We start from the raw sequence: 140,000 nt of genomic DNA, 5'->3' as shown, positions 1-140,000 counted from the left end.
CCCACCTTCCTGTCCAAGTGCAGTGTTTTAGAGAGATAGAGAGAGATGGAGAGAGTGGGCGTGGGAGAAAGAGAATGCATTGTGAAGAAATTACTTTTATGTGAATTCAAATAGAACCTTCCAAAACTTAAGTCCTTGACTAAAAAAACAACAAAGGCACTCCAAAGCAAAGTACATTTCATTTCACAATAACCTGAGACAATAACCTGAAATAACACGAGTTCAACCTAAATAAGTTCATTTCATTCTTCTATACATACAAACCAGTACACAACATATTTTCAATACATCACATTGTTTTTACTGCAATATGTATGTTCATTTTATGTATGTGTAGACTTAGGTCTATTTAAGTCGTTTAGATAATTTAGATTTCCTGTTCCTTGTATCCCTTATCCTTTCGATATCTCTTATCCTTATGACTGCTTTGACAATACAAATGCCTTATTTTGCATGCCAATAAAGCACCTTGAAAGGAATTGAATTAACCGGAATTAAAATTGAAAGAGGGAGAGTTTGAGGAGGAATGGCATTGGGGCAGGGGGTAGTCTACTGTTTTTGCTTCCGTGTGGTGTGTGGGGCGTTATCTCCTTTGACCTTTTCATTTTTGACCCCAGGCCTTTACGGCAACTCCCCACCTCCTCTCCCAACACTCCCCTGACAGGCCCTCACTCTCACTCCACCCGGCATGGAGGAACAAGCTGACACCCAGATGGAAATACCCCTGTTAGAACCCTGTTAGAACATTGGGTTCTAAGGTCTCTGTACTCGCCTGCTTTCTATCACCCCTTCTCAGTCTCTGACCTGTCCTAGAAATGGGAGACCTCTTACCTGTCCTAGAAATGGATCACAATTTTAAGGTTGGTTCAGGTCAAGGCGGATTACAGCTATTTCTTGAACAATGTGATTGACAGTTCAGCCCTGTATGCCTAAACATGGTCTGTGAAGGTGCATGGTCATCTTATCACACACAGCAGAATGGAGGCTGGCCCCTGAACACATGCTGACAGAAAGTAATAATAATAAATAGAACTGCAGTGTGTTTGTGTTTGTGTGTGTGTGTGTGTGTCTGCAGGCAAAAGAGAGCTTACTTTTTCATTAGCTTGCCACTCTATCATTTGTTACCATGTTAGTTTGGCATAAACATTCAGATAGTGTTTCTGCTGTGCCAGTGTTCCTGCCAATGCAACTCCCTGAAAGACATGATCCAGTGAGGCCAAGAGGAGAGAATGCACAGCAAAGCAATGAAACTGTTCAACTTAAAATACCACACAGCACATGCAGGGCAACTAGAATACTCTGGCAAAGACCAACTTTCATAATGACCTGTCTCTCATCCTTCATCATGGATGAAGAACATACCACTCGGCCTCATGACATGTCATCCATTTCACATAAAACATTATGCTTTCGCTCAAATAAAACTAATGACTCAAAAACATATTTTGCTGCTTACCAAATATCCTTTTGGGTCAGCATTTATCACCGGCGTAAATCTAGCGAGGACACCGAACCCTTGGCAGGCCCACGCTGCTTGGTTTGTATAAACAAGCTGATTTACGAGCGCAATCCCGGTCCGACCGCCGTGCCTCCGTCTCACTCCAGGCCCAGCACGCATGCCATCGGCCTGCAGGCCTACGCTGCGGAGCAGGGGCCTGTTCTGGGTCTCCACTCTGGGGGCTCTGCGGTCACCTCAGGGCCGCCTGCTGGAGCCCTTTTTTTCCCTAGAGGTTATCAGTGAGCCGTGACCTTTCGACTTCGCCAGAGCCCTGTGTGGTCCCCATGCTCCCCTGACCTGCGCTGCTCACCTCTGCCAGAGCCTAAGGTCTTGTTCGGACACCCAAGGGTCACTTTCCAAGACATTTGTTTTCTAATTTCCCATGCAGTTATTTGCAAGCATAAGGATGACCTATACAGTAAGAGATAGCTGGAGAGCTTAATCATGGAGTTGTATGGATGGCTTTTACTCATCTGGTTTACCTGTTTTATGCGTTTTGGTGTGTTCATGAGTGGGTGATTTTATTCCTGTCCTTTTCTGTCTTCGGTCCTTGCGAGCTCATTAAGAGAAATCCTAATCAACCGTGTTGATATGGCAATAAAGTATTGAATCTTAAATCAAGCTTTGACCAGACCAGGTGTTGGGGAGGGTGGGTATGTGTGTGGTGAGGTCCGACAAAACTAGGCCATCGATTCACAGCCTTGCCTCCCCACCTGCCCTGAAGAACAGCAGCCCCATTACAGCAATGTGGAAAAAAACCTCATTCACATTTCATACTCCATTTTCTGAGAAGTGGGTTCAGGATAGGCAGGTGTGAATCATAAGAAATGAGGCACTCGTTAGTGTGGCTGACAGGTTGATTCATCACCTCCGTCAGCAGCTTGTGAGGGGAGGGTGGGTGGAGGAGAGGAGAGGAGGGGAGGGGAGGGGAGGAGAGGAGGGGGGCAGTGGAATGACTGATGGAAGGGCCTGGTATGTTATCTCTGCGGGTTATCCAGGAGCATGAAATGATTTCCGTCCATAGAGGTCTGTGTCAACAATAGGGATGACTTGGGGCACACTCAACCGAGGGAACAACCCCTCCTCTGCCAGCTAGCCAATGGCAGGAATCCTTCTGTCATTCCTACACAGGGAGGATCTTTCAGGATGACATCTCCTAAACCAATCATCCTGGGTTTAGGGGATTAGCCACACCCAAGGCCTGCACCCTGCATGTAGGATGTGATTAAAAACCTAACCTAATTAGATAATTTCTGTGCAAAGGCCATCACATCTATGACTAGTGAGTCAAAATCTTTGGCACAGAATGGGCAACAGTACATTGAGTCAAGAAAGACATAAACCAGAGACCCGGGCTGATAAAGTGGGAGCAAAGAGTGCAAGCCAATAAATTCAGTGCTGTAATACAATATCAGTCCGCTCGCGAGGCAGCATAGCGTTAGCTCAGGTCTTAAACATTTCTGGAACGTTCTCAAACAGCCTGAAAAAAAAGCAGCCATGGCTCCGTCTGAGAGCCCTGTCGGTAAGAGGCTTGGCTCCGCTTCTGCTAGGTTACTGTGCTGAGGCCACAGCTAATGAAATGACTGCCAGCCGAAGAGACAGACAAAAGTTTTTTAAAAAAAGGGAGGGGATTTAAAATCGCTTTAGAAGAAAAAGAAGGGGAAAAAAAAAAATCGATGAACCAACACAGGGTTGTGAAACGGCTCATGTAATCCTTTCGGAGCCTGCCTGTGTCGCTCTGACTGTAGGTGTCTTATGAGATCATCCGCACCTCGGAACATCCACCCCTTGAGGCCAGGGCAGAGGCAGGCTCCTTCAGGAGGTGGGGTGGGGTGGGGTAGTGGGGAAGCTGGATGAGTGTGGAGCCAGAGTGAGTATTTCAATACCGTGTGACTTTGGAAATAAAACAGCTCAACTAAAGCATAACCGTGTGCCTTTAAATCATCCAGCAAGCATGGCAGAGGAAAGAGATTTTTTCACATTAAGAATGAATTGTTCTCTTTGTCTTTCGCTCACGCTCACATACACACACACATAAACTTGACTGAATGCCTAAATCTGCATTTATGCACAGGCATGCACAGACACAGACACACACACACATACACACACACAATATCATACAGTGGTGGATATGCAAGTTAACGAAGGACGGATACCTACATTTCATTACATTGACAGTCACAGATACTGAAGAAGGCTCCACTGACATGAACAAATTCTCAGCACTATCTTCGATCTTGACTAGGAGCTCGGGAGTGGGAGTGGGGGTGGGGGGGTGGGGGGAGAGGACCCGATTGAGAGCATGTGGCAGATGGGAGCAGAGCGTGTGACATGAGGCACAGCAAACTAAAAAAAGGGAAATGCTGCCTTTTCAGCCAGGCCTCGCATGGACACCGGATACTCTCAAGCAAGCAGATTCCCACATTTCCACCCAAATGCAGCACACATACGCGCACACACAACACGCACACACACACACACACACACACACACACACACACACACACACACGCACACACACACACGCACACACACACACACACACACACACACACACACATTCCGTCCAGCAGAGAAAGGAAAGAGGGGACAGGATCCTCCTGTCAGAGTCAAGAGGCTCTACTTTAAGACAGTTTGGAAGTCTATTTAAAGAAGGTGATGTTGAAGGAGGGGGAGGAACAAAATGAAAGTAGGTGAGGGATCATAAAGAAGACATGGAGAGGACCGGAGAAGAGACTGTAAAGGAGGTGAGGTCACAGCACCTTATCAGATGCCTGTTTCTCAATCTCCCTCTCTTTAACACACACAAGCGCACACACACACACACACAAACCCCTGCACACACACACACACAAAACTCCTGCACACACACAAGTATACACAAGCCTGTAATAGGGGACTCGTAACTACTGAATTTTACTAGTTGACCATTTTTTCTAATAGTTGTCGTCTAGTCGTTATGTGCTGGTAGTATTACAGTACTGAAGTATTTCCATACGTAGAAATGTCTAGCCTGTTTAGCCTTTAGCTTTTTTGCCTACAGCACCAACTAGCTGATTTTAATATTCCACTAATCAACTAACTAACCCTAGGAAACCCCTTGTCTGCACATGCAGTACACACACACACACACACACACACACACACACACACACACACAACACACACACAATGCCAACACTCACACAATGTGTTTAATGCGATGAAGGACTGCCTTTTTTGTTATGGTGTGCACCAGAAATAACCGCTGACCTCTATATTTGGTTTTGAAGCCTCATCTGAAAATAGAGTGTTTGGCAGCAGAGAGTGTGCTAAAGTCTGGAGCCTTAAGTCTGAAGGGCCACTGGAAGGAGGTGTGTGTGTGTGTGTGTGCGTGTGTGTGTGTGTGTGTGTGTGTGTGCGTGCGTGCGCACGCATGTGTGTGTGTGTGTGTGTGACAGGGTGTTGCAAGGCCTTTGGATGGGGAGGCTTAGGGAACCATGCAGCAGCATGCGAGCATAAATGAACGGGAGAATGAGAGGACGAGGGGAAAGCAAGAAATAAAGAAAGAAAGAGCGAAGGAAGGAAAGAAAGAAGGGAGGAAAGAAAGAAGGAAATAAAGCAACGTAGGCCGGTAATCTTGTGACTGGGCGGTTAGCCTTGTTTGTAAATACGCTGTATTCCATGAATGGACCACACTAATCGCGTTCCACTGCAGGGTTAGAACCTGGGTGTTAAAACACAGAGAAAAAATATGGGGTTCTTTTTTGGTGTTGTAAGTACAGTGCAGTAATGCCACACTGACACATGCCACCAGAATTGGCAGACCTTAAAATCTGCCCCCGGAAGGAAATCAATTAATACAATTAAAGCTCTCGGACATTAGGACTTTAAGCCTCGTGGAATGGATGAGGGAATGCAAGTTGTAAGGAAGGGAGGGAGAAGGAAAGAGAGGGAGAAAAAGAAATGGAAAAAAGTTGAGGAGTTGAGGAGGGCCTTGCCAGTGAGTCACTAAAAAAGGGAAATGGGAGTGATTCAGTGAATGAGACCTGAGATGAAAGAATGAGTGAGACCGAGAGAGAAAGAGAAAGAGAAAAAGAGAGAAAGAGGGAGGAAGAGGAGGGTGGGGGGTTGAGAGAGGTGGCAGGGTGGGGGAGATGAGGTAGAGAGTGAGAAAAAGTTAAATGGAGACAAAGATAAAAAAGAGCCTCTCTCTCCTCCTTCCTCCTTCCTCCTTCCTTCTCTCTCCCCCTCTCTCTCTCCCTCTGTCCTAATATGGAAGGTTTGTGCAGGAGTTGGAGCCATGTGGGCTTTGGCCCGCACTCTGCTCCTTGTGTGTGATTAGATCAGGGCCCCTCCTCTTCCCACCTCCCTCCCTCCATCCCTCCATCTCTCTCTCCCTCTCTTTTTCGCTCCCCCTGCCCAGACCCCTCTACAGTCCCCCCAAACCCCACCAGCCAATAGAGGCCCCCTGCCACTGCCACCCCTATCCCCTTCAAACCTGCCCACGCCACTCCTCTCCATACACCTCCACCCTTCACAGAACCACACCCAACACTGACGTGAGAGAGAGAGAGAGAGAGAGAGAGAGAGAGAGAGAGAGAGAGAGAGAGAGAGAGAGAGAGAGAGAGAGAGAGAGAGAGAGAGAGAGAGAGAGAGAGTGAGGAGAGAGAGAGAGAGAGAGAGAGAGAGGGGAGGGAATGAGGGAGAGATAGAGAGAAAGAAAGAAAGAAAGAGAGGGGGGTGATGTGTGAGAGAGGGAATGAGGGAGAGAGATTTTATGATGTACAGACCACATCTAAACAAGGAAGAGGAGGAGGGCCAAGAGGCTATATCAAACTGGGCTTGTTTATACAGATACGGAGAGTCACAGGGGACAAAAAATAAACTGGTGTGTGCTCACAATGGAGTGGGTCTGGGGAGTAAATGTTAGAAGGGGGCAGACTCCAGCATTTCCGTCACAACGCTCCTCTCTTCCTGACTCACTCTTCTTCCCTGAACAGTTCTGGCTCAACTCCCAAAGAGCAGAGATGAAATGCAGGAATCCAGCTGGTATTGAACAGCCAGCCCCACACACACACACACACACACACACACACACACACAAAAGTACAAAAGAATGTAGAAATGAGAAAGACAGAGTATAGATAGATAGCAAAGAAGGGGAAAGAGAGAGAACATTCTAGAGGTGTGGCACTCAGCTGCTGGTTAACAGCTGCACTGATGCACTGACGTCTGCTGCAGCCACACCCTGCAGCATTTTAACACTCAGTCTGTGCGGGTTGAGTGCTTAGATCTCCATACCCATAGCTGGGGAAGTGTGCATCTTTGTGTGTTGCATTGGCGGCTCTTCTTGCTTGGTTGTGCTGCCTCGAGGCTTGAGATTTCGGTCCAACTGGCCTGTTCAGCTCTGCTCCCTATGAGCAGGCCAGAGCCGCTAGCTGCAGTAGCCTACCAGCTAAACAAGACAAATAAAGGATAGAGATTTATAGCTCCACTGATGCCATTACTCCTCTCTGGCTCCCCTCTCTCTCTCCCTCTCTTTTTCGCTCCCCCTGCCCAGACCCCTCTACAGTCCCCCCAAACCCCACCAGCCAATGGAGGCCCCCCTGCCACTGCCACCCCTATCCCCTTCAAACCTACCCACGCCACTCCTCTCCATACACCTCCACCCTTCACAGAACCACACCCAACACTGACGTGTGAGAGAGAGAGAGAGAGAGAGAGAGAGAGAGAGAGAGAGAGAGAGAGAGAGAGAGAGAGTGAGAGAGAGAGAGAGAGAGGAGAGGGAATGGGGAGAGATAGAGAGAGGAGAAAGAGGGAGAGGGGAGAAAGATGTGTGAGAGGGGGAATGAGGGAGAGATTTTTATGATGTACAGACCACATCTAAACAAGGAAGAGGAGGAGGGCCAAGAGGCTATATCAAACTGGGCTTGTTTATCCAGATACGGAGAGTCACAGGGGACAAAAATAAACTGGTGTGCTCACAATGGAGTGGGTCTGGGGGAGTAAATGTTAGAAGGGGGGCAGACTCCAGCATTTCCGTCACAACGCTCCTCTCTTCCTGACTCACTCTTCTTCCCTGAACAGTTCTGGCTCAACTCCCAAAGAGCAGAGATGAAATGCAGGAATCCAGCTGGTATTGAACAGCCAGCCCCACACACACACACACACACACACACACACACACACACACACACACACACACACAAAAGTACAAAAGAATGTAGAAATGAGAAAGACAGAGTATAGATAGATAGCAAAGAAGGGGAAAGAGAGAGAACATTCTAGAGGTGTGGCACTCAGCTGCTGGTTAACAGCTGCACTGATGCACTGACGTCTGCTGCAGCCACACCCTGCAGCATTTTAACACTCAGTCTGTGCGGTTGAGTGCTTAGATCTCCATACCCATAGCTGGGGAAGTGTGCATCTTTGTGTGTTGCATTGGCCGCTCTTCTTGCTTGGTTGTGCGTTCCTCGAGAGCGCTGAGATTTCGTCCAACTGGCCTGTCCAGCGCTCTGCTCCTTATGAGCAGGCCAGAGCGCAGCTGCAGTAGCCTACAGCTAAACAAGACAAATAAAGGATAGAGATTTATAGCTCCACTGATGCCATTACTCCTCTCTGGCTCCCCCTCTCTCTGGGCTTGTGTGAGCGTTTCTCCCAGGCCTGGAGAAGATGAAGTTTGTTTTTGCCTTGGGACTGAGCAGTATTCCCATGGCTGTACCACTCGGACGCCTATTTATAGTGCTGCTGGCTGGGGCCTCCTATAACAGCCTGTTCCCTCCAAACCTCTCTCTGCCCACCGTCACCACGGCAACCGGGGAATAAACAGGAGAAGACCACAACCACTATCTTCATATCAGATCCCCCAATTTCTCTTCCTCTCTCGATCTCTGAGACACACGCAAGCACGCACACACGCACACAGGCACGCACACATGCACACACAGATATGGGGGGGGTCACAAAACTTCCATGCAAAAGACGAGGGAACTCCATGAGCCTAACCTTAAAAACAATGAAGCATCTCGAGGCCATGTATGCCCTTGGCTCTGTGTAAAAGGGCTAATGTTTGTCTAAGGGGCTCTTTAAAAAGGCAGAAATGCAGCCAACAGGAGGAGGAACACAGAGCGACTGCTGAGTGTGTGTGTCCGTGCATGTGTCTGTATTTGTGTGTGTGTGTGTGTGTGTGTGTGTGTGTGTGTGTGTGTGTGTGTGTGTGTGTGTGTGTGTGTTTCCACTGCGAGTTCCCGTCAGCGCATGTAGGTTGCACATGTTTGTTTGTTTGTTTGTAAGCGTTAACTGTGGCATTTAAAGCTGTGGCTGTTGAAAGCCCCTGAGCAGGCTGGATTAGTCTGGGCGCCGGGGGTGACTGTGGAGGTGTGGGGCAGGAGGCAGGTGGAGGTGAGAGGTACTGTACGAGGGGGGCCTGGTCTTCCCCCACTGACACCAGTCCAGCGCTCTGGGCACTGCACAGGGGTCAGGCAGAGAGCTCCACAGGCTTGGGGTCAGCACAGATTACTCTGCAGTACACACACAAGGTGTGCTGTCACATATATCACACAAAAGCACTAAAGCTAAAGCATGAGGGCATGAGCGGTAACCTTTAGACCACTGGTGTCCAACCTGGAGATCAACTCCAGCATTGCTGGGAGGGGCATGGAGACCCCCCGTGGAGTTACTCTTTAACAGGCCTCTTAAACCTCCTCCATCAGAGCGCACCAACACACACACACACACACACACACACACACACACACACACACACACACACTCCCTCTTGCTCTCCTGCTAGACAGCACTCCGTCTAGACTGCTGCAGTCATAGCAAAGCCCAGTTAGCTGCCAGACAACCGCAGTCTGACCCGCCTTGAAGAAAATCACATACACACACACACACACACACAAACACCTGTCCTACTCATGGACATCTATCACCTGACATCTCCTATATTATGAGTTGTTTGATGCTGTCAGGGTTAAAATGTGGGGTGTCCCTTTATTGCGGTCATCTAAACGTTGAATGTTAAATGTCTAAGGACAGGAGAATCATTTAGCCATGTCAGATCAGAGTTGGGTACAAATCCCAAACAGAGGGTACATCTCTATCTAGAATAGCAGCCAGATCCCTCTCTCCTTTTCACGTGATGACGTGGACAGTAGTTTACTTTCAGAGCTGCAGTCAGGACTCCAAGGGCACCTGACAGATAAAAAAACATTGTCCTCTTACAGACTGTGCCAGTTCAGCAAAAGTGCACGCACACCAACAAATGCAAACACCCACAATCACACACACACACACACACACACACAAAGGTGATGAGTCAAAGAGCGCAGGGGTCGGTGGCCTCCACACTCAATCCACACCTAATCAGTTGCCCCTTCACGCAGGGCAGTAAATACCCACCTGTGGTAGCCACAGGGGAGAGGGAGGGGTCAGAGGGCGCTGGGGAGGAGCTCCCTTTCTGACCACACACACACACAGTCACAGTCACTGGTTTGTGTGTGTGTGCGCATATGTTTGTGCATGAGTGTGTCTAAGTGAGTGAGACAATTCTAGTCAGGTGATTACTGAGGGGGGCTGCAGGCCCCAACAACTACTTACAGCCAGTTGACACAGTGTAGCCTTTCTGTGCAGTTCTCTCACACACACACACACACTCACACACACACACACACTCACACACAGGCAGCAAGGTCCTACTACAACACAGATGTCAGTGAGTACGCAAGCAAGGCTATTTTTACAAAGCAGGACCTCGACCCTGAGCCCGACAACAATCCATGCTCAAGGATAAGAGTGTGTGAGAGCCTTGGCTTCACTAAAAGCATTAAGGGTGAATTATGCTGCCCGCAGTGCAAACAAGGAGAAACAGCTCACTAGCATTTTACAAAAGGTCCGTTAGGGGAATTTACACACACAAAAACAAAATCCACATGCATACACACACTCTTCTACATAGAAGTTAAGGGAATTATAGCATGCATCTATGCATGTCTATGTGTGCGTGTGTGTGTGTGCATGCGTGTGTGTGTGTCCTAGGTTACTGTGTGAGTGTGTGTGTTTGAGAGAAGAGTGCAGGAGAGAAGGAGGTTATATTTTCATATCGACAGCGTTGTTCTTTCTCTCCCTGCTAAGTGCAACTTTGTCTTTTATGGAATGGCTGCCATGACCGTGAATGAGATCCAGATGTGAGCTCCAGGACAAAGAAGAATTCAGGGGATATAAATAGGCCCTGATTAATGGTCAGGATGGGCCCACTGATGTGGGGAGACCGCTTTCCTGGGGAGAATTGTACACTCTACCCCCCTGGGTCACCTCCGTGCATCCCCCAAAAACCTCAGCGTGCATCCCACTGTAGGGCCCCGTTCCCTGGGCTTGGGTGTCTGGTGTGTGCCCCCACACACACACAAACACAAACACAAAGTCAACACCAATACAAACACACATGGTAAGTTTACACACATGCACAAACCCAGATTCAGTCAGTCTCTGAGGCAGTTACCAGATAGATCCAGAGAGCCCTGAGGGGCAAAAAGGTCAAAACCCTGACCACCCCTAACCCTTACACCCTGACCACCCCTAACCCTTCCATCCTAACCCCTCAGACTGACCCAGGATCACATCTGATGCACATGTGGCCAGACCACTCTACTGTTCTATTCAGTGACCATTTGAGACAGTATGCACAGCACACTTGACACCTGATTATGGGGTTAGCGCTGAGATCAGCGGGAGACTTGTTAAAGCAGGGGTTAGATGAGAGACTGCTTAACACCCAGAGGTCCAAACCATCACCACCCCTTTAAATGACTCCAGGCTGGGGCCTCCCCTTTAAAAGCACACGCACACACACACACACACACACACACACACACACACTACTTGGGGGTGTGGGGGCATAAATGAAAAAGCAGCCGAGGAACTCTTGTTATTTCAGCTGCATCTGCTTTACTATTTCTGACTTCAGCACTGTACCAAACCCCTCTTTTTTCCTCCTCTCTCTCTCTCTCTCTCTCTCTCTCTCTCAAAGCTGGATCAAAGAACGTTGGGCGTGGACAAGAAGTGAGAAAGTGGGAGGGAAAAGGGAGGGAGAGAGAGAAAGTTAAGTCTCCACTGAAAGGACAGCGTGAAGCTGATCTGGCGGTGACGTAGAAGGGACATGGCTCCCCGCTGACCGGGCCAAAAGGCCCTCTCTCTCTCTCCCTCCCTCTTTCTCTTTCTATCTCTCTCTCCCCCCCTCCCACTGGGCCAAAGATGAGCGGCATGACTGCTAAAGCCCAAAGCAAGCGGGATTATGTGAAAATATGATAGCAAAGCGTTCCCAGTGAAACATGAAAACATTGCACACACACACACAAAGCGACCGCATGAGAGGCACCGAGCCAGCGGAGGAGCTCCAGGGAACTGGTCCTGGCAGAGGCGGCCGTTTGCGGCCCTTCTTTAGGACAACATACATGACCGTGCTGTGCTGTCCTGTGATGAGTTATGATAGGAAAATGTCAAAATAAGGGGAGATGGGTAATGTGCACTGGGTTTCAGAGTGCAACACAACCGTGGGACAAAGAACCAAAAGTGGCTGATAATTCCCATTTTAAAGATGTTATGTTACCTCACTTAACCTTGTCATGCAGTTGGTTTTGAACCAACGCCAGTGATTGCGGCCCCAGTGATTTCTTTCTCAGATGACCCCCTTTCTGTAATAGCAAACTATGGAGTCTTATTACAGGAGCTCTAAAACACAGGCCTCTCATTCAACCTGGGCCCATCGGAGAATAATGACACAATTTATCCACTGTCTCACAGCTGTCAAGCCCCCACAGGGGGAGGGGAGTGGTGGGAATCGCTGTGTGTGTGTGTGTGTGTGTGTGTGTGTGTGTGTGTGTGTGTGTGTGAGTGTGAGAGAAAGAAAGAAAGAAAGAAAGAAAGAGTGTGTGTGTGTGTGTGTACTGTATGTGTGTGTGTGTAGGATTGTTCGGTCTTCAGCCCCTGCCCCAAGCCCTGCCTTCCCTCCTCTCTCAGCTCCCAGCACCACAGAAAACGGCAGTCATTACCATCATTCCAATCATCATTACTAACGGTAATTGCCGTTATTATGATTGGCCGGCGCGTAATCCGCAGGCCTCGACAGGGGCCCCGGACGAGTGGGTCCAGCCAGAGGACAGTGGGATTCTTCCCCTCTGTGTGAGGACACACACTTGGAAAGGAGACGCTTGCTGGGGGCCAGGACTCAACCACACATGCACCCCCCCCCCCCGGTCGTTCTAACCTCCATACGGCATCAACAGTCCACCACAGCACTAACCGATCAGATCAACCCATTTCTCTGGTACGGCATTATCAGATGAGACCAGCTAATCTATTACTGTTGTGGAGAGTCAAGGACACGCACGCACTAAGACACACATTGACAGACACACACACACACACACACACACACACACACACACACACACACACACAACAGCAAAGACTCAAGTGAGAGCTATGTTCTCATACCCATTAAGCATGTATCTTCCCACTCCCGGCTGCAGTGGCACAGGCCGGATGTTTGCTTGGCGCTGCAATCAGTGAGGTGACCTTGATCAGCCTGAAGTGGCCAAGTGTGTGTAGCACCCACAGTGTGTGCTGTGTCCCTTATCACACTGATTGAAGGAGCACACAAGGAAAGTAGTAGGTAGGGTGGGAAAACAAACACAACCAATGCTACAGAGAAAAGAAAAGTAGGAGAGAGAGGTTGAAGTGTTGAACTATGCTCTGGGCCGAGAGAACCAGATATGGCTTACAAGACTGAACAATCTGAGAGTTGAGTAAGACTCTGAGGCTTATATGAGGATCAATTATCCCCTGGCCCACTCACAGTCCAGTCCCCAGAAGACATGCCATGGCGGGATCAATGGGCTGAGAACTCAGTCCACATTTCTGGAACGTTCCTGCGTCTGTCTACTTAACCCCCCCCCAATCATGTCAGAAAGCATCCAGAACCTCCCACTATGTGAGCACTGGACACCGACCAATTAAGTAGCACAAACACAACCATCTGGAAAAAAGAAACGAGGAAGAGAAGTCTCAAGAAAAAAAAAAGCAACAAAAACAACACACCGAGCTGGACGTCCATTTCCCAAGACCTCATGTGACATGGTGAACCTCCATCAACCCAGGGGCTAGCTGTTTTGGCAGCCTGGAGCTGGCCTGGGGTGGCTGGCTGGTAGTGAGAGGTTCTGCCCTGGGATGGCCCTCTCGAGGACAAAGGCCAGCAGACAGCAGACAGGGTGCCAGCTCTCCCTGGACCCGGACCACGGGCCCTGCGTCAAACATCTTCAAAGCCCCACCAGCAGCGGCCCTATTTGGCCTTGGAGGACTCGCCCCATCCCCCATCCCCTCAATCTGATTGAAAGACTTTCAGGCATTACAGTATATCACAGTGCCGGAGGAGGACAGCTAGTAAAAACAGACATGCCTCAAACTGAAGGGGTTGGTAAACGTCACCCCCTCGACCTGGAGGCTGGCGGCACGCCATCTTAAATGGCGGTTAGCCGTAAGGTAAGTTGGTATGAGCTCATCTGCTCCACACTGGGGTTTTGAGTTGCTTAAGGCATGACATAATGCCTGAGTCTGAGTGATGATAAAAGGCTAGAACAGCAGACAGGGCAGGCAAGTCAATCAAGACGGAACGGTAAACGGTCAGCGTAAACTATGCCACTGACATCATCTATATAACCCACGTGTGCATGAGTCAACTCTGCTTTTGTTATACAATTAGCGATAACATGCAAGCGCAAGCGTGAAGCTGCAACTGCCAAGTACAATATTGCCATTGCAAAGGGGATGTTTTCCTGTGAGGGAATTCTTATGAAAGATAGACTTGCTCGGAATAATTTCTACAGGCCGTCACATAAAAACATCCTTTGTTCACCCCCCCAAAAAAGGGTTCCACATGAAAAAAAGCCTTTATGTTCTCGAGCCTCTGAAGAGCGGCACAGCGGGCAGGGTAGACCACTGACGCCAGATCAGCCCCTCCACTGACAGGCCGGGGTAAACACCAGCACGCCGGTCATTGCATCTGACCTGCCCTTGTGGTTTCCAGAGGAACAGAACTCCTACTGACGGGCAGGAAAATACACTTTCTAATCTACAAAATGACTGCAGCATTCAGCATACCAGTGGAAAAATAACAATAGCCCAGGGCCCGGCATCTCAGGCATCTGTGTGACGCTTGTTCCAGGGAAGGCTTTAATAGAATACAGCGCTCAAGATAAGTGGTTATTCCCATAAACAGAGAAGAGTCCTACCCATGCTCGGCCCACTAAGTCCAAGGCCTTCTGCGGAGGAACAGAGTTCTGGTCCACAAGGGCCTTCCTGGCGTCGCTTCGGAGACGGCAGCTTGTCCTGAACCGCCGGACGGATCCCATCGAAGGAGGGGAGAGGACAAAGGTGAGGAGAAGCGACAGAGCTTGTTCCAGGAACGTCTTGGTCATTCTTGTAGCTTTGTTGCCCATGCGCCTGACAATGAGGGGGTCGCGTTCTCTCTCTCTCTCCTTCTCTCCCTCTCTCTGGAACCCTCTCTCTCTCTCTCTCTCTCTCTCTCTGCGTGTGCACCGGCCTTCCCACGGTCAGCGTCCAGAGGCCCCGGCACCCGACCACGCGCCCAGCTATGCCGGTCTGCCACCACAGAGCTCACTTTGTGTCGGGCGAGAGGAGTGGGCACCAAGACCCGATGAGGAAACCCTGCAGGACTAAGGATGGGGTTTTATTCCCGGTGTATGGGAGCCTTGTTGCAAGACCCCTCTGCCCCCACACACCACCCCATCACACAATACATTATTCTCTTTGGCTGACAGCATGCTACTAAATGAACAGGTCAGTTGTCTCCTCAAGAAATGTGAAAATCTCAGAGGGATTTGTTGGGATGTTTTTGTACAGAAGGATGGCTTCCAAATAGCCCAATGTAAACTTTTGTATAGAGGGATGGCTTCCAAATTACTGAAAGGGTCTAGCAAACATAAAAGGACCAAAAATAGGTGACTAGAGAGGGAAGGTTTGTTTTGACAAGTCGGACCGAAGGATGAGACCACATCAGAGCAACCAAGAGAGGGCTTTTCCCTTCAGATCTAAGCAGACAAATATACGGACACTGCAGGACAGCGTTATGGCTGTCCTCAATGAGGTGCACTGAAAACACACACGCGATACAAACACATATGAACACACACGCAATAAAAACACACACGCACACACACACACATTATAAAAACACACATGCATGCACACACACATGGCAAACTGCTCGCTCGAGGAACTTCAGAAAAGTGCTGTTTCAGAGTGACTTCCCTTACATAAGCAAACACAAGGCTATAATTAGGAAGGGTGGTTCCATCATAATGAGAGAGGAGGACAGAGAGGGAGAAGGAAGATGACAGAAAGCAAGGGAAGAGGAGAGGAGAGAAAGAGCTAGAAGACAAACGGACAAGGGAAAAGGGGGACAAATGAACAGGGACAGTAAAACACACCAAGACGTCAGTTGTCCGTAAAAAGTAACTCAAGTGTGACATTTCATTTTAAACAAAGGCTTTACTCAGCCTGAGAGAAGCCGTCTGTTCTGACTGGGACAGATGTTCTCAAGAGTGTCGCTGTGAGCAGTGACATGTCAAATGGCTTTCAGTGACTTTTACTCACAACCTGGTGTCATCAGCATGGGGGGTTTACTCACATCTACTGTACATTCATAACACACTTAGGCAAAACCATTTCTCCTTGCGCACAATATAATAATAAAATATTTAAATCTGGATGACTCAGGTTTATAAAACTTTCAGGTACTGTTTGAAAATTGAACCCATTCATCTATTCAGCAATGCACAACTCTACTAAATGTTGGGTACTTCTCCTGCATGTTCCTCTGCTTGAGCTCCATTCAAACTTTCTACATTTGTTTTATCGCATAACTATGGATAAAAATAGGAGCTACATTGTAAACATTTCAACACAGACAGGCAATAAAAGGGCCTAGTCCTGTGGGAGCCAATGAAGAAAGCATAGCACAGCAGATGAAAAGGGAAAGAAAATATGTTTTAGGAAATACGCTGATAACTCCTGCTTCCTCACCAGAGACCCGGGGTTATCCAGCTGCCCAAAGAATGTCCCCATTATTTGTCCATGCCTTCACGCACGCACACACACACACACACACACACACACACACACACACACACACACACACACACAGAAAACAGGTGTATGATATTAGTGTTCCTTGTTGCTAAAGATGGCCTGAATAGCCCACTCATTAGTGAAAAGATAGAAGACTTCCTCTAACTCAGAAGCACAGCAGAGTATATGCCTTAACTCCATCTAAATGACTTGACTGACCATACAGTATATGGCAAACAAACTGATATGGCTTAAACTAGCGGATGCAGATGGATAGCTCGCTTCCTGTATATGCTTAGAGCATGTGACTTTGCCTACTGTTTGTCTGTGTGTGTCCAGTGGACACTGGGATGCTCCCCAGAGGACTGGGCTCTGCTCTGGCCAGGAAGCAGGGGGAAGGGAGAAGATGGGGGCTGTGATTTGTGTGTGTGTGTGTGTGTGTGTGTGTGTGTGTGTGTGTGTGTGTGTGTGTGTGAGATATATTTATGTGTGTGTCACAGAGAGAGAGAGAAAGAGACACAGACAGAGAGAGAGAGAGAAAGAAAGAGAGAGAGAGTGAGAGAGAAAGGGGCAGTCCCCATCAATCCCCCTTTCCAGCCCATTTCCCTCCTCTGCCTGACCCTGGGCAGGCCCACTCTGGAGTTGTGCCAGGGATGCCATGGGAAACGCTGAACCTGCCTGCCGCTGTGTCAACCCCCTCTCCCCACCCCCACCCTGTCAACCCCCTCTCCCCACCCCCACCCCGTCAACATCCCCCCTGTCCAACCCACTGACCCCCCCTCCGCGCCCTCGACCCTCCTCCCCGACCCTGTTCTCATGGAGTGGTCTGTGTCACTGGGCCTGTGCTCAACCCCTGGAAAAGGACACTGAATCAGGAGACGGTCACAATGGAACAAAGACCCTCTCCTCTCCCCTCATCTCTCTCCACTGCTGACCCGGGCTACTCTAGGGAGAGTGAAGTGATTTGGGGCCATTTGAGGCTCTCGTCTTTTTCTCTTTCATGTCATAGCCAGCGAGGACCCGTCTCTCGAGCGATGTCAGCTCGTTCTTGAAAAGTTCCTGAAAGCTGCCTGCGCAATCTCTCCTCTTTATCTGGGTTATGTTTCAGACAAGAGCACTCACCGTGGATCTCAGAGTCGGCCTCGAAAACATGCACACACACAAGCTCATTATTCATACGCTCAAACGTTGGGGAAAAGTGCATAAAAGAACAAGGCTTTTAGTGTTGGCAAAATTAATACAGAATTTAAAAAAAAATGACTCGAAGCGAAATCAATAACATGTCAAAACAACTTCGTGTTCCACTTACATGTCTGTCACTGTATGACTGGATCCATATACAGACACCACAGTAAAGGGCTTCAGCTAAGTTTATAGTGTTGAGAGACAGCCAAGACTAAGGCTGTACACTGAAACAGACCCTTTCCTCTTATAGTATGGATACAGCTTTCCAAAATGGTGAGCTTGTCAGGAGGATGACCACAAACAAGAACACACTCTCTTGCTTTCCTCATACACTTAAACTTCCACATACACCTAATCACACACACACACCCACACACGCAAATGTATGGTCAGTGTTTGTAACACACACACGCATGTTGGCTTAGCAGAGCAGCAGCAGCAGCAAAATCTGGCAGCAGGGCTCGCGGACCTTAGAATAACAGGGCTCCCCGGCCACGTATTTATGTTATCTGCACGACACACCGTCTCCAAACACACCGTGAACACGCATAACCCAAACAGGGCCCGCTCACAAATTAGTCAGCGCGGTGGCCACCTCCGTCCACCCCTGCCTGCCTGCCTGCCGAGGAGCAGCCTCCACCCGCTGGCTCCTCTCTCTCTCTCCTTCTCTCTCTCTCTCTCTTTCTCTCTCCTCCACCTCCACCAGGCCCTGGCTCTCCGACAGACAATGCACTTCCCCCTGAAGAGAGGGAGTGCTGGCCCGCCGCTGCTCTGTACAATCCCAGTGACCTCAGCAGAGAGGGAGCGCAGGGCCTCGCCATCAGCGGCATATAGGGTTTCAGAGCCCGGGAACAGAAAACATTACTGGCTCTCCGCGCACCGCGCCATTAGCAGACCGTCGGCACAAAGCGGCTAAAGGTTAACTAAAGGGAAGATATTTTAAAAGTTGGGGGACTGGAGAGGGGGTTACGGAGAGGGCTGGTAAAGAAAATAAGGCCAAATGGAACATGGAATGGGGGGAGAGAGAGAGAGTGTGTGGGAGAGAGAGAGAAAGAGAAAGAGAGAGAGAGGAGAAAAAGTGGTGTGTTCCTATGGAGGCTTTCTGAGCCCGTTCCTCGCGGGTGGTCTGATTAATGAAATAAATAATATGGGCTGCAGTGTAAACAGAGAGCTCTCTGCCCAGAGCTACATAAACCGCCTCCATCAGGGCCTCAGACACGCCTCAATCTGCCCCCTCCCTATCTCTCTCTCTCCACCAGCTCTCACCCCATCCTTCTTCTCCTGTTGCACCCCAATACACAACTTCAGTGCCAAACACCTTTCAGACTAAAAGCCCCACTCCATTCTGGAGCTGCCACTGGCGTCCAACAGCACCCCACACACAGCCCAGCTGAGGGCTCTGGTCAGGCTTTTACAATGTTAACATTCATTAATATGAACACACCACTGGTGGATGGCCAGGGCGGCTCTATCCAAAACTTCTGCACTTACATTATTGAAATTGGTCTAATTGTTTTATACAGTGAGGTCAACAATCTTTCAATGAATATATTCATGCATATGTTTGTATGTGTGTGTGTGTGTGTGTGTGTGTGTGTGTGTGTGTGTGTGTGTAATGAATAACAGAGCACCCCCCCTGCACCTCCTCAGGCTCAGTGTGAGAGAGGAAGAGGAAGAGAAAACAGCGCTCTGACACACTGCAGAAGAGCGGCACTCTGTCAAACCCCACGTTGTATTTGTTCCAGCTAAAGGCAGCCCATCACCATGACAGAAGCCATGTCATGTCATCGGAGCTCTAAATTTAAACCTCTTCGCACCAGTGCTGGCCGACCCAGCGGCGGCGGAGGAGCCCTCTCCCCCTCAAAGACACCCGTCCTTCTGGGCCGACCTCAGCCATTATGCAACAGCACACAAGGGAAGATAGGGCACATTCCTCCTGCCTGTTTAAGTGAAAACAACATGGAACGAGTGAGAGAGCTCTTTCCCACTCGCTCCGCTCGCTCTCTCGCTCTCTCCCCGTGGTCTTCCAGTTCATCAGCCCCGGGTTCGTCATTTTGCCCCTCTGCTTCCCGTCAATGATGGCAGACGGTCCTCTCGAGCTGTGGAATGTTCTACCTTTCCTAGTTCTTTTCTCTCAGTTGGCCAATATCTCGGAGGTCTCTCCTCCTGACACATTCTCCCTCTCTTTCTCTTTCTCTCTCTCTCTCTCTCTCCCCCTCTCTCTCTTCCTCCCCCTTGTTGCTGTACCTGATATCTGGGATGAATCTCATTTTAAGAAGCATGAAGGCAATGACCTCATCTCCCTGCAATGCTTCCTGTTCAGAACGATCCTCAAAAAAAAAAAAAAAAAAGAGGGCAAAGTCATTTGAGAGAAGTGAGGGAGTTTTAGAAGCATGTCCTTTGAGTGGAAAAGGAGTGTGAAAAACGTAATGGATGGTATCGGAGGGGAGAAGTGTGGGGGGGGGGGGCAGAGACAGTAAGAGAGAATGGGGGAAGGGGGGGGGGGGTCAAGTAAGAAAGCTCTTCTCCACAAAAGGGAAAGAAGCTCTTGTTCTTAGAGCTTAGAGCTCTTGTCTTTAGCTCTACCCAGGAATAGTGCACTTCCACCAAGACTGCAGAGCTGCCCTTCTTATACAAAGTCTGCAGGTTCTACTAGTCCATCTAAAATAAAATCGAATTTCTTTTCTCAAATGAAAGTTCTGAAACAAACAAAACATTGGATACTTTATGAACAGATGTTCTGAGATGCCTGTAAGACATTAACATGCAGAGCCGTGTGAGAGACACAGAGAAGCAAAAGGAGGGCAGGAGAGAAGGACATAATAGCACAAGGTGCTGGGGGACGTCCCTCTGTAGAAAGGGACACTTTCAAACGGCTGGCACCTGATACATGCTGACAGGTATCAGATTTTTCCCGTTCTCTCCCATATGTGCACGCAAACACACACACACACACAGAGTCTCACACACACACACACACACACACACACAAAACAGGTGTATGATATTAGTGTTCCTTCCAGACAGAGTCACACACACATACACACACAATCAAACAGACACACTCATACTGTACGTCAGGCGATGTTCCAAAAGAGACAGACATGGCTGGTCCCTCTCAGCAGCAGCCCTCCAAACATGAGTGGACAGTGGACACATGTCCTCATTTAGACTAAGACTTTAATCCTCACCCTAACACAACACAGCAACGCCAGGCACAGCAGCATCAAAGCATCCGTCTGGCATTCCCAAACACAGACTGAAATATCAAACACACACACGCACCCACACACCTACACACACATACACGCACGCACGCACACACACACACACACACTAACAGACTGGACCGATCCAGTCTAGGACCACCAGAGGGCCTGTGGTGCTCTCTGGGATTCAATTAAGGGCTTGTGTTTGGCCATGGAGCTCGGAGATTGGCACTGCTGGCCAGGCCTGGCCTGTTTAAGCCTGGCCCGAAACACAGCTTGCGGGCCAGCGGAGCGGACCACGGCTCGCTGGCTATTATCAGACGCATTAGTAACCACAACAACTTCCTGTTCCTGAGCCCGGCGCTTCCTGTCTGCACAGGATCAGGCGGCGCTGTCAGAGCGCGCACGCCAGGCTGCAGTTGGACAGTCTGCAGGGCTGCACGCCCCTCCGTCATGCACCTACACACAGCATTCACTCACAGAGGCAGTGTGTGTGTGTGTGTGTGTGTGTTTGGTCCAGTGTGTGCATGTTTGCTTTGGTTTTGGACAGTGCACACAAACACATTCAAACAAACATATTCAACAAGGCATCCCTGTGATCCCACTTCTACACTAGACTTCATGTCCAAAAGAAGCCTTGTTTGAAACGGCCATTTGAAATGGTACTAAATGTTTGGCACGAAGGACATGAACGCAGGAGCGGAAAACAAACCGGTCACCGACCAGTAGTTGCATAACTGTTGCCATTTCCTCTGCCGTCTTCTGTCCAAGTGCACACGTTCTGTAACAGTTCCTTCCCAAGTGGAATACAGACTTTAAAAAAAAAAACTAAAAACGAACCAGAAAAAAAATGAGCCGGAAAAAAGCAATTAGCAAAAGCGAGTAGCAATGTTTAACAAACTATTAGCCGAAAAGCTGTGGGCAGTTCTGTTATGAATAGGGTGCAAATTCCACACTGTCTGAACCTCAAAAATGTGCTGTCAGAAGGAGTTGAATTGGCCAGATTTTGTGTTTTTAGCTACCTCAACCAAACCTGCGACAGCAGGTGATCGCTGAGGCAGACAGAGCAAGTGCATGCCCTCTGAGAGTGTACATAAAGACATGCATGGTTAGAAAATACTCAGATAAGCATGCACTACTGAAAATGCAGAAAGTAACACAGCTGAAAATTAGCTACAGAAAGCATAAGCTGCACGCACACACACTGAATTCACTCACACACACACACACACACAGTGTTATATTAATCCTGGATGCTCTTTCACCACCACACCATTATAACGGGCATGTGGTGCTCTGGGACCATTCCCCCATGTGGAGCGCTTTGTTCCCCAAAACCCCACTAAACACTGGGCTCATTCCTGGGGCTTTTCACCCACTAATAGAGAGGAACACCCCCACCCCCTCACCCTTGGCCTCTTGTACACATAGCTACACACAGACACACATACACACAAATACATGGACACAGACACAGTCCTCAGAGTTATAATTAGGGTTCATCTAAGGATATTGGATAAGCAGTCCCAACTGAATTCATACTGTTGTTGGTGTACATACAAGTTGTTAAAGGTGAGTAAGTGTAAACTGTGTGTGTGTGTGTGTGTGTGTGTGTGTGTGTGTGTGTGTGTGTGTGTGTGTGTGTGCATTGGGGTATGTCCACTTGAGGCCCCAATTCCACCAGCTGAGATATCCCTCTCTCACATAAGTAGCTGAGGAGAAGTATTGTGCAACTCTAATTCATAAAAGGCCGTCATCCCCTTGTTGCTCCCACTCCAGTCCTTGTATGTACATCAGTGTGTGTGTGTGTGTGTGTGTGTGTGTGCGTGTGTACTCCTGGGTGTATTAACTTGGGTGTGTACACAGCTCTGGCAGCAGATCCTTGTGCACTTCTTTCACAAGCCCTGCAAAGTGCTAAACCAGCAGCTTGTCATCTACGCCTAAACAGTACACAGGCTGAGGAGCGCAGCTGAAAACAAAGAAGTTCTGGTGGTAGGCAGGCCCTGGCTTAGCACACCCCGGCGTTAGCTTAAATGAGGGGGTGATAAAACAGCCAGCTCATCCTGCTAGCTTAACACCAAAACACTCATTAAGTCCTTCAAGGGAGAGTTTTCTCTGGAGAGGTTAAGTCATATTACCGTAATCACTACTATTCACCAGGACACCATCTGTCATCACCTGTCATCTGTCACTAAGAGCAGGGGAGTCTAGCCTTTCACTCACTCTCTCTGTCAGCATGCAGGTAAAAGCAGCCCCCAAGAGCACAGATCACAAATCACAGTTTGTGTAGCACCGGGTGACACTGTAGCAGCTAATAGTAAAAAGAAACATAAAATTTGGTTTTATACAAGACTAACAGTTAGCCTAAACATCAAGGACAAATATCAAATGCTATAAACGCTACAGTATTAGCAAAGCCTGGAAACAGATTTAATTCAGTCATCATTTGATGTTTTCTCAATGCTACAGTGGTTATGAAGGTCTGTCTCTCCCTCAAACACTCCCCCCCCTTCTGTGTGTGTGTGTGTGTGTGTGTGTGTGTGTGTGTGGGAAAGAGAGAGTGTGTTGTCCTGAGCACGCTGTGGATGATTTGGGGCCAGGACACGAATTAGGCTGAATTATCAGGGCTGAATGCTGAAGCAGAACAGGCATTTTCCCCTGCTGTGTGTTTCATAATGACTCAAGTCTGAAAAAAAAAAGACCAACAAGGAATTCAAGCACTTCCAAACTCATGCCAGGCTCCTGTCAGTCAGGCCGGGCTGTCGCCACACCACAGCACTGGTATGAGCAAAATCAAAACATTTAGGCCAAAAATGGGCCTCGGATAATTATGTTCCAACAAACCCTTGGGAAAAGCACACGTAAAAGGAGCTGGAATAGGGGCTCCCGACAACCATACATAGACCTGCCTGCCAACACTGCATTATGACTTCTTGGCTCCTGCTAGGCAAACAATACATAACACAGCCTCTTTTGTCACCATGAATACAATGCTAATCTGTGCAGTGCCAAGATGGGCTCATCGGAAATACTTATGCTACGCTATGAATGCTATGGACTCACTGTTTCAGTTCACACTGTGACGCTGTAGCATTTTTGCTAATTCTGAGCTTGGAGAGAAATTTTGGGCTGAGCCTTTTGAGAATGGGAGGCCTTCAACGCATCCATGGGTGTGTAAGTAGCACGCAGCAAGAGGCACACGGCCCTAGGAAAGCCTTACTAATAGGTAAAGCTGCAGAAAGCAGAGAGAATGTGGAGAGAAAAAAGAGTGGTACAGAGCCAACCACTGTCTCTTATTTTCTCAGCAGCAGAAGCAGATACACTCAGTGACCACGTTCAGACAAAAACAAGAGCCTCCAGGCCGTAAATTCACCTCCCTGGAATCCTGGGTTGCCATGTGTCACAGACAAGACGGGTGTAAACACTTTAGTACTTGGGGTCTTGGCTCTGTCAAAAATCGGCTGATGTTTTCCCCTAAAATGATTCATCAAAATGCCCCTTCAGTTCAAGCCATTTTGGCACATCATAAAACCAGTGTATGTGCAATGAAATGAACACGAGGACTAAACCATATGCAAAAAAAGCAGTTCTGAATTTCATCCCCAATTTAGAAACCTCAGCTTGACAACTAAGCCTGCATGTCTGTTTCCATTTAAACATCTCCACAAGCATTACTTTTCCCCCAAGACACTGCAACCTCAGAATCATATACTGTAAGACTGAGGAGTACAAAGACAGAACACACACACTGAAATCACACACACACACACGCACGCACGCACGCACGCACCATGACCATTAACAGACAAGAGATGGATGAAGCAATAAGGATTTCACTCACCACTCGAGGTTTCGCCTTGAGGGGTGCAGGGCTCAGCTCCTCACTGGTCTTCCTCTGCGGCTCCGTGGTGGTGGTTGGAGTGGCTGGAGTGGACCTAGATGCCCCTGATGAAGTCGCCGCTGGGGGCACGGGGGGAGTGTCTGCGCTCCCCTCAGATGAGTTCAGGATATACTGCTTGGTCACATCCTCCAGGGATGGTGCCTCATCCCCTGTAGGCTGCTTTGGGGGCCGTAGGGGAGCTGGGGTACTAATGCCAACTCCCTGCTGCCTCTGGGAGGGAAGGGCAGCTGAGGGAACGATGGGCACGAAGGTGGCAGGCTCGCTGGCATGCCGCACATGCTTGGGCCTGGCTTTGGGGAGGGGCAACTGGGGCAGGGAGGAGGCAGGGTCCCGGTTCTCCTCGGGGAGCTCGTCGTCCGCCTCGCCTTCGGCCTGCTCCTCTGGCTGCTCCTCTAGCTGCTCGGAGTCCTCGCTGAGCTGCTGCTGGGCTGTCCTGTTGCTGCGCTTCCTGGAGCTGCGACGACTCATGCGGGGTGACAGCACCTCGGCCAGCTTGGGGTCAAAGGGGAAGTCTGTTTTGGCTTCCCCATTACGGTCGAGGTGGGAGGGCAAGGCGCGTTCTGACTGGGACCGGTGCCTTCCGCCATGGCGGGATGGGCGCTGCTGCTTATCATCCAGTGCCCACAGCTCGTCCCTCTGCTCCGACAGGATTGGCTCGCTGCTGGAGGGAGGTATGGGTTGCTCGAGTTCACAGATGGGTTCACTCGGGTGGGTCTGACTCTCCGGAAGCAAAATCGTAGGTTCTCCCCGCCTGCTGGGATCACTGAAACTCTTCTTCTTCACGGCTTTTCCATTGCCCTTCTCGTCAATGACCTTGTCCATGGCTCCTGGTTCGCGTACAATACTCTCGATCACTGTGCTGTAGTCCCGCAGGCTGTCACTGCAGACAGAGAGGTCACTGGCTGCACTTCCCGTGCACTCAGACAGGTCTGCCGCAGACGACTCTTGGCGGCTGCTGCCCCCCACTTTAGAGGTGAGGGACCCCAACAAATTGCTGTCAACTGAGAAGTTGTTGCCGCCATCCTCGACCACGGAACGCCTGCGGTGTGGCATGGGGTCACTGAGGGAGCGATAGGCCGACTCCCCATTTGATTCCCCATTGCTGCCATTACTAGAATCTGAGCCATTATTGCCTGCAGAGGAAAACTTTCTTCGTCTGCGAATAGCACTTGGGGTTGATGGAGCTTCCATCTGATTCAGGTTTACATTTTTAATGCAGCTGGTCTCACTGCCAATAGCTACAGCCTCATACTCTGTTCTCACATTGGGCAGTGGAGGAGACGCAATCTTCTCTTTTGTCACTTCAGGGAGATCATCCTTATATAGTGCAGACTGATTCCACACAGTCAGTGTCTGACCCAGGAGGTCTTTTCCTGATGATGGACCACCACTGGGAGCCGCTTCTGACTCCGTTACAATTCCTTCATCTGTCAAACTGGACTCATGTCCAGACAGTTCATCTACAGACTTATCATAAAAGACGTTTTCTTCAGACTGTCCTTTCTGTAGACATTTCTCACTCTCACTGCAGGTTTCCTCCCCTCTACTTTCAATGGCCTTGTTCTGTGCAACTTCACAGTGCCTCTCATTCACCACTCCATCTTCCTTTTTCATTTCACCCTCAATATTAACTTTTTCCTTACTTTTGGAATCATCACCTCCAAATCCAAAATTGTCATCATCTTCACCAGCACCCATCTGACAAATGTCCTGTATGACCTGCCGAGCTTCTTGGACGTAACGATCATGGAGAGGGCTGGGCATAGTCTCTTCATATCTATATCCTGTGCAGCAGTCATCACTTTCCACTTCCCTGTCAGACACCACAATCCTCTCTCCGTCCCCCTGGCAGTCCAGGCGCTGCTCAGAGGAACTTCTTGAGGCAGGGCTGCTGGGTGAGAAGTGCCGCCCTGCTGTCTTGTCAGAGTAGGTGAAGGACTTAGCACGCCTCAGTGTGGCAGTGAGGTCTTTTAAAGATGGCCTCCCAGAGTGTGGCCCGTGTGATCTGGAGCCCATCCTGTATACTGTGGAGGCACCTGAGACTGTCTGGAATCCAGGGCTGACTCCATCTACACCTGTCTCTGGTCCAACTCGACTCTTTTTCCCCACTTTCAGCCCTGACAAGTCTGTCTTTTTCAGGTAGCTAAGCAGAGACAACGTCTCAGAGGCAATGTCTGGATTGGACATAGACATTCTATTTTTGTCCTTCTCACTGCTAAGAGAGCGTTGCAGCACTTTGTTGTCGGGTGCTACTGCAGCTGCATCTCCTGGGTTTAAACTGGGAACTACTCTTGGGATGACACGAACAGGGGCACGAGAAAAATTGTCACAGTGACCAAAGCTGGGTGACCTGTACATGGTGAAATTCCCACGGTAAGTTTTACTCATCACAGAAGAGGAAGCGCTGGGGGGCTGGTCCTCCTCCTTTAGAGTCTCAGTGCTAGAGTATCGGCTGCTGCTCCTTGATCCGCCAGGACTGGAGAGAAAGGAGGGGATGTTGACCTTTGACACCCGTGACACCACAGAAACAGGAGAAGTTCCTGATGGAGAAGCAGCTCCGTCCGCTACCCCTTTGTAGAACCGCCTGAAGCCCTCTTGCTGGACAGTGGAGCCTGGTGAGGGAACACCTCGCTCCCATGCAGTGAAATTCGGCCTGGTTCTTGATCCATCAAACTTCCTGCCTGATTGCTGGGGGTCTAATGACTGCTGATAGCGTTCTAAGTGATCCATCATCATTGGCTGGTCATCACTGTCGTCTGATTCGCCATTGTCTCGACTGCAGCTGCTTTTCTTCTTTTTTCTCAGAGAGCGCCGTCGAATGTTGTCCCGACTGTGGGCTAGTGCTGCTGGGCTGTCCTCCTCGCTCCCAGATGACCTGCCGACGAGCTTGGCCCGGGAGTCATTCTTGCTGCGGGATAAGTAGGTGCCAATACCCCCGCTGCTGCGCACGTACGGGAGAGCGTCCCTGCCTCCTCCAGTGCTGCTACTGCGCCCCTCTGAGTCGTACTCCTCCTCACCAGAGCTGAGTCTCCACCGTGCGCTGGATGGTGCCACGGAGGGGGCTGTCTGTGGTCTGGAGGAGCTATGTGTGGAATGTAAACTATCCGGTGGTTGTGGCTGATCTGCCCCCTGTCTCTGCTCCTTCAGCTGCTGCTGAGTGCAGGCCAAGGGTTGGGCCCTCAGAGGGCGAGTCACAGAACTGCTGCGAGGTGGTGGTGCTGGGGGAGAGGGTCTGGGGTCACTTTCCAGTTTCTCTGTCCAGTTTTCACCTCCTCTGCAGGGGCTCTGAACTTTGCAAACGTCAGGCAACTCTTCACTTCTCAGACAGCTGCGACCGCTGGTAAACTCAGACTCATATGGATGTGTTGTAGTGCCAGAGACAGATTCTATTTTATATCCATCCACTTTTTTACTCAGACCAGCACTGTACCGGTCTGTGGAGGACAGGCTAATGTCATGGTCAGAGCTGCTAGTGTCTTGCCAAGCTCCTCTTGGCTGCAAGGGTGACTGTCTATCACTGCGGTCAGAATGATAGTTGGTTTCTCTGGAGCTAGAGGAATGATGCTGGTGGCCTGCAGATTTTAAGTCGTCTGCGTCAGAAGACGACCTGTGATGCTTTCTATCTCCAAATATTTCTCTAATTTTCGTGACACTTGGCCAGTTTGATGAATCAACGTGTTTAGGATCTCCGTGGGCCGAGACAAAGCCTCTATAAGACTTACAAACTGGAGCACCGGTGATAAAAACATCGTCTTCAGCATTTATATTTTTATGATTAATATTGTCAGAGTGACGCGTGATTTGAGAATAATCTCGCTTACCTGCGCCGGAGCCATCCGCAGATTTCCGAGTTAACCGTCTCTGACTTCTGTCAGAATCCGATCCAGAGACCGATTCTTGTGTTGAATACTTTTCTTCGAGTGATTTCTCAGACAACTCCTCTTCTAAATCCTTGGTAGATGTCGATAAAACCCCTCTTTCCTCCAATAAGAAATTATGTGTGCACTCATCTTCCTTGCATTTAGTCCTTGGCAAAGTTGTACTTTTCACAGTCCCAGTGCTGACAAAAGCAGAGCCGTGCGTCAGCCCTGTTTTCGCGCTGAACTTTTCTGAGAGCTGGCGAATGGAGGGTGAAATCGAATGAGGAGTGCCTTTCTTTAACTCTGCGGTCGAGAGGCTGGCTGCTGAGATTTTGGAAACTTTTCTTGACACAGTAACACTAGTACGCGTCGCCGAGTGCTGCGCTTTTTCGGCTGCTGTCTCCAGAGTTGTAGGGGGAAGGGCACCGCTCTCTAAATCTTTTGATATGTGGGGTTGATCTCCGGGTCCAGATCGAATTTTATTAGCACCCCAGCTTTCCAGCTTTTTGAAAGAGACGCTTCGGTATACTTTCCTATGAGTCTCCTTTTCTGCCATTGTGCAGATTATTTTTCTTTGCCCTCCACTTCTATGTCATTGATAATGTTGACGCCACTCTTTCTTCCGTGGTCGTTTGCCCACCGAAAATTAGGCTACCACAACTCCATTAAGTTTAAGTGGCTGGCAGTACTTGTGAGAACCTATGACGAGGTGAAACTGTTTACACGACAACAATTGAATTAGCTAACGACTAACCCAAGCAAGAAAAAGTGCCCAGTCGCATTCTGACCTTTCATCATGTTTTCCACCTCGATTCCACTCAACCTCCATCCATGCACGTAGAAAGGACTCAAACTTTGGCCAGAAAAGTTCTCCCAACTTGTTCAACTCTGCAGCCTCTCCAGCAAGGATAGAAAAATGCCCATTGTCTTGAAAACTTGCCATGTCCAAAGTACTGTATATCCCACTAAACGCATCCTGGACAGTAAACACTGCCTGATGAAGTGATATTGTTATTTTGACAAAATTAAGTTTTCCGTGACTTTTGTCTTTTTACATGCAAATGCTTAGCGTGGGCGGGACTAAACATGGTAAGGGTAGTCATAGCCCCTCGGGTATGGGGGGAAAAGATTTTTCTGATGTGAGAAAACTGATACGGAGCATTAGACAGCCAGGGCTATATCTCATGCACACACATTTTCAAGGGATGTGCAGTTTCTTTTCTTAATGTAAATTAGATTCTTACACTTTCGGGCGCTGATTGACATCTGGAAATTGCAAGCTAGTCAAATAACAGAAGTTCTTTAGGGCTAGATATACTTTCCTCTTAATTTGTGTGTTAAAGCTCAACGTTTTCTCTGCGTACAAACAAGCCATCCATTGTGGGTTTTCTTTGACAGCAAAGTTTTAAGTAGCTCTTTGTTCTTGAGTTATTGCGATGTTCCTTAAGGAATGAAGTAAACAGTGCGCACTCTTGTGGATACATGCTACTGGTGGCTTGTCCTACTTTTTAGTCAAAGCTCTGGCGTTGCGTGGATCCTTAATTTTAAAGCTAGAGTGTGAGTGAGAACAAATACACACCGACATAGACATTTTATTTTTCTTAAAAAAAACACATTGATTTATTTAATGCATTCCACAGACGTAGCCTATTAAGTGAACGGCCAGAAAGGATGGCGACCAGTTAACACGTTAATTCCGTATTATGTGTGCATTGACATAAAAAAGTGGTGCATAGCCTACACGCTATGGCTGTTATCAGTATTTCTAAAAGCGATAGACATCAACACTATCTGCCATACGAGAGTTCGCCTGAATAGGCTACAGTGAGTGTAGGCTACAGTAAAAGCCACACAACGTCATGTCTAAGAAAATATTTCACAATAAAAGACTACAGGCATTATGGTGGTAACTAGCACTGGTTTCGCACACAGTTGTCACATTCTGCAACACGTTTAGAAGAATAGCATGAAATGTCCCACAGACATGACTTAAAAAGCCAGTAAATGACGCACACAAAATACACACAGTTACGCACAAAAAATGGCATACCAATGCTAGCAATCAACAATTAGCTCATTCGCTGCTGCCATTGAAGTTTCTACATCACATACTCGACATATTAAATAAATATTTGTAAACAAATGACATTTTTATTGCTCTCAAGCCATGCCATCAGTTATAGCCTATAGTCATAAGCTGTCATTCCATCATTAAGATTTATGACCTGCATCTCAGTTAAATTTAACACTGATGAGTTATGGTTAGCATATGGTTATGTCGTTACATTTTGTAATCCAAGGTAGTTCTTTTTTACAACTAGATTGTGATCTACTCATTCGATTACTAAACAATGCAGTTTAAACAGAAATAAGTGCATTACTAGGGACATTCAAGTACAGACCAAGTTGCTGTGCAACAGGCACCATCTAGTGGTAAAACATTAAAAAACACACGACAAAAAAAACTGATGAGAACAAAAAACAGTATTAGTCCTAATAGGGATAGGATTATTAACAACATTAAGAAACTTCAGTTCATGAAAGAGAGGTTTCTACAGTAATGCAAATGATGCACAACCGAATAAAACCACATATCACAGGTTCACCTGCATGCAAAATTAGTACAGATATATTACAAATACATTTCAGGTCATCTAGGTCATTGGTTCCCAAAGACTGGGTCGCGACCCACAGGTGGGTAGGAGATGTTATTTGGGTCGCCAGCATAGCCTAGTGACAATTTATGTTGTGTAATACCCCTATCTTATTCCTTATATAGCTTAGGAAAGCTAACAGCTTTCTATTAGGATCTAGTTTGTTAACTACCACAGTCACAAGTTGGGTCGCGATACTCTGTCATTTTTAAAAAGTGGGTCCCCAGAAAAAAAGTTTGGGAAACACTGATCTAGGTTATTCCAGGTAAGTTCTCATAATAATCACAATGTGCAAACAAGCATTCATCATCAGGTGCCATTACTGGTATGACAGCATGCTATCAAGCAATGCTGAAGCCAAAGCAGTTAGAAGTTAGTCTTAAGTGCATATAGCTCAACAAATGAACAGTTTCTAGTTCTGCCCTGTTCTGTTTATCCAGTGGGATCAATAATCAGTAATCAGCTGCCCATTGTCACAATGCTGTGTCCATGGAGATGAGCCCACAGACTTAACTTCACCCTTCTCCCCCGGCTGGCACACTCTCCCCCCTCCTCACACGAACGTGCTCTTGTCACGGATCGTGGTGAACCTGAGCATGAGCGAGCGCGTGCTGCGGCGGAACTGCGGCTGCGTGAAGTAGAAGAGGATGGGGTCCAGCACGCTGTTCATGCTGGCGAAGGGCCGCGTGCACTTGTAGATGACCGAGAAGAGGTTCCTGACCTGGCAGGGCGCCTGGGGCAGAATGCGCACCAGCAGGTACATGGTCTTGGTGATGTGGAAGGGCAAGAAGCTGACCACGAACACCAGCACCACGATGACGATCATGCGCGCCGCCTTGCTCCGCTGCTCGCGGCTGGCCTCGCCAGCACTGCCGGCCCGCCGTAGGCACAGCACCCGCGCCATGAGGCAGTAGCACACCACAACGGCCAGGAAGGGCAGCAGGAAGCCCAGGCAGGTGAGGGCGATGCCATAGGGGAAGTACTGGCGCGAGCGCTCGGGCACGCTCAGGTCGTAGCAGACGGTGCGGTTGCGCTGCGTGCCCGTGGAGGCGAACTGGAACGTGGGCACGCAGAGGAGTGCCACGGCCAGCCACACGCCGGCGCACACCGTCCACGCCAGCCGCCTGCCGCCCTGCTTGTGCCAGGTGGCCAGCGGGTGGCAGATGCCCAGGTAGCGCTGCAGGCTGATGCAGGTGAGGAAGAAGATGGAGCCGTGCAGGTTGCTGTAGAACTGGAAGCGCACCAGGCGGCAGGTCAGGTCGCCGAAGGGCCAGTAGTCGTGGCTGGCGTAGTTGAAGATGAGCAGCGGCAGCGAGCAGACGTACAGGAAGTCGGCCACCGCCAGGTTGAGCATGTAGATCTGGCTGCGGGTCAGCGCCTTGCGCGTCCTCCAGATGCGCAGGATGACCACGAAGTTGAGTGGGAGGCCCAGCACGAACACCAGGCTGTAGACGGCAGGGAGAAGGTAGCGCTTAAAGTCTTCATTGTAGGTGCAGGAGGGCAGTTTAGTAGACGAAGAGGAGGAGGAGGAGGAGGAGGAGGAGAAGGGAAAAGAAGGAAAGGTTGTATTTTGGTAGAAGACCTCGTAAGTGAGGGTTTCAGCATCCCCAGCGGCCATCTGTAGAGCAGCTATGCACTCACATTCTGTAACAGAGGCACACGCAAAGAATGGACATAAAGACTGTGTGACAGTGACAGTGGGCTTTATGTCAATACATGTTCAATGAAAAGTTTATACATTTTTGGCTGATTGCATCAGAAATGAAACTTCTCAGTTCTCATAATATGGGAAGTGAGACTGATTGTGTCATCCTTATGCCAGCATGCAGTCACTTTTCTGTTGATATTCACACGAGAAACATTTCATTATGCCGTATTTCTGTATTTTGCCTTTTCTAAAAGCCCAAGGAAATGTGTCAAAAAGTGTCTGATGCAATCAATTCAATTTCTGATGCAGTCACTGTGCTCAGAGAAAAGCAGTACATTTTCTCAGTGAGAAAACAAAGAGTATATTTTCTTATCTGACCATTAATGTACTTCTGCCATATGTACATTATGAATATACTGTATATTCCTGGACAGCATGTTGACATTATCTAATCTCTAATCCCTTTGAACCATCTGCATGTTATGCCATTTGAATAACCATTTTCATTAGTAAACATACTGATATTCATAGAACAAACATTTCTAGAATATGAAGTCTTAACCTCTGTTGACAGATTTATGACAGATGTGTAAGTGCAGTTGGTAAAGAAACAGAGGCCGTTTGTCATAAAAGTAATTCATTCTCTGCAGTGCCACTGGCTGCCTATACTGTAACTCTTATTGGTGATCAGAACCCTGAGCTCTTCAATTCAGCCTGATTTCAACTTGGCCAATTCAGACCCACAGGAGTCCAGCCAATGTGTAGATAAGGGACCCTGAGGAGGGTGTTATGGGGCCATACCCGCTTGGAAATGCCGGGAGCATGTCAGGAAGTTTCAGGACTGTTGATTGCTTCCTAAGGAGACGGCCAGAGCTCCAAGCAGGAAGCCTGTCCCTTGGCAGATGACCAGAAGAAACCCTCTTAGAGGGATTGGAAAGGCAGCTATGGATTCACGGATGTCGGGCTCCACCAGAGACTGCTGACAATCCTGGGGAAGATAGCAGAGCCAACTTATCTGACAAGTTTAACACGCAAGACATGCACACCATGCACACCCTTCCAGAGTCAATAAAACAATCTGTCAAAGAACATATTTACTTTGAGTGAAGATGTGTGTAGTGTTCAACACTGTAACGAACAGAACAGGAACAAGGCCGGGCTTGTTGAGCAGAGCTTTATTGGATGTCAAATATTAGGATTATGATACATTTTAAATATCAAAGGTTAAAGGGTTACACAACTTTCACACCCTCAGTTGATGTTAATAATACTCAATAATTCCAGTTTTCTTCCAGATTTTCCAGTATGATATGGACAACCAGATGTTACTCATCACTGTTGTATGCATCACTTTAACTTAGGAAACATGCTTGACAGGTGCTAAGTAGACCCCTCACAGGTGAATCACAATTACTGTTATGTCCTATCTCACTGACATCTACCCTAAGATGTCGTCATTCAAAGAATATTTACAATGTTCTATTAATGACATGCTGACAAATAGGTCCAGAATGCTTCTTGACCCTGACATACTAAATGAAGCCTCACACTGGAGTACACAAAGCCATGTTATTAGAACTGTGTGAGGGCGGCTGTAATTTAATTCCTCAGAGATGTCCGCCTCCCCTTTTCCATCTGTGAAACTTCAGTTTGCTCAAACATTGCAACATTAGATCAATGAAATCCCTCATTCCTGACAGATCTGCAGGGGCAATGTGTCCAGGCAGGTCCATGCACAGAGAGGGAGGCTGATAGCAGTCATGCCCCGGTGGGGTTGTGAAATGCTGTCTGTGCCTTCAGCAGAATCTCACACTCTGACAGGGCTCATCCCATCAGCTTACACTAAAGTTACTAATTCATTCAGCTGCCACCAGTGTTAACACAACATAATGCTAAATTCAGTTTGAATCAGAAGCTTCACAGGCAGCCAAAATTAGACTACTGTGTATCAAGCAAACAAGCCATTAGGTAATGTGTACTGAGGGTGACTAATTATATGTTTCATAGTTTCAAAGTTCACACCTATTAACACAAATCGGTTCTTGCCAGACAATCTTTCTGAATACAGTTTACTTCTCATAAAAGCAAGGTGATGTCAGCTGATAAGTTTGTGTCTGCTGACTACATACCTGTAGCAGACAATACATGCTGATAACATATTTTCTTTATCACACAAGAACAGACATCTAGTGGGCAGAGTAAAGTTTTCAGTAGCAGAAATTAGAGCAATATTAAATCAAATATTTTATCTCTGCCATAGAGCACTCATCACCATCATAATAATCATAATCATATTATACTACCGGTAATCTATAATGGAAATGAGATGTTTTAGAGTAACCATGTTAAACTTATAAGTAACAGCTAAGGTTCTGTGAAAATACAATCCGGATTAAATAAAATATGGTTTTGACAACGGAGGTGACGATGTTGAGCACAAAGCCCAGAGTGCTGAGTGTGGCTTAATGATGGCAAATGAGGCAGCGCGGCTTTCAACACTGAAGTGGAATCTGAAGACACCCAACTTTGGCTTGTAAGCCAGTTGACTATGGTACTTCAAAAGACAAGAAAACAAACATCAGCTACAGAAAAAATCTAGCCCAAATTGGGGATCTTTTTTAATGGGCCCTGGCCTGTTACGAGTATGAATAGGTGGGCCTTAAATCAGAAAAGATTGAGAACCCCTGGCTTACACATCACCACCACACGACTAAATTGGTGAACAGGGAAGAAAGAGAGATTTCATGGTGAACCTAAAATCCACTATAACCTTTACAGGTGAACTAAATCTGACCTTCTCTTAACTTTTGAATGAGCATGTCCAATGTTTGAGTACTTTCTGTACTGAAACATTAAATTTAACCCGAAAGCACATATCCCCAACTTTTTGTGAGTAGTGTATCTATCTATAGACTAAGTTAAGTAGGCTGTATGCATTTTAATACCACTGAACCCTTTACACAGCTTTGTGTAATGGCTCCTATTTCACATTTACATATACTCATATAATGATTATTTATGACTATATATATAGTCCTTTGCTGATATCATTTGAGGGCACAGCATGTCCTTGAGTTGGAGTACTAAAAGTATGCATACACACGAGAAGGACTTCTTTACGATGCACACAGTCCATCTGTTTCTTACACTTGCACGACCTGACGTTTATCTTGCGTCTCTGGAAGCAGATACTGACAGATTAGTTAATAGGGCCTAATGTTGTGTCCATAGAGAAGAGCACAATGAGCGCTGCCCAGCTGGAGGAGGCAGAACAGATCTCTATTATGTGGCTACACAAACAGCAATCACTATAGTCGGGCCGCCAGGCTTATCGCCGCCCAGGCCTATAAAGTGAAGTGCTAGCCAGGTTTCAAGCACCATATCGGCCGGACTCTTTTTGTTTGTGTGGCCATAATTAACCACACATTGTCCTCTTGCCCAGGATGTGTATGTGTGTGTGTGTGTGTATGTGTGTGCGTGTATGTGTGTGCCTGTGTGTGCGTGTGTGTGTGCGTGTATGTGTGCCTGTGTGTGCGTGTGTGTGTGAGCGAGCGAGAGAGAGCAAGGCAGAGAGATAGAGAGACAGACAGACAGAAACAGAAGAATAATAATAGTAGAGAGTGCAGTGTGTGTCCGTGTGTCCGTGTGTCCGTGTGTGTGTGTGTGTGTGTGTGTGTGTGTGTGTCCGTGTGTTTGTGTGTGTGTGTGTGTGTGTGTGTGTGTGTGTGTGTGTGTTAGAAATTAGGTGTATGATATTACGCATCATAAACTGACCTGTGTGAGAATATGCTCTGCAGATCCTGAGAGGTCAAAAAGAGGTACAGAGAAAGCTCTCCTCGCGTGTGCTACTGCCTGCCAAGAGTGGGCCACATGAAACCAGGACCTTAATATAGAAACCTGCTGCCCTGTCATCCGGTCCTGGCGCTCCATGATAAGTGAGGCACAGGACACCACACAGGAGAGACAGAGAGGCCACATCCCGCTGTGCAGATCACAGCCTTTCTGCCCCATATGACTCATCTCTGGGACTGGACAGTAGACAGGCTATGATATATACTCCCCTAACTGTACATACCCACTGTTTAAATGCCATGGCCACAATGAGACCAATTACAAATATGGCCACAACAATCTAACGGGTTACTCTGATTGTGCATGACAACCAATTTTTGACATATTAAAGCTGGATTTGGAGAGAAATACTGACTATGTTTAGAACCCAATGGTCATGCTATGATCATAATATAGGCTAATACATCCATCCAATTTGATTTCAATACATTGGCTGATCTCAATACAGCTAACTTGCATATGGAACAGCACATAAAATAACAAATAACAAAAATATGGATTAGAATTTAAATTGGTTTAGGAGCTTGCTAATGGGTAATTAATAGTAGAAAATAAGTACATGTTTTACATTGTATCTCTATGTATATGATGAACAAATCTCCTTGAATTCTTGAAGTATAATAAATTAGTCATAACAAGAATCCTCTGCAACAATCTTTTAAAAACATTCTCTCTTACTTAATACAGCATAAGTGCATCCATTCTGTTATTCGGTCAAGAAAATAGAAAGCATTTGGCTGTATATTGATTTTTACACTTTCTTTAAAGCTGGAACCCTTCACATACACCTAACAGTGGTGAAAAAAATCAAAGAATTCACAGCCTATAAATGTCATATATTGGACTGTTACTAAATGTGCAGGTGCTGGAAGAGAATCTGTTACCTAATGGTACACTGACATGTTCAATGAAGATTGTTAATACTTTTCATTTATTGCTATTTTCCTTCATCGACGTTTTAAAACTGTTTACTGTCATTTTTTAACTATTGTATTGTTTTATTTTGTAAGTCACTTTGGACAAAAGTATCTGCTAAATTCCATAACCATAACCATAAAAAATTAACAATCAACTCAACAACACAATACACTACAGATAAAACAGCCACAATAACAAAATATCAACTCGATCAACTCCTTGTTGAATGTATTGTATATTCAAAGTACTTTGGATCATTTTTGAACCCTCAAAAAAGTCTGTATTTGTTTCTGTTCTTTACATGCCTCAGCAAGATCACTCATTCTCAAGACTTATCGTACTTCCTCTTGTGGCTGACTGAAAGAAACGAGGCTGGTGAAAAATCATTGTGATCATTTCCTTTTCATACATACAGGTCTTGGTGCAGTCAAATCTCTGGACCACCAGAGCAGCATCAGACTAGACAATAAAACCTGATATGAGGACATAAGAGGTGAGAGGTGATAAATTCACTTGATAATGTCTGCTTATCAATGAAAAGATGAAACTGAAATGTGTGTCTACACATGTGGCTAATAACACCCCATGATTCACTTAGGGACAAACTATTCAGTGTGCACATATGAATAATCTTCTAATATCATAGAGAAGAGATACACAATGTATCATGCCAATAAGACATGTGTACATATCTGACAATGTGTTTGTTTGACCATGTAGAGTGCAATTACCTAATGAACATTGTCATATGACCTATACTGTATTTTCTGTGGCTGTGCAAAGAACTGAATATCTCAACTTCGCAAATTCACTGTGGAGACCAGTGCCGGAAAAGCCCATTAGTCCATAGCAACCAGAGGGCATTCACAGAGGCATCACTAAGTCAGTGGAATCTTTAGAGAAAACACTGTTCATCAGAACTATCCCGAATTCCACAACCAGAGGTCCATGCACAGAGAGGGAGGACAATATTTCAGAAGCATTCTCATCCACATGGATTGGACCAGGACAAACGTTTATCTGACACTTCCAAAAATGTGCTGTAAACAATAAGATCTCTTCTCTGACACTCCCTGCCTTGTAGTCAAAAGCAACAAATTAACAGTTGAGTTCACAGGTAGGCCTATTCGTCCATGCATGAACAGGCAAAGCTAAACGTCAGGACTGACAACATGAGTTACAAACACTAAAGGTATGTGACCATGACTGTTGCTTTGAACATACTGCATGCACATGACCAACATTTGCAACAGCAACAGTAGATGACTCAAGTAGGCTATACAGTGTTTTATGTATGAGAAAAACAAATATGTTTTTACATATTTTTGATATGTAAAATATATACGATATCACCAAATATACAAATAAGATACACATTTCTTGTTTAAATAAATAGGAAATAGGACTGAACTGTCAATCACAGATATGGTGTGGGAGTGTCTGCATGGCGTTCAATAATCTCTATCAAACAAAACATTGGCATGGCAGTCTATTGAGTAAAATCAAACTAGCCTATGGCAGCATTTCTTAGTTATAAACTGTTTGAGATAAGTTAATCCTTCCGAAATCCTTTCCAAGACCTTTTTTACTTTAAAGCATGCACATAATATTCATAAACAAAAACGTGTCAACTGAGCCATGTTACTTAACGTGTTGTGGACTTCTCTTTATAAAGAGAAGGTGCCAGTTAGGCTGATTGGATCTTACGTAATTTCACTACATTAAGATAGAGATTGAAATCAAGATCTCGAGCGATTTTGTTGCTTAGCCTACCTTTTGGGTATTTTGAGCTGAGGTGAGAGGGATCTTCGTTTGTGTTCAGCAGACTAGTGTCGCGAAACATGCCATAACAATGTCCCTCAACAAGTGGGCTGCTCTACTGAATGTATTTACAAATTAGACATTTTATGTCACGCTTCCGCAATCGAGTAGGCTACTTTGCAATCACGCTGCTTTCTCTACTGCTTTTCCTTTGCCTTTGCTCGCCGAAGTCCACGTCAAATTCTTTCTCGCAACACCCCGACCGCGCGGGTCATCGCAGGCTTGTTTTCGCAACACCTCAAGAGGTTTAGGTTTACACTGCACGCAGATGCAGACTGACTATAGGCACCCAGCTTGTCATACACTGCCGAGGCAAAGATTTATTGAGACTATAAAGTTTGTTAATAATTATTATATCCCCTTTCACTTTCATCCAAATGTAATTCCCCTTGTTTTTGCCAAGACATGTTTAGGCGTAGGCTATAAAACGTTTGTCGCCTGTTTACCTTTGAATTAGCCCATTTAATTAACTTAAGTCCGATTAATTTTCTACCTACTTTAGCTGTTAATAACACTAAGGAACCATATAGAATGAGGTCACAAAATCAAGGCAAACTCTAAAATCTTACAGATGCAATACAAGTACTAGGATACTTAGCTGGCTCAACTTATAGAGCCTTGGTGGCTCATCTTACCCCACAGCATTTTGGAAGAAAATGCTTCTCACAACAAGCTAATATTTATGATTTTGTTTAGCCCTCACATCATAGCTTAAAGGAGAATTCCGGTGTGATATTGACCTAAAGTGTATTGAAACATGATACTGAGTGTGAACGTATGTCTCATAGCCCATCTCGGCTTGTCCCCTGGGGCCTCATTACAGAAACTTCCTAACTCTGAAATCCTATCTTATCTCAGTTTAGGATGGCATTTAGGATTTTTGGTATTACAGAAGCATGTTTCCTAACTGCATTCAGGAAAAAGGCCTATCTTAACTTAAGATAGGAATTTGGCCATTACAGAACCATCCTAACTCAAGAATTTCCTAACTTAGGAATCCTAACTTAGGATGGCACATACCCTGTCCTAAATGCAAAATAACTGCCAAAACTGACTGCAACAGTCTTGTGAGAGTGGTTGCCTAGCCTATGACAAGATGATGGACATGGCTGTTAGGGACACCATAAAGCACATTTCACTAAATAAGTTAATTAAGTGAAAACTTAAAAATGTAGCCTATAAGCTATGTGTTTTAAAACATTTATAATATTTATAATAATTAAATATTAATAATTATAACAGAATATTAGACTATTACTGGTATGTATTATTATAAATATGTTTTTTGTTTTTCCATTTTTTTATCCTGTTCATCCAATGAATCAATATTGACACACTCTCTTTCTTCCTACATAGGCCTAACCTAGACCTATTTCTCTCTGATATGGTTTGTCCATCTTGAGCAAACAACTGTCTTTAGAACACCATCTTTGCAACCTGACATTCTAATAGATACATTCTCATAGATACAGGCAGTCTTGTATACATTCTAATCATAGAAACAGGCATGACAGGACGATTGCCGATTTAAAAATCTAATTGACAGTTATGGTTAGGATTTCTTAAGTTAAGATAAGATAGGAGGTCTGAGATAAGATAGGACACAGCCATGAGTTTAGGAACTGCTTCTGTAATAGGAAGATAGGATTTTTCCTATCTTTGAAACTTAAGTTAAGATAGGACAAGCAGTTAGGATATTTTTCTGTAATGAGGCCCGAGCTTTTTTGGCAACAAATAGCCTATAAAGCAGGTGGGATTGGCGTGATAGAGGGATCACTATACTGAAAAGAAGTCCATGCCTACTGAGAAGTATGGTGGAGCGTCTGTGATGCTGTTGGGCTGTTTTAATTCGATGAACTCCATGAAGTACCACATAATTTTAAATCAAAGTCTGTCTCAGCAAAGACACTAAAAGTGGGTCATGGTTGGATCATTAGATCAATGAACCCAAACATATGTCCAGATCAACACAGAAATGGCTTAGAGAAAACAAAATCAAGGCTCTGCCATGGTTATCTCAGTTCCCTGATTGTAACTGCATACTATATATACTCTTTTGATCCCCTGAGGGAAATTTGGTCTCTGCATTTATCCCAATCCGTGAATTAGTGAAACACACTCAGCACACAGTGAGGTGAAGCACACACTAATCGCGACGCAGTGAGCTGCCTGCTACAGCGGCGCTCAGGGAGCAGTGAGGGGTTAGGTGCCTTGCTCAAGGGCACTTTAGCCGTTCCTACTGGTCGGGGTTCGAACCGGCTACTCTCCAGTTACAAGTCCGAAGAGCTAACCAGTAGGCCATCGCTGCCCCTAAATATACTAAACTGATCGGGTAAGCTAAAGAGAGGTCACTGGAGAAGACTAAAAGCTGTTTAATTGGAAAAGGGAGGCTTTACAAAGTATAAGATACAGGGGTGCCAAAAATCGTGGCACATGTGTTTTTGTTAAAAAATACCAGGAGTGTCAATGAATGTAGAGGGGGCTGTATCACCCACAAAAAAGTGCCTTAAGGGAGAACTCCGGAACATTGAGGAGGCTCAATATGTCATTATGAGGACTGTGAAAACTACAGATATCATTATGCCTGTTTAACTCAGATACCATTATGCCTGTTTAACTCAGATACCAATATGCCTGTTTAACTCAGTAATTGTACAAAACCTGTAAATTGCGTGTTTGCACAAGCAGTCAGTCACTTCCTGTAAAGTTTATACAAGTCATACTAGTTGACTGCCTGTACAAACACTTGCTTTATACCATGTCTTTATCATTACCGAGTTAAACCTATCAAGGAGTTTCAGACTAGATGCATTGGTACTCATCATCAAACAGCCTCTGATAGCCACTGATGACTTCATGTAAAGGCTATCAGGCCTGTTTCCTGGCTCCAGACCAGATCAGCCACGCACATGGGTGCTCCAATCTAATTTGGCTAGTAGGTCTGTTGAAATCAATTAGACAGACTAAACATGGTAAGCATGCATTGGGGAGACCTGACAGCCATTGTGATGTTCCAGAGACCACCATCTTGAATAGTGTGATGGACTCTTGAGAATATTTGATTGTTCTTCATTCAAGGACTATGCTGAAGGATGTCTTATTCAAGCCACATAGCAATGCATATGAGTGATGATCAGAGGTGGAAAGTAACGAAATACATTTACTCACGTTACTGTATTGAATAGTTTTTCTGTGTATATTGTATTTTTTAAGTAGTTTATAAAATCGGTATTTTAAATTTTACTTGATTACATTTTGAGTGAAGTATTGTACTTCGCTACATAAAAAATCCCATCCGTTACTTGAGTAAAAAAAAAAGTTAAAGGAGAATTCCGGTGTGATATTGACCTAAAGTGTATTGAAACATGATACCGAAAGTGTGAACGTATGTCTCATAGCCCATCTCGGCTTGTCCCCTGCACTCCAAAAATCTGGCTAGTTAGCCGATGCTACCAACAGCTTTTTTCAATAGTGGTGGTTGGCATCGGCTAGCCATGCAAATAAATCAGTTTTACACCCATTTACGAGGCTCAATGTATCTCCACACTTCATTGGTAGACTTCCGAGGGCCCTGACATTTAAAACGAGACATTGAGAACTTGTGGTGTAATGCATTTGAATGTTGTTCAATTCACGTTTTCTTTAAATCTCCCTAACTCTGGACATGAATGGAATCCACTTGGAGAGCAAAACATTTTACACACACACACACACACACATATATATATATATATATATATTATTTATTTTTTTACCACATTTGCTGTACCTTTCCACATATTGTAAAGAATAATTCCCTCTTCCTTAAAATGCTGTCACATGATTTGTTTATGATTTTCTAGAAAAAAGGGGCTCATCTTATCCCTATGCTCAATTTACCCCGTTCTCCCCTAAATCACCTGAGGAGGATTTCACTGTGAGTGTGTGAGGCTACCTTTAGTCTGGCTCAAAGGTCTAATGCAGCTCTTACCAAAAATCAGCAGCAGTACGTAGGTTTCTCTGATTCTATTTGCAGTGACAGAATTAACCAAATAAACACTAGCATAGCTCATCACATATCTACAGTAGCTAGGAAAGGAAGTGGGGTGCCCATTCAGAGGCCTTTTGGCAGGAGAGTGTTCGTCATTGTAAATCACTATAGCGGTGACTTACGGGTGATCGTGCGTCATTTGTCTGGGTTGTGGCCAAGCTTCAACATGCACTCTCCTTTTCATCAATTGGTTTCAATATCATCACCCATTGCTATTCTAACACATGCTGGCTTGAGCATGGAAATATGAAGGGGAGGCCACATGCAGATTGGTAAGTACATTTATGAAAGAATATAAAGAAGGTATAGAAAGTCAGTGTAGTGAAAGCTGATACAAAAATGTGGTGCAATTAAGTGTCTACAGGATGTCATGCAAGACGGAAATAAAAAAAAACAAAAGCTGGAGGATGAAGGGGGACCTGTCAGCATGGGGAGAGCAGGCTTCTTATCCCCATGTCAATCATAGGATCTATCACCCACCCCAGGTCCATTCACCTGCTGTAAACAGAGGGACACACAAGAGACACACAAGCAAACAAGGTGGGCAAGGCCAAGGGAGTCCTGGACAGGTCATCACACTATGAGATATAATTGGCATATAAGCCAACACATACAGTGTATACGAAAAGTATTCAGAGAGCTTCACTTTTTCCAAATTTCGTTATGTTACAGCCTTATTCCAAAATGGATTCAATTATTTTTTCCCCTCAAAATTCTCCACAGAATACCCCATAATAACAACATGAACTTTAAAAAAAACAAATGTTTGCAAATTTATTAGAAATAAAGAACTGCAGCCTTTGCTCAATACTTTGTTGTGGCACCTTTGGCAGATATTACGGCCTTTTACAATATGAAGCCACAAGCTTGGCATCTTTGGCAAGTTTCGCTCATTCCTCTTTACAAAACCTCTCAAGCTCCATCAGGTTGGATGGGGAGCGTCGGTGCACAGCCATTTCAGGTCCCTCTAGAGATGTTCAGTGGGATTCATGTCTGGGCTCTGGCTGGGCCACTCTAGGACATTAACAGAGTTGTCCTGAAGCCACTCCTTCGATATCTTGACTGTGTGCTTAGGGTCATTGTCCTGTTGAAAGATGAACTGTCGCCCAAGTTTGAGGTCAAGAGCGCTCTAGAGCAGGTTTTCTTCCAGGATGTCTCTGTACATTGCTGCATTCATCTTTCCCTCAATTCTGACTAGTCTCCCAGTTCCTGCTGCTGACAAACATCCCCACATTATGATACTGCCACCACCATGCTTCATTGTAGGGATGGTATTGGGCAAGGCGGTGCCTGGTGTCCTCCAAACATAACATTTGGCATTCACGCCAAAGAGTTTCGATCTTTGTCGATCAGACCAGAGAATTTTGTTTCTCATGGTCTGAGAGTCTTTTTGGCAAACTCCATGCAGACTGCCATGTGCCTTTTACTAAGGAGTGTCTTCTGTCTGGCCACTCTACCATACAGGCCTGATTGGTGGAGTGCTGCATTGATAGTCATCCTTGTGGATGGTTCTCCTCTCTCCACAGAGGAACCCTGGAGTTCTGTCAGAATGACCATCGGGTTATTGGTCACCTCCCTAACTAAAGCCCTTCTCCCACGTTCACTCAGTTTAGAGGGACTGCCAGCTCTAGGAAGAGTCCTGGTGGTTCCAAACTTCTTCCATGTACGGATGATGGAGGCCACTGTGCTTATTGGGACCTTTAAAGCAGCAGACATTTTTCTGTACCTTTCCCCAGACCTGTGCCTTGAGACTATCCTGTCTCAGAGGTCTACAGACAATTCCTTTGACTTGTTTTGTGGTCTGACATGCACTGTTAACTGTGGGACCGACAGGTGTGTGCCTTTCCAAATCATGTCCAAATCATTTCCATGTCACGGGGCAGCCGTGGCCTACTGGTTAGCGCTTCAGACTTGTAACCGGAGGCCGGTTCAAACCCCGACCAGTAGGCACGGCTGAAGTGCCCTTGAGCAAGGCACCTAACCCCTCACTGCTCCCCGAGCGCCGCTGTTGTTACAGGCAGCTCACTGTGCCGGGATTAGTGTGTGCTTCACCTCACTGTGTGTTCACTGTGTGTTCACTGTGTGCTGCGTGTGTTTCACTAATTCACGGATTGGGATAAATGCAGAGACCAAATTTCCCTCACGGGATCAAAAGAGTATATATACTTTATACAATCAACTAAATTTACCACAGGTGGACTCCAATTAAGCTGTAGAAATATCTCAAGGATGATCAGTGGAAACAGAATGCACCTTAATACTTAAGTGATTTTTTCGTTTTTTAGGCCCCGTTTACATGTGGCTGGATATTTCCATAAACGGACATTTCACCCTCTCCATTTTTAAAAAATAACATTGTGCACACCTTTTTTATTGTGCACACCAGTTTTTAGGGAAAAAAATTGTTTACACTAACCCGTGTATATGCCATCAAGAGCATGCCCAACCTGTAGGTGGCAGTGTAATGAGAAGCTCAAGTCCATTTTAGCCAATCAGAATCTCGAAAATAGCAACAACAGCAACAAATCACTTCCTCTTTCTCTTTTAAACTGCAATTGCAAACAGACGAAAAGAGTTTGCAGTTTGCACCAACTCTGAATGCATCCATGATCACCATAGCTAAATAAAAATGTAGGATAAACATAGGTTGCACTTTTGGCGCAGGTGCAAGTTCTGGTGCATAGGCCTAATGTGACGTTGGCTGCCTAAACCTCCGTTTTTGTCAGTTTACATGCAACTGTTAAACAGTTTTCCAAAATCTCCACTCTGGAGTTTTTTGAAGGAATCGTTTTCAGAGGCGAATTCTCTGTTTGCGTGTAAACGAAGGGCACAAACAAAGGAAAATGTCTCAGTTTTTCAAAATAACCATGTATAAACGGGGCTTTATTTGTAATAAATTTGCAAAAATCCCAAACAAACTTTTTTAAAGTTGTCATTATGGGGTATTATGTGTAGATCCCACATGATTCCTGTGGGACTGTAAGGGCAACTTTAATGGAACCTCACATTGTTTTTCTCTGTACAGTTGAGTGTCTCCAACCGCAAGGCATTGAAGTTGACATTTCAAGTTTTTCCAGTCTGACTATATTTAACATCACTTCACATCAGCATTAATCGGAGCAGACATGCTCAAGGCCATACCTGTCAACATTTAGCTTCATACACATGTTTCAACACTGCATTTCGGTCGTTGCTTTTACCTTTTACCTTACCATTAGGCTACCTTACGCATGCCAGTTATGTATCCACCAGCTGCCTGCCTGCAGCCAGCCTACTTCCAAAACTCCAAAGCTGCTTGCTGTCAGATTTGGTTCCGAGGGCATAAGTTCAGTGTATCAACACTCAATAACAATTTATGTGATGTGTTAATCAATTAAATTCCCAACAATTTCACAACAGCTAGTTCTGGAGTAGGCCATTCAACTATCCCGCTTGCTTACGACGAGACTCAGGCTGCGCAGTCGGCACCCGCTTCCTTATTTGGGTTTTGGGTTGCCAGGTTTTAGCCTATGACAAAACGGTTGAAATTGAAACTAAGTGATCGTGTATGTGTAGGGTGTATTTCATACACAATCTGGCAACCTGAATGGATCAATGATTTTAAAATCAAGTTTGATGGCCATGCAAATTACGGGAGTTTTCCGGGAGAAAACGGGAGGGTGCTGGGAGATGACCTTGAAATACGGGAGAAACGCGGGAAAAACGGGAGTGTTGACAGGTATGCTCAAGGCCTTTGTTTATTATTTTTTTATCTTTACAAGTTAAGATGCTAAACTGCTGAGCTCTGACACCTTACAGTTTTTTCAAATAGGCTTTCAGCATTGTGTATGGGGCAATAACATGCCATGGCTGAAGAATGCCATGAAGTCTCACCATCTCATGTGGATGAATATCTCTAACCATCCCCCTATATCTCCACTGATGCATTGCTGTCTGAGCTCTACATCTAACTGCATTTTCTCAGTGGAATACAAGTGTGTGACAGTACCCTGTATCATGGGTCATCAACCATGAGGTAGGCATAAGGAGGTCGGACCAGTTGCATTACAAAGGACCAAATGCCTTACATAGAGGTTGCATCATCACCAGAGGTGGAAAAAGTACGAAAATATTGTACTCAAGTAAAAGTACCAATACCTTGATGAAATATTACTCAAGTACAAGTTAAAATACCGATCTGAAAATGTACTTAAGTAAAAGTAAAAAGTAGTTAATTTAAAATGTACTTTAAGAAAAAGTTACTTTTTTTTTTGGGGGGGGTACCAGAACAACCAGTTTTACCAGAGACTTTCTAATGAGGAGATACAGCACTCAAAAAATCCTCCATAGTAATGCATGGGGTTAGTCAGTTGTCTACAAATATCACAACCCTTCCGCGGCAAAACGTTGACATGTGAATACATTGAGCCAATCATGTGGTGTGTTGTAAAATACATTGAACCAATCATGTGGTGTGCTGTGAAGACATCGTGCCAATCATCTGTTGTGATCTCGCTGCTGGAGCAAGATTGGTGTCGTCAAGCCTTACGCACACGCATTTCTGCCGAAATAGATGCACGATAAGTGCCCAAAAACTGTTGCAATATGGCCGCCCGAAAGTGGAGGTACTTGCCTGAAAAAGGACTTTGGTCCTAGCTCGAGTTGCTGCAGCCAGCAGCTAAGGCAGCCATGTTCATGCTCCCAGTGTGTAGCGCTGTAGCTGCAGCAACTCGAGCTAGGTAAAACCGATTGTATCAGTTTTGTTCATACCGACTGTACTCGATGACGTTGAGAAATGGAGATCTATGTGAAAAATCACCGGAGTTCTCCTTTAAGAGCAGTAGTTGATTAAAGTTAGTTGCACTCATCCTTGCGTCGCTTTGCAGTGAACAGTAATCCAGCACAACTGAAAAACCCCTCACAGGCAGCTGAGGCAGGCAGGCCAATGTTGAGTTGCAGAGAGTTTTTTTTATATTTGGAAATGAGCAGAAGGTTCAGCAGATTAAAGGGCATCAAACTGGGGCGGAGAGTGGGAAGTATAGGGCCCCAATGGAGGAGAGGGCCCTTGAAAAGTGTAATACGGGGGGTACAACATTTTCACCAGGCATTAGTAATAACTCAGGTAATCCACACATAAAAAATCCAAACAACTCCATAAGTAGAGTCATGTGTAATGAAGTGGAATAACACAGGGAAAAAGTATTGAACAAGCTAAGAAAAAACACTAAGGCAAGGAAATGGAAGGAACAGGCTGGAATCTGTAAGTAGTTAGAGTAGTTATCCTTTCTATCTGTGCAAATTAATATAAGCTTGGTTAGTATATTGATGGGCTATAAAAAGTTTTTTCATTACCAAGGTGTCACACAAGAAACATTTCATGATGGATAAAAGCAAAAAGCTCTCCCAAGACCTTTGCAACCTTATTGTGGCAAAACATATCAATGAAACTGGTTACACAGATGCATTTCAAAACTTCAGAATTTTCAGTAAGCAGCATGGGAGCCATTATCTGCAAGTGGAAGAAACATCAGTGCCATGCAGGATCTCCTCGCAATATTTCTGACCAGGGAATCAGAAGGATAGTCAATTCCAAGGACCAAGTCAATTCCAAGAGCCAAGGACCACTCGGAGAAAGCTCCAGAAAGACTTGAAGGCAGCCAATTCAATTAAACAGTTCTGGAAGTAACTAAAGATCAGGATTCACAAGAGGGACCCCTGGAATCTGTTTAGAACAATGGGCCAAAATCACACCTGATACTGTGACTAATACGTTTTGTCATACAGGAAATGTCTTGAAGCTGTCTTTACAAAAGGCTTTTCCACAAAGTATTGAAGAAATTTCAGTAGGCACGTTCAATACTTTTTTCCTGTGTCATTCCACTTTAATACACATAACTCTTATGTTGTTAATACACATAACTCTTATGTGTGTTAATATAATGTGTGGTGAAAATTTCGAATAGACTCACTGGAAGTTTAAGCTAATTACGAAAAAAAAAAAAAAAAAAAAAAAAAAAAAAAAAAATATATATATATATATATATATATATATATATATATGTCCACCATATATTTATTTTACCTGAATATTTTAACTTCATAAATGTCAAAATGAATGTCAGACGAAATTTAAAGTTTGACTGACTGGATTTTGTATACAAAACATAGTGAAAACTGTTTAAGGTCACTCTCACTCTCCCTTGCTAAAGAGCTAAAAGGTTTAGTCCGCCTGCACGATTCATAAGGTAGTCTATCTTTTGTTTATTTAGTTGAGCATGCTAGTAGTGGACCGCTAATTGTTGTGCTGCTGGTGCAATGTCTTTCTCCAAGAAAGCCAAGTCAGGTTACTAAAAGAGAGACATCAAAATGAGGGAAACAACTGCTAATAAACTTCTTTCCAAAGAAAGGTGAGCACCGAACGTCAAAACACGAAATCCCATGGTGTTTGCTTGAATATCTCCGCTATCATTAGTGCTAAAACGAACTGAGACAACCCATTGAAATAGTGGAACATACACTTTCATAGGTTAGGCTACATATGTAAGCTGATGCATCTGGTGATCCATCTCCATCTCCATCACTTTCAGAAAGACTGCATGGCTCCAGCTTGATTCATGTCCTGTTGTAGGCTACATGCTGATCATTATCACTAGGCTAGTGGTTTAGGGCGCGATTTCTTTTCTCTCCCTTTCTGTTTTCTTTAGTCTTAAAGGAGAATTCCGGTGTGATATTGACCTAAAGTGTATTGAAACATGATACCGAGTGTGAACGTATGTCTCATAGCCCATCTCGGCTTGTCCCCTGCACTCCAAAATCTGGCGCTCCCATTCAGTGGAAATGCATGGATTCCAGTTGCTGCTACTGGAAGAAACTGGAATCCATGCATTTCCACTGAATTATTTTTGGAATCTGATCCCTTATCATACCTGTTCATTCTTACTCGCTGCTGGACTTGTGACTAAATTCAAGATGGCTGCAAATGCTAAACCATTGAAGATACTGTCTGTATAAATCGTCTTGTAAGTAAACTACCAGTGCTTTTTCAAAGTTCTCAATGTCTCGTTTTAAATGTCAGGGCCCTCAGAAGTCTACCAATGAAGTGTGGAGATACATTGAGCCTCGTAAATGGGTGTAAAACAGTGATTTATTTGCATGGCTAGCCGATGCGAAGCACCACTATTGAAAAAGCTGTTGGTAGCATCGGCTAACTAGCGCCAGATTTTGGAGTGCAGGGGACAAGCCGAGATGGGCTATGAGACATACTTTCACACTCGGTATCATGTTTCAATACACTTTAGGTCAATATCACACCGGAATTCTCCTTTAACTTTTTTTTTTACTCAAGTAACGGATGGGATTTTTTATGTAGCGAAGTACAATACTTCACTCAAAATGTAATCAAGTAAAATTTAAAATACCGATTTTATAAACTACTTAAAAAATACAATATACACAGAAAAACTATTCAATACAGTAACGTGAGTAAATGTATTTTGTTACTTTCCACCTCTGATCATCACTCATATGCATTGCTATGTGGCTTGAATAAGACATCCTTCAGCATAGTCCTTGAATGAAGAACAATCAAATATTCTCAAGAGTCCATCACACTATTCAAGATGGTGGTCTCTGGAACATCACAATGGCTGTCAGGTCTCCCCAATGCATGCTTACCATGTTTAGTCTGTCTAATTGATTTCAACAGACCTACTAAGCCAAATTAGATTGGAGCACCCATGTGCGTGGCTAACTGATCTGGTCTGGAGCCAGAGGAGGCAGGAAACAGGCCTGATAGCCTTTACATGAAGTCATCAGTGGCTATCAGAGGCTGTTTGATGATGAGTACCAATGCATCTAGTCTGAAACTCCTTGATAGGTTTAACTCGGTAATGATAAAGACATGGTATAAAGCAAGTGTTTGTACAGGCAGTCAACTAGTATGACTTGTATAAACTTTACAGGAAGTGACTGACTGCTTGTGCAAACACGCAATTTACAGGTTTTGTACAATTACTGAGTTAAACAGGCATATTGGTATCTGAGTTAAACAGGCATAATGGTATCTGAGTTAAACAGGCATAATGATATCTGTAGTTTTCACAGTCCTCATAATGACATATTGAGCCTCCTCAATGTTCCGGAGTTCTCCCTTAAGGCACTTTTTTGTGGGTGATACAGCCCCCTCTACATTCATTGACACTCCTGGTATTTTTTAACAAAAACACATGTGCCACGATTTTTGGCACCCCTGTATCTTATACTTTGTAAAGCCTCCCTTTTTCCAATTAAACAGCTTTTAGTCTTCTCCAGTGACCTCTCTTTAGCTTACCCGATCAATTTAGTATATTTAGGGGCAGCGATGGCCTACTGGTTAGCTCTTCGGACTTGTAACTGGAGAGTAGCCGGTTCGAACCCCGACCAGTAGGAACGGCTAAAGTGCCCTTGAGCAAGGCACCTAACCCCTCACTGCTCCCTGAGCGCCGCTGTAGCAGGCAGCTCACTGCGTCCGATTAGTGTGTGCTTCACCTCACTGTGTGCTGAGTGTGTTTCACTAATTCACGGATTGGGATAAATGCAGAGACCAAATTTCCCTCAGGGGATCAAAAGAGTATATATAGTATGCAGTTACAATCAGGGAACTGAGATAACCATGGCAGAGCCTTGATTTTGTTTTCTCTAAGCCATTTCTGTGTTGATCTGGACATATGTTTGGGTTCATTGATCTAATGATCCAACCATGACCCACTTTTAGTGTCTTTGCTGAAACAGCCCAACAGCATCACAGACGCTCCACCATACTTCTCAGTAGGCATGGACTTCTTTTCAGTATAGTGATCCCTCTATCACGCCAATCCCACCTGCTTTATAGGCTATTTGTTGCCAAAAAAGCTCGGTACAACATCTCACCATAGAATATGATACAGGCCAGGTCCCAAAAGCCTTCAGAAACTCCAGCCTTTGTAATACCAAATAAACATTTGTGATTAAATGACAAGACAGGTTCTTCCATGGTGTGCCTCTTAAATATTCTGTAAATGTGGAGGTCACCTCTGAAGCTTTTTGAGACTTGGTCACCCCGAGGTCCTGATTCTTTTCTGTAACTCTCAAACAGATATTCTTGTGGAATGTTTCTGCCTCTCTTACATTCTCTTCACTGTGTGTGGGAGCAAGACAAACACCACTCCTTGTCCAGGCAAGTTTGTTGATTGGAATTTCTTAATTATTGTTTTAGCTGTAAATACGGGGTTTTTTCTTTCATAAACACTACCTGACTTACAGAGGTCTGAAAACTTTCCCAAATAAATTTGAATTGTGTATTCGTTTCTGGAAGACTGATTAGGCCATTTGACCTCTGTGTCACTTTTTATACCTTAGGACGTCATGGAAAAATCTTGAAAGTTCTAGACACTCTGATGAACTTAAATAAATTGAACATAAATTATATAAAAAAATATTTATTTATTTATGTTGAATTGTTTATTTATTTTTTCATTCAAGGTAAGGTATACATAGTTTTTTATTCCCCTTTTCACTCAATTTTACCAGGGGTGCCAATAAATGTGGAGGGCACCTTTAGAAAATCATGGCTAACATTTCTGTTAGAGGTCCTGAAAGACCATGGCATTTGATCGTAAAACACCTGTTGACGAAACCAGTTTATGTTTTTGTCTGAAAATTCTGATGGTAGCATTGTTTTTTAGCCGTGACTTACAGTAGTAAGAATATGCTTAGGTAAGACTTTATTCTGTTTGGTGGGTGGTGAAGAGCTGTGTATAGCTGATTGACCAATACCGGATGTCCCCCATCTCAGACAGGGAAGTGAAAAGCTCTAGGTTCACTTTCCTGCAGATGGCAGGAAGCTTGTACCGATTTCAGACATTGCACAATACCAAGGACGTAATTAGAAGCGTCAGAGTTGAAAAGACCATTTTAGTTCACAGGCACCACTGGATTTTTGTAAAGAAAATGCCAAGTAACAACAATATTACATTACGACAGTGTTTTTTTTTTTTTTGGGAAAGATTTTAATAGTTATTGAATGTTCTACATCTTACAGTAAATATTATACAATTACAAACTTGGCTTAATTATGTCACAGGGATCACTAACTGATCCTCAAAAAATAAAAACAAAAATGAACAAAAACATAAAAAAACAGATTTACACTTCATATCACAAGCCTGACATGGGTCTCCCTGCTCCACAAGACCATTAGCTGATACTGGACATTCTACAGTTCTCAAAACATTGGTGAAAAACATGCCCAGATCTAACCACACATTGTAGGAACATTACCAGAACACAGTGTCAGCTGGGTTACAGTTTTCTTAGGTGGGGGGGAAGTCCCTATAAATGCTCAGGATATATCTTGGAAGACAAGGACTCTTACATTACAATTAGTGTTTCACATTTTTTTTTTTGTCCTACATTTTAAAATCAAAATCTCCTATTAACAATGAACTTACTGTTTTCTTCACAGTAGTGATCTGCCTACAGGTTTCCACCTCAGTTTTGGGATCATCTAAACATACTGTCTGAAAAAAGGTAGGGGCAAGATACATGATGTACACAAAATCCAATGTTGTCATATGTGACATTATGTGAATGTAGTCAAATCAGGTCATCATGATCATGTTCAGGGCACTGTGTTGACCTGTTACCGAAGGAGCCAAACGGTCTGCTTTGCCATGCACCAGACTGGTGCTACTTTAAGCACTGTGTGCTTCCCTCTGATACTAAACAAACATAAGATTATCACACCACTTTGTTTTGTGTTGGTTTCAAATTCTATTGTTGTATGATGGGATGTGACATGAGCATATGTCAACGAATGGGGTGAAAGAAGAAAAAAAAGACCTCTCTGGCCAATGTCATGGCAACAGAAAATGCATTTCTATACCTGCATCCCGGTTTCCCTGCCAACAACAATCATCAGCCGACCCATGACTGGCCAAGTTTTCCAGGTTCATAAATGACAACTTGGCTTGTTTATGTCCACTCTGTCACACTGAAATATAAATGACTGAATAAGCTGGAGCGCAGGCCTTTAGGTCTGGCTCAGATGTCTGCATTCAATTTAGGAAATTGCTAATGAGTAAATGGCCCCTGACTCTAATAGATCAGAATAGATTTGGAGCTCAGATCTTCTATGTCTCTTTTTAACTGAATGGAGTTTATATAACTGTGAATAAACATTGTCTTGCTGTAAATATACAGTTAATAATATGAAGTCCCTTACATTTTGAGATAAAGAAGCATGTGCCCCCTCCACTTTTAATTTTACAGGGCTACAGAGATGGCGAGGAAAGACTCTAGTGTATGTGAGAAAGAGAACCCCTTTAGACTTGTGCTCTGAAATGCCCACGGACCGACGCACAGACGCACCACACTTCAGCTCAACCATAAAGATCCTCTATTTAAGAATAATAAACATCAATCATCATTAAACCTTAAATAACACTTATGGTAAAAAGCGCTTAAATCACATGTCAGAATGGACTTCCGCAAATCCTAGGTTATTTCCTCTCAATTTTTTTTTTAAAACCAACCTGTATATTTGTTTTGAAAACTATTTTGTTTTTGTCTTTTTTTCCCCTTTACCTCAGCTCTCAGTGTAAAATATATACTGAATGACAACTGCCAAATCCTAGGATGCATCTCTAGAGTTCTGAAATCCACTGTGGATCACCAGTGGATAACCACAGGGGGCCAGAGAATCTATCAAAAACCGCATTGCATTGTTCAAGTCTTAGTGTTACAAATCAATGAGTAGCATAGATACACGAAACACGTTTGAATTCTCCCTCTAATACTGATTTGAGAGGCGAATGCTTTTGTTGTGTCTTGGTTTTGACCACCCCAAATTCCGGGAGAAATGGACGAGAGAGGATGTCAAAGAGTTCAGGCAAAGAGCAACATTGAAATGAAGAATGCTTACACAGGACCTCGACTGGGCTCGAGCTGATGTGCTCGTAAAAGTCCTCACCGCCTTTGCCAGCAGTGAGGCAGCTCAAACCTAAAGAGTAAAAAAAAAAAAAAAAATCACCTGCAGTGAAACTAAATCTGAACAGAATCATTTTAGACCCCGAAACCAAAACAAAAAGAATTGAATTCAATTTCAGAATGCATCGCTGTCGTTGTTCTTAGACTTCTGGAATGCCATTTTCTCTGTACGCAAAGTGCTCCCATTCAGTAGGAATGTTTTTAAAACATTACATACTCCATATAATAGTGCCTCTTTTTTTCACCCTGCTTTGACACACTCTCCATCCTTCTCTTGTAGCTATAGAGGGAATGTGATTGCTCGGAAAAGATTTTTGACAGCACAACCCAAAGCTGCAATCCAACTTGATGCAACCATGCTTTGCAACAGAGCACAAAGCTGCTCTTTGTGAGGATATATACTGCATTCTTCTGCATGACCCATGCAATGTTACAGACAAATATGGTTCACTTGTACGCCTAGGCTACTCCACTTAGAAACATCACCTTTCTTGAGCTTGAGATATTGAAATAGTGGTTAATTTGCCTTAATGATTAAAAGAATACTTGATGCTGTCCGCTGAGAATTACTTACAAACACGTTATTGTGACTAAAGGGTACCATACTAAAGAGTTGTTCTTTTTTTCCTTAACATTTTGTTAAATAAAATAATGTACCTTGTACCTATGTACTGAATGAACTTATTGTCTTATTTATCATTGTGCAATGCTTCTTCACACATATTGAATAAGGTTATTATGATATGTACTGTACTATAGTCATTTCTGGGTATATTATGGTAGACTACTGGGATATCCTGGAATAGTTCACAGAATTACTATCCTTTGTCTCCCCCCTTCTCTGCTCTTTTTACAAAATATCATTACTGTTCTGGGCCAGTAAGGCAGACTTTATTATTGCATTTAAGAACTGGTTTGATCTCAGACGCTACACATTTCACTCTGTGCAACAAAGCCCACCCATAACCCAGCATCCCACAGAGGAAGTGGGTCAGTGCTGTACCACTGGTCTATTAGCCACAGAGGCAGCGAGGAGAGAGGGAGATGTGGACCCCCCTCAGCACCTCTCCGTGGACCTCTGCTGTAATCTGGTCTTGAGTTCTGTTCTGACCAAACCCATTTTAACCCCCAATCCACTGTCATCCCTTTAACTCCTTGACGCGTTTTCCGTTTTCCTGAATGTTCTCGGTTACAACCTGACCCCCCATTTATGTCCTCGCAGGGCTTGGCACTCATTTTAGATTCACTATTTTTGATTATTAGATTGAAATCAGACCTGAAAGTCCAGTTAAGTGCCACACACACACACGCACGCGCACACACACACACACACACACACAGATATTCACACACACACGCACACACTCACACAGAGATCCTGCTTAATGTTCAACCCTTGAACCCACTGCACACCCATACACGAGTATGTTATGTGTGATGTGTGTGTAGCAAGAGTGAGAGTGGGGGGCCGTGTGTGTTTTTGTCATGAATGTGCCTACGTGCAATTTGCGTGCGTGGCATGAGCACACACATGCACACACCTATTATAAATATATATACGCGTTATAATTTAGAAGCTGACTAATAAACAAACTGGCTTACTCAAAAAATGCTCTCTACTCGGTGTAAACTAAGTATTCCGATACCTAATGAAATTGAAAACCACGTTTTGCACTGCCAGACAGCGAATATATTCAATACAAATCTACCTAATAAACAGCTACAAGCTGGAAGACACCCTTGTTATCAGTACTGGAGGATGAACAGAAATCTGAGGGGAAACAAAAACTTCATGAAAATAAAAACGGGTTTAAAATAAAAACACCTTAACCTTTCCCAGACCATTCTGAGAGAGAATAAGGAAAACAAAACTGAAAAAAAAAAAAAAAAAAAAAAAAAAAAAACTGTGCTAATATCTAAAAGTTAGAAAATTTGGCAGCATAAGTTCATGATTATGATGATAACCATAATGGTGACGACATTGCGCGTCTTAGCACACACCTACACACAAGCGTCATTACGGAACATAAACAGATCACTTAAGAGATGTGGTTGGTCAAAATCATTCTGGAGTTTCTCTGGAAATAATGATCAAGATTGTAAAAAAACTGCAACAACTGATAGGCAAAACAAAAGAAAAAAAATGTTCAGAAATAAAACTTTAAATAAAAAAATAAAATAAAAAAGCAGCTTTTACAAAAACACTCAAGAATGCATAAAGTGACCCTTGCACTTTTTTTTCTTTTGTTCTTGCAAACAGACGTGGCGTTTCCATGGTGATCACAGAGCGCCCATGTAAGACTTGAGTAGTTGCATACGATGTTTGGACTCCAGATCTGCAATGCAAAGATGGCAGGGAATCAAACGCAGCCAGTCTCATTTCACACTTTCCCCAGCTTGGGTAATGAGTAACTGGCTCTGTGAACTGAAGGTGTCTGGGTGTCTGTGTGTGTGTGTGTGTGTGTGTGTGTGTGTGTGTGTGTGTGTGTGCGCGTGCATGCGTTTGTAACACCCTTACATGATAGGGTAGATGAGCTCTACCAGTGAGGTGGCACATAGCTGTACCCAGGGGTTCCTTGGGGCCTGTATGTTGGCACGGTGACGGGATGAGCTCCTATAGGGGTATGCTGAGGAGTGGTCAGCAGAGTACCTGGAGGGGGGAGCAGATGACTATCAACACCTCATACAGGGTCCATAACAACTGACACATCATAGGGTTACAGACATGTTACAGACAGTGAAATCAGTACGCAGTATACTGTTTGGGCCGAAATCTCCCATTCGTGTGTAAGCCCTTTTTATACGCTTCTAGTTACGCACTTTTCAGTTACACGCATTCTCCCATTCCCGCATCTGTCACAACGACAGCACGCAGGTTCGAAATCAAGGCGGTCTTACAGAGGCGTGATTTATTTAAAATAGAACCAAACTGATCCACCACCTTGTTAATTTAGGTTGATTTGAAAACGTGGAACGTGGACATTCTCATTGACCTTCTGAATGCCATTTAAATCCAGTAAGAACACAAACCAGTCTTTGATTTCGAAAAAGTAAGCAAGGTGAACTGAATAGCTAACGGCCTACATGGTGTGTTATCACATGCCTAACATGCCTAACAAAGAATTGACTTTCACTTTTGCTCTGAGGTACATTATGTTTATTAAGAGTCAAGACATGTTTGAGGTGTGTAGATTCATAATTTAAAACTCACTGTTGAGAAAGAAAGTTTCAATGGCAGCTGCTCCTCAAAATATTCATTTATCTATACTAACTGACACCTGCAGTTTCGAATACAGCAGAGAGACTGGCATAACAATACCAGCCACCATTACAAACGAACCAGAGACAGGAGAATATAAACAACGCTGCTCGACAATAGTGCAGGCGTCTGTGCAAGTGTATGGATGACTTCGGTCAAGTTGGAAAGAAATGGACAGATTCAAACAAAGTAGGCTATGGGATGATGACATCACGTCTTCAGGATGACTTCAAGTCGCTCCGATATCCAAATGGGGTGATTATAACAGGGTTTTCTCTATTTAACAATTTAGCATCATTAATAAGGTAATGACACTAATGGAGGAAAACATGAAGCTGTATCAGCATATTAAGCTCCACATTTGATACATGTATTTAGAACTAGGCCTACTGGTGACATCGAGCAATATGCTGTTTCACCTTGTAGTGGCGCTCAACTTTAATACAGCCCTCAGATGCGCTTAGTTGGAAAGGTGCTTAAGTCAGTGGCAGAATGTGTGCAAGAGTTGTATACATAAGAAACATCCAGATTTTGGAGTAGCTCCACCCAACTGGCTTCATAGCACGTAAAAGACAGACTTAGGGTAGAATGCGCAGGCTGAAAAGGGTAGAATGCGCAGGCTGAAAAGCGCTTAGTTGCTTAGACGCTTAGTTGCGTGCTTTTTCTGATTTACGCACCCTTACGCACATGTGAGAATTTCCCCCTATGTTAATACCGTATGTATTTCTTTTGCGTCCATATGTGTGCCCATTTGGGTAATTGTGTGTCTAAATATAAGTGAGTGTATCTGTGTGATACACTGCACCCGTGTGTGTGCCTCAGATTAAAAGATTGTGTCTTTGTGTAATATGCCCTTTAGTTTGAGGGGCTGTTTTAGCATGTACATGCGTTAGTGTTCCAGACTGTGTTTGTGTGCATAGGCTTTGGTGAGAACTCACCTGCTGACATGGCCATGGTGGTGCCGGCCACCATGCCCATGGCCACGCCGTTGGAGCGCGGGGCAGGAACTGGCGCAGGGTAGATGGCAGAGGGGATGCTGTTGGGCTGCACCACCGTGGTGTGGTGGATGACGTGCGGCTGGGCCGCATACACAGGCTGTGTGTAGTAAGCACCCTGCATAGACAGATACTGTGTCTCAGCAAATGGCAATGAAAAACAAATTAATTAACCGCACACATGGCAGAAAAGGGCATGACACTTGAAACAAAAGATAATTTGCAGCGAATGCATTTCACATATCTCTTAACCATTCATTCAGGGCATCACACACGCTTTTTAGCCCAGTGAGAGACCAATTTCCACCCATTTCCTTTGATCACCTAATAATCTATACCACAGTGGACCAAAACACACCTAATGACCTATGGAAATGGGCTTCACTATTGGCCCATTTAGTGCCTGCTTCCATGGATATCAAATGACCATTAATTTGTCCAAATATGGATCAAATGTAGAAAGTGGTATCTGGTGCATCTGTCTGCACCAGCAGATGAGTGCAATATCACTTCCATTTCTGCTCATTCAACACACCCATCCTACATTCACTACAAGCCATATGTATAGGGTCAGCAAGCTGTACAACACACTACATTTGTACACTACAGGTGAGAAGGGGATTCCCCTTTCAATATTGCAGAAACTGAAAAGACAACTGACATGAAATAAACTACAACACATTGAAATAAAAAAATAATCATTTGGAGATGACTATGCCTGTGTAACTAGTTTAGATGTCTACTATGTTTTCTTAATGTTCCTGTTCTAAAAAAGTGAATATTTTGATGTTTGTACCAAATCCTTTGTTATGTTTTGTATCGTATGTCAACCTTCCTAGAGTGGACAGGATAAGGAATAGGTAAGTTTGATAACAAGAACCTGAATTCGAATATAGGATTGAAAAATGTGAACACATATTATGAATTGCAGTAATGACCAAGTAATAATCTATTGGGCTAAATAAAAACTCTGACGCATTGGCAATATATTGGATATGGACTTCCTCTGTGGAATTTGTCATCAAATTAATCCTCATCATTTGAGAAGCCATGATGGCTCTAGAGCCCTTGGCTAACAGTATTTTCACAATGGCTCAACAGGATTGGCCGATCCATTTGTCAAACCAGCTGTGATGATTAGATCAGAAGTGAGTGAGCAGAGAGTTTTGCTCAAAGCAAGAGGGAGATTCCGTCTTTAAAACAAACAGATTAGCACTAGTATTCTTTTGAGATGCAAGTATGCGTGTAAGCATCCATGTTGCGCAAAAACGCTGACTTTCTAGAGTACACTTAAGCCCTTAAATTGGCATTACAACCACCGAGAAGGTTGTTTTCATTTCTCAGTACAGGATTACGCAAAAAAATGGCTGGACTGATTTTCATGCAACTTGGTGGAAAGGTGTCGCATGGGCCAGGGACGAACCCATTAAATGTTGGAGTGGAACCAACACACCAGGCAGCTCCATGGATTTACAGCTCATGGCATTCTGCCCTGACAGAGGACTGCACTCTTTCACTGCTCCTATCATCTGCAAAAGCAATAGCGAAGCTAACTTGGCTGAAGTCAGCATACATTTCACATGAATCAATGATCAATGCAAATAAGATTTAAGGACACTTGGCTTGGTCTTTTTTTTCATGTACAAGTTACAAATCGGATTCCAAGTTTACTGGTATAGGTGGCTCACCCTTTAATGCTCATCTCCTCTTGGTAAGGACAGGGACTCTTTAACTTAAAGTTTAACTTAAAGTGCAACTTAAACTAACATAGTTTATCCATAAGTTTATCCCATAATTTATCTGCAGCAGGTCTATTAGTTCACATTGTTATTCCATGCTTATATGAAATATTGATGTCTGCCACTTGGTGCCTCTAGTGGCAGTGGATGACAGTGTGCGTGTGTGTGTACTGTGATAAAAGTCCAAATGGTGCAATATGTATGATATGTCCACTACAATCATATTCGTTTTCATCCACATATCCATCCTTCACAGTGCAGGAGAGGGTAACGTACCTGAGCATAGAGGTTCTGCTGGGGGAAGGCACTTCTGATGGGGTACATGGCGGCTTGGGCATAGGGGTTGGGGGATGGGGAGTAAGGTGGGGGGGCTCCATTGGTCTGGGTGGGGGGCACTTTGTATGGCGTCCCGGCGGTGTATCCTGTCGCGAGAAAGAAGAGACAAGAGTGAGTTCATGCGGCGGATGCCGAGGGACTAAGGACAGGAGATAAGATGGGTCACAGTGGTCAAGCGATGTACGATGGGTTGGATGAGGGTTGTCTGGCATCCTATGCTTCCCCTCAGTGTTGAGCCATGCAAGTCAATGTCTGAATCGGAATCTGACTAGCGCTGTCTGCACTGTCATTCAGCAGCTGGGACACTGCCAGGGCAGTCTCACCACCTAAATATAGCTGCATCATTTGGGACAGACTCATTCTGTTAGCCTTATTATCTAAGTGCCATTTTTGTGTCTTTCATAACCGAGTGTTATTTTAAACATACAGCCAGCACTCTGAGGTCACAGGCGCACAAACTCTCTCTCACACACACATACACACACACACACAATACAGAGCATCAGCTCTATTTAATATCAATATCATGCTGCCAACAAAAGTCTAACCATCATGCAAACGCCACTCAAAGTAACAATGAAAGTCAATGAAACAACAACACATCAGTTTATTGAATGACAGACAACTGATCAAATCACACACACAAACAGCCACAACAAAGACAAAAGCAAAAAAAACATTTAGGCTACAGCATGACCTTAAAGGACAACTCTGGTAGAAGACCAACCTGGGCCTATTTTTTTTGGATGATAACAAGTGTTTTTGTTGGGGACCAAGACAACATTAATTGGAGTTTTGCTATGAGAAATAAAGTCCATAAAAAATGCTGCACAAACTACTGTTAATGAGCCTTGGCAGTGGCGATTTACTTTGACACAGTCAGCTTGCACCCAAGGCTATTGCTATATTCTATTTCACCGCAAATGCATATTCCAGTCTTACTCACAACTACTCTGATTCCCAACAAACGATTACTTTTGTTATCCTAAAATAGACTCTAGGCTGTTCTTAGACCGGAATTGTCCTTTAATGAGGTTTTAGTCACAACAAAGAATGTACTTTATGAATCAGGTCAGAGGAAAAAAAAACAACATTCATGAAATCAGTTCCCACAAACACAGTCCACAAATCAAGAGATGCCACTTCCTGAGAGCCCCTATGTTCGCGATCAATGCATCTCTGTTATGCCGCGTGTAATGTCATTAAATCACACTGGTGACCTTTCTGTGGCCTTTTCAAGTGTTCCCAGAGGGACCTTTGATGCCTGTGGGCTGCTGTCTCTGTATACCACTAGACCTGATTGAACTGAGAGCTTTGATAATAAGTTTACAGTCTGAGTCAATTCCGACACTGCTAAGATCTTTGTCACTGACACAAGACAGGACATGGCATTTAATGGATGCTCCCCCCTGAGTCTTGCAGTGATGACAGCAGGTTTCGGCGGCTGATATTATCCTCAGAGGAGTAGGATATTAGCTTTGCTGAATAGCCAGTAGCACCCTATTCTAAGGGCTCCCCAAGCAACGTGTACATTACTATCTTGTACTGGGTTGAGTGCATTCATACATCTGTTGGGAAGAGTGCAGTGTGGCCAGGCATGGCCACTGGGCTTGAGGCTTTATTTCAGGCTATGTTACATCTGAACCGCTAAATCCCCCGTAGCTGTTCCATTCCCTGAAGTGCACGGGTGTGGGTGTGTATGAGAGCAAAGAAAAAAGAATGTTACTGGAGCACGCAGTGTGATATGTGATGAAGTGTATTAGCACTGCATGCTATGGTTGAGGCCTGTTACTAGCTTTGAGGTTGTGTTCACACAGTATGTGTGTTTGTAGGTGTAGTTGTGATTATATAACTACAGAAATATGATCAAAGGTGTGTGTATACAACTAACACCACACTGAATTCTCTAAACTTGATGGAGCATCCTGACATATCAAGATATGCTATGATCTACATGTATGAAATAACAAATGATGTGCAAATGTGTTTTTATGGCAGATGTGTATGCCTGCAAGCATGTGTGTGTGTGTGTGTGCGTGTGATGGTAGTGCCTTGTGTTCAGGAACAGTTATGTAGTAGATAGGGATCATATTTACTGAATGCTGCAGACGAGGCCTGGTACTGCCTGCTCTCAGAGCCCGCGTCCACGGCCAGGTCATAGGAGCCGTCAGTGGCCCCGGGGCCAGAGGGATTCTGGGGCCAGCTCTGCTTCACCAGCAGCACTGTCCCAACACACACAACAGAACAAGGGCGGGAGGGTTATACACACAGCACAGCAAGGCACGCCAGAGCTTCTGCCTCCTCTCCTCTTTTCTAATGTCATCTCCACTTCTTTCTTTTCCTCCATTCCTTTTCCTCTTGTCATCACTACTTGGGCCCTCCCCTGCCCCCCACCTCTCTGTGGTGATGCCTCCTTCTTCTTCTAAGCTGAGATGTTAAGTGGTAACTGCGCAGTGCATGCATTCATTCGTTGCTTATGGCTGATGTGAGCAGTGCAACTACCAGGTCTGCCACCAGAGGGAGCCCCTGAACCATCACAGTCTGCTTTGTGAGACAAAAAAAAAAAAAAAAAAAAAAAAAAAACGCAAACACGCGAGAAGAAAGGAACAAAGCGTCCAGGCTGTTTCTGTGCTCCCCGCTCTCTCAGAGGATGAACTATGCCATAACAGCCTATGAGTCAGTCAAATAACTAAAGCATAGCTTGTGTGCACAATTGGCAGTTTTTCCCAGAGCAAAAACTGCTACTCGCACACATACACAACAGCCTCATATATTTCCTTCACTTTACATTTATATATTGTATGGTAATTACACAACATTTACATTAAGAAATTCATACCATTTACTGAAGTCATCTATTGACACATTCTTGTCAATATACCATAAAACTATTTATAACCTTACAGAATAACTGATCATCATTCCCTTCATTAGAGCGGAAAGACTATATCTCAGATTAAACAAAGCCTATTAAGGAGTTCTACTGGTCTATGGATGAGTGGACAATGAGAGAATTCAGATAACTATCCCTTTAAAAAATTCTGACCACGTTAGCCGCACGTCATCAAGCACCTCCTTCACGCATCAGTACCACAGCAGAGAACTGCGCTCAGAATCCACTGACTGCCAACACAACTATGCTAGCAAGGGAGCCATCATTAGCAATAAATCTACAATAGATGAGAACAGAACGCCACTTCCTCCATTTTCTCCTTTACGTTGCGGCCATCGCTTCTTCGTACTGCATGTGTCCCTGTGATGAATGCTGACTGACAGCGGTGATACAGGCCATCTGCTCTGGCCTGCATGCAACTCAGCTGGCTCATAATCTCCAGTTAATAAAAACGGCTTAACATTTTTTCCCTGCTTCCCATTTCAACATCTGCCAATGAAGGCTTTCAGGTCTGCAAAATAGACTTTACTGGATCAACAGAGCCATAAAAACGGCTAACATTTAAGGGAGAAGCAATGCAACACACATGGTAAAGAGAGGATTGTTTGTGTGTTTATCTATGCATTGGATGAGTGTGTCTACCTTCAGCTCTGTCCATCTGGGTGATGCTGGCAGCAGGCATCCTACCTACCTGCCCATCGTACTGAGCTATGTGTTGTCCCACTTCAGTTCTGTATCCATTTCAGCTGCCCTTTGATGTTGCTCTTAAACTAAGGTGGTACTGACAGCAGTAGCATTCACAGCAGCTGACTGGACATGATTTTGTGATGAGTACTTCCTTACCGCTATTACTGATAATGAAAGAGCTGAATGCCCCACTATGTGTAGATCATCCTCACCACTCTCACCATGTTCTTGCTCTAGGTGAGATTTTACTTTATTTGTTTTCGCATTAAAATATTACTCACTGGCAAGTGCTTAGTGAGGAAATACAACTGAAGTTGAAACTAAGCTTCTCACTCAGACAGCGCTCCAGCAGCTTGTCTGCAACCCTGAGGTCCAGGATGGACAGTTGCGGGTCCATCTGTTTGGCTGGCTGAGACGAGGCGTGTTTACGGTGCTGCGGCCAGCTGCCCTGCTGCTACAGACACACACTCCAGACGCCTTAGTGTGACCCAGCGGTGCTGTCCGGCTCTTTGCTTGAACTCGCTCAGCCCTCAGACTTACTGAGTGGAGAAAGGGCTGTTTACAAACACCAATCTACTATCAGGGAGCGCTGCTGAACATCACTGGCTTGTGTTTGTATTCTCAAATCTGGCACTTTACCGGCTAACTTTGTGGCATTATTTCCAAGCAGAGCTGTGGAGATTCTCCTGATCAAACAGGTCAGTGTTTACACAGCAGTCATGACAGGTCAGAGGCTCTGATCCACTCCACTGTCCTCAGTTCCAGCGGCACCTGAGGTAGCTGCACAAGAGCTCTTCCTGCAGTGCATGAGTGCTATGAACACAGTCAGAGCATGCTCAGTCATTTAGCACTATCATCAGACCATCTGTACTTCATATTAGCCACCACTGTGCTGACCATTTTTACAAACAGAACACCTCATTTGCTGTCATTGGGATAAGTTCTTTGGATGACCCTGGCATATAAGCAATAGTGTATGTTTCTGTATATATGTGTGTGTTGGAGTGTGTGTGTGGGCGTGTGTGCGTGTGTGCATGAGTGTGGTCTTACCTTGTTAATGTTATGGATGCCAGCTGGCTCAGGAATGAGTATATATTTGAAGCCAGTTTTGCACTGTGTTGTCTGGAAGCTATGTATACATTTATATGAAATGTTATATATATGACATGCAGGTGTGTGTGTGTGTGTGTGTGTGTGTGTGTGTGTGTGTGTGTGTGTGTGTGCGTGTGATGTGTTTGTGCATGTGTGTGTGCGCTCTTACCTGGTGGATACCCTGGACTCCCTGTCTGGTAGAGGTTAGGTGTGTAGGTAGGGGCTGTGGTGGGGTAGCCTGATGGGTATCCTGGAAACAGAAACAGAAATGTTTCAAAACTAGCCACACAAAAAAGTGTGTTTGCACGGAGTGGATGTACTGCCCCCTCCATAGCTACACGATCCCTTTCAAAGCCGGCCATCTTGTGTGCATCTGTGCGCCCGTACGTTTTTTTTTTATCCTGACAACCTGCCAAGTCATTCTTCATCTGAGTTGGCGCTTACTTTTGGCCGCTCAAATAAAGCCAGTCACGGCGCCCTGTTTGTCCTCATTCCGTCATCAGGCGGCGCTGTGAGTGGAGCCGGGGGTCCGTGGGGGCTGGCGGTCGGGCCGAGCGTGGAGTGGAGCGTGGCGAAGCCGGACAGGCCCAGATGGCGCTCATTACAAATCGTCTGTCCGCGTACGACGCGCTCGACTGACTCCGCCGACACCTCCCCCTTTTGGCGAGCGCAGCCGCAGAGCGTTTGTGTGCGTGTGTGTGAACTGGATGGCGGAAACCTCCACAAAGCATTCCCCTTCAGATAATTATGGGGGCCTGTTCTGAAGGTTTCAAACACCTCCCTGAGCCTTGAACTGAAATGATGCCATGTGGTCTCTCTCTCTGAGCTGAATGAACAGCTGGTCTCTCAGCACTGGGGCACTGGAGCGCATCACAGACAGATCGAGGCCTGTCAGCACACCAAGTGTCTCCACTTCAGGACCAGGTAAGAGCGGTCAATCCCTAATACAATCTCATATATATTTATATATTAATTTGTATATAGTAGCTTTTAGCCAGCAACATCAAAATGACATATATCTGTGATGCTGAACCAGCGCCTCAGCCACAGACAGCATGTGTTGCTGGAGGGGGGCAATGGCCTGCCACTGTTCAGCCTTGTGTCCATGTGGGTCCACTCACTCTCTACAAATAAACTCGTCTCTGCGTAGCCCCAGGGATTAACGCGTCCTCCGATGGCCGCAGGCCGATAAGATTAGCACTGGTACCGAAATATGACAAAACCAACACAGACAGACACGTCCCATCATTTATCTGTTTCTTCCCCTCCTCGCTATCCATGGTTTACTTTTGTGGGAGGTTTGGGGCTTCGAGGTAAGCGCCTGGGAGTACCTCGGGAATCTAAGCGTGCTCCAAACTGTCTTCTGAGCAACAGTTTTACTGATAGCATTGCTGCTCTGCCTCCCTCTTGCCTGACACCTCTTCCCTTGTTCCTTCTTGGTTGTGGTTTTGAGCTGGTCCAGGTCTCTTATCTCTCTGGCAGCCCTCTCCTCAACTCCTATCCTTCCTCCTGTGTCTGTCTGAGGAGCACACTGACAAATGATCCAGGCCGCCATCAGAAGAAAAGCTTTGCACAACAAACCAGAAATGATTTGAATGAGAAATTACTCGGATAGCGAAGTACAGGGAAATCATCTCTTAAGTAAAATCTCTTAGAGGTGCTCTAAGCGATGTTGGGTAACGTCACTTCTGTTGACGTTCAAACAAACAGAGAACTAGCTCGCTACTCCCTCCCCCTCCCTCCCGTGCAATTGAAACTCTCCTAAACGCGCATCTCGTCGGTGATTGGCTGGAGCAGTTTGTTGTGTTTTTATGGTCCAGGCTGGACCAAGTTGTTTTTGTTGCCATTTTTGGAGCCTGGGCTGTCCACAGAGACATTTTTTTACAATGTATTCAGAGCACAGGCAGCTAGCAGATGGTTAGGTGATGTTTGGAGTATGTGACAAAAAATGTTTTACCTTAGAAACCGCATAACATTGCTTAGAGCACATTTGAATATGAACATGGTCTGTAATTATTCTCTCAATGTTTTTGAAGCTTAATTAACAGTTTGTGCACACATTCATTCATATTTCCTCCCTCAGCTGGCTGACACTGAGGTCTACTTAATGACAACCTTGCTTATGCTTCTTCTGTCGTCAATGCAGTTGCCTTGAGCATAAACTACCAAAGCAAGAGGTGCATATAGATCCTATTCTAATCTCCTGTTAACAAAGCACCAACATTACACTCCCCACAATTAGAGTGGAATTACACGACTAATGAGACGGTAATGAAGTGTTTCTCTCTCTCTCTCTCTCAGTATCTATCTCTCTCTCTCTCTGTGCACATTCAGCTCGTGGTGTGACAGGTTGGTAGAGAGGAGAGGAAGGGAGGGGTGTGAGGAGGCTGTGTGTGTGTGTGTGTGTGTGTGTGTGTGTGCGTGAGTGTGTGAGAGAGAGGTTCCGGGAGAGAACTAGTGAGGCTCTGAATCACAGGAAGAGATCCCCCCCACGCATGCCAGGGAGTAAGGGGGGGTGCAGTGAGGCTGTTGCCATGGAGACAAACAGGAAGCACTCCAGTGACTTCTACAGTGGAACAGGAAGGTGCGTTCATTCAAGGACACAGACAGAAACATACATACACATACACACACACACACACACACAGACACACACAGTCTTTCTCCCTCTCAGCAGAACTTCTAAAGAACATCGCTCAGAGACCCTAATGAGGCCACGTGAGCGCATTGCGCGGCCAAAATGGGATTTATTCAATTAACTTCTGGGTGTCTGCATTTCCCAGTGACCTCCTCAGGAGATCCACAAATGTATGATGACAACGCACTAATCTAGGGAGACTAATGAGAGCTGATTGATTGAATCTATTGAATGTCATTAGTCTCCCTGCAGCCACTTCCAAGCCCTCAGTGGCCAGTTTTCTTTGGGAAGTACTGTTGGGTCTTCAGATACCGCTAGGGGGAAATAAAGCCGTTGTTGCAAATGTTAAGTGGCCTGTGAGATGGAATGATATATATTTTGAAACTGACGAGCTTCAGTTGGTTTTGTTTAATAGAAGATGGTGCAATCTGCCCCCATGACTGTATTTCATGACTGTTTCATAACCATGAGGGTGACAACTTCTCAACACTGAATGTGTGGTTGTGATGCACTACTACTAGGTGTGGTTGTGATCTCACTTGCACAGATCTTGCACACTGCACACAGCCACCAGATCACAGAGTACACATCATTTCACAGAAAGGTTTATTACAAGTCCAAAAATATCACATGAATCATTTCATGTCGAGTGTTATTAGGTTATTTACAGTAATACACTTACCGGCGTATGCCATGTTCTTAGGGTTTCCATAGGGTGTCCCGGGCTGGACGGGACTATAAACGGGGTTCATAGTGGAAGACAGTCTATTCTTACTGCAAGAGACACACAGACAGAGAGAGAAGGAGGTCACATAAAGAGACAGAGTCTCTACTGAAGTCTCTGCTGCTTCAAAGGAGCTCCATTGTGTACCGACACATAAAGTGAAAACCTGAAAAAAGAAGTGCATGGACATCTGTCCTATAGACATACACAGGCAGACTCCCAAACACACACACATACATCTAGTGTGATTTAACCACTCACATACAAACACATTAACACATACACTTACACACAGCTCTCACATTGTCTTTGGGGAGAATTTGCATTCCTTGGCTCTAAAAATGCTACAGGGATTTGGGCACATGGCTCGATAACAATCTAAGAACTGAGCCAAAGGGGGGATTCTGGTCATTTTTGAATAGAATACACTAATCCTGAAAACAAACAGAGGAAGCGCACAATGGCATATCCCACAAGCCTCAGCTATCACAGGGGCACCATAGCAACCAGCTGGGCTCACTGCATGTGTGCATTTATGTGCGCGCAGTGTGCCTGCATGTGTGTGTGTGTGCTTTAGCCCCAGAGACGCTTGTAGCATTAAGAACATCACCCCAAGGAGGGAAGGAAAAGTAGGAGGAAGAAAGGGAGAGAAGAAACACAGAGGAAAGGCAGAGAGCTGCATGCAAAAGCCCTGTACTCAGGATCAGCAATGTTAAGGGCTGATGGAGGGCAGGACCTCTGAACTCTTGAAACCCAGAAAGAGAGAGAGAAAAACAAAATAGAGCAAAAAAAAAACAGAGAAAGACAGAGAGAGAAAGAGAAACAGAGAGAGAGAAACGATCACATACACAAGAATGGAGCACAGCTGTGTTTGAGTGAGAGTGGGCAGTGGCAATGGAAGGTGCTAGCTTTGGCACTGGTACTGTGCATGAGGTGGGCATATGGAGCAGGGGTGGTGAGACAGCACACGTCACATGATCGTCCCTGTCAGCTCCACTCATGAGTGGGCAAGGTGATATGGCAAAGAGCATGGACAACAGACACACATACCGACATACCGACACACAAACACACACATAAACACATCTTCAAGCACACACATTTGCTAAACATTTTAGAATGTTGATCTAATATCCTCATCACTGTAGTGTAGACGCATGGGGAAGACATTTTTAACACATTTATATTCTTTATACATAACACAAGCAACATAACACTGATCTGGAAACTCAGCCTGGAAACTCAAAGAGAAATCAAGGTTATCAGTGTATAGATTGTGCAACTGTTTTTATTGGCCAAGGTCCTGGGTAAACCCTTTTAAAGTGTTGATATCTGAGTGTGTGCGGATTGTGTTTTGACCTGACCCACAGTATCCTTCAGGTCTGCAAATGCCATTGAAACTGAACTGAAGGTCATTTTGTTAATGTCTGAGGGCCAGGACCAAGGCATCAGTAAAGAAAAAGAGAGAGAATGACAGTGTGAGAGAGAGATACAGAAACCATATATTTGCACTGATAAACATCCTTTCACTTACTCCACCTCTTTCACTCTGTCACTTTGCAGTTAGCCCTGGTGCAGTGGAAGTGTGCTCGTGTGCTGAGGTGGGGTGGGGGCTCGGGGGCTGGAGCCTGCATCTGGACTCACCTCCTCTCTGCGTCATGTGACCAAAGCCCCCAACCCACAGTTATCTCCCCAGCAACCAATCCAGCAGAGTGCATCATGGCCAGCAGTGACAAATGCTTTTGTGTATGTTTGTGAAGATAGGCTATGTGTGTGAGTGTGAGTGTGTGCGTGTGGCTTTGTGTGTGTGTGTGTGGTGCGGTGTCGTGCACTACACTAACCTCTTCAGGTTCTGACTGGTGTCTGGTTGGTACAAGAAAGTGAATTTGTCAGTGGGGTGCCCGCTTGCCATTCTCAGTGGGGGGAGGAAAGGCTAATGAAGGAGGAGAAGGAATGGATATGCAAATCTGAAAAATAAAAACCAAAGCAAAGAGATCAACAGAAAACAAGGGAGCAAAGGCAGACAGAGAGAGCAGAGAGAGAGAAGGGGGGATAGAAAGACAGAGAGCAGAGAGAGAGAGGGAGAGAAAGAAAGATAGATAAATAGAGAGAGAGCAGAGAGAAAGAGCGAGTGCGAGATCATGATTATAACGGACAGATCATAAAAGTCAAAACAGCAGCGCAACAGCAAAAGCTAAAACAACAATATGACATATCACAACAGCGAAGCAAAGCAAACAAGCAAGAGAGGGAGTGAGAGAGAAAAAAGATAGATAGATAGAAAGATAGATAGATATAGATATATAGATGGATAGATAGGTAGATAGACTGATAGAGACAGATATATAGATGGATAGATAGGTAGATAGACTGATAGATATAGATAGACAGACACTAATAGATAGGCATATAACATAGACAAGAAAGATGAAGTCCGAGAGAGATGAGAGATAGCGAGCACTACACTGGGAGGTGTTGAGAGGACAAGGCGGACAAAGAGTGAGAGATGCCGGGAGAGAGCAAACAGCACAGGAAACAGCATTACAGCAACTATGACATGCTGCGAGCAGCATGACCAGACCAGCAGCGTGAACCAGAAGCACACTAACACGACTGCAACACCTGTTACTACGTCCTTTTGCCAGCTATGCCATGGTCCAGTTCCCGCATCTTCAAATGGGTCAGTGCATGTTTGTGTGTGTGTGTACATGTGTGTGTCCATACAGTCGTGAGTATAATGTCTTTGTAGCTTTGCCCTCAGACTGCATTCTTGTGCAGCTCAATAATGCTGTCAGCTCTTTTGAGACAGCCCCCTTGGTCGTAAATCTCAGGACCGAAGAGTGGCTGTGTCAACCACCACAAAACAGAGCTTATATAACAAAATACTTACAGAATTGGCATCAATGTTTAAAGCCAAGTATACAGCATTGGCACTGTGATATGAAATGACGTCGCCTAAAACAAATGATGCCACAATACCCAAGGAAGAATTACTGTGGTAAAAATGTTGTTAAAATGGGTCCAGAATGCCTTTAAGACCAGCGAGCCACAGTGGAAACCGATACTGGAATGTGGAGGCAAAAAGCTGTTAACAGAAACCAACGGAGAGACAGCGTAAAGGAGGAAGGGTACAGCTGTTACTGAAAGTCACTCGAACAATCTCAGGCTCCACTACCAATCTGCATGCCTGTCGCTTGAAGTATCAATTCTAGCTCTCTTGTATCATAAGTATCTATGGCTGTCTGTGTGTCTGTGAAAAATAATGAGAGAGGGCAGACGTGAGATAACATTTCATACTCAGTATATATTCAGTACATAAAACTTGCATGAAGGCTGCATGAGTGGCATTGCACAAAAACAAATCAATGGGAAGCTGATGTAACAGAGAGAGGGGGAAGGGGGAAGAGAATAAATGATGCACCAACAGAGAGGGGGGGAGAGAATAAATGATGCACCAACAGAGAGGGGGGGGGGGAGAGAATAAATGATGCACCAACAGAGAGAGAAGATGGTGGACTGTGGGGAAACAGGGAGACAGACAGAGTTAGAGCCAACACCAAGAGACAAAGATGGAGAGAGAGAGAGGGAGAGAGTGAGGGAAACAGAGGCATAGAAGGTGTGGGTATTAATGTGCGTGTGCACGTGGAAGTGTTTATTGGCCGCCTCGGCTCCCGTTCTGCTCCGAGGACTCTTGGTGATTAATCAGTCCCTGACAGGATCACCTTGTGCTGTTTGTGAAGGATGAAGGTGCCCCTCTCTTCTCCCCCTGACTGCTGAAGCCATGCTCAGATAGGGCTGATTGAGCGCTGTGTCTCTTAATATTCGCAGCTGCCGAGGCCTACGGGAATGACTGGAGAAGATGACTAGTGTCGTTAGAGAGACTGCCATGCTCTCAGTAATAGCACAGATAATTAAGAGCAGGTTCATTATGTGAGACTTAAGTCATTCCAGTATTGTGCAAAGATTCACTTTATATTGATCTACTTACTCATTGACTGCAGCATGGAAATAGCGAACAGAGTAGACAGGGAATGCCTTTCAGAGGATTGTCCCAGGCTTGTTTTAATGTAAGGAACATGTGCTTTATATTACATCATTTCAGCTCTGTTGCAGCTGTTCCCTGTCACCCCCCACCTTAAACTATTTTCATAGAGTGGTTATCAACAGACATAACAGAGAGAGAAACTCCCAAAGACTGACTCTACATCCCAGACCTCAAAAGAACTGCCTCAGGGTATATTATGTGTCCTTGTGTTGGGTGTGTACGTGTGTGTGTGTGTGTACCAGAGTTCCCAAAATGGATTCAAACATCACTGAAATACATTATTCTTATCAATAACCATGCTATCCTTGTGTTATTTGTTTCTATTCATGTGAAAGTCATCCAGGGAGATGCTAACACAAGCTAACAAGTTGCTAGAGGATGTTGATATAGAGAGAAAACCGAGAGAAATAGACTGAAATAAAGATTGCACATACACAGAAGACATAGCCCGAGGGCAGTGGATCAAGCCTATAAATATAGATCCAGCTCTCCTCTTCTGCCACCTACACATACAATTGCCCAGACTGCGGGCACACTCACAGAACGTTGCCTACTCTCTCTTCTCTCCAACCGCACGCCCAGCAGCACAGAGCACTGCCCTCGGCTAACCACTCTGCCAGAGTAGATGAATCAATAGGCACTTTTTCCTCCGGAAATACTCCTCAGAAAAAACACTGCCATGAGGGTTCTGTCATGTATATGGCTTTGTTGGTGGAGAACAGTCACAGGACTTATGCCTACATGCTTTATCACATGTGGTACAGAGGGCTCACACAGAAAACTATGACAATATTTAGCATACCCGGGGCACAACATGACAGCCCTTACATTCACCAGAGAGGTGAGTATGCCCGTAAGTGCAGCACATGCACGCACACACACACACCAAGTCCTATAACCAAGAGACAATCAACAATTCACATCTACAAATGTAATATAATGTGTAATCTACCTTTTGAATTGTCATGCAAAGCAGCCTAACAGTCCTATTCATATTGAGACACCAAGACGGTCTGTCGCATTCAGCAGGAGCATCAGTAGCTGTGTGCCTAAGGGTGCCTGTGGAGCAGCTCCTGTGTTATTCAGGTCAGAGCTGGAGCCAAGCTCTCTTCCTACAGGCACGCTCACATGAGAGCAGCAGGGAGGGCAAAATGGCCGCCTGTGTGCGTGTGGACAGAACTGGTGTGCGTTTAAACTTTAATGTGCAGATATGCCAGTCGGCTTCATGAGCTCTGACACATGTACACAGAACCTGCAGTGTGAGGCTGAGGTTCATTAAAAACAGGAGGGGGAGAGTGAGAGAGTGTTGATATGACAGTTACAATGATTGAGCATTGTGCTTGCAGTGTGTGAGGAGGCTGCAGCATCTTACAGCCAGTGATTGTTATATCTCTCTTACTGTATTAATGCCAACCGTCCTCTCTCCCTCCCCCTCTTTTCCTCATTTCAAACATTCCTCCTTTATTCTCCATCCACCCACTCAATCAATAATCACCTCTCTGCTTCCATTTCACATCAGGACCTAGAGCATTCTCGTTCACCATTCTTTGCTCCCTAGATCCCTCCGCCTTTGCCTATTTCTACGGATAAACTCTCTCACTCCCGTTTTTATCGTCGTGGATCTGGTGGCGCAGAAGAGAACAATGCTGCAGTGCCCTTGAGCTCCTCTCAACAGCAGTAGCGGTAACGACCGCACAAATGTTGTGGCTGCCTCAACATTACACAATTCAGCGGCCTGTTTTTCAAAGTCGACACTGAAAGGTGTCGTCCATTTTAGCCCCGTCTTGTAATTATACATTCAAGTGGCGCGCGCTCACGCATCCGCATTCTGAATCTATCCAAGATTCCGTCTTTGATAACAGAATACGTAGCATTTTACAGGCATAGATAATAACTTCATAGGCTAAGATAATAAGGATAAGACAAATGACTTTAAACGTTGGATACTTCCTCCCCGAAACTCTTGTTCAAACAGAAACAAACAAAGACTATTGGATATTAAATGAACTGTGCCTCCGTTGGAAGAACATTATGCTCCTGATAAGTAGCCCATCTGTGTCCTACGCAAGCATTAGCTTTGTCCGTTAGTTGCCTACATATTTTATCAAATGGGTTGATGATGAACATGCATGAATTAGTTTTAACCAATATCCATTCCATGTGGTAGCCTACACTTCCCAAGGCATAGCATGCATTATTTACGGTTTGTATGAGCTATTTCTGTGTGCTGCCCATGAGCTTGCCATTGCTATCAGTTCTCGACAACCCAAGCATTAGTGACGGAACTATAGGCTATTTTATTGCTGCATCGAAACAAAGTAGCCTAACACGTGATGCATTCTCTCGGAGCATCTGAAACCTATACACGAGTAGGCCTATTTATGTAGTCGGGTCCATCAAGCAGGGCGCTTAGCTGTGGGCTTGCTTTTTGACACCGCTCCAAATTGAGTACGTGAACAGGTGGAGCGTATGAGCCCGTAAGTAATGATTGCTATGGTGCATTCAGGGCACCTCGGAATGACAAGGACCGCCCCCATGGCTACTTTGTTTTTCCGACAGCAAGTGTTCATGTGCTTTGCCATCAGAATGTGTGACAAACACGGATGCCACAACAAAGGTTAAAACATACACTCACTAATCCTAAACAAACAACTGTATTTGCTTAAAATATAGTGTAAGATGCTCGTGAAAGAAAGATATGCAGCTTTCAAGTGACAAAAACGGCAAATTCTCAAGTTCACATTAAAACTGTTGGACATGAAAGGCCACACGGACTACAAACGAACTACAACGTGACGACAAAAGTGATGACGAGCCCCTAACTGGGCAACTCTGTTAGCAAAATCTAGCCCCAGTTTCCGACCTCTGACTCACACATTAATTAAAACATCATCATTGTTAAAGGTTGAGAGGTTGAACACAATGCATACTGGGATGGAAGCAATGCTTACTGGTTAGAAATTCTGTCCGACTTCTGTCAGCCGGGGAGGGACTTACCACCGTGACACCATGTCACATGGCCTTAAAATATCGCAGGAGTCTTAGCCATGGAGGTATTATATATAAATGGAGAGAGTGACTAAGTCCCGCCCTCTATATAAATGAATGGCGGAGACTAGGCTAGTAAATCCGGCCAATTCATAGTCCATGCCATCTTGAACACTGGGGTTCGGATCCAGCGCCAGTCGGCTCTGACCATGCGCCAAGTTACAAAGCTGGAAATGACGCGATGGACCAACGTCCGATTTTATTGGATATTCTGTAAAAGAGAGTCGTCCTCCAGTAAGAGGGTGGCGATAATGCACATAAAGTCCTTGCCTCATAACAAGAAGAAGAAAAAGTTGCTCGGGAACGCGCATGGAGTCCGAGTGGAGTCGCCCTGAAGCGCAACTTAATTTAATTGGATAACAGCGGCTCTAACTTAGAGCGGTCTGCCTGCTGTCCTGCTGCAAATATGCATTCGAATATGACGTGAAATATCCGTAGTCGAACTATAAATAAACTATTCGGTTTTTAGTCCCAAGTGTAGCGCATTTTTACAGTCTATGATTAGTTTGTTTTTTATTTTATTGTTTGCCATCTCATAGGGTGCTCTAAACGTATTCTAGCGTTGGCCCATGACCAAATCAAGCCAATAATAGCCAGTAGCCACAATAATGACTGGAGCCAGAGCCCTCAATAGCCACCCTGTTTTGAAAATAATATTGAAGATATTCAATATTATTGAAGATAGTATTGAAGATAACACACAAAACGGTCAGCCTGAGCGGACAATTACAACTCATCTAAAATGTGGTGTCTTTACTTTGAGTTATTGTGAGACATGCGTTTTGTTTGGAGCGGCATACCAGGCTATCAAACGCAGACGATTTTCGGTTTTGGTATGGAATTTAATTTACTTTTTGACTTTTATTATATAGTTAAATGTTGAGACTGATGGGCATTTAAATCTAGAGGGTATTTGATGATCACTGTAAAGTTTTGTGTAATTGAAAAAGTGTTGGAATTTCCAGCTGTTTATTGCGAGACAAGGGCTTTCCTTCATTCATTGAACGTGCGCGGTGCTCTAATGGAAACCTTATTGCATAGCGAAGTAGCCTAAATTATTATGCATGGTTTATTAAATTCGTATGGAATGCCTCGCGGCAATAATTGTGTTTAAATGTAGTAGCCTAGTGCTTCAGCCTCTGGCAAGCTCCAAAGGGGGCGGCTATAGGTTGAGGGCCTATGTTTAGGCTATGTTTGTTCGGGACAAACAACAACGAAACAAGATCAATACAATTTTCTTTATTTGTCATATGATGGATAAACAACCATAATATGCACGTCTTCTCATAGGCTCCTCAAGAAATACGCACTGAATAACGTTTGGCTGTAGCCGCCGGATAGGTACCCGCCCACCAACATGTACGTGCATGAGAGCTCGTGCCCAACACAGATTTTTGTGCATGGAGCTGGTTCCAAATGCTCCATGCAGCGCCATATTTGAAAATGGCGTATGCTAACATGCCGAAGCTAATCTGCACGCTCTTGACCCCCTGGTCTTAGCCTGCAGACAGATCTTGCAGTTGCCTTCCATGAGCTGCACGAGCTAAAACACGCCCTCATGACGTCAGTTCAAAGACGTGAGAGGGCCATTTGGGAGGAATCTCCTCATGACCATTTTGACGGGAGTCTCATGCTGTTTCCTTATGTTGGAGTATGCGAAAATAAACAGAAATCGAAGGGATACCTTCTTATATGTGATTTCTGCAACAATGGTAGGCTAGCCTACTGAAAACGTTTGGATATTCTGTTATTTTCTGCTGTTGGCTAAATAGATAGACACACATATAGGGAAAACACTTGATATTGAGTTTATGTGCTACAATGCAGGCCTGTTAACTGTATGACAACAGTGGTTTATTTAAACTACATCATAAGAATTTATTTAGTCAGTCATCTTGCTCATTTTAATGAGTAAGAATGAAAGTTCTGCTGTATTTATTGCAAACAAAATTCTGCGATATCTCCCGTGAGTCACGTCAGGCAGACTGTAGCCTGTCTGTCCGGGATGAGCTGCCCTCTGTTTTAGCTCCTCCCGGCTAGCCTCTGAAGATCACGTTTACGTAGAAAGCCAGACCAAGTCAGATCTGCCTCAAGTCGAACACGCCTAATGTGTGAGTCAGAGGTCGGAAACTGGGGCTAGATTTTGCTAACAGAGTTGCCCAGTTAGGGGCTCGTCATCACTTTTGTCGTCACGTTGTAGTTCGTGTGTAGTCCATGTGGCCTTTCATGTCCAACAGTTTTAATGTGAACTTGGGAATTTGCCCTTTTTATCACTTGAAAGCTGCATATCTTTCTTTCACGAGCATCTTACACTATATTTTAAGCAAATACAGTTGTATGTTTAGGATTAGTGAGTGTATGTTTTAACCTTTGTTGTGGCATCCTTGTTTGTCACACATTCCGATGGCAAAGCACATGAACACTTGCTGTCGGAAAAACAAAGTAGCCATGGGGGCGGTCCTTGTCATTCCGAGGTGCTCTGAATGCACCATGTCTACCACCCCCACCACACCCACACAACGCCAAACTTGGATCGTCACCATGGAGACAGCGCTGCCGCATCTATGTTGTTGATTCAAAGACACCTTCATGGTAAAGCAAGCATTGTTTGATAGATATAATAGCATATTTTTGTGGTGAAATGGACTGATGAAGAGATGCTGAAGAGATGTATTTTATGTTTAAGCTGTCAGACAAGACTGAAAATGAGGAGTAAGGCTGGCCTCTTTCCCTCAATGTCCTCCTGAGACCCTCCGGCACGTGCACATACAGAACAGCATACACACACACACACACACACCAAACGAGCCCAATGGTATACAAACACTTTGAATAAAACATGGCCGTCAGAGTGAACATGGAGCAGCAAGCAAGAGTGCCCCAGGGCTAGACCACAGGGGTAGGTCCCAGGGTGATAGAGACAAGGAGAAAGCAGACGTGAGCATCCAGGCCAGAAGGGCCCTTTACTGAGAGTAAGACCCATCTGTTTCAGGAGCTTAGGGGTAGGCTGAAACAGCACCTGTGAGCATTGCTCATAGACAAAAAAAATGAAACACGTATGTATATGTATGTATGTATGAATGGAAGGAAGCATAGGTGGACTCCAGTACACACAGACATGCATGTACACACACACACACACACGCAACCTCAAAAATCCATCATTCATCCATCACTTACAGTTATGGGTAAGTCATGTAATCTTTCTCCCATAAATCTTGTCGCGGCTGTGGAGAAGAGAGAAGTCAGCATCTCTCTCCATTCCCTGCTTCTGTCACCCTCACACTCTTCTCTTATTTGTATCCTTCACTCTCATGAGGGTTAAGGAGGTCTGACAATAGATCATAATGATTCTCACTCTCTTTTTATCTTTCTCTCTCCCATAGCTCTATATAAGATATGAGTGGACGGCGGGAGGCCATTTTATGCAGGATGAATGTGGGAGTTTTCACCTGACACAACAGGAATATCAGTGTGTCAGAGAGGAAAATAACATCCATGGGGGAAAAAAAACAAGCTTCCTCTTGTCACTCCAAACTGGCAGCATCAGCTATCACTACCCCCTCTCTCTCCTTCAGAGCACTCACAGATACAGAACACACACACACACACACACACTCAGCAGAGAGAGAGGAGGAGGGAGATGACTGTTTTACTTCCTGCTCTCATTACCTGAATAATTAAAATCTCTCTGGGTCCTGAGCATGTTAGAGAGACTCTGTCTGTGTGTGTGTGTGTGTGTGTGTGTGTGTTGTGTGTGAATCAGCACAGTGGAGTTTGAAGCGGAGCAGCAGTGGGTCCCTGCTGTGTAACTTGTGTACACAGTAGGGATGGGAGCAGCAGAAGCGCTGGATCTGGCTCCTGTACACTGAACACTGGCACGCTGCGGGACATGCCGCCCCCCGACCTCGGCCCAAAACCAAACACAGTGGCACCTCAGCACGCTTTTCAGCCCCAGCTGTGGGAGGCTGCCGTCTGTCCTTTGATGCCTATAGAATGACCCACAGAGACAGTGGCTGGGTCCTGTGGAACTATCGCCAAAAAAAATTAGGATGTGAAACTGATAACTTCAGTTCTAAGGCTTTGCAATGCTGGGGGCCACAGGGTCCTACTACGCTCATAGGCGGCATGATCAATAGGCTTAGAGCGGGTAAGCTTCTCTAAACTCAACTGAGAAAATGCTTCGCAAAACACACCAAAGTAAAGACTTCTGCTTATGATATGAGCGCTTTATTGTTACACTGCAGGCCTACCCCTCTTGCGTACAATCAATATAATGGTAATGTCTGAATGCTGAGCAACTGAATGCTAAACTGCACATCAGTTTCCTACAATCACTACAAAAGCACCACTGTTAGTCAGTAATGTCAATGCTATTGCATTGTAATATCAATTAAAAATTAATTCAATTCATATTAGCCACTGGGTGCATTGATATTATCAACTTCTGTTTTTGGATTTTGATTAAATCAATCAGAAGCAATATTGTTATTTATTAAGTGTGGACCTCTATCATGGCCTACCCAAACCTGACACAACATCTGTGCCTTTGTTACTGTACTTGGTAATGAATGAGCACAATGTAGACTGCTTCTTATTTTGAAGGGTAAGTAGTAGGTAGGTAAGTGTGGTATTGTCTCCTGATTCCTGTGGCTAGGATAATTTTAGAGGTAGGTTTGCAACTAGTCCTCACTTCCATGGAATTTACATAGGCAAAACCCAGGTTATCGACATAAGAGCAGGTGCGAATGTTATACCCATGGGTAGGTGCTTGTGCATCAACTGTCCGTTATTGTATCGATAGTACTAAACACAGACACTGGAGACTGAGAAGAGCACATTTCAGTCTTAGATGCTCCTGTGATATTTTGCCATATTAGAGGGCAATGTGCTCTAATGCAATCCCTCTCCTTTGCCCAAAGGGCCCACAGTGGCTGCTTAATTGCACCTGACAAATGAGGCCCTCCACCAGATCTAATTTCTCAAGTTCTAATTCAATAAAATCCAGTCAGACTCACACACAGTTTGCATACGTATGTTTAAGAAAAAAATGTCGGGGTGGCGGTGCAATAATGGGAGAGTTCATCAATCTTCAAGCCTGCCATGTTGAATTACACTATATTAAGGGAGAGCTGCCTGGCCACTGACAGCAACAGTGGTCACTGGAGCTGGAGCGTGGGCCTGTGTTTCAAGGCCAATCACAACAAGTGACCATGCTAGAGTTCACCAGAGTTATGGCTCCTGAAAGCAGTAGAGGGTGGGGCATTGGAGGATGAGTGGGGAGTGCCCCCCACCTCTGAAATGTCATTGTTTTAATGGACTCATGAGGGCTTTCTTTTTGACTATTTCTCTAACCGTTTGCCGAAAAAAAAGCCCCATTCTTTCTTAAAGCCGCCTTTCAGCCCGGCATTACCTCTGCTTTGTAAAGACCATTATGCTTCAGACAATTGAGGCAAAACCAACACATGCGGGGGAGATGCCTGGACTGCATTCAGGGGAGTCCTTCCACTCCCCTGTCGCCACAACAAGAGCACCATGTCAGCGATGGACGCACTCTTTCACTCATCCTTGCCAATTATTCCCCCTCTCCCTCCCTTCATCCAACACCTCCAATCGGGGAGAGAAAGGCTGAGGAGTGTGAGGGGGGAAGGGTGAAAAGAGAGGCCCTTCATTCTAAGTGTCAAGTCATCCTCCCCTCCCCCATGTCAAATTCTATCCATCCATCAATTTAGCTTTCGTGAACTGAATGTACATGTTTTTTTTCCTCTTTCCTGGTGGGGTGATTGCTCTCAGCAGTTTCAGCTGGCCCTAGCGAGAGGAAAAGCACCTCAAACCAATTTAAGAACAGTGATCCTGCGGCTTAAACACACCCGCCTCCACAGTGCGAATCAGAGTATGAGACATATCTGACTGTGTGTATTTGAGTGAGTGAGGGTGAGCGAGAGAGAGAGCAAGAGAGAGAGGGAGGGAGGGGGAGAGGGAGAAAAAGAGGGAGAGTTGAGATGCAGATTTTAGATATACATCTATACTATACGATTGAATACTGTGGTCCAGATATGATTTTGATAGAATCATTCTGGCAGCACATCTGGCAAACATGATAAGACATCAAAGTTACACACACTGTCACAAACAAACAGAGAGAGAGAGACAGGGAAAGAGAGAAAGACACACACACATCAGCAATGGCACTTTGCAATGTATGCTGTATTTTTAAACGTGTCACCCTCTTTGCGGTGAAGGGGTTCAGGACTTGATGATGGCAGGTGGCTTTGCTACATGACCCAATCACAATATGCTAATCATGGCAGTTCAGCCCTCAGCCACCCACTCCTAAAGTACCAGGGCAGGCTCCTCCAGCAGGGGGCCAAAGCCTGTGTGTATAACAGTGAGTGAGCTGAATGGGAGCAGAACCCCCCACCCAACACTCCCCCAATCTTAAGAGCGATTACACAATGGAGGCCTCCCATCCTCCCTATTGAGCATCTGTTTCCCCAGGTCCCCAGCGAGCAACCAGTTCTACGTCTATACGTTAGCGTTACATAACTCAATATGCTCATTAAGCAGCACAACACCAACGCTTAGCTAACACGAGTGCTGTAAACAAAGACACACAACAGGACACAGAGAGCCATGTGTAAAGAAACTTTACATCTATTCTACTGCGCAGATGGTTGACCTCTGATGTGTGTGTGTGTGTGTGTGTGTGTGTGTGTGTGTGTGTGTGTGCGTGTGTGTGGTGTCAGAAATAACAGCCCTGGTTTGGGGAATCTGCATCTGTTGGATCACACTGACCCCATTATGCCTAATTTGCTCCTCGGCGATCACATGAGAACATCAAACAAAGCAGGAGGTTGTTAGGCTAGACACTTATTCCAGACACATATCAAATCATAGCTGCATGCACACAAACACACACCAAAAATACAGTCATGGTGCGTGGCCTGGACTGACAGTTAGTCTTTGTGACACTGGAGCTCATGTGTATAGCCATACTGTGCTGACTTCTTCCTCCTTCCTAATCACTGTTTAGTATACATCTGTTTGCAGCTCTGTTCAGCACCCTGTCTTCATACGCAGAGTTGACAGGTGCTAGCTGTTTTACATGGCCGACAAGGACTTTGCCACTATAGGAACAAAGAAAACAGGTCTGGTCCATACGGTCACGTCTGATCCCAAATATAGCTTCAACCTTGGCACGCGCTACATTCCTTCGTTCATAAATTGGGGCCATTGCTGGTGGTGTCTCAGAACTTGGACATAGAAGCCATGCCTGTTGAACAAAGTGTTATTCACTATTGTTGTCTAATGCTTAAGTGACCACAACATATGTTAGTTGACAACTAAGTTTTCCTGTGTATCAATAGTAATGTATTGTGATGGGAAAGCCCATGTTGGTTGGCACTTACATTTAAGACACCTGAGACAGAACCCATGACCTTGGCATACAAAGTGCCATGTTTAGTCACAGTGATACCAACTGCCTGCACTCCCCTCCCTCACTTAGATATCCTGCTTCTCTTGACAACCTTCCATTACCATCAGGGCTGTAGTGGATGCTAAATGCAAGTAAACGCAGTTCATCCACCTCTGAAATTTCAGAAATAGAGTTTATCCACCTCTCAAAAGAGTTTATTCACCAATTGTAACTTTTACCATTCAAAAATCACACTGTTTTATCCACATTCACAATATGTATACTCATCAACACTTTAGGAACCATTTAATACCACTGGCATTGTTATAAACATTGGACAATAACCTCCACCATCATCAAACATGTTTTGAATGCCTTTTTCAAAAATCTGATATTGCATGGCATAGTCCACCTTACCGTCACAGAAAATCACAGAATTCATAGTTTACCCACCTCTTATTGTACCACTACACCCCTGATTACCATGTTATTACAACACTTCCCTACACTGAACATTCAGAGATTGACTTTCCTCATTGCATCTGCGAGAAGCAGTGCAAATTTGAAATTCCTCCAAGTTTCTGTCAAAGCAGAACCTGTCATGGTCTAGCACCAGATGAAGCACCACATTTAAGATGAGAGCTCATCAATTATGAATGCGACAGAGCTCCCATCACATGACATGCAGAGCAACCCTTCCAGTTTCCCAGAATGCATCAGCAGCATCACAGCAGTTACAAAAGCTTAAGAAATGAGGAAATGGCCCTGATTTAGATCTTGCCCTACCTATTTGCCTAAAATATGAAAAATCACTAGTCATTCAACCTTACAAAGGTTTTCATATTAAAACATTTAAAGACCTATCTTAAACTTAAATGAAGGGTTCTTTATTTCAGCTCATTTGTGAAATTTGTATTTTCTGGGTGAAAAAAAGTAATTAAAATGATGAAACTATAATTTACAGGACGCACACCTCATTAGACTTAACTACACTGAACATTTCATTTCCTAAAGTGACATTTGATAACAGCCAATATGCCATTCTCACAAAATTAACAAAGTACATATAGTTCATTGTTTGGTGCCAGGTGGTCCTGTGAAATCGATAGTACTACCATGTGAGTCATATTTCAGGTAACAGCGAGAGAGAAAACAGCAGGGGAAAGCTATGATGAAGCCTGGAGGGGGCCTGACAAACAAAGCCATCTGCATCTCCATAAAGGTGCTGAAGCTCTCTTTTAGCCACTAGGGACAAATCCCCCAGAATGCACTGCTATTGTTTATCAGGGGAAACCAACACACCCTGGGGGAGAGCATATTCGAAGTGCCAAAAAGCACTAATAGAAAGGCGGATATACTCACACACAAAGGCAGAAAAGGAGAGGAGGAGTCTCTCACAGATTCCTTCAGTCTTTTCCTCTTTTGTGAACACTAATCACCTTGTATGTAAAAGTAATGTTATCATAGCGGCCACTAAGTCATAAAAGTCATAAGTGATATTACAGCAGAGTGGTTTCACCCATTTCATCCATGTGATAGGGATCTCAAGAAGGACGCAAGCTAAAGATATCATGTCCATGAGGGCATTTCAGCTATACTAAAGAGGATAGCCTATCACTGGAAGACAGTAACACACACACACATACACACACAGGGCCCAGTAATTCAACTACATTCTCCAAGAAGGAGCTAACATACGAATAATATGAATGAGACCGAAGGAACTGACATGCACCTTTTACCTGAAACTAATGTACGTACACGCTAACATGCTAACAAAAAAATATATTTTACTAAAAGACAGTGTTGTGTGAGCCAACAATTAGTGTAAGCAGTGGGAGATGGAGGAAGAGAACTCCTTGCTGCTGGTGAATGGGATTACTGTTGAGATCTCACAGAGCTGGTCATCGCCTAGTGTCCTCATTTTAATTCTTGGCACTGCCGTGACAAAGGACGACAAAGGCTAGTTTACAAACAGGGTGAAGATGTGTCCCCACATCTCTCTCTCTCTCTCTCTCTCTCCACAGTGGACAGAGCTAGCCTATAACAGAGGCAAGAGAGAGAGGAGGGTTGTATATCAGCAACACAGACCACTGAGATGCTCCAGGTGTGGGGAAATGTTGAAGTCCAGTCACATATAAAACTGCAGGTCAGGGCTAATTTATATTCATTACACCATCACATAACACAGGCACCCACAGCAATCTCAAGAATAGGCCTATAGGCTACTGGATTAACCCAATCATGGACTGTTCAGTAGCCTTTCTCTCACTCTGGTTAAAAAGAATGATCGAAAATGATTGGGTAAGAAGACGGCAAATTAGCACTGAGTCTGTTTTTAAAGGGTACAGCCTGCCACTCACTTTAAGTATGGTAAATAATTTAAATAAGACGATGTGTGTTTTCGAGAGCTGCTTTCTTTTTGGCAGAAGGGGTTTAACGCATCACGTTGATGCTCAGTTCCCAGAACGCGCAACATTGACACCAGGCCGGCATCCTACTTGCCTCTTTCACCGGTCCTTTACATAAAAGAAAATAACTTAAATATTTTTAAAATAGGAGGTGAGTATTGAAAGATCTATAGCATACTAAAGAGAAACTTAAAATGTTTGCATCGATACACTGTTTTTATTATTAAATGATGTGAAACAATGTGGCCTATTCGAGCTTTCAGGAGTCTGTTCGGTTTTGCACATCACTACCAAAATGCACATAATTAACTTAAAACCGCAAAAATAGTCCAACTGGAATAGCACATTCAACTACCACTAGTATCTTTTTTTCGTTTCACCCCCAAAGATCATTTGTCACGCAGGCCTGCCTAAATGACATCTGTCTCTTACTTGTATAAATATACTTTCGCAACGTGACAACAGCTGCATTCACCCTTGGTTCCGTAAGCTGCATAATGATCATCTAGGTTTTTAGAAACGGTCAGACGCGCACAAACTACCGACACCATTTTGAAAGGCTGGTTGGCCTTTGCCTGCTGCATGGAATGTAGCTAGCTAAAGATGTATGAAAAGAAGTCGGCACGGGAGACAATTCCGTCGCAGTCGCTTCCATTGACGCTGTCACGTTTTTATAATCGCTCGCTTTCGTGCATCAGTCTTCGCCTGTCCCTTGATTGCTAACGGGAAATCGATAACTGTATCTGTAAACTACCGGAGCAGAACATGCAGTGTATATATGAAGTATAGGTGATTTTTGGATTCGTCCCCTAACTTGCCCTCTCATAACAAACGACCATCGGCGCTATCCCCCCTCCCTACACGAATCATGCAATCTCGGATTTGAACAATTGAAAAAAACAGAAAAGAGGAGAGAGAGAAATCAGCATGTGAACAAGAACATCAGACTTACCAATCAAGCCGAATGATATTGTATTTATTAACTCCTTTATATGTTTCCAGTCTATTTAGATTAGTTAGATTTCAATGTATTTTTCCTCTTTTGCGTAAAAACTGGCGGTTTCCTCCTCCTGCTCGCTCTGCTCTGACGATTTCGGGTTTGCAAGCCGCGTTAGAAACACAAACGTTCACAGACACAGAGTGGGGGATGGGGGATGCCAAAAGCGAAGAGAGGGAGGGAGGGGGCAGGAGAGAAACGCAGTAGCTTGCAAACACAGGGGGAGGACCTTCCTTCCCAGTTCTGACGCAAAACTACATCCAGCTATTCGTGCTCCTACCGCCCTTGAGCTATGCTATATCCATTACTCCGGTATCCAATCAGTAGCACAAAAATGCATGACCAAAAAGCTTTGGATTTTCTGGTAGGATGTGCAGACCCTATTTCCGACGAAATGGGTTTAAACCCTCCCCTGTCTCAGACTGATATAATTCCCAAAGACATTCCAACATAGCCCACAAACACTGTCAAATGACGTAGGGTATCATGATGGCAGAACATGGCATTAGTCGTTACATTTTAATTGTTCTTCGAACACGTCGAGGACAACAGATAGGCCCAGTCCACATGAAGAACATGGTAATGCAACGCTTATAAACACAATAGCCAATGGCAGGGAACATAGACCTATCGGCTTCTAAATGCAGCGCACAATACAATTAGGCGAAGAAATTCAACTGAAAATTGTCAACTAAGTGAGTGGTTGTAAAGTGTCGTTGGCTTAGGTATTAGTTTAATTACCATAGCCTAATATTTTAATCACAAAAGCAACCTGCATTTCGCACAATTTGAGCACGAGGTGTTTATTGTTATGGCTACCGTATAGCCTATGCCCAGGCCTAGCTACGTATCAAGTCATTCAGCCAAACATGCTTTGTGTTATAGCTTAGCCTACATACTCAGAGAATTTCTATGTGATGTGAGAATCATGTTCTCTGGAGTGTGATAGCCTAGCCTACTCATTTCTAAATTCGAGACAATTTATAGCCTCTTCGATAAATAGCCTGGCTAAGCATGGCTATACAACTTTGTTAATAAACAGATTAAAAAAGACACCAGAAAATGAAGTTTTACGGATGTAACTCAAACTTTCAACTGTCCATATAGTCAGTAGATGGAATATCTACTTTCAATGACAAGAATAGGGCGCCCTCGTGTGTTTAAAGTGAGTATGTTTTCTCTTTGTCTCAAGATGGTCTGTGCACTTGTTCACTTCTAAGAGGCGGCAAATTCTCAGTCCTGTGACGCTCCATCCACAACCCCATTTCCAAAATAGTTGGGACGTTGTATGAAAACAAAACACAACAATGTGATGATTTGCAAATGGCTAAACCCACACTTAGTTGCTAAATAGACAACATAAGCAAATGTTGAAACTGACTAATAGGCCTAGGCTACTATTTTATGAAAAGTAGGCCTACGCTAATTTTGAATTTAAAGCCAGCAAGATGAGATCCAAAGAAGTAGCATTCATTACTCTTGTGAAAAGCTGTGTAGGAAAGTATGCAACAGTATAAAAATAATGCTTAATGTAAAATTGAAAATAATTTGGGGATTTCATCAACCTTAGCAGTATAATGTAAACATTTAGAGAATCCAGATAAATCTTTGTATGCAAGGCACAGAGCTGAGAATTATTCAATTAATATCTTCTGGGCTTCAGATGACACTGCAATAACACAGATCCATTTTTGTAATGTAAACCATTACATTGGCCCAGGAAAACTTCTAATAACATTGTGTATGAACACAATTTGGCACTCAAACCACAAATAATAGTTAAAACTCTACCAAGCAAAGAGGAAATCATATTTAGACCTGATCCATAATACTGCCATCTTATCTGGGCCCAAGCCCAAGCTCATTTGAGATGGCAAAGTGGAAAACTGTCCTGTGGTTAAACCAATTAAATGTTCTTTTTGGAAATCATGGATGCTTCCTCCAGTCTAGGCTACAGAGGAGGGGAACTATCCAGTTTGTTATTGGTTGCAACCCAACTGTGTTATTGATGCACAGTTCAAAGGCCAGCATTTATGATGGTATAGGGGCACATTAGTGCCAATGACATGGGTAGCCTGCATATCTGGAGAGAGGTACAAATGCTGAATGATTATTTCAGGTTTTTAGCAACATGTTGCCATTCAGACTTTTTCAGGGAAGGCATTGAATATTTCACAAAAACAATGCCAAACTGGGGGGCATTGTGGTGTAACTGGCTATAGTGCCCGTACCACATCCGGGTCCAAGTGCCCACGGGGACCTGGGTACGAGTCTGACCCGGTAATTTCCCGATCCCATCCCATCTCTCTCTCCCACTCACTTCATGTCTCTCACTACCATGTCACAATAAAGGCAAAATGCCCCATAAGATACTTAAAAATAGTGTAGTGGTTAAGGAGTTGGGCTAGTGTGCAATATCCTGAAAGTTGTGGGTTCAGTTCCCAGCTTCCACCGTTGTGCCCTTGGCACTGAATAGGCGGCTGCATATACTGTATGGAAAAAAAACACCTAACCCTAAAAAAATTCAAACAAAAGGTTTCTCAGCTGTTTTCTGTAGTATTAGGTGTCCTTTAAATAACATACTAAAAGTTTACCAAAGTTTGACCACTAGAAAGGTATAATTTTCAAGATGGTGTTCAAGATGGGCAGGAAGTCCTTACAATATCCTAACTCCTTGACCTAGCCAAGTAATCTTGGTGTCTAACACCATGTTTTCTATGAAATTTTTTCATTATTATATGTGCCCTCTTACTTACTTATTTACTTACTTTTTTGTTTACTTGAATGTTATGTTTGTCTGTGGACTTAAATTGGTAAAATATGTCTTGTCTTCACCGTGGGATAGTAAGAAACGTAATTTCGATCTCTTTGTATGTCTGGAACATGTGAAGAAATTGACAATAAAGCTGACTTTGACTTTGACTTTGACTTTGATGAATCCATTGGACTTGTCTAAATTGCATTGATAACATACTTATGGAATACATGATTTTGTGGGATTACTGTAAGGTTTTATCTTTGTTTGGGGTGAACCAGAGATGTAAACAATTTAGCCTATGACATGTAACTCCTACGGAGTACGTGTTTTTGGACACATACCCTTTTTTTGCTATAACCCCAAGTTGCTATGGGGACTATGTAATGTAATGTAATGTAATCCTATAAGCCACTTTGGACAACAGTGTCTGCTAAATGAATAATGTAAAAAAATTACAAATTATGAAATTGTCAAATTACATTTGCACATATTACAACAGTATGGCTCCATATAGACGAGTAGGTGCTATAATGGCCTGCCTGGCCTGCAGTCCAGATCAGTCACATTTAATGCATTATGGAATAAAAAACACAATTAAAAATCCTCCAGCCTGTTGAGCATCTGAAATCCTATATCGGACAAGAATGGGACATCTCATTTTCAAAACTCCAACAACTTGTCTACTCAGTACTCAAATTTTTAGAGACTGTTGTTTAGAGACAGTTGTTAAAGAAGTGATGCAAAACTATTTCGAGATGTGTTTCTGGCATCAAATACAAAATGAGCATCTTTCATAAAATAGTATGATTTGTCAATTTCAACATTTGATATGTTGGCTGTTATTTTTGCAACAAAATATTGGTTTATGTGAATTGCAGATTACCACATTCTGTTTTTATTTACGTTTTACACAGCATCCCAACTTTTTTTGGAGATGGGGTGGTACTGGCCTACCCTATAGACTCAACAAACAACTGTTAAAGATAAAGGGTCCATACCGGAAAGTTTTCAGACCCTTTCAACTTTTCCATTTTGTGTGGAACTTTTTCAGACTGTGGATTCAATTCATTTTTTTCTTCATCAATGCACAATGCTCTTATACTCCACACAAAAAACAGGTATTTGGAGTGTTTTGTAAATTTCAAAAAAATAAAAGAATGACATTTCTCTTTTACATACTGTAAGTATTCAGACTCTTTTGTTATGATGCAATTGGGCTCTAGTGCATCCTACTTCTAATAATGGTCCTTGAGAGGCTTGTACAACTTGATTGGAGTCAAGTTAGTCACCTGGAAGACAGGGTTTAGTGTGCAGCTGCACTTCTGAATTGATTTGGTGAGTTTAAAGGAGAATTTTCTACGTAGATCTCTGTTTCTCAAGGTCACCGAGTACTGTAGGTATACGAAAAAAAACGAAAACATTTGGTTCTACCTAGCTCAAGTTGCTGCAGCCAACAGCTAGAGCTGTGAGGCAGCTACATTGTACTCTGGGGACATATTAATGAGCCCCCATGTTCATACCCCTAGAGTTTAGCACTATAATCGCCAGAATCCTCCTTCAATGTACCAATTTAAGTTTAATTTCACTGGTTACGCCCCTGGTCAGTAAGTCAATGGAGACTTCCCAGACATACTCATCTCATTTGAGATTTGAAAAGCTGTCTGGAGTCAACCAGGCTACATTTTCCATACATTATGAATGCTAGTTGTTAAGGTTAGATGTGCCGGTCGGTTGTGAGGTAGAACAGCACTCAGAGATTCAAGGTGGAAGATGGGATTTTATTAATTCGCCAAATAAGGCCAACATAAGGCAATGATAAAGTAAGTATAACAAAACAAAAGACTTGATAGTCAAAACAACACAATATACAAAAATATTTGAATAATAAGATGAGCGCAATGGACTTCACAGCTAGTCACATGGGCTACACACATGAGACGAGCTCTCAAGACTATTCAAATCACAGCTTTCTCCCCCAAGGCATGGGCTTAAATAGGGCCTGATTGCACTCTTGTAATTGGATCAAACCAATGCAACATAGCAGCACAGGGGTGTTTCAGGATACCCACAGAAACAAGCTAATAGCCAATAAATAAGTCTACGCATCTAGACAACATCTACCGAAGATTTAGCATATCTGCTGAACTTTGGCATAACCAAAAAGTATATGAACTGCCTAAATAATAATTAAAATCCAGAAATCATAGCATGCACACATTTAAATGTCTCTCATAGTAGGCAGTGCCTCGCTGCTGTGACGGTGGCTACTCGCCCCGTCACACACCCCCCTCCTTAAGAGAGAGCATCCATTTTGTGATGCAAAATAAAGTTTGCAGCCGAAGTCTTTACCAGCCTGTGGTATCCTAGTGAACAAAAGCCAGGTAATAGCAGGTTCAATCTCCAGCATGGCCTGGATCTCCTGGTTCAGCACGGGGATCAGTTGCACTGGAACCCTAGTGGTGGCCTGCTGGATAGGGCCTGGGGAGGTCAGCCGGATATTGTAGATGACATCAGTCCGCATTGACCTTTCAAAAAGGCAGTCCATCTGCAATTCTTCACACCATCTGTAGGGGGCATCATATTTTCCAATCCAGCCTCCATTGTAATCCACCTTAAAAAATTAAGTAGATCATTGTTGACGTTTCTTGTAGAGCCACAGCGTATTCTATGTTATAGCTATGGACAAATACTGTTGCTCGTTTGAAAGGCGAGACTTTAAGCTCTCAGTGAACTGTTTATTTCTACATGCCTCTGTTCCTGAGAAATGCCAAGCTAAACAGTGGCTAGTTTTCATCAAAATCCCTGTTTTTTTTCTAGAAATGGAGATATAGCGTCTTTCATGAAATATGAAGTGTTGTCTGTAAAAGCCGAGTTATGATAAAATGTCCAGATTGTGCGTTTTCGATCGTCATCTATTTCAGTTCTATTCATCATAGAGTTCCCAAAATTGCACATGACGTGTGTTAGAGTGTTTATTTTTGTAATAATAAAAAAAAAGCTAAAAACTGGCACTGTGATGGCCCGGGGCGATTAGTCACCGTCACGGCAGCGTAGCGCTGCCTTCATTTAAAACACTGCATGTATGTCTGCTTGAATGTTTGTTGAATGCGTCTGTGTTTTCTGTTTACCCTTATACCGTCTATATTCATCAGTCAAACATGTCATTCATCATACCTTTCCTCCGTTGCTCCCGTAGTTGTTATATATAGGCCTATAGTTAAAAACAAACACTGCGGCGAGCTATGCGCTAAAACTACACACAACACCCTACAGTTTAAAACATTCACCATTCAATCACGTTACGTCTGTTAAAACTAGATGTACCGCAGAGCGGTACAAAATATGACCGTGAATGTATGTGTGTGTGTGTGTATCTGTTTGTACACATGTGTGCACATGAAATGGGTTAACATGACCCCTGGAGGCAAACATACAGAAAAAAATGGTCATCCTAGGCCCTACAGTTATATTCACAGAGAACTGTGTCTGCCCTACCCTCCTTTCGGGGGGTCCAGTCCAGCGGGGGGGCTACAGATCAAAACGAAAAACGATGGTTCCATGTGGGGTTACATGCCCACCAAGTTTCGTGTACCCCGGTCTTTTCATTATGAAGGTATATTTGGTGCAAAAGTGGCGAGCACATTAAACGGCAGGGTTTGCATGCACACACTAAAGTCATAAATGTGTAACAGTAAAGTTGAAGTTGTACATATTTTTTTTTATATCTTGTTAACACAAAATAGGGGCTACGGGTTCACAAATCCTTGTTACAGGTACACAAATTCTATCCTGTGAGTCACAACTGAAGCAATAGTCAAGCACAATTATTAGACATAAATTGAGTGTAATTGGACATTAGTTTTTTGACCCCTTTCTAGTTTGGATGCAATCCAAAAGGAGTCGAAGTTACTGATATAATTATATCCCGCAGCTACACAAAAATTCTGCATCCAGTGATGCAAACCAAGAAGACGACTGAAGCGCTCAACGCCTCTTAAAACAGGGATTGGTCCAGACAAGAAACAGCGTTTCCCCAAACCCTCCATAGTCACGCATAATGTCTCGATATCCTGGTGTAACTTTTCTGATTTTCCGACTTTTCTGATGGCTCCAGGCCATCATTCATTCCACCATGTATAATTATAGTGCATACTGAGGGATGTCTTTTAATAAGTGTTGGGCAGAGTTTGATGAAGTCTTGAACCTTGCCACCACTATGGCAGGATGTGATGGCTGAGGGAAGATTGACATGTCTGACAATAGAATCACCTAAGATCAGAAGTTCAGGTGCTGATTCTGTACCATGAGCTGTCAGATTTAAGGGCCATTGACTGTCAGGAGGAGAAGGGGAAGGTGGGGAAGAGGGAAGGTGGGCAGCAGTGGAACTTTGCCTCTGAGAGACAGGGGGCGATACCTCGCAGCCAATACTGGTGGTCACTGGTGGTCAATTCAGATGAACGTGAAGTAACACCAGTTATGATGATGTCGTCGTCTGTAATAGCCATCAAGCCCATTTCATTTCCAGAGCGGGGCGACACATGTGGGTTACACGTCAAATCGGATGAAGTAGGAGGGGAAATGCTACATCAGCGCTTCCCTTGAGAACCAGGAGTCGAAGGCAAGGTGCGTTTCCTCGATCCTCTGGAGCGGGCATGGACAGGTTGGTGCATAGGCGACTCGACCGTAGCCTCCGAGTCAGGCTCTGGAATCTTCTCCAGCGTAGTAAAAAAGTTATAGAGCTGCACGGGCTCATCGCCATCAGATACCAACGGGTGAGACATCGGCTTATGTCACCTTCCCTGTTTCACGACCGACGAACAGAGTGCAGCAGAGGCCTCCGTAGCATGGTTAGCGTTTCTCTCAAGCCTCCGAAGGGCCGAGGGCGGAATGGCCTGCTCCAACACATTCAGCGTTTCTCTCAAGCCTCCGAAGGGCCGAGGGCAGAATGGCCTGCTCCAACACATTCAGCGTTTCTCTCAAGCCTCCGAAGGGCCGAGGGCGGAATGGCCTGCTCCAACACATTCAGTCGAGAAAAGAGCTGGGATTGCCTCTGGAGGATATCATCCAATAGCGTTTCAATTGAGCGCGGATTTCAGACTGGATATCTCTGGCTCCAGGGAAACAGGCGAAGACATAGTCCGAGGTAGGTAACCTAATCCACAAGGAGCTGTGTCAGAAATGCTCCTAAAAGCACTTGCAGTTGTTGTTTGTAGTCAGAGCGAAACTAAACCACCAAATGAACCATGAACCATGAATGTCGTAGTCCGACGATATGGGGCTGATTAAAATTCCAAAGATTCCTTCAGTCACACAAAACTTGGAGCGAGCTCCTCTCGCTTTCTCTCTTTTCACTCCTCACTACTCCATGGTGTCCTGGTTTTTGTCTCTCTCTCTGTGTTTGGGAATGAATGTTATCACAGATGCTTACATTTATTTCATGTAGACTTTTTGTGGTCCTAATGCAACATTTTGCAAAGCACTGAGGGCCACCAAGGACTATGAGCGAGTCAACAGCGGAAAAACCTAGCAAGCAGAAATGTCCCAGCCCGGTGTTTAGGATGCATCATAGACTTGAAGTATCTTCAAGTTCCATGTATATCTCCTCCTGTCTATGCATTTCCTCCACTACCATTTTCCTCTTTTCTCCTGCAGAAGCCTTGCTCCACAAGGGTTTACTTACGTCCACCCATAGACCCCCCCGCCAATGCTGCACATGGCCCATTATATCCCTATGCCTCAGTGCTGATTGAGCTTGCTTAACTGCCTGTTCTGGGTTCCACTTCCACTAACTGTGGCTGCAACTCTCCTCACCACTGGGTCCTTGGACTGAGTAAGAGTTATTTCCAATCTAGCCTTAGCGCACTTAAATTCCTCTGTCAGACTTATATATGTGGTCGGATTCAGAGAAGGTAGTTTACTTCATTGAACTTAGTGTTCCTTGGGAAGACAGAGTGGAAGAGGCCAATGAGCTGAAGAGAGCGAAACACACTGAAATAGCAGAGGAGGCAGCCAAGCGAGGTTGGAGTGCACGATTAAGGCCTACTGAAATCGGCACACAAGGGTTTGTGGCCAGACCTGCTATTGGCTTGCTGTCTGAATTGGGCATTTGTGGACGAAGTCTAAGGCAGGTGGTTAGTAATATGTCCTTGGCAGCAGAACGGGCAAGCGAATGGTTGTGGGTAAGGAGAAGTTACCCTTCCTGGGGCGCAAGCTACTGTAAGGTAAGCTAACTGGCTCATTTGTTTTGTGTTTGTGACGGACCATGCTTAGGTCGATGGTGGTTGGTTAGGGTTTTTAGGGTTATGGTTCAGTCCACTAGCCTGACGAGCCAGACCCACATTAAAATGTAGGGTCTGGGCACTCACCGCTCACAGTGCTCAGTCCGACGGGCGGGATAATCGGTTGTCTTTCAAATTCCCTCTGCACGCAATAGGACAGCGCTGAGTCCCATGCGTTTTCCCACCAGCGGAGCTAGTTGGCTAGTTCAAACTTCAGTGTGACTTAACTCGTGTCACACTGTTCGCCAACAGCAACATCCATCTTCTTTGTTTTCAAGTAGCAGGGAATTCAAGCCAAACCGTTGCAACTCTGCCATCAATCATTATGTTAAGCCCGCCTAACGACTCTATACACGATTTGATTGGCCTGATAGAAGTTTAATTTTTCGAGCTCACAAGCCAACAGAGAGTTGCTAGACTAGCCCTGGCAGCAAATGTAATTTGTTGCCGCTAGGGTGCGTCTAGATTTCTAGGCTATCAGTCCACATCAACGGGACGGACCAACCTAACCAACCTAGACCATGCCTAGGTTGGTTAAGAGTATTTGGATATTTTATTGTGGTAATATGGTGGCAACATGGGGCGTAAGCTAAGGTAAGGGAAGGTAAGCGGTGAGCGGCCCAATGCGAATGTCATTTCTGTGCTCTCAATCATGATTGTTACAGTTAAGGATGACAGTTTTATTCACCACAAGATTATTTTTCACCCCTCAGTTTCTGTATTTACACACTCGATTCCTGAATCTGTGCTCAATTTCATTAATGCGTTCACAAAATTAAGGCAGCTAACTGACGCCATAGAATCAGTCAGTAAACACTGGTCGTAGTGTTATCCAGTTGCATGCAGTGATATTTTTAAATGCATGCTTGGTGCTGCCCCTCGAATTGGGCCATTTTCATAGTCAGACCCTAAATCTTTATAGGCTAGCCAAAGAAATCCATGAATGATTAAGAAACATCAGAACAATCCTTTTGAACAATGCGCCCGTCTGATTACAAAATTATGCTGTTTAATTAGCGAATGTGGACTGGACACACCTTTAACATTGCATCGTTGACCAGTTTTTCAAATTGTTAAATTAGAGCCCAATATGGTCTGGGTATACCATTTCCCCTATGTTAGCAGGGATGAACTGATAATGGAACATAACCAATCATACAACATATATTTGATATGGACAGATTTCATCCATCCACTAGCCTGGGTTCTCCCATGCTGCCTTACGCGCACAATTTTATTCACGCTGCTAGGCAGCCTGGATTCTATGGACTTCGTTTTCACCCCAACCAATCAGGAACCAATCACAGAATGGAGGGAGGGCAGCAAGACGATGACGACACACCGAAGCCGTTATGAGCTACGTACAGACACATTTGATAGACATTCTATAAATAAACGCCTCTGGGCATTCGTAAACCACTTTTCAAATACGAGAAAATGAATGTCTAGTTCCCAGACCCCATCTCAATGAGATGGGGTTTGGCGTTAGCCAGGCTATCCATCCACAACAAAGAATAGAAAATAAAAAACGGATAAAATGTTGGAGCTAAATTGGCTGAAATTATATTGAAAATGTTTTAACATTCAATAACCATCGGATGGTTTTATGACAGTAAATGTAGGCTACCAATCACACTCCGAGTCAGAGTGGAAGTACTATAATTAAAAACTGAAGGTACTTTTTTGTTCCTTTGTTTGAGAGACCCTCGTGAGGTGGCATGTGGTTTAGTTCCTCATCAGTTTTCATGAAAGCCTGCCTTCTGTTTATTTAACAATGGCACAGCCCTGATAAGTGAAGCTTTTGTCAGGTGTCCCTCTGTTCATTTGTAATGGCCGCCTTGACAGTATACCGGTTTGCACTGTTGGACTTTATTATTCTGTGTACAGCCAAGATAATAAAAGACCCGGGAGATTGCTTAGAGGTATAGTAACATGTCTTATTCAGATGGTATAAATAGTGCCTAATTCTGTCTTATTGTATGCATTGACTTTAAAAACTCACTTATTTTCAGGTCATCCCCAGTCTCCAATACTCATGCTTCAGGAGAAACCTGAGCTACATACCAACCAGTGTCCCTCCCTCCACACAACATTTGGACTTTAGTTTTAATAACCTCGCAACATTGCAGAGACATATGTTCCTGAGATTACCATTACTACAACATCTTGATCTCACAAGGTAAAAGGAGGGTTTTTCTCTTTTTTCATTTCTTAGCATGATTATCTAAACTGACACTGTAAGCACAATGAGAAGATTATGTGACAATGTCCTGTGCTTTTGTATTGACAGACCATGTTCAGAAATGATGCACACTGTGAACCTATTATGTGTTTTCATGGTTTAAAATGGTGTTTTAAATTATTTCTGCTTTTCTTTTGGACAGATGTCACATCCAAAACATTGACAATGAGGCCTTCTTTAATGTAAGGAATTTGTCTGTTTTGATCCTCACTGGAAATCCACTCAAACATTTTGGAAAAAACAGCATTAATGTTTTGGAAAAAATACACAAGCTTGTTCTAGTAGACATCGGTCTGCTCTCCTTAGACAGTCTGAATTTACAGAGTTTAACAAGCCTAAAGGAATTAAAAGTTGGAACAAACAGATTATTTTCTTTAGCCCTTCCATCTTATGCTGTTAGTTTCAAGGACTTCACATTACTGGACCTTCATAAAAACAACATATCTACAATCAGAGCTGTTGACACTTCTGTTTTGCGTCAGATGAGTAGCAATTTAACTTTAATATTGTCCAGAAACCCACTATCCTTCATAGAAACTGGAGCATTTAATGGCCTTTATCTGGGAGAGATCAATCTACTTGACACAATCTCATCCACAACTGCAAGAGAAGCTCTTGGAGGTCTTAGTGGATTGAAAGTGAAGAAGTTGAAAATAGGACATTTCCTGGCAATGGGAAAGATCCAAATGAATTCAGATTCCCTGACCAGCCTTTGTTTCATAAAGTTCCAAGAGATATATTTTTGTCAATCCTTTTTTGTTGAACTACCCAGTCACATCGTCCTTTGCATGATTAATTCTACAAAAATCTCTCTGAGATATGTTGGAATAAATACCTGGGAACATTCTTATTTTCCAAACCTCAAAGAGATTGTTGTGGTTGAAGGTCAAATGGGCTCACTGCCGAATCTTCTACTGTCTCATCAACACAAATTAAAGAAACTGGTCATCAATGACAATCAATATTCACCAATATTTAAAAGCTTTGCTGATTTGCCTAGTCTGGAATACATTGATCTGAGTCATAATAATTTGATAATGTCTTGCTGTGATGCTGAATTTATTGGTGTTCCTAAACTCCGGTATCTAAATCTAAGTGAAAATGCAAGGATAAAAATTAGAAACTTTGGACTTTTTAATTATTCATCTCTAGAAATATTGGATCTTCATGGAACAGAAGTTGAAGTTGTAAATAATTGGGTTATTATGCACAACCTTAGGAATTTAAAATGTTTTGACCTTTCCTACACACAATTTACCTTTGACAGTAATGCTATTTTTTATGGCCTGAGCAGTCTGAAAGAACTGAAAATGGCTGGCAACAGCATTGAAAAAGACATTTTTGGCAAGTTATTTTCAAATCTCTCAACTTTGGAGGTACTGGACATTTCAAATTGTGGCCTTAAAGACATACCCTTCACTTCTTTCCAAGATTTACATAATTTGAGACACCTAACCCTAAGTGGAAACAAACTGACCACAGTGGACTTTCTCACCTGTCCCAGTCTGTCTAAACTAACCTCCATTCATGTAGACAATAACCACATAGCCCGCATCTCTTCAAACATTCTTCAGAATCTCCCTGCGGATCTTTCAGTAGTTGATTTGTCCTTCAATCCCATAGAATGTTCCTGTACTCAGACTGAATTTATTTCCTGGATTATTAATCATCAGTCAGTTCTAAAAGATCCTCAACTAATGTCATGCAAATCCTCATCCAAGAACTCCAGAGTGATTAACTTTGACCCCACACACTGTGTTCACACGAACAGAGTGATAATAACTGTGTCCATATTAGCAGCTGTAACTGTACTCCTATTGTCTGCATTGCTGTATAAGTACCAGTTCTATATACATTACTGCTTCATATTGCTAAGAGGCTACAGAATGTCTAGACAACAAGAATGTTCTTATGATGCCTTTGTAATCTACTCAAGCAAGGATGAAGCCTGGGTGTTGGATGAGCTTGTGGAAAATCTTGAGAAAGGACATCCTCCAATTCAGCTTTGCCTGCATGAGCGAGATTTCCAAGCAGGAAAGTCGATTACCTCCAATATAGTGGATGAAGGCATCATGGGTAGCCGGAAAGTCATTGTGGTGGTGTCTCAGCACTTCCTAGACAGCTCCTGGTGTCAGTTTGAGTTTGAACTGGCACAATCCTGGCTTGTCTTCAGGCGAAATGCCAGCATCATCATCATCATTCTGGAAGATGTGGAAGATAAGAAAATAAGGAGACTGTTTGGACTTCATAAGTATCTGAAAAAGAACACCTACCTCAAGTGGAAGGGGAACGCTCTAAGCAATATCCGGTTCTGGGCCCGTCTCAGAAAAGCCATTATTGCAAACAAATGAAAATGTTGAAATTCAAATTACAAATGCATACTAGGCTGATTCCTGTGTTCCAAACATATAAAATTAGAAGACATCAGACTGTTGTTTTTTGTTGTTGTTTGTTTGTTTGTGGAAGAATGTTTGATGCTTAAAATATTTAAGGTCCATGGGAGTATACACATCTTCATCTGACTGGAGTCTTGTCATTGAATTATCATTGTTTTCATAATGTTGTTGTTTGGTGGCAGACTAAATGTTTTCGAGTCAAATTAAGGATTGTCCCCTTAGAAAAGAAAATAACTGGAAACATGTAACAAAACAACTGCAGTTATACTTGACAGTACAATGGAGTAGGTAGGCTACAATATGGGCTACAATATGTATGTGTCCAAAATATTGCATTCCTGCAATAAAGTGCAGTAGGCCTACTATCTAGTGCAATTCGTTTTTTTCATGTCCAAAATATTGCAAATAATTCCTCCAAAACTGCAGTTGAAGTAGCCTAGTGCAGGGCCATCACATTAATGTGCTAAATGTATGTAGGCCTAAAATGCTGGCTGGAAAATAGTGTCGTTTCTTTTGTTTATTAAGCCAACTTGCAGTTTGTCTTTTTTTTAGCAAGCAGGTCAACTATTCGAACCACTATCCTATATGGGATTCGAACCACACATGGACAAGAAAGTTGATCAGATTAGCTCCTATACCGTCTATACCACTACCGCCACTGAAATTGATGTTGGATTTCTATATTGAACTTTTAGTCAAAGTTAACACAGGTTAACATGTGAGAAATATACGCCCATGTTAACTGGTGCTATCACAATTTAACATGGGCATATACAAGCCTCAAAACAACAAAGTAGGTTCATCTTTGCCTCACATACCAAAACCTAACTGATGTACAACAAACTGGCATGTCCTCACTAACACTTTATTCCGTTTTGGGGGTTAATAATATGAAACACGTCAGTCATGTGCAAAAGTTATCATAACTAAGTGTTATCTTAGTCTCGGTGAAGTTATGCAGTGAGCTGTCTAGTGATTTGAAGTGAACATATGAAATTTATTTTCTCCGAGTTAGACTTCTATTATTTAATTTGTTGGTCCTAATTTGACGACACAAAATGGTCATCATGGTAGCATATTTATGGATTACAAAACTTTGATGTAGGCCTAGCTACTGAGAGAGTTTGACAGATTTTGCTGTTTCAGATTCCCACATAGCCTAAATTAGAAAATAGTTACTGCTCGTTCAGCAGCCTGTTGCAAAACATTAACTTAGCCTAGATGTGCTCTAATGAATATCTTGATCGATTGACAAATAAACTGTCACGACAACATAGGCCTACACATTCATTTAATAGGAATACAATGCAATTGTAGAGAAACAAAATGACCAGTGGTGCAACTGGTTAGTGGGGTGGCCTGCTAGCTTGCTATTTTAGTGAGCAGTTTGAGGCCCACACGTGATCATTATTTTTGCGCATTATAATCACGATGTATGATCTGCCAACAAAAAAGAACAACATCTGAAGTGGGGTCATGCATGCAGTGTGTTGTAACTGTTTTGGTATGTGAGGCAAAATTAATCTGCATTATTCAAGGCTTGCATTCGGTGTCATGTCACCAGTTAACATGGACATCAGGATATCAGTAGCTAGTAGGTAGCTAGCTAGCTAGTAGACTACGCACTATAGATTAATGGTTGATGATAGCATTGAAGCTCTCTGTGGTGTAGTGGTAGTGCTGATTGCAATGTACATTTTGCCTCCGCTAGACTCATGTTCGAAACCCAACAAAACCTTCGTTGTTTTACTTTGACACTTTCCAGTTTGCAGAGCATTTTGTGTGGATAATGCTTAAGAGGACATGCATTATAGGCTACATGAACCGGTGATTTCTGTGTGTTTTCGGCAAGATCTTTCATATTCTGTCTCACTGTGGGCTTGTGAAAATGTGAATCTCCCGGCACTCGAGGGGCGGAGACAGAGCAAAGTGCTGTTAACAAGTAGGCAGGGTCTTGTTGAATATTCACAGATTTTATGTAAATATCACAAGTTAACCTGCTCACCATCTAAACTGGAACACCGGCCGCCTTGTTTTCTCGATCGATTAGCTCGACGTGCACACATACAAATCTTTTTGCCCCAATTATATCACCTAACGAGGTGCAAAAGTATCCGTCACTCGTAGAAACAGATTCGAGCACTTGAATCAATTGACTTGTAGTCGTGCAAGAAAATCAAAGCGATCTGTAGAATTGTATTAATGAGAAATGATTTCACAGATGCACAACTGAATTCGGATGCATTAGTTCACATTTGGGTTTACAAATGCACAAATGTTGTGCATGTTCTCAGATTATGAAACACGCATGTGCAAATGTGTTTCGCACCAACTGCGCTGCAATGATTGGAGCAAAAGTGTCGAGTGCATGACTCTTGAAAGTTGTGACTCACAGGATAGGATTTTTGTACCTGTAACAAGGATTTGTGAAACCGTAGCCCCTATTTTGTGTTAACAAGATATAAAAAAAATATGTACAACTTCAACTTTACTGTTACACATTTATGACTTTAGTGTGCGCATGCAAAATCTGCAGTTAAATGTGCTCGCCACTTTTGCATCAAATATACCTTCATATTAAATAGGGCCTGATTGCACTCCTGTAATTGGATAAAACCAATGCATCAGCACAGGGGTGTTTCAAGATACCCACAGAAACAAACCAATATATCCAATAAGGGACTGTTCGTTATTTATAAACGGGGTCACCGGAGGAAAATAGGGGAGGGTCATGTCTTTTTATTCTTTGTTGAGGGGAGGGTCACCTAACTTTTTTTTGTCTAGGAGGGGGGTCACCCATCTTTTGTATTAATGAAAACAGCAAAAAATCAAAGTGGCTTGTTTGATTGTTGATTTTTGTCGCCATATAACATTCTCTTTCGTTCCATAGCTCTGTCAACATTGAACAATGAAAATAAGGGAGATTTCCCGGGTTTCTCAAGCAAAATACGGAAAATGTCAACATCCGTCCCCATTAACGTTGGAAGGGTTGGAGCAACAAAGTAGCCTACTTTATTCACGCCTAACAGCCTATATCCATTTGGTCAACTTTATCCAGCCCTAAAAAAGCTACATTTAACTTTGGTTTACTTGTAGTTTACCGTGTAGCCTATAGCCTAACTTTAAACAGTGTGCATGCTTATAAAGCATACTTGTGCTTCATTCATCCACACATCCAGCTCCTAACGTTTTGACAAGCATTTCTACCAATTGACCTTGTTCCTGCCCATCTCTAGCTTTGCTGTCTCCATCCTTTCTGTTTTTGTTGTTTGCAAAAAAATATATAGTAGGCCCTATTTATTGGTAACCAGCAACAAGTGCAATTTGTTAATCGCTGTCATTCTCTCTCCTGCCAACAAAAATGTGTTACGTTCCAAGTAGCAGTGCGTAATTCTGCTTCATAAAGTTGAACAAATACATTGGTCATATAAATAGCCAGTTTATGGTCTACAGTGTAGAGTTGGTAAGTTATGGTAGACCTTTTTTTCCCCTCTCTCTCAAGTTATGGTAGACCAACTTGGAGTGAATATACAGGGGGATTTCTTTGGGTCTTAGCCTGGCAGGTGCGCACGTAGACATAGCCTACAGCCGAACACTGCAAGCGCCAATGAATCGTGCTCTCACGACAACCACGTCGTTAACTTAAACAGGCCTACTGTAGGTTAACATCACTCTGAGTTCGCATTCAAGCAAGCAAAACGATGATTTGAATACATCTGTTTCTCTGGAAGGGCAAGGGGTAACAACAGGACAACACAGAGACAGGCCAGAATGCAGGACTAATGTTATGAGAGTATTACAGTAATATGGGATATTCTAGACAGAAAGTTAGGTCTATGATAGGCCTAAACCCGGAAAAAGTTGGCATGTTAGGTATTTTTCGGTCCCTGTGATTATTTGTGAAATTGTGCAAACGGCCTTTTCAAGTCATTTGAGAAGGAAGGAGTGTAGCAAGCTCCCAAATTGACGCTCGTCTGAGAAATTGAGTTTTGGATAATGTTCAGCTTCGGCAGCTTTACAATGACTGAGGAAGCCTAGAGACGGGTCCATAGCAACAAGTTAATGTGTTGAATTTGTTATTACCCAGTGTGCTTTGTTGAATGGTCTCAATGTTTTATTGTTTTATTTCATGTGAATACTTACTAGAGGAGTAACTTATTTCAAGTAGGCTAATGCAGTTGCAGGAAGTGTGCATTTAGTTTCCATGCTTATTGTGTTTCCACAACAATGTTAGTGAGTAAATCTACTGAAATGGTGTGTGATGTGTAAGATCAGAAAGCAGAGGGTGAGTTTCGAACGATAGCCTAAGTCGATGTGTCTTAACGTTTTATAGCATGGGCGGAAGGTATCGACAATTGGCTGGGGAGGGTCATGTCTTTTTGCGGAAGGTATCGACAATTGGCCGGGGAGGGTCATGTTTTTTTTGAAAATGCTGTTGGAGGGTCGTTGAAAATTTTCTTGCAGGCAGGGGATGGTCACGCAACTTTTGATTGAAGCACTCAAAATCCCTCCGGTGACCCCGTTTATAAATAACGAACGGTCCCTAAATAAGTCTATGCATCTAGACATCTACCGAAGATTAAGCATATCTGCTGATCTTTGTCAGGCTTCTGCTACAATACTGAATGAATGAATGGCTATAACCCTATTACCTCAACCTGTTCTTGCACTGACATAGTTTTTTTACATTATACTTTTACTCTCCTATTTGTCCATATTATTTATGCTGGTCTCTAGACCTTATTCTTGCACTGTTGCACTGTTGGACTAATGTTGGACTACTTTTTGCACCTTCACCATGACACTCACTTTCTTGAGCACCTTGCCATGCACACATAACTAAAGGACTATGGTTGGACTACTTTTTGCACCTTCACCATGACACTCACTCCCTTGAGCACCTTACCAGCACATTGGACTTTTTAAATGTAATTTATATAGTATGTGATCAGGTCAGGATCACGACTAATTGCAATCACCTGGGCGTGCGGGCTGGGGGTCATGGGTACGTAACTTCCTTCCCGACAAACACAAAAGAAGCTCTCCCAAATTGTTTGGTACGCAAGTTGCTTGTCGCTGGTCGGTAAAACCGCCACTTCATGCTGGGTTTTGGTTGCGAACAACTCCCTTTGCTGTGGTCTGGGTAGGTGGAATGTTTCATGTACTCCTTACACTTTTAATGTGAGTTGTTGCCACTGCCGTAGACCACGAACGTTTGTCTGACATGTAGGTAATAGCATAAAGTGAGAGTTTGTGTTTAGCCACGTAGTTTGAACACGGGGCAGGTGGTTGTAGTGTCGTAACGTTTGGCTCATCTTGCTATAGACTGTCATCTCCTCCCTACTCCTGTTTCCCTGTGACTACCAATGCGAATGCTGGACGTGGAGGTAGGCCTCTTACAATAGCAACATTGCAATAGCTATGGTCAAACACTCAACTAATGTGAGCAGACTAAGTTAGCTATACGGGCCAAAACAACAGCATGCAGCCCTGTAATTTTTAAGCCCCTTGTTTTTATAGCTGACACACTTCCCTCCTCTTCTCCTGTTCCCCTGGGCTAGCTCGCATTGTGGAAAAGGCCGAGGTAGGCATTGTTTATTGTTCTAACAGTGCAACGGTCCTATTTTAAATATGTATCTGGTACAATGTTTTCTTTTTTTACATGTCATTTGACTTATGAACAATTAAACTTCATAAAAACTGTTGTGTATTGTTATGAAATGCGACATAACCATGGACCAGGGTGTTAAACGTTTCTCTCTGTTGTAGATCACAGCTGGCTGTCTATTACAGTTTGACCACTGTTTTCCCCCATTAGAGTTTCTTTTGGTATTAGTCAGTGTTAAACTAACAGCACGTCAAAGTTGGATGTACGGTATGCTTGTTTGTGTTGGTTTATTTTCTTTGTGTTGTATGCTTGTCTGAGTGTGATACACTGGTGCATTTACACTTTTGCCAGGGTCTGTTACACCCACCAGGTGTAGTGCTGTTGCCATCCCTGAGCTCATATTAGCAGCCAGTTAGCGATTTCAGACTGTTACTCCGAGGCTATTGAGACTTATCCCTCCCCCCGGTAGTATTAGTTTTTAATGGGTTCTTGTAACCCCTGACTTAGCTTATCCACACGGGAGACTGTTACTCCTGGGGCATAGGGGTCTGTCTATGCCCCAGGTGGTATTAGTTCATATTGAGTTCTTTGTGACTCCCAACCTAGTTTCTCCACACAGTAGACTGTTACTCTTGGGCCATAGGGGTCTATGTCCCAGGTAGTACTAGTTCATTATAGCTTCTGCTATTCATTGTAGCTGTATCGGTAGCACTCCACTGGCGCTGAATAGCGTGTTTGTTTTGTTTTTGTTTTGTCTTGTATTGTTTCCTTTATTGAATGCCCCCTCCTTCCCTCTGTTTGCTAGTATGGCCTGCTAGGTCTATTAGGTAACACAGTCAAGGTACTCTAGGACTGCCGCCTTCCCCTAGTTTGCGGTGAGGGCACATTCTAGTGGTTGAGCGTGTACTGAACACCTATTTATACTGGTGTGGTATTTAGAAAGCTTGAGTGTTACACTTGTGTTTGTGTGTGTGTATGGCCATAGATCACTTTTGGGGCTGGGCAGCCATCCGAGGGTTACTGTATCTGTGTTAATTCAGTCCGTGTAGCAGCCACCAATCCACTGGGCATTTAATCTATGGTTATGTGTATTATCTTTTGTTTTCTTTGATTATTTTGTGTTGTGTATTGTGATTTTGTTTTTATCGGATTTACCTACTGTACGCCCCTGCCATCCGTTTTAAACAAAGAAAAGAAATAATAAATATAACATTGTTTATACTACTGCCTCTGTCCTCATCCATTTAGTTGGATAAACCTGAGGGCCCTGTCACAAGTATATTTAGTATTTAGTTTTGTTAGTTTTCTTATCTTTCTGTTTCTAGTCAGAGGTTGGAAACTGGGGCTAGATTTTGCTAACAGAGTTGCCCAGTTAGGGGCTCGTCATCACTTTTGTCGTCACGTTGTAGTTCGTTTGTAGTCCATGTGGCCTTTCATGTCCAACAGGTTTCATGTGAACTTGGGAATTTGCCGTTTTTGTCACTTGAAAGCTGCATATGTCTTTCACAAGCGTCTTACACTATATTTTAAGCAAATACAGTTGTTTGTTTAGGATTAGAGAGTGTATGTTTTAACCTTTGTTGTGGCATCTGTGTTTGTCACACATTCCGACGGCAAAGCACATGAACACTTGCTGTTGGAAAAACAAAGTAGCCATGGGGGCGGTCTTTGTCATCCCAAAGTGCCCTGAATGCACCATACACATTCATTTTCTCGTATTTGAGACGTGGTTTACGAATGCTCAGAGCCATTTATTGGGTGCTACGAATGTCTATCAAATGCGTCTGTACGTAGCTCATAACCGTTTCAGTTTGTCATCATCGTCTTGCTGTCCCCCCTCCGTTCTGTGATTGGTTCCTTTGTTGAGGTGAAAATCGGGTCCATGGAATCCATCTAATCATGTGTTAGAGTTATGTACTTTAAAGAACATTTCCAGCGATCACATAGCCTACGTTCAATGTTGCAATATTATCAGAAGGCCCTAAGTGCAATTGGCTTTTGAGCAGGATCTTACAAGAACATTTCAAAAGGAATGGAAAGACACAGTAATGATGAGATTTTGCACTCAGCTGTAGCCTAGGCCTGATAGTGGTGAGTCTGTTATAGCCTATTTGCTTGTATTGTAGCCTATGCAACTTTTCTATTTAACACTGTGTGCTAGTCTATTAAACACTATAGGCTATGACCACTATGTCCTTGCACTATTTTTCCCCATGATCATATTGTTTCAGTTATCCAAAAGGCTTGAAGAATGCTCTTTATGATATGGCAATTTTGGAAAAATAACTAATAAAAGTGAGGTGAGGTGCCCACCGGCGGTCAGTGCTCATGCCCCACCCCCACCCGCTGACACCGACCCTGGCAGAGGTTTATATTAGGATGTCTAACATGAGGGGTCAGCATATCTAATCTGTTGACTGATTTAAGGAGTCTCATGCTTTCAGATGTTTTTCCAGGTAGGGAAGGGATAGACGATAAAGGCTTTTAGAAAAAAGTATTTTGTCGTATTTTGAAAATACAAAAATACAGTATTTTATTTTGATACATTTTTTGGCTGCTGTATTTTGTAGTTTATTTTGATACATTTTTAAGGTGGGTATTTGGTATTTTATTTGGAAATACATTTTGATGTATTTGTGCCCATCCCTGCTTGTCGTACTGTACTAAAAATAAAAACTTTACTGAAATATAGCCTACAGAGACAGGCATTGTGTTAAAGGACATGGTCAAAAGTGAGACTGTTCCTATAAGATGTTTTTGAGTAGTGCCATGCCAGATGAGAAGTACTGTAGGCTACTCAAGTCGATATTTTAGATATTTTTACTTTACTTTACTATTTATTTTTGAGTCCACTTTTTACTTTTACTTCTTACATTTTAACACGAATATCGGTACTTTCTACTCCTTACATTTTAGAAAACTGGCTTGTTACTTTAGTTTCACATAATTTCATTATTTTTCGCGTCATCAATAGCGGATGGGAATAGGGAGGGAAAGTAATCTCATCGCCATCTAGTGGTTGCGTTCCTAGAGTTTAGCGGAGTGGATGGGATTCTTTTTTTAGAAAAAATATATCTCGGTGCACATTGGGATCTTAATTTAATGCCTTCCATATGTTAGGCACTGGGGCCCCCTCTATTGCTTCAAATGGTCATACCTTATTTTTAGGATCAGTTGAATTGTTTTGAGTTTTTGTCGTAACATGGTGATAAGGAACTACAGCTGCATGTGACGTCACATGTTTGGGCGCTTAATCTCTAACTGATCAATACGCAATTTGCTTAACTGGCTTAACATATTTTTGTAATAACGGAACGTGATGTAAACCACGGGTGATAACCTTTATGTCAGGATAACTGGTGTTGTGCTTCTACTCACACGCGAAGAGCTAGCTGTAAGTGTTAAGTGTCAATGCTAACCAGGCTAATAAACAAACCATGCTACCGTGAGTAACGCTGAAGGGTAAAGTCACGGACTTCTTTTGTAGTTCGCTTTATGAAACAAAAAGGAGCAATTTCGATTTTCTTAAATAAGGCAAAATAGGGTCTGACATTTTCACAGTTAGAATATTGTAACGATTTGATATTTTCAATAGAATATAGTTAACTATAGAATCTATAGAATATAGTTAACTATAGAATCTATAGAATATAGTTAACTATAGAATCTATAGAATATAGTTAACTATAGAATCTATAGAATATAGTTAACTATAGAATCTATAGAATATAGTTAACTATAGAATCTATAGAATATAGTTAACTATAGAATCTATAGAATATAGTTAACTATAGAATCTATAGAATATAGTTAACTATAGAATCTATAGAATATAGTTAACTATAGAATCTATAGAATATAGTTAACTATAGAATCTATAGAATATAGTTAACTATAGAATCTATAGAATATAGTTAACTATAGAATCTATAGAATATAGTTAACTATAGAATCTATAGAATATAGTTAACTATAGAATCTATAGAATATAGTTAACTATAGAATCTATAGAATATAGTTAACTATAGAATCTATAGAATATAGTTAACTATAGAATCTATAGAATATAGTTAACTATAGAATCTATAGAATATAGTTAACTATAGAATCTATAGAATATAGTTAACTATAGAATCTATAGAATATAGTTAACTATAGAATCTATAGAATATAGTTAACTATAGAATCTATAGAATATAGTTAACTATAGAATCTATAGAATATAGTTAACTATAGAATCTATAGAATATAGTTAACTATAGAATCTATAGAATATAGTTAACTATAGAATCTATAGAATATAGTTAACTATAGAATCTATAGAATATAGTTAACTATAGAATCTATAGAATATAGTTAACTATAGAATCTATAGAATATAGTTAACTATAGAATCTATAGAATATAGTTAACTATAGAATCTATAGAATATAGTTAACTATAGAATCTATAGAATATAGTTAACTATAGAATCTATAGAATATAGTTAACTATAGAATCTATAGAATATAGTTAACTATAGAATCTATAGAATATAGTTAACTATAGAATCTATAGAATATAGTTAACTATAGAATCTATAGAATATAGTGTAGTTCGCTCGAAGTTAACTATAGAATCTATAGAATATAGTTAACTATAGAATCTTTGGTAGAGTTGCGACAACTCTATAGAGTGGTGAAGTCCCTTCCTTCCGCTTGCCTCCATGGGACCTATCTTTCAAAAAAAAATTTGAACGGCAGTCTATGGCTTAAAAAGAAATTATTTTCTGGTCCCGCTTGACTTGTGCCTTGAATTACCCATATGATGTTTGTCAATTTTAAAGACAATTTTTCATGTAAAGACATTTGCAGTTTGTAACTATTGAATTACAACATTGTGAAAGATCGTAATTCCAACGTTAGCTCATTCACAGCCACACTAGATTGTATCAGCATACCAGCAACAGGTCTTAATTGGGCTTTCCTTGCCGAAGAAAATACCATGAGTCAGAGGATTAAACACATCAGGTAAGTTGTATTCGGCCCATAGACTGTACATTACATACTGTTAAGTGACATAGCAGGCAGCAAGATGCAACCGTTAACTAGCATAACAGCTCTTATCGTTTCATTACGCTAGACGCATCGCTCGAGACGAGAGATGTAGTCCACTGAGTGGATTCGCACAAAACCAACATAACTTTTTTAAGTCTATCGAACAACAGTACTTTCTTGACGTGAAAAATTATCTTTTAAATTCACACACATCATATGTGAAATTTGTGGCACAATTCAAACTGGACCAAAAATAATTGTTATCTCTCCATTAACTCCGCTCATAATTTTTTGAAAGATAGGTCCCATGGACCGGAAGTAGAAGGGCGGGACTTCACCACTCTATGGGACCTATCTTTCAAAAAATTTGAACGCCAGTCTATGGCTTAAAAATAAATTATTTTCTGGTCCCGGTTGACTTGTGCCTTGAATTACCCATATGATGTTTGTCAATTTTAAAGACAAATTTTCATGTAAAGACATTTGCAGTTTGTTTCAGAACTATTGAATTACAACATTGTGAAAGATCGTAATTCCCACGACTACAAACCCATCAGTCGCTTAGTGACGTTAGCTCATTCACAGCCACACTAGATTGTACAAGCATACCAGCAACAGGTCTTAATTGGGCTTTCCTTGCTGATGAAAATACCATGAGTCAGAGGATTAAACACATCAGGTAAGTTGTATTCGTCCATAGACTGTACATTAGATACTGTTAAGGATATTGCAGGCAGCAAGATGCAAACGCTAACTAGCATAACAGCTAATCATATCGTTAATTACGCTGGTGGCGTACATCGCTCGAGACGAGAGATGTAGTCCACTGAGCGGATTCGCACAAAACCAACATAACTTTTGAAGTCTATCGAACAACAGTACTTTCTTGACGTGAAAAATTATCTTTTAAATTCACACACATCATATGTGAAATTCGTGGCACAATTCAAACTGGACCAAAAACTATTTATGTATCGACTATGAGCTTTCTGCTGCTCAGTTTTTATCAGTTCCTCATCAAATAAATTAAAAGAGGCTAAAAGCCCAATAAATGTGCCACACATAATAGCCTAATATAAGATAAACCTTGCCTATCCCATTTCAATTCGGCAGCACTAGGCTACACTACGAACAAGCTGTCATTAAGTGTAATTTTGCGTTTGTACAACCTTTCTGATGTGACGTTTCTTGGGCATTTAGCTTTACCATGTCAACATAGTTGTAACGTTATGCACAATGCTCATCTAGGCTATGGATTTAAGTGGTTTAATTTTAAAAAGTGCAGCAAAAGTGGGATATAGTGCAATTGCTTCCCCAAAACAATTCCTCCATAACTGTGGATTTAATCGTTTGATATGTGGATAACTTTCAGTGGACTACATACTTAAAAGGTAAGACTTTGTTATCACAAAACTAGCTGGTTAGTTATGGCGAAGCATATTTTCAGCTACGTTTGTAGGCCTACTTGCAGCAGTGGAGTTTGTTGTTAACATTGTTGGTAACGTAAACGTTTCTTCAGTTAGGAGCAGGACTGTTTTTTTTTTTATTTTGCATTCATTTTGATTGGCAAAAGCTAGCCTATGCATGAGAGAACCTAGATTTGAAGGAGCTGCAGCTGTTAGCATCACCACGGTCATATTTATTAACACAGCAGGGCACACTAGCCCAGTGATGAAGGATCGTGTAAAATTCCCATCCCCAGAAAGTTTCAAACCAAGCTTGCGCTGATGATGCATGATCACTGATCAAATTGCTATTTTCTGACACGATGCACAACCATTTCCAGATGCTCACCTGTCTGAATCTCAAGCTCTTTAGCCTAGCATCTTAATGCTGTTCACAGCACGGTGAATGACAAACGATGACAAAATGCTGTTCATGTTTATGAGTTCATAGCCTGGACACGTTTTACATGTCACGTTTTATATTTTATTATGATCACTCGCATTACCATGGGGTTACTGAATATGTAATGCTACGGTTAACTTAGCATGCCCACCATTACACTGGAGATGTTAAAAAACGTTTAAACTTTTTTTATTCTACCGCGACGATAGGCTAGGCTTGGCTACAGGTAATTCGCTCATTAGCTCAGATCAGTGACTAGTTGTTGCATTAGCTCAGATCAGTGTTAGTTGTTGCAAAATCAAAATTTCACAGGAGCTCCATGCGTAGGCTACACACAGTCTCAAAAACACTGTTTACAGCTTTTCGAGTCACTGTACGAGGTTATTTATTTTATATAGCGATAATTTAGATACACTTATGGGGTGGTTGCAATTGCGTTTTCTAAAGAATCTCCCGTCTCGATTTTGTACATAAATTAATATTAAGTGACACATACGTAAAAGGGCGGAAAAAAAGGTCACCTTATATAGCAGGCTAAGATAGCCTATAAGTTCTGGAATTTAATTTAATATTGTTGTAATGGTAGGATAACTACATAGTTTACACAATAATTACACTGTGTTATAAATATTGTATATAAATGCATTTTTTGACTGTCAATTACCCATAATCGTGGCTCTGTCTATCATTGAACAGTATCCTATTTAATGCATTCTAATCCATTGTCAATCACTTCCGGGAACTATTTGAAGTTTACATGAACCACGTGACCTTAACGAATTTTGAACACCCATTGTCGCAACTCTACCTTTATATGGCTCTGGTCTCAATGCCTCTCCTCGCCTTTTATTTGATGCTTCCCTAGCTGCAGTGTAGCCTATATCCTTAGCAATAAGTAGATGCAGCATTGGGTCTTGAACAGGGATGTAGTGGAGGCTAAACGCAAGTAAACACAGTTTCCACTTCTGAAATTTCAGAAATAGTTTATCCATCTCTTATTAGAGTTTATCCACCTCTCAAAAGAGTTTCTTCACCAATACAACTGTTAACATTTAAAAATCGCACTGTATTATCCACAATAACAATATGTAGGCCTACACTCATCAACACTCTATGAACCACTTAATGCCATTTGTTATAAACATTGGACAATAACCTCCACCATCATCAAACATGTTCTGAAGGCCTTTTCTAAGAATCCGCATGGCTCAGTCCACCTTACCATGATCACAGAATTCATAGTTTGCACCTCTGATTTTACTACTACATTCCTGGTCTTGAAATATTCACAGGAATCCATAGGAATTAAATATTCATGTTGTTTTAGCCAATATTAGTTGTACAGATGTATAGTCCATCTTATAAACACACCCATGAAGCCAACAAAGAAAATGCAAAAATAGAGATTTTGGTGTAATTATTCCATTTTGTGTAGTCATTCTATATCAGAACCTGACATAGGCTACAATACAAATAGTCTACAAGAAACCTCAGAAATGCATACTTTTATTGTCATTTTGGGTAACCAAAAGTCCTATGGGGAGTTTCCATAGGGCATTACAAAACGCATGAGCATACCTTGGCAAATAATGATCTAAAGTACTTATTTTTCATTCTACATTGATCTACTTTTGCACACAGCTCCGCAAGACCTGGTGCTAGGCATGGGCGGATTATGAACTTTCGGCCCCCTGGGCCCAGATGTATTAAGGGCCCCCCACTTATTGTCGTATATGTGGGAGGGTGGGTTTGGGGGTCCTCCCCCAAATCTTTTTTAATTTGTTTGATGTGATTTCCTGTATTCTGGTGCATTTTGGAGATGGCCAATACTAAATTCAATCAGATTCATAGCCTACATCCTGATTTGTTGATATTGAGGCAATGATTCCATGCAAAGGCTTGGGCTTCAGGGCCCCCTGACCCCTTGGGCCCCTGGGCCTGGGCCCAGTAGGCCCGTTCAGTAATCCATCCCTGGTGCTAGGGCTCAGTTGTGTTTCTAAAATCATATCAAGTGACCTAGAGGGCTGAAATGTGGTCAATTCAGAGATGCTTGTTATCCGACAGAAAGAAAAAACAATAGGCTCTGTAACTCTGTGCCAGTGCTTCCTAAGAAACTACAGGATCTTAGCTTTCTAAAGATGTCCAGCATTTGATGGTAGGCCAAAAGAACACCCTCTAAAGTAGGCAGTGCAATGTTGGGGGGGAAAGCCTAGAAATGGCCCAACAGGTTATGGGAAGATTTAAAAAGAGAGACTAGCACTCTTGCACTCTGGTAACATTTGTGTGGTCCAGGTACTGTTGCATAAAATTTTTTTGTCATTCAAGACTACTTTTACTTTTATACTAAATTTCCAAGCCTGTACTTTGTTACTTTTACTTGAGTAAAGAAGTTAAATCAGTACTTCTACTTATACCAGAGTATTTTTTAACACAAGTATTTGTACTTCTACTTGAGTACGGGAAGTGAGTACTTTTGCCATCTCTGCATGCCAACAGCCTTTTGCAATGGTCAGATGATGCATTGAAGGTCAATGCAATGAGAAGTTTTCACTTTCTATATCTGATTCTGTAATTATCCTGTAATTAACAGATTTATAACAGATTTATATCTTAACAGCAAATAACAATAAACAGGCTACACATATAATCGACATTGGTAAGACACATTTTGGCTTGGCTTATTTGGCAATTTGATGATAAACAAGGTAGGATTAATTATTTCATTTTACAAAGGCTACAGAGATAAATGATTATTGTGCAGGTTTCTGCCATTATGTTATTTAAAATGTATTATGAATGATCAGGGACCGCTGTGTTAGTTCAGGATATCATGACTGTCAGTGAGTGCATGGGCAAATGGAGATGAGGCAGGTCAAGCCTGTTATGACAGAAAAGAGCCACCAGGGAGTGGTGTTACTCTACTGGTTCAATACTGTAGTTATAGCAACTATTACATTGACACACAATCATGTGTGTTTGGACAGGGAATGAAAGTGAATTTAACTCATTTACTCATGTGTTTGCATAAGTGTCTAATTGCATAAGTGGTAATAGTAAGGTAAACTATCAATGGCAAAGGTATGAGTCTGCCTGTCTTTGAAACAGATTATTTAAAATATATATTACTAGAAAACCTGAGTACACATTGGCATGCATCTAGATTAGAATTATTATTAATCACTTTCCCTTACCATTCAATTACAGTTTTCTTATTACTTTAAACAAACAGCAAATGCTTTTGCAATCAATGATACCGCTTGTGTAAAGCTGTCTGTTGTTTTCTACATGATGTATTGCTAATGTCATGTCAGTCAAAATACATTACACAAACACTGCAGTGGTGTCCACCATGAACCAAATGACTGCAGTTGTCTTATAACACAGAGGTAAACTTAGTACTTCCAGTCGTTTACCAGTTGACTATGAATGAAATGCTGTAAAAAGGATCATTACAAACTGAACAGGCATTATGATCGTCTCTCAGAGTGCAGAGATCATGTTTCATTCCCATCCATGAGCTCCACAGATCACTAATGGGGGACATTTACATTAGATCTACATTTAGCAAATGCATTCCCTCATTGACCTACAAGATGGGGAATGTGCACAACATTCTAAATATTGTCGCACTCTCTTGCCTTCGCTTTGGCAATGTCATACACATGTGTATAGTAGCCTACAGAAAATATAACCTCTACTTTGTTTACATTACTGTACTATATAGAAGTATACGCTATGCAGACATTTTATATGCTTATTGTTTCTATGTGCCAGATTCCTAATGGCTTGTAAGCAACAAAAATAAAGATGCTATTCGGTTGCTTCAGTGTACTCGTCTCTCAAACAAGTCACTTCTCCAAAAACAAGTGGACAAACATGCTCAAAGATTTTGTGTGAACAAGGCCGTCTCTTTAGCACACTCAGATGAACAATGAATGACTGGGTGTAGTGAGGTGTGGTGGAGGTGGCGTGATGGAGTTAAGGCCTTTTCTGTCTGATTTCAGTTACACTCTTGTTGGATACCACACAGGTGACTGAACATCACACCAGAGATTTAAAAACTCCCCAAATCCCATGCAACACCTCACTCTAGAGTGTACCTTTCTGTGGATAATGAGGAGATCAGGGGAAGGAGAATATATTGGAGAATATCTTTGCATGAAGAAGACAGTTATTGGCTATATTTTTAACCAGTAACACATCAAAAGGTAGCAGTAGTTAATGCTTTGTGCATTTATTTATTATTTGCCACTGCCACTGCTCTTTTCCCCCCTCATCTTTTGGGACCTAAAATTGTGTCTGGGAAAAGCATGCCATGGTCATGACAAATAAACAAACTATTGCCCTATATGCTAAACGTAACATATAATATAACAAATCATAACATACGTGGTTGATATGTTTTTATTCAATCTCATTGAGAAAACGCACAGTCTTTCCCATCAGATCCTCTACTCACGTCCTGTCTGGTTCCTCTGTTTTGACACTTGACAATCTTTGATCACTATTTATGTTTGTACTTTTCTATAGAGACAGAAGATGGGGAAAAAGCATAGATTGAGTCAAGCTCTTTCCCTTTGTGTTCCGTTCCCCCTCCGCGTTGCCCCAAACCCCTTGGAGATCGTCAGACTTTGAGGGTAGATTTATGTGGGCTTAGTGTTGATGTTGGTGGCCTCTGGAGACTCCCTGGTCTCATGTTGACTTCTAAAAGTCCTACAACGCGCCCAGGACCCCATGGTTCTGCCATTCAAACACCACCAAGTTCAAAAAAAGACCAAAGGGAGGCATCAGATGTGGCGCCGAGCAATGGGGAGAGACAGAAGACGTGCTTGAATTGTACATCAGATGAAAACAAGGATGACACAAGACAGCCATCGAGGTGACAAGAAGAACAGATGGCCCGGTGTTGCTCGTTGGGAAACTGGTGGAGTGTCACTTCTCATCTGAGTTGAATAGCTGGTTAAATGTGGCATGAGGAGAAGGTAACCACAGTCAGTGCTGCTTCCAGTTCATTGCAATATTTTGGGTGAGATGTGAAGGATCACGTAATTAATCAAGTTTATCTCGAAAAGTCCTTGACCAAGAATTTACACCCATTAATGTGGAGTATGCTAGCTGTGATGTGCTTGTACCATGCCTGCACACACAAACACACACACAGAGTTTTGAAATGATTTGATAATTAGATGAACAGTAAGAGTGATATATTTTTTTGAAAACATTTGCTGTGAAAGTTAACTTTGCAAGTATAAATTTGCATCTTTTAAAGTGCACAGCTCTCTCTCTCTCTCTCTTTCTCTGTTCTCAAAACGTTTATTATCACTGCGGATTATTAGCTGAAGTTTGGGAGGAATCCCACGGTCTCTCACATTTACCCGTGTCTTCTAATTGGGAGCACTTAGTGATCAAACAGTCCCAGTGACCGCTGGAGGTGTGGAGGTCCCGTGGCACGGCGGAGGCCCCGGCATGCGTGGACGAGCCCCGCTTCATTAAAGATGAAAAATCACCACAAACATGTGGGCGCCTGATTGCCTCGTGGGGGGTTTGCCTGGTCTGACGGCGGAGGCCCACTGATGTTCTGACTTTAGTTCTGAGGGCCTTTCTCTCAGCCCATTAGCACTCCATTACGTCCTGCCAGGAGACTCACACAAAGGGGAGAGTAATGAAGGCTCTCTGGCTGTCTTGCTGCCTTTTCTTCTCTTCTCTTCTCTGAGCTGCTCTCATGTCAACCATCAAAGGGGTTGAGAGAGACTGGTAAGAAATAAGATGAAGACTAATTTTAATAGAGAGAAAAAAATTCATGATGTGTCTGTAGACAAAGGTACCGGGTGAGTCAAGGCAATCAGGAAGTGTGGCAGAGATCATGTTTCATTCTCATCCATATGCTACACAGATCACTAATGGGGAACATTTACATTAGATTTACATTTAGCAAATGCATATTCCCTCATTGAACTACAAGATGGGAAATGTGTACATAGTTTTAAATAGTCTCGCCTTCATTTTGGCAAAGTCATATACTTCTTTTTATTATTTATGTAATATAAGACATTCCTCTATAAAACTTTGGTCCTTTGATCTATGTATTATGTATAATCTTTTTTGCTTGCCTCAACTGTAAGGCACTTTGAGTCAACTCCTGTTTTTTTTTTTTTATGTGCTATACAAATAAAGGGACTTGACACACTTCCTGATTGCCTCGACTTGCCCAGTACCTTAAGTCAAGTCGAGGCAATCAGGAAGTGTGTCAAAACTGCTCACTTTTAAAAACCACTAAAGATCCAAAGCTTTAGAGTAATTCAGATCTACATATGTGATATGTGGTGTATAGGTGTATTGTATAGTCGTATTCAAAGTTTATGTCAACAAAGCACATTTGTAAGTGCGAAAGATCCATTTTCTTTCTCGATCTTCAATGACAATACAACTGTCATACTTTTTACTAATATATATGACAATACGATAGAACATAACTGAGGTTTAGTTTCATGTATTGAATATTCAATACTCTTGAGATTGTTCACTTCTTTTTAAATGTATCAAAATGCCAATGTCCAACTTTTATTTAGAGGGATGGGCTGATCTCCATTTCTGAAAATATAATGAGAAAGCTGACCTGGAGTCTTTCCCAGATTTCCCAACTGTCATTGCAGGTGGGAGTTACGATCAAAGACATCAAGTTTTTTTTTTAACAGCCTTTCAGTATATCAGAGAGGGAGACAGGAGAGTCAAGCCTCTTTTAGATTTTAAAAGGACAAGCTGTCATTGAATTTGGGCCTGCATGCTTGATATAGCTTTTCAATAGCATCAGCCTATCCACATTTCTTAAAACAAAGAATATTGTAAAGGCCCGGCATTAACAAACAAGCCTTAATATGTATGGTGGTCATCAATTCTCTCACAATCCTTCATGTATCATCCTTTTGTATTTTTGTTTTTCTATTTTCCTATGCTACGATATAGAAGGCAGGAAGTAATATGTGCACTGTATATAAAGACATACACAAACACCCACACAAAGTCTCAGCTATTGGGTGCGATAGAGAAGCTCGAGTGAGCAGTATGATGTGACAACGTGACTAAAACCGACTTCTGTAAAGCCGTCGTCCCCAGAGCTTTCCAGCGCGGTTCATTGGTATTCATAAAGCCATCGAGCGATGGGCACAGCGCCGTAATGCAGAGACGGGGCAGCACCTCGGTGCACTTTTTGTTTTCTCTTCTCACAATTCTTTTGTTTCTTATCTGCCGCACCCTCCTCTCAGGTCCTTTGTTGTGCTCTTTTCAGCTGTGTTTCCTTCCATTTTGCCTTTATTTGTCTTTGTAATTTAATCACTCTTTAGTCCATATCTCTCCTACCTTGTGTGTTTGAAGAACCTTGCATTTACACTGCTTGTCTGCCTCCACAAACAATACTTTGTCTTTATTGGGCATGCTGCCAGGGGTTCACTGGTGCCATTCTGCTATCTGTGTTTGTTAGTGCGTGCTTTACACAGATATATCTTTATGAAGCCCCATACCATCTTTCAGAGTCTCTCCATCACCGGCTCCCCTAGCCACTCACAACCCCTCTGTTAATATATATCCACAACTTTTGGAAACTTTCTGTCTTTTTTCACTTCTCAACCGGAAGCTTCGCATCTCACTCCCGCGTTTCACCCGCTTCTCTGCCTGCTTCTCTGAGCTTAGCCAGAGGAAAGCGGAGCGGCGCACAGTGAACAGAACAAGCCCAAGTCTCCGAGCAGCCTCTCGCCTCCAACAGACTATTCCCAAAGTCTTCCACCCTCCAGAATGACAAATCTAATTGCCTCCTTTTGGAGCCGGAGGGTGAATCTAGGACTTGACCGATTCTCCATTTGAGCTGATGAAAAGCTCACTTAAATATATTAAGAGGATTCTAATAGGCTTAATTTGGAGTATTGTGCAACATGAAGGTAATTTAATAGCTTTTTGGGAAATACACGTAAAGATTACACAATGCCTTCCCTGTCCCATTGTCAGGAGTCTATGCAGATAATTATGGGATCTTAAAATATGACGCAAGTCTTTCAGAGAGGGAATTGTTTGAAAATGATTCCATGTCCATGAAGCTCCTGCTACCTTTCACACAATCATCCCTATTAAGTAGGCTACTTCTGTCATTTCCTGCTGACAATTCACAATTCAAACCTACAGGATTGTAGAAATTCTGCTTTGTTTTGCGATTTGAAGAAGAGTCAAGAGCGTATATGTGTCTGTGTCTTTGAGTATAATGTGGACATCTTTGTTTTTGGTTATTAAGTAGGCATGTGTGCTCTTTTGCCTTTTTGAGTGATCAATTGCGTGTGTGTGGGTGGCTGAATGTGTGTATGAGAGAGAAAGAGATGGAGAGATACTCTTTAGTAGCAGTTGATGTGATAAAAATGGAGAAAAAAATATGTTCCCTGGAGAATAAACTTGCCTGCAATTTGAAGCGAGCGTAGGTTTATAACGGGCCACTGAAAAGCACATGAATCCAACTGCAGGAGGCCTCTCTGTTTATTAAAGAATGGACGACTATAAGCCAAAGCCTCTGCTAAGCCATCTTCTTCCCAATGAGAGCCAAAGATGGAGACAGACAAAAAGAGAACTGCGGAGAGGGAGGGAGGGCTATTAAAGGAGTGAACAATCCATGCTGCACACACTGCAGTTTTGTGCACTCCTTCCTCCATGTCTGGCTTCGCCCGCTCTCCTCCGTCCACGCTCTGAAAAATGAAAACTATTATTCATCAGTGGATTTAAAGCTTTACACAATGGGCACACTGCTGCGGTTACTTTTTACCTTCTTCCAGTTCATTTGAACTCATCCTCAGCTGCAATGTGTTTGTGTGTGTATGCGTATGGGGACGTGTAATTTGGTCCCTATATGGTCATAGGTCACACTTCCTTTGTGTAGTTGCGGAAATGAAAATGTAGACACAAACACATGCACACACTAGAACAAAGTTCATGTTACATTAAAAAAATGTCTTTTGAAAGACTGCATCAAAGTTAGTCTAACTTCACTAATTAAGACATCACACTTCTGATTATTCACCTCCTCTGAGTTAGAGGCTGGTGAGTGATTAAATAAGACCTTGTTGTGAGGGGCCAGCCAGAGAAACAAACACACTGTACCATCAAAGAGTAAATAACGAGATGGGGAACCTTTTCGAAAAGGGCTGCGCTTGACCCTCTGCTGGTGTCTGGGTTCAGGAGTCATTAGGAAGAAGCCGGGAAGAATAGCAGTGTGTTGCGTGGGCTTATTTCCATCCATCACCTATCTCCTGGCAAAGTGGCTCTAATGAGGGACTGGCTGTGGGAACCAGCTGTGGAGCCAAAGGACTCTGTGAACATGCGGAGTCCTATGGGAGCGGTACAGAGTGGAGCCCTTGTGCTGCAAATGCCAGTCTTCTCTACCAAACACAAAGAGAGAGCAGCTGGGGCTGGCGCAGCGGATCAGGCCCGAACAGGGGTGAGTGTGGTGCGGATCTGGACAGGATGAGGGCCATGGTTCCGGCTATACTGGGTCATCAGGACTTCATTTGTCTAAACAAACACAGACAGCCAGCTGTCGAAAGGATCTGGGCAACATGTTTGACATATTTGTGACACATCGCTCAAGGGGCTTTCAGATTTGAGTTGGAGATTGGGGGGGCATAACAATTTTGCAACTGTTGTGCTGTCACCATTTCTGTGTGTCTATCATTTATAACAGGCCAGGACTTGGGTCATATCTTTTGGCTTCTTCTAAGCCCCAAGAGTTTTTCATACTCATAATTGGTCATAGCTGATTATAGATGACTGTTGATGATGCTGTGTCCATATGTCCATATGTTCTAGCACTGTATGTCTTTTGTGGCATAGGTAGTTGGGGGGAAAAGATGAAAAGCTGACAGATGACAGACTTTCATACTCATGTCCTCTGCTTCTCGAAATCCTGCAGAGCTTCAAAAGAGGGACCACCATTAGGATTTCAGAACATTTCAGTAGATGGGGAGGGATAGTCTTTTTGTGCCCGACGAATTAGTTGAGGTTTACTTTGATTATTTCTGTTTGCTAGGGTGCTAGTTGCTAGTTGCAAAGCGAACAACTCATATTTCACCAAGACCATCTGCTTCTAAAGGAGGAAGCAATGAATGGTAATGAAAAAGCGCAAGCAATATTGTCAGCACTTGAAACAGAATGCAAACTTTCAGAATTCCTCTTTAAAAGGAATGATTCAAAACAAAGACTGTCACAGATATTTTTCCAAACTTAAAAAGAGTGTCTCTTAAGTCTGAGGTCCCCTTCTGAAAAAAAGAAAAAGCTTTGGAGAGATTTTGCTCACTTTTTTGCTACAGAACTGAGGTTTCTTTTTTATTCCCTCCCTCTGTATTTGAACCTTCAGGCGTTGGTGCATTCTAAGGAGTCGTCTTCGCTGGTTAATTCTGTGCAGCGCCCCTCTGTGCCTTTGATAACCTCAGAGCTGGGAAAATATATCTTTATATTTAAAAACACCACCTGGGTTTGTAGGGAATCAAACTAACTTTTTTACCAGGTTCAGCTCAGATCATGAGCCTGACTGTGTGCGCATGTATTTTTGGACATATGCATGTGCGAGGCACTCTGAAACAGTGCACAGACTCTCTCTCTTTCACACACACACACACTCACACTCACACACACACACATGCACACACACACACATGCATACATGTCTACCAAACAAACAACACAACAAACAAATAGAGAAATATGAATACAATCTACAGCAAATGTGTTAGAGTGTCTGATTTCGAGTGTGTGTGGTGCACACATGAAATAGCATGGAATAGGAATAGTGTTTATTGAAAGGAATAGCCTTGGGGCTTGCAGACAGTCAAGGGCGACACAAATAATTTCTTTGTGTCTACGGAAAGAACACCAAGATTTAGGGCCCTATCATGACATTCTGAAGTGCATCGTCACTCGTAAAAAAAAAAGCTTATTGCAGCTTATTACAGTTATATGCAATCACTTTCACTATTGACTGACAATGGGTTACCATCGAAAACATAGGCTGAAAAAAGCAACACTTACCCAAATATTGCTCAAATGACTGAACAAAACAACATTTATCCTGCAGAGGAGTTGCTTATATCTCGTGACCGTGCGTCTTCAGCTGTGCTCCATACGTGTCTCTCGCCTCTCCCCTAATTACTTAATGAGATGTACATTATTTCGTAATATCTTTATTCTAATTATGTTTCCCATTGTAATCGTGCCATTTGTAATGTTTTGCATGGACGTGCGCTGGTGTGCGTTCATGAATGATAGAAGGATGGTGTGTGCACCTGCCAATATCTGACTGTTGGCAATGCGCTCTTAAAATAACATATAAACAACTCGCCATACACTTCTGACCAGGTAGCGATTTTTAGACAATGCGCCAGGGCCCTCCCTAGATTGTTAATTGCCACACCCCAGGGTGCATTGTTTAAAAAATAAATGTTCAAAATACCGAATTAAACTTTGCGCGGGTGGAAAACGAGTTTTATGCCATGTGCCAGTGTGCAAAATACAGCCCCTAGCTTTCACTGCCTTGACCTATGTTTAACCAGAAATGTATTCTTGCATTACGTACCCTTATAATCAACACACTTCATCTTAAATGATTCAGAGCCCGATCCCCCATCACATGATATCTGATGCTGCAATCAGATCCCGGCATGAGACTCACTCGGCCATTAGGATGCAAAGCTAGTGGTCTGATCTTGCAAAGGCACATCACATCGTCAGCACAGAGAACTCTACCTCTCTGCCCTAATCCAGGCCGTCATCACGCAGGGATGTCCTGAGGATGGATTAAGCTGTGAGATTGGAAGTGTGGGAATGCGACCGCTGTGAGCTGGAAGACAGAGCTAAAGGGGGAGGATCATCAGATCAGCTATGATCACCAGCTTTCCCAGATGAATACAACCTCTCACGGCATTTATTTAATGGCCTTGTTTTTGTAGACGCTGTCTTGCTGTGTGAACACACAGTATTTAGACCTCATTGCGATTTGCAGTATAAGCTATAAAGTAGCAAGCTGCTAGTGCCGCTAGCTATAACATGCACATTATTTTTTTCATCACCAATGAAAAAGTTGTTGACAAAGTTGTAAACTAGCTTGCTATTGCTGCAGAAGAAGGAGACACTTAAAATGTGTTTGATGCTGTGAACTTGTCAGGTGAGGCCAGGTCATCATCATGAATATCAGGGTCAAAATATTCATTAATATTCAATGATTTATTTCATCTAGGAAAAGTAAAGGTTAGTGCACCAGATTTAAGAATCTATTTCAGAAATCTTCTGGTATTTTATCATGGGAAACATGGTTTATCACCACAGCAACAACATTTGAAGAAGTAACCAATTTGACATAATGTCAAAAATGCCTATGCTGTGTCAAGATTGCAGTTAGCATGCAAACCAGCTAGCGCCAGGCTAGCTCTTGTAATACCCCTCTATGGAAGATTGTTGTGTTAGCCTGGAAACACCCAGACCGTCACAATTGTACAATTGGGAGCGGGTCTGGAAAAGGATAATTGACTTATGACTTCCAGCAGGGGCAGAACTAGCAGTGAAATAAAAATTAAATTGGTACATTAAACTCTTACCAAATTGTTTCAAAAGTGTAGCAATCTTGTAAACGAAGGTTTTAAATGCAGTAGTTTACTCGATTACAAAGAAATACATGTGTGTGTCTGATTAGAAATTAGTATTTGCGTGCCGGTGTTGAAAAATTAAACGCTACAGAATACCACATAGCTTTTAAAACAGAGAGAGCATTATTACACTTTTCAAGTATAGTTCTCCAAAAATATAGTGTTCTTTGGTCACAAAATCACAGCCATCTGAAAGGCTGCCCAGGGGCTTCCTACCCAAGGCAACATTTGAAAGGGCCCCCATACACTCCCCAGAAACAAGAAATCTCTCACTTGAAATAATTTTAGGCATAATATACGGGGGTGCCACTGAGAGGGCAGAACACCTACTGTGATATTTGTAAAAATTGTCCACACACTCAAGCAGCTATCAAAGTATGTTCAGGGGGAGGAAATCACCTCTCTCTCTGAATACTTTTGGCTCTTCACTGACGTTAAGCTGGACAATTTGCTAAATTCAGTACTGGCTCAGAGCCTCAAGTTATGTTTGAAGTAAACAAATGCTCAGATGCAACACACAACTGTAGCAAAAGTCATCAGTTTCTATAAATAAAGTTTTTGTGCTTTGTGAACTTGCCCAAATCTCTATTGTAATATATGTTACATGGTTCTGTATATTGTTTCTCATGCAGTAATTGGTGTAACATACCTGCAGACTTTCTTTCATTCTAGAAAGGGGATGCCAGAACTCTTTCCCTGTGTGTGTTTTGATTGATAGCCCTGTCCGTTGTCTTTCAGAATAAATGCTGACAGATCGGCAACTCTTCGCCTCCTCTGCATCTCTACTAGCTAAAGACTGTTTTAGTATTAAAAATTTAATTATTGGGTGATTGACTGATTAAAGTCGATTACACAACCAATCAGGTCAATGAGGCATCTTTACCAGTCTATCAATCACATTGCTCTGTGTAGGTCAAGGACGTGTGTATGGGGAGGAGAGGTCTGGACATCCTTTGCTGGAAGGGCGAGTGGCCCAGATTAGTCACAAAATTTAAAGGAGAATTCCGGTGTAATATTGACCTAAAGTGTATTGAAACATGATACCGAGTGTGAACGTATGTCTCATAGCCCATCTCGGCTTGTCCCCTGCACTCCAAAATCTGGCGCTAGTTAGCCGATGCTACCAACAGCTTTTTCAATAGTTGCTGCCAGTTGCTGCTACTGGAAGAAACTGGAATCCATGCATTTCCACTGAATTATTTTTGGAATCTGATCCCTTATCATACCAGTTCATTCTTACTCGTTGCTTGACTTATCGTGACTAAATTCAAGATGGCTGCAAACGCTAAACTTCGTGAAGATACTGTCTGTATAAATCGTCTTGTAAGTAAACTACCAGTGCTTTTTCAAAGTTCTCAATGTCTCGTTTTAAATGTCAGGGCCCTCGGAAGTCTACCAATGAAGTGTGGAGATACATTGAGCCTCGTAAATGGGTGTAAAACAGTGATTTATTTGCATGGCTAGCCCGATGCCAAAGCACCACTATTGAAAAAGCTGTTGGTAGCATCGGCTAACTAGCGCCAGATTTTGGAGTGCAGGGGACAAGCCGAGATGGGCTATGAGACATACGTTCACACTCGGTATCATGTTTCAATACACTTTAGGTCAATATCACACCGGAATTCTCCTTTAACTGAAATAACTGATGAGTCATCATTGATGCTTATTTTTTGAAATTATAAATGAATTTGGGATAAAAAAAAAACAGTGAAAAAAACAGACGGATAGATGGAATCTAATCCAATCCAATCTGAATTTAATAACATTCAGATCATTTCAGATGCTTGATACAGACTGTGGTAAGAACAGCACTTGCCTCAATTTGTCATATTTACAGGAATCACTTAGAAAATGTTGTCCTGTGGAAAATGTTGGACTTGTTAATTAGCTTATTTTGGCCCTCTTACTGAAATGACACATACATCTGAATAATACTTGTTCTGTTGTTCATTTGAAATCCATTTTCTAACCTGCATATAAAAGGTTTCATGTGCAGCGGTGAACACCCACTTAACATTCTGCTTGTAACATCAAGCAATAAATGAATCCTCATTTTTGTCCGGCGAAATACGAATGGTTGAGTATACATAATGAAGTTTATGTTTACTGAGGACTGCACTTTGCATAAAATGACAGCAAGTGTTTGTGCCAACACTAAGCTTGTCACAAGTGATGCTTCTGAGATGGAGGAAATTGCCCATCACAAACAGTCATTCACCGTATCCTGGCTTGGCTGATGAGGAAAGCTTAGATCTCACTGTTCATCTCACACAGAAATATTTGAGAAGCCATCTGGCTCAGGGCGTCTCGCCTCCTGTCTGAAAACTCTTCCTTCTCTCTACTTAGTCATAGCTATGTCTTGATGTCCAGCCCTTCTCTGACCAACAGCAAATGGAGGAATAGCATGTGAGCCAACATAACAGCTGCATATGTGAGATGGAGATGGTTTGTACTGCTGTTTGGCATACTGTGCAATTATTGAAGCTTTAATGTGTCCTTTCCCCCTAAAAGATGGCCATGTAAGCTGAGCTTTCAATACGTTTTTGTTTGCATCTGCTGTTTTTTCCTAACCCGTAAGAGACCAAAGTAGGTGCAGCAATAATGTTTAAGAATGTAACATCATGAGACTTCTTTTATTATTGTAAGAAATGGCCAATAACTGGAAGTGATGGATGAATTATGGATTCTTAAGAGGTTGTGTGTGTGTGTGTGTGTTTCTAGTTTGAAATCTGTATCCTCCTGGGAACATGCTTTCATATAGCATATACAGTCCTTACTAACGACAGGGATTGTGAAGCACGAGGCCCTAAACTGAACTAAATTCTGACTCAGCACTTTTGAAAAAGTCAGTGTGGCTAAAAGCAGTCTCTGTGGACATTTGTGTGTGTGCATGTGCAGTGTGTAACATATGTTTGTTCGTAATTTCTAAATAGTGAGAGATATCTTAGTATTTCTAAATCTGTGTGTGTGTGTGTGACATATGTTTGTTTGTCATTTCTAAATAGTGAGAGATATCTTAGTATTTCTAAATCTGTGTGTGTGTGTGTGTGTGTGACATATGTTTGTTTTCTAAATCTGTGTGTGTGTGTGTGTGTGTGTGACATATGTTTGTTCGTAATTTCTAAATAGTGAGAGATATCTTAGTATTTCTAAATCTGTGTGTGTGTGTGTGACATATGTTTGTTTGTCATTTCTAAATAGTGGGAGATACTGTAGCTTACTATTCCTAAAACTGTGTTTGTGTATGTGTGTGGTTGTCTGTATGTGTGAGGATGTGTGAGAAAGATAGAGTTTAGCAGCCTACCAGATGGAACATAACCCAAGAAGTGTGCAAATACGAAGCTGCATAAAATTTAAGTCCACTGAAATGAACCATCACCTACCTGTTCCTCATCCTGCCATTGGCCATTAGCACAAGTAGAGGATCATTAGGCTTTGGCTGTCCAATGTGTCACTACGTAGAGTCCAGGACAGAATTGATATTGACTAGGAAATGCCACAGGACTCAAATGACTCAGCCAGGAGCACTGACCTTTTTATTTCCTGTGTCACTACAAAAGGAAACTTCTTTGGCATGTGTTTATGTCCCTCAGTCTCATCAGGAGAATCGGCAATCCCCCACCCACTTTCCCCCCTGAATAATCTAAAAGTTACTGCTGATAAGCTCCCAAAGACAGGTTTGCAGGTTGCTTACTCAGCCCACTGTCTTAATAAAACTTCAAAACACATCACAATGGCTAGTATACTCAACATACTTCAGCAAGTGCACATGTAACTACAGTCATCTTAACTACATTAGCATAAGAAGATATTTGGTTAAAGAATATGCAAATCCAATGCAAGTGAAGGTGAGTGTATTATAACAAAGTTAAAATTAATTCTTAATAAACAACTCTTTACAGTACAGAACAGATGGCTGCTAACTGTAGCTGTAGACCATATCCATGGTATATCCACGGTATTGGATGCTCTTGGATAAGGGGAATAAGTTCATGATAAGGAATATATCAGTCCAGGCACTCCAAATACGGTGACAGCGAGGAAGGGATGTACTACTCTGTGAGTAATCTATTGACAGTCTTATACTCACAGTATGGTATACATTTTTTACCATGTTCATGTGAGGAGGGCTTCTTTTACGTCGGCCACACAAGACGACGCAGAACACAAATATGCCATCAGAGTGGCGAACCCGAACTACCCCATGGCAAGGCATTTTAGCGAGTGCCATAATAAAAATGACTCTCTGTTATGTAAGGCATTGAGCATGTTAGACCTATGGCGAGAGGTGATAATAGGCTACAGAGATTAAAATAAAAGGGAGTCATTTTGGATACATCACCTACAGTAAATGCTATGGAGCATCCTGGTCTAAATAAATAAACTGATTTTACTTGTTTTTGTGTATAACTTTCTTGGAAAGGAATGAAATGGTGTGTCTTTGTATTTTACTTTGATTTATTTTCTTTTGTTATGGGGCCTGTTGAGTTATGGTGCCTATATGCCTATAGCCTGTGGGGAGGACACCATGACCTGATACTATATAGGTGAGGCCTATGCCCTCAGTTGTGAATACAAAGCCCTGATGAAGACCCCTGCGTTAGGTTGAAACATGTTGGGTTTTTAATATGAAGTAATCAGTTACAATAAAGGCTTTTTTAAATTATCCGTCCTTTCTCTTTACTGTTTTATCAAACTGACATTCTGGTAAGTAGACTGAATTAAATGCATTTCATTAAAAGTTGTTTGTGAGTCTTTTTGTGTTTTTTGAACTTTTGAGTGTGTGTGGATGTAGAGGCAAGAATGGAGTGTGCCAGAGCATGTCTTTTGTAAAGACGAATGAACCCCCCAAAACTCAGTCTGAGTTTGTACCTCTATTGACTCCGGAGGACAATCTTAAAGAAAATGGGCCACAAAGTTTCTGAATGCAAAACAATGACAAAGCAAAGAAAAATAATAAAAAATGTCTCACTGAAACCAGGGTGACTAAACAGAATGTTTGAAGAGATGTGGGAGCAGAAACACAAAGAGAATCAAAGTTTGCCATCTACTGGCATCATCCTTTTTGTGATGGCGGTAGGGTGGGGCAAGTACTCTCTTACCCTGCAGTCAACCATTTTGGCATGTCCTTTCATTCTCTCTCTCCTACTCCCCCCTGTGTCTCTCTTTCTCTCTCTCTCTCACACACAAGCACACACACACACACACACACATACACACAGGTCTGAATTTGGTGAAGCTCTCTTTCACTCTGTGTTTCTTGATAAAAGCCGTTATTTATTGCTATGCTGCAGTGTGTCCCCTCCAGCGAGGAGTCAGCCTGTTTAATTATGGCACAGCAGAATTCAGATTTTTCCTCCTGCACCGATATTCAACCGGGCACCTCATTATTTCTTACTGGAGTGCACATGAAAGGGACCCCATGGCAGCAAGCAAAGCACAGCCTAATTAATCTTAATACACTTATTCAAGTTACTGTTGCCAACACAGCCCATTTACACACATGCATATTAACATGTGTGTACACGTGATTTTGACAGCAGTTGCAGCAGTCAGACTCAGCGTGAAGTGCGAGTGGATGTTTTGAAATGGGACCACAAATAATACAGAATAACCTTGTAAGGGGTTGAGTTTTCCTGGTGCCTGTGCATTAATTAATATGGTGTATACATATACACAATGATCAACATTATTTGTAATAATTTTAGATCTCTGCTGTATTGCAGATGTGTGTGAGAGAGAGAGAAGGAGAGAGAGGGAGAACAAGAGAGAGAGAGGAATAGAGGGAGTGAGAAAGGGAGGGAAACAGGGATCGTGTATTCCTTTTCCTGCTTTGGTCAGGTGTACAAACATCTGCCGTTCCAGGTGGTTGGGAAGGACGTGGACTTTGAGACACAGTCTGATGCCGCTCCAAATTACTAGGAACCTATCCTAACATCAGTGCCAAGATCTGTGGCGCTGCTGCGCTGCCTAACGAGCTGACATCTATCGATTTTCCCCACAACGTTTCTTCCTTCTTAATATGAGAGCTTAACCTCTCCAAAGGCCTTTGATTCCGAGTATGAAAGTAAAGCCCCTCTTTCCCCGGGTCCGCACAATGCTTTAATCCACAGGGCAAGCTCACTGCACTCAAGGACAAAGGACACTTTTACAGAGGGCTTGTAGGAGTCTCCGATGGCTACTGTAATAAGCGCTTTGATGCTTTTTTTTTCGTTGTCGTTCTTTGTCTTGATTCTTCTTCATTCGATAAAACACCCCTTTTTATCTCCACGAGCTGTGTCCACTCACACGGGGCCATTTATGTGGCTTTGAGTGAATAATGGATGAAACCGCCATGTTGGCATCATAAGGATGTGCTCTCACTGTGTTCCACACAGACTAGGAGTTTTGGTTCATTCATTTTTAAAAAAGGTACAGGGTGCCTCCTTCTGTGTCAAAGCGAGAGATAGAGAGAAAGAAAGAGAGCAATGGCTGGGAGTGGTGTATGTGTGATGGATATAAAAGAAGTAGAATGCAGAGCAGGGGTGATGATAGAGCAGGCAGAAATTGCAGCAATTTTACAGCCCGTTAAACTGTTATGGCCTCATCACACAGAGGTTGAGCCCAGGCATTCCAGCCAGTGAGAAGAAACAGGTGGGATATGTTCAGAGACTGTGTTTTACCCTCACATACTGTCCTCTCTCTCTCTCCCTCTCTTCCTCATCAAGGGTGGCTGTCCTGCTGTGAACTGAGGGAGGTTGAGGGGCTTAGGTGGCGGAGGGTCGATGGGAGGAAGATGATGGTTCTGGTGTGGCTGGTGGTGGTTGGTGGGTGGGATGAGGGTGGGGAGTTGTTGTGGATGGCAGACCAGAAAGGCCGTGTCTATGTTTTACTGTATCTGCGATGCTGACAAGAGGCTGGGTCTGACGCAATGGCGTGCAACACAAACACAATTTCTCTTTCTCTTCCTCTCTCACGCCTGTGTCTGCAGACACATGCGTCACTGAGCCACGGCGAAGACAACACAAATGTCATGTCAAGCATGGCCGCAGACGGTGCCAACGAGGCTTTTGGAACGTTTTATTTCATTATTTTCTGAGGCCGCGCTTGTTGACAGAAATGAGCGCTGAATCAGAGCACTGCAACCATCAAGTGCAGTTTTGATCTCTGAGGCAGATTTTTGGGGTCTGGCAAAGAGAACACAGCCCGTGCCTTCATGCACTTCCAAAGAACTAAAGTGAATGGCTGCTGTCTGATAGTGAACCACTCCACACTTCAATCTAAGCTCTTTGATGTCAAAGAGCACATCCTAAAAAGGAGAAGTTCCACATGTATTGTGATAGGTGACTGTACCGGTATGAGAAGCTGAAATGATCCCTCTTTTTTTGTTGTGTGTCTGTGTGTGGGATAATAATCGATTTGTGGCTTCCAGTCCAAATACAAATTGTAATCCTCCGTCCTCCAGAGTCTGACCACCTGCAAATCAATACAGTATGTTGTGGCTACCTGCTGTGTTCTCAGGTAGAGAACCAAACTCTGATGTCCTCAGAGAGAGTGGAACAAGGATTAGACACTGCTGTGGTCTTGATCCCATTGTTGAAATAAAAATGCTTATTAGAGGTTCAATTTTTGGGTCCGCTGTGGGTTGCACTCTGTGCATAGATAAATGCGCTATATAGTTACTTACTTACTTTGGTTGTGCGTACTGTACATGCTTGGCGGTCTTAGCTGACTTGTAATATGTAGTAGGCTAGTAGGCTTGGAGTGGAGAGGTGGGGTGTTGATTATGCTCAACACCTGTTAATGTTGACAATTGAATTTCCCCTTGGGGATCAATAAAGTATCTATTTATCTATCTATCTATCTATCTATCTATCTATCTATCTATCTATCTAAAGGTCTTGGATTGAAATAAAAATGTCCATGTAAACGCAAACGTAAAAATTTGAGCCATTCAGTTTGGTGTGAAAAAATGTCAATGCTAGTGAAACTACTAAGGTTCTGTGAAAATACAATCCACATCTATCTATAAAGCAAGAAGCGTCTGTGTGTGTGTCTGTGGCACACATATCTCGCTGACCGTTTGTCAGACTGACCTAAGATTTCGGATGTGGCTTCGCGCATGGCACAAAGGTGTGCACTCTCGATTTTGAAGATTTTTGAATGCATATTTCAAAATATGCTTATTTACGTAGGACGTTTATCGCTGCACTGCACTGTTTCCAAGGGGACCAGTTTCAGGGGAGCTCCACCCCATGGATCGTGTACTGACAGGTCTCACTTTGATGATAGTCAGTCGTAATTAAAAAAACGGATTACTCGGGAACCGCTTGTGGGTTAAGATGCAATATGATTACTCCCTGTATGCAGTTTGCTTGCATAAAATGATTATGCGGATTTTGCAACAACACGCCAACAAACACGGGTATGTAGTGACAACTCAAAATAAAAGTATATGTGCAATAAACTGACGCTTTGAATAGCCCAGGCTACTTTGGACTTGAGACTTTGACTAAACAAACGACAATTCCGACTGCAAGGTCCCAAATTGAAACGAAACGATAGGGCTAATGCCACATAGCTAGACAACAACAAGTGGCAGACTGAGCGACGTCACTTATGCTAAAGACTGTTTTTGAGTCACATCGTTTAGGGCTGCACGATTATGGCCAAAATGATAATCACGATTATTTTGATCAATATTAAGATCACGATTATTTATCACGATTATTAATGAATTTTAGTGACAAAAATATTTTTTCTCTTAAACATATTGGACTTGCTATCTGGCTCACCCAAATTCTTCCCCTCACATTTACTCCCCAAAATTACAGCAAATATAGATTGACTGCAACTTCCAAACTTCCAAACAAATGTTTTGAGCGTGCTACTTTTTTTTTTTTACTATTTGGGGAAACGTTAACGGCAACACAGTAATTACAACAAAGTAATTTTGTTGTAGAAAATTAATTTCTTAAGAAATACGGTTAATTTGATGCTTTTTAATTCATTTATAAATGGTGCACTGCACTTTAAGACCCTTTGCCAGCTCCACTCAAATAGCCTATGGCTAGTGCTGTGCCTTTGGCTGTGCCAGCTCACAGATTGTAAATGGTCAGTAGTGGGAACTGTTGCCATTGCGCTCTCACCCTAGCCTAGAAATCTAGACACTACTCTCACCCTCTTGTGCACGCTCAAATGCGTTCTTAATTAAATGGAGTAGCTATATCTGCTGCAATGGAGATGCTATGTATCTCGATGTAACAAGCTGTTTTGACATTAACATTGTAAACGTTCTTTAGGAAGAGTGTAAAGCAGTTTGCAGTAGCCTAAAGTTAACCACAACGTCATCTGTCGCTGGAAAAAAAATAGCGAGTGGCCTATGATAACCTAATTAAATGCTTGGCAGGCCGGATTAAAGTGTGGCGGGCCGAAACTATGATAAACTAATAAATGCTCGGCGGGCCGGATTGAAGTGCCTGGCGGGCCGCAGTTTGGACACCCCTGGTTTAGTCATTCGTTGATATGTAAAACACTGACGTGTAGGCTACATTTTCATTATTGTTCACTCGTTTTGAGTAGGCTGTGTCTTGAAACGCATTGTAGGTTGCAATTGCACATGTAGCTTATAAAATACATTAATATAATTCACGGATCCCGTCGTTAGCTCAACTCTTATTAGGCTATAGGCTATATCGGAGAAAGCAAACAAGGACTAAAAGTTAACGTGATAAAAAGGCATGTGTGGTTTATGTCATGTGATGTGTTTCACGGTATGAGTTGAGAGCCCTGCTTTGCTTATGTTGGTTAACTTCACTTGCCTGAAATCCGAAATATTTTCGAACAACGGATGATCCGTTTCGAGGGACAAGCTCTTGGCCTTCTGCTGTGCCACACATTTGATTTTTGATCGTCGTTTTTTTGTATAGTCTAACTAGCCTACTAATATTTAACATAATTCTACTAGTCCACAGTGCATCCAAACTGAGCAGTGCATCAGGCTGAGCAGTGCAGGGAACAGCTGTCATTGGTAGGCTGCATGCAGGCACATGGTCAGACAGGTTTAAGGAGCGCTTGATTTGTATTTTAGCGGATTGTATGGGTTGCCAGGTTGGTCCTATGGGTAGAGCACGCATTTTCGCTCAATCACGCAAATTTGATCATGGGAAGCCAAAATCGTGATCGTGATTAAAATTCGATGGTTTGTCTTCAGTATTAGGAAGTTATTCAGTAAGCTTAATACACATTTAGCCTTAAACAGTTCAAAACAGTTGTTAGGCTTATGTCATTCTGATCTGTAGAAATGTCACATGCAGCCATGCCTACATTTATTAGGCCTACACATATGATTAGAGGCCACATTAATTATAGGCTAATATATTATAATATTCAGTATTCATTATTGAATGCTTAGCTGGAATGATGTTTCCCTATCATCCTATTTTTTAAAGCAGGCATAGCTGTGGGCATGTAATTGGGCTACGGGTTTTCTTTAGGAATGGCATGTTTGAACGGGCACTGCACTAGTTACATCAAATATGGTTTTGTTATTGGAGGTGACGATGTTGAGCCCAAAGCCCAGTATGTTAAGTGTGGCTTAATGATGTCAAATGAGACACTGAAGCCTTCAAAACTGAAGTGGAATCTGGAGACAAAACAGCAACTCTGTCTGGCTACCTCAAAAGACTTCAGTTACAGACAAAACTCTAGCACAAATTAAGTATCTTTTTAATGGGCCCCGGCCTGTTGCAAGAATGAATAGATGGGCCTTAAAGCAGAAAAAGGTTGAGAACCCCTGTATGAGGCTGCATGCTATACAAATGTTAGTGCTCAGGAAGGAATACAACCGGAAACTAAATAAAAGGAAGCCCTCTGTCAGAGTCAAGATAAACCTCCCTTGCACAGAGACCGTATCAACCATGCCACGGCGGGTTAAATATCTATTTTCTCTTTTGAAGTCTTCTCTTTAGTCCCACATGCATGTTTTGAATGAAAAGACGTCACATTAGCCATAGTTTCACTTTACAAATGTAATTTAATTGGTGAAAAGATGTAGTATGACTTTTTCTCACAATGTCAGAGTTGCCGAATTTCCTCTGTCAACACAAATTAACTCAGTTCTGTTCATAGCCTAGCTGTTTCACTGTCAACACATACTTTTTTTTATTTGCAATTGGCTAAAAAGACCTTACATGATACATTACGACAGCATACAGAGAAGCAGTGCGTTCATTCATTGAGCCATCTGGGATGGCAATCTAAAATCCTGTAGTGTGTGGGTTCCCATTGATTTTTGTGTGTTTCCGATTTGAGAGATTAGCGGATTAATAGTATAAGATTTAAAAATCCTGTAGTTTAAGCCCAGCTTTAGTTTTAAAGTTTATTTAAAATCAAGGTACAACCAAAAATCCGGTTGCTAAATATTCTTAATAAATCTTAGCTGAGAAATATAATTGATTTAAAATCCAAAACACTCATCTTCTTCACATCTCTCGTTTTCTGAAACTAAGAGCAAAAGGATGTGAGGAATATGAGTGGAATGAGAGTGATGAAAACTTTTGGGAAACGTCATTAAATTGTTCTGATATCCAGGTTTAATACCATCAGTGGTCTGAGGCTGAACATGCCTGCTGTAAGTCTGCCGAGTGTTGTGGAGGTGGGAGAGGCCAACTCGGCCCCACTGCTGTGCAGAGATGTGCTAATCAAAGCATGCAGATGCACTAATGGGCCGAGTTTTAATGGCAGGACTACTCCAAACTTAAAAGCATCTAATTTTAAAGGGCGACCTATTAAAAATACAAAAATAGCACTTTTAAAAGGATATTGATCATTCTGTCTAATTGGATTGTACTGTGTCTTAGAGTCGAGGTAAGAGTAGATGTAACAAGTTGGAAATAAAAGATTAGTTTATGGTCTGTTATAGGTTTAAAAATAGTACATTTGGTAATGGATGGCAAATGGATAATTGAATACCATAGTCATGATTTATAATTTACAAGAGGTGGTTAAAATTGTTAAAAACAAAACTCATCTGTGTTGTTTATGATGTCAAGTATTTCATTGATTTTATAATTACATTCATTATGTCATTGATCTACCATTTCCCTTGATCCGTGAGCTAGGCTCGATTGCTTTTGTCTCCACCCACCTAACTTGGGGAGATCGCGGTTTTTTCCTCATTCTATTAAAATCTGATATTGAGGAAACCACACCAAAATCACTCTGTGATTATATCTGCCCCTGTTTCAGGTACAGTTATGCCCTCTTTTGTGATTGTAAGATCTACAGTTGTGTAATATTTGCTTAGTTTAAAATCGAGTTTTGAATGTAAAAATAGAGAACTTTTGTATGCATTTTAATGTAGCTAATGTGCGTGAGTGAAGAAACGTTTCTCAACCATGCTGCCTGATACGGCGTGCCTGCGCCATTTTGACCACTTGTTAGACATACATGTTCATGTGTGTTTACGAATTATTTGTATATCTCTCTGCTCAATATTGTGTGTGCATTTTGAACATAAAGCTGGTCATTTAAGCTAGATATTGCTAACCAGTAAGTTAGACAAAGTTAGCAGGCTGTATGTTATGGTAATGCGTGCATTTGTTTGAAAAGGATTCTATTAAAATCTGATATTGAGGAAACCACACCAAAATCACTCTGTGATTATATCTGCCCCTGTTTCAGGGGTGTAACATTTTGGAGGCACCGCTGGGATTGCTCTTCAGATGTCCAGTGTCCACATCCTGGTGGCTGAATTCTGAGGTAGCTAAATCCCCTACAATACAACCCAGGCAGGCTACAAGGAGGAGGTCGTTGCCGTGAGGAGGGCTGAAATCTGGTATTTGAGCACACACCACCTGAGACTAAATATAGATCATCAGGAGTAGGCTAATAATCACCGAGTTTTGTCTCCTGCACCGTAAAGATTTCTCCAGCCTTGCCAACATTATGACAGCTTTGGAAAACCTACAGGAGGAGGTAGTAACAGGGCTACAGACACTGACTAAAGACCGTTTGCTAGATGTCTGTGACTTTCTGAACATATCAGGCGAGGGCAGAACTGACGTTGAGCAAAAGAACCGCATGTCACTATTAACGCATGTAATGAAACATCTTGAAAGAGTGGAGGTGGCTGAGTTAGAAGATGAGGGCATGTCTGAATTACTAGCATTGAAAGACAAAATCACAGAACTGGCTGGCATAGGTGTTAGTCCAGATG

At 43.1% G+C, this 140,000-nt stretch overlaps 4 protein-coding genes across 6 annotated transcripts in view; 1 reads left to right on the top strand and 3 right to left on the bottom strand.

Moving 5' to 3' along the window:
• Positions 1 to 29,801, bottom strand: part of LOC125308163 (rho guanine nucleotide exchange factor 17-like) — a 77,123-nt gene extending 47,322 nt beyond the window's left edge. The window contains exon 1 of the mRNA XM_048264477.1: positions 24,866 to 29,801. Coding sequence (XP_048120434.1) covers positions 24,866 to 29,341 — 4,476 coding nt within the window. The 5' untranslated portion in view covers positions 29,342 to 29,801. The remainder of the gene's footprint in view (positions 1 to 24,865) is intronic.
• A 1,796-nt stretch (positions 29,802 to 31,597) lies between these two features.
• LOC125307765 (P2Y purinoceptor 3) lies at positions 31,598 to 39,903 on the bottom strand. The gene is made up of 3 exons (XM_048263811.1): positions 39,631 to 39,903; positions 33,889 to 34,075; positions 31,598 to 33,083 (listed from the first exon to the last, which is right to left on the bottom strand). Exon 3 carries the CDS (start codon positions 33,055 to 33,057, stop codon positions 31,993 to 31,995), a length of 1,065 nt encoding a protein of 354 aa, XP_048119768.1. The 5' UTR covers positions 33,058 to 33,083; positions 33,889 to 34,075; positions 39,631 to 39,903; the 3' UTR covers positions 31,598 to 31,992.
• Positions 39,904 to 56,821: 16,918 nt separating this feature from the next.
• fam168a (family with sequence similarity 168 member A) lies at positions 56,822 to 88,122 on the bottom strand. Of its 3 annotated transcripts, XM_048264301.1 has the most exons (9): positions 87,927 to 88,122; positions 71,895 to 72,020; positions 70,012 to 70,103; positions 66,861 to 66,941; positions 64,116 to 64,241; positions 61,960 to 62,105; positions 59,888 to 60,062; positions 58,209 to 58,340; positions 56,822 to 58,026 (listed from the first exon to the last, which is right to left on the bottom strand). In XM_048264301.1, exons 2-8 carry the CDS (start codon positions 71,963 to 71,965, stop codon positions 58,228 to 58,230), a joined length of 804 nt encoding a protein of 267 aa, XP_048120258.1. In that variant the 5' UTR covers positions 71,966 to 72,020; positions 87,927 to 88,122; the 3' UTR covers positions 56,822 to 58,026; positions 58,209 to 58,227. The 3 variants fall into 3 exon arrangements, with proteins under 3 accessions (XP_048120258.1, XP_048120260.1, XP_048120259.1); XM_048264303.1 differs by lacking the exon at positions 64,116 to 64,241; XM_048264302.1 differs by lacking the exon at positions 71,895 to 72,020.
• Positions 88,123 to 95,616: 7,494 nt separating this feature from the next.
• On the top strand, positions 95,617 to 101,600 carry LOC125308619 (toll-like receptor 4). The gene is made up of 3 exons (XM_048265182.1): positions 95,617 to 95,872; positions 99,009 to 99,186; positions 99,392 to 101,600. The coding sequence occupies exons 1-3, from the start codon at positions 95,617 to 95,619 to the stop codon at positions 101,598 to 101,600; spliced, it is 2,643 nt and encodes an 880-aa protein (XP_048121139.1).
• The last annotated feature ends 38,400 nt before the right edge of the window (positions 101,601 to 140,000 follow it).

This window comes from Alosa alosa, chromosome 15 (assembly GCF_017589495.1).
Source record: "Alosa alosa isolate M-15738 ecotype Scorff River chromosome 15, AALO_Geno_1.1, whole genome shotgun sequence".
NCBI lineage: Eukaryota > Metazoa > Chordata > Actinopteri > Clupeiformes > Clupeidae > Alosa > Alosa alosa.
Note: the sequence above shows the minus strand (reverse complement) of the source record. Positions and strands in the feature narration are given on the sequence as shown.

What these genes read in the sequence shown, in the direction of transcription:
- LOC125307765 (XM_048263811.1), bottom strand. Translation starts at nt 33,057, where the DNA reads ATGGCCGCTGGGGATGCTGAAACCCTCACTTACGAGGTCTTCTACCAA.
- fam168a (XM_048264301.1), bottom strand. Translation starts at nt 71,965, where the DNA reads ATGGCAAGCGGGCACCCCACTGACAAATTCACTTTCTTGTACCAACCA. An exon ending in ACCAGTCAGAACCTGAAGAG is followed by an intron (nt 70,104 to 71,894) that starts GTTAGTGTAGTG and finishes TGTCTCTTGCAG; the next exon opens with TAAGAATAGACTGTCTTCCA. An exon ending in GGCCTCGTCTGCAGCATTCA is followed by an intron (nt 62,106 to 64,115) that starts GTAAATATGATC and finishes TTCTCGCGACAG; the next exon opens with GATACACCGCCGGGACGCCA.
- LOC125308619 (XM_048265182.1), top strand. Translation starts at nt 95,617, where the DNA reads ATGGCCTGCTCCAACACATTCAGCGTTTCTCTCAAGCCTCCGAAGGGC. An exon ending in AGGCGAAGACATAGTCCGAG is followed by an intron (nt 95,873 to 99,008) that starts GTAGGTAACCTA and finishes TTTAAAAACTCA; the next exon opens with CTTATTTTCAGGTCATCCCC. An exon ending in CAACATCTTGATCTCACAAG is followed by an intron (nt 99,187 to 99,391) that starts GTAAAAGGAGGG and finishes TCTTTTGGACAG; the next exon opens with ATGTCACATCCAAAACATTG.